Source organism: Lissotriton helveticus, chromosome 5_1 (assembly GCF_964261635.1).
Source record: "Lissotriton helveticus chromosome 5_1, aLisHel1.1, whole genome shotgun sequence".
NCBI classification, from domain to species: domain Eukaryota; kingdom Metazoa; phylum Chordata; class Amphibia; order Caudata; family Salamandridae; genus Lissotriton; species Lissotriton helveticus.
Genome location: NC_136065.1, coordinates 2834193 through 2956246, shown reverse-complemented (window position 1 = coordinate 2956246; position 122054 = coordinate 2834193). Strand labels below are relative to the sequence as shown.

Sequence of the window (122054 nt, the reverse complement as noted above, 5' to 3'; positions counted from 1 at the left end):
TCTCTCCTCTCCTCTCCTCTCCTCTCCTCTCCTCTCCTCTCCTCTCCTCTCCTCTCCTCTCCTCTCCTCTCCTCTCCTCTCCTCTCCTCTCCTCTCCTCTCCTCTCCTCTCCTCTCCTCTCCTCTCCTCTCCTCTCTTCTTCTCTTCTCTTCTCTTCTCTTCTCTTCTCTTCTCTTCTCTTCTCTTCTCTTCTCTCCCAGTTTAATTCCCTTCCACCTCTGTGACAGAATTCCGAGGAAGGGCATTTATCATGACTTACCGTGCTGTCAGGACTGTAGTGTCTTCTGAGTTAGTGATGAAGGAGCCCTTTTGGTTCCTGTTGCACTACGTTGAACTATGGCATAAGTGTTCGGGTGTGGCGAAGAGTTGATGTTTAGAACGTTGAGTTCGCAGTTACTCACTGAGGACTAAAGACGTGTGGTATCAAGCTCCATGTGTGGTCAGGTACCAGAGCTGGGGAAGACGCTGCAAAGACCATGTGCTTGTGTATCTGGGGGTCTGGTCTGACTCTTCGACATGTTGGAGAGAGGTGCCTCGTCCCCTAGAGACGCAACATGCTGGCCCTCAGTGGATGGGCCTTTAGGGCTGCTTGTCTCTTGAGCAGCTCTAAAGCAACAGTAATCTGTGAGCTCTGGAAGTCTGTCTAGCATAGGGTCAATCATGATGGGGCCAAGTTCAACCATCATAGGGCCAGGTTCAACCATCATAGGGCCAGGTTCAACCATCACAGGGCCAAGTCCAACCATCACAGGGCCAAGTCCAACCATCATAGGGCCAGGTTCAACCATCACAGGGCCAAGTCCAACCATCACAGGGCCAAGTTCAACCATCACAGGGCCGGGTTCAACCATCACAGGGCCAAGTTCAACCATCATAGGGCCGGGTTCAACCATCACAGGGCCAGGTTCAACCATCATAGGGCCAGGTTCAACCATCATAGGGCCAAATACAACCATCCTGTTGTGGTCATCGTCATCAAGATAAGTTTATTACGGGGTCAAGCCCCTTAAAAACTTCATAAAAATGTATTCTTCCTACACAATAGATAACAGCAGAGAAACAAAACCTGATTTAAACAATGGCAAGAACAGTCCTTCAGGTAAGACATTTAGAACTGACCTATGAAATTCTTGCAGTGATATGAAAGAAAATTGTACGCCAACTACACTAAATCAGTTTAGAATATGAAAGCCAATTAATCGAGAGTCACAGTGATGAACCCCGCCCCTTCCTTCAGGACCAAGCAGCATGTAAATACACTTTGCGTAAAAACAGTAGGACTCGTGTCCGGCAAAAGGAATAGAGTGGCCGCTTTGTAGCGTCTCTCACCCAAGTTTATATAGAGCGGCCTAGCCCATACCCTCCTGTCCATGTTGTGCCTCACAGACCCGTGCTCGGCCTTGTCGTACACATTGCCATGCCAGTTCTACTTTGCTCCCAGAATACTCACTCCTGAGACCACTCATACCTCTTGAGATACTCCTATCTTATGCCATATATCACTAACGTTCACCCAGGTCTCAACATGACAAGTGTTGCTATCATACGCCTAGATAAGCCGTCCTGCCAAACAGCCAGTTCAAGTCCTCACATGGCGTCTATTACTATCATATGTAGAGGTGTTTTAAGACATGGGCAAAGTGGGTTCTGGCCCAGGGCCCTGATAGTGCCAGCTCTGCTCTGCTGAGTCTTGCCCAGGTGACCTTCATTCATTCTTAAACTGACTGTTTTAAATGCTGTTCTCCTTTAATGTAATTTTAATGTGGGTTTTGTGTGAGAGTCTATTACAGACATTTTGCAGAGAAATGTTATGTTTATGTTTCATGCAGCGTCCATAAATAAGTTTTTTTAGATCAAGACACAGCCTCACATATGAGAAATGGGATATTATTTGCAGTAAGATTAGTGAGCTGCTGCTATTTTCCAATATTGAAAACACACATCACTATCCCCGAATATTAGATTTAAACACATTTAGAATGTGGACCAGTGTGTCTGTGCACTGTCAGTGACCCGGCCAAAAAGAGCTTGAAAGAGCTCAAACCGGATCATAAATTCAAAGCCGTTCCGAACAGGGGCCCCAAAATACATTTGGACCAGGGCCCCAACATCCTTAAGATGTCCCTTATCACATGCCAAGATAGGCGTGCCTACCCAATGCCAGGCAGATACACCACATGGCCAGGGCCACACATACCCATTATTGCTATCATGTGCCCACTTAGGTAGTCAGATGGGTATTCTGACCATATGCCAGGTATTGCCACCACATGCCAGCATCCTTCTCTAGCAGGTACTGCTATTATAGGCACTCCTGCCAGGTGCACGCAATCTACGGCGTAGATAAGCAGTTACTGCGACAGCATTCCCTCTTAGGTGTCATAGGGAGGCATTTCTATCTCCTGCCAGATAGTGCCATCTTATTCGGAAGAACTCTGGCCAGGTGAAACTAAAGGATCATAGGATGTGGAAGGGGTGATGGCCTGTCACCTATCATAAGTAAATGAAGGGCAAAATTTTAATTTCGGAGGATTCAAACAGAGTTTGTGGGTGGGTGGGTGCGGCATCCTCCGAGTCAGCAGGGTGTGAGTGTTGGCGACCGTGCATGGTGGAAACTGCAGGTGCATCTAATTCTGAAAAAATGCACACCCACTACTCGACTGCACCCCCTTTTGTAGTCCTACATGAGACTGGGCCTGATTTAGACATTGGCGGACGGGTTACTCCATCACAACTGTGACGGATATATCGTCCGTCGAAATATAGTTCCATTATATCCTATGGGATTTGTATTTCAGGGGACAGTTGTGACTGAGTAACCCGTCCACCAAGATATAAATCAGGCCCTTAGTGTTCATTCACTTTGAGGATGTTTTGTAATAAAGTATAAACCTTTTCTAACATTTCTTCTCTCATCCAGGTTCCTTGGACTTTGTTCTGCAAGTGCTTTGAAGACATTGGCTGCTCCTCACCATGGGTGGACTCATCTTCCTCCTGGCCTTCATCCTTGGTGACGTCCTCTTCAGTGCCTCAGTCACTCGCCTCCTACTGCCCCTTTACCCCTTTGAGCTCCTCAGCTACATCTGGCTCTTGGCTTTCCTCAAACTCCTGCTGCTCCTCGGTGTAGTTAGGAGACTCCATGGAAAGTTGGACCTCGCCGGAGGTAGCTTCAGCACCAGGACTATCTCACTGTGGCCTGTGGTGGCCTCCCTCACACCCCCTGTCTATGAAACCGCCAAGCTCCTCGCCTTCCGGGGGCCGGTGGAGATGCACTCCGGGGTGTATCTCTCTCTGTGGATGGTGCTCGCCTCAGGGGTGGCCGGCTGGATCTGGGGGCTCCTGTGGCCCTGTCGGTCTCACAAGGATGGAAAAGGAGACTCTTCTGAGGAGAAGGGACGTCTCAAGGCCTGGGCAGCCTTCAGCAAGCTCTGGCACTACTCCAAGGAGGACAAGACCTACCTGTCTGGGGCATTCCTCTTCCTGATGCTTGCTGTTGTTGGTGAGTACATGCATGTGTGTGTATTGTGTTTGTGTGTGCTAGTGTGTGTGTGTATGCAAGCATGTGTGTGTTGTATATGTGTATGCAAGCATGTGTGTGTGTGTGCATGTGCAAGTGCATTTGAGTGCCTCACTGTGTTTTTGCAAATGTGTGCGCCATTTGTTCATTGACTGCCTTTGTGCAAATGCATGTGCGTTTCTAGTTGCACGCCTGCATGTGTTTGCGTGTAACATATTTCCAGTAGGTGCTGTAAAACAATCCCTCTCTACAGACCCATCAGTAAGGCCTCTCCCTAGGGTTGGAATGGGGCAGAAACTAGGGCTAGAGCTTTTGGCGCCCGGGGCAGTCCCTGAGTTTGCCGCCAGTGCAGATAAGAGCGGGGAGGCCGGGGAGGGCCACAGACGACAGGGAAAATAAAAAAAAAAGAAAGAAAACCTCTTTCTTGAACCCCCCAAAAAGTGTTGCGGGGGCGAACCTCCCCCCGTTGCTACACCACTGGCTGGGAACCAAAATAAAAGTGGCCCCCATTACTGAATTAGATAGCTAAAAACGTGGTCCATGTTTGTAAATTGGGGCAGGTTTGAACTTGTGAATATACGCTGTATAAGTGTTTCACAATGTACGGCTGACTGCATGGATTAGAGCTTGCGGCAGGCATGTTTGTTATAATATAAACCAGCCCAGCAGACCATAAAACAGGCCCACAAACATCCAAAAACACAGCCAACACTGTGACGTCTCAGACTAACCCATCATCACTGCCTAATTGACCTGTAGGCTAGTCTGACACTGGCCCTCCCTTTAACAGTTTACAGACTGACGAATCTGGGCATCGGACCAGAGGAAGAACTGTCATGGCCGACCAAGACTCTTTGGGCAAAGTTGGGTTCTCTCTTGTGTGTATCCTCGAAGAAATGATTCTGAAACCCCTGCAATGAGTACAAGTTCCTCTGTGTCTTTCCTTACTCTGGCTTGCATGGATGATGTTACCAGCATGTGGAGTGCTCCAAATACTAACATACCGCTTGTATAGTCCAGGACCCCTCCTAGGGGAGCCCTATGCTCTCGTCATTGCTCCCAGTGACATAGAAACATAGGTTTAAGTCCTCTGTGTCATCATGTGAGCTCTACATCCCTTATTTTCACAAGACGGAAATTGTGTTTTAAAAACTGGAGCCATATCTGAGCTCTTTACACCTGCTTCAATCAAGCAATCAGTAGATTTGCAGAGCACTTCTTGTCACCCTTGAGGCTATCGAGGCACTGACAGGGTCCAGTTGATTAGCTGAATAGCCAGGTCTTCAGGGACGTTCAGAACTCTGAAAGAGACGGGGAGGTCCGTAGATGAAAGGGCAGCTCGTTCTATGTCTTCACTGTTAGGTAGGAGAAGGAGCGACCTCTGCATCTGCTACATCCGATAAGGGGCGTGTGGGTTAGAGAAAGGGACATGGAGCAGAGGTGTCAGTGACGCTGATGGAAGTTCAGGCGGGGGTTGAAGTAGGGGTCCGCACTTGTGTAGGGCCTTGTATGCGTGGGTCAGGAGTTTGTCGGTGTTAAGCATTCTCGGTGCAAGCTGCCCATCTGTGGAGTTCTTGGCCTCTGTTTATAGAACATCAAGCTGACCACCTAGCTTTGGGTAGTGCTAAAATAGGTTTTTATTAAGTTCACCTTCTCAAAGTGGGAGTGGGTGTCTTCTCCTCATGTACCCCCAAGAGGCAGGGCGACGGTGAATTCTGCGATTAAGGAATGCCCATAACGTACCACAGTAGAACATATGGGGTGTTCACAAGCATAAGGGGAACAGGAACATGTCTGATGCACAACTTTACCCCACCCCCTTTCTTTGTTTCCATAGCAGTCAACATTCCCTTTTTTCTGAGAAGTATCAGTGAGTCAGTAAAAATTATGTTTTTAAGATTATAAGACCACAATCTTGCTTCATGTCTGTGGTGTAACACCCAGGGAAAGTTTGTGTCTGTTGATTTATATGACATAAACTCCGAAGTGACATAAATTGTCAAAGGCTATGTGTGTGCTAGTACCGCTTGCTCAGGTCCTGCTTGTTTGCATCTGATATCAACCAGGAATATGACTCTGTGTCCATTGTCCTGTGTACATTGATTGTAGATTGTAAAAGAACTTTCTACCTGCTTTCCGAATCCACCAGATGCAATTAACGATGGAAAATAATAATGCATGGGTGATCTTTCACTCCCGTTTTTATAAGGAACTTCCAGCTTGGAAACCTTCTCTATGTTGGGTACAACATTATGAGCATTGCGGGCTCGAAAAACAACTTTGGAATTGGTTCAAACCCAACCTAGCCATCCAATCATGTCTGAAGTTGGCACCTCATTTCCAAACTGTTTCTGTTTCTCGAGGCATTCCACATTATCCCATCGCTGTTGAATATCTATCCAAAAGACTGAGTAATTTTATAAATAATACAAGTATTTTGTACTCTCTGTAGGCTGAAGACATCCAGGTATATCTGAAGGTTTATTCTCAGGATGATGTCTCTTTACTCTGGGCAAAACACAGCCTTGGATACACCTCAAATTTAACACAAATATGGCCAAGGCCCTGATTCACAAAGGGCCTCTGTACTTGTGGCGGAGGCCACACAGTCCAAGAATTTCGACTTTTGTGACATGAAAATCACAATTACTTAATTTACAGTAAAGTCCATGATTTTGAAGCATAGTTAGTATTATTGTAACATGTTTTTTGTGCATACTTTCTGATTCACAATAAATCAAAATATTATCAATGTAGACGATAACAAATTTGTCCAGGAATTCTCGCAAGATGTCATTGAGAAAAAATTGAAAAGCTGCTGGAGCGTTGCAAAGTCCAAATGGCATAATCATATATTAAAAAAGACCGTACCTGGTTTTAAAAGCAGATTTCCATTGATCACCAGCACACATTGTGACTAGGTGATATGCCCCCTTAAGATCCAATTTGGTTTAGATACAGGCAGCTTTAACTTCATCTAATAATACCGGGATTATAGGAAGTGGGTATTTGTTTTTGATTGTGATTTTATTTAGTGCTCTGTAATCAATGCACGAGGTCAACTCCCCATTGGCTTTAGACACAAAAAATAATGTGGAAGCTGCAGGGGATTTAGATGGCCTTAGTTATAAACCCATTCGATCGGTAGGGATCTAAGTAGTCTCGTAAATGATTGTTTTCTTTTTCAGACAGAGCATATTTTCGGCAATTAGGAATTACAGATCCTGGGAGCAAATAAATTTGGCAGTCATAAGGGCAATGTGGAGGAAGAGTATTTGGCTGTTTTTAGTTAAAGACATCGCCAAATGATTGATATTGTGCTGGTAGTTGGACGTCCATTTCTGCTGCGGTTGCCACTGAATGTTGACTAAATTCTATTTGTGTTTGAAAGCAGTGTAGTTCACAGTAGTGAGACATACTGACGATAGGTTTTGACACCAAGTCTATAATAGGGTTGTGCAATTTAAGCCAAGGCATCCCAAGTATAAAACCATATTGTGGGGCACTAATGAGATTGAACTGAAAGAGTTCTGTATGGCTTTTGTCCCTAATGTCAAATTGTAAAAACACTTGGTTTGCATGGTCATTGGACCGGAAGACAAACACTCCCACCCACTGTTTGCACAAGTTCTGGTCTTTTCTTTTTTTGATGAGGTAAATCCAAAGTTTGTGCTAAAGCATTGTCTACAAAGTTGCCAGTGGCTCCTGAGTCTCTGAGCACAGTAATGGTATGTGTACGTTCTAAGGACACTATTAATGTCATTTTTAAGGTTAAATGTGTTTCATGTTCATGGAAGGTTGAACTTATTGAAGGGATTTGCCAACCACTCGAAAAAGTCCCCTCTTCATCTTTTGAGTTAACTTGTTTTCCATTTTGAAGTCTATAGTATTGAATGTTTTTGTTTGTGGGCTTCGGGGTTTTAGTTTGATGAGACAATCTTTAACAAAATATCCTTTTTTGCCACAATACAAGCATTGTTCATTTTTAAGTCGTGCTTCTTTCTCTTCTTTAGATAGGTAAGATCGTACAGTACCTATTTCCATAGGTTCGCTTTGAGTTTTTTGTGTGTTAGTGTTATGGAAAATTCTAGGACGTTCAAACTGTGGAATTCCCCGGTCAGGACGACAACGATCTCCTTTCCTTTTCATCATACGATGGTCTATATGAAGGGTCAGATTAATTAAGTCTGTACAATCTTGGGGTTGTGGATCGATTTGAGCTAGAACGTCCTTCAGCTCATCTTTAAGGCCTTGATAATAAATGGCTGCCCTTTTTTCTTCCGGCCATTCCGTTTCAGCCACTATATGGTTCAAATGTGTTAAGTAGGTAACTAATTCACGATTACCCTGCTTTAATTCCAATAATTCTTTGTCCGCTGAAGTAGCCCTAGCAAATACCTTTTCAAATTCCTTTACAAAAGACTTCCAATTACACAAAATTGAGTTGTCACCACGAAATAGAGGTACAGCCCAATCAGCAGCGCCCCCAGCTAGATATGAAATCAAGAACACTACTCGTGATTGAGCACCGGGAAATGAAGAAGGTCTACATGTAAAATGTAATTCAATCTGGGTTAAGAAAATCTGTGTTTTACCGGGATCCCCAGAGTACCGCTCTGCAGATGCCAAAGGGATTTGTGGTGGTACTGTGACTATGATATTTAGTATAACTGTACTTCCTTGACCTGCTGTGTGCACCACACTAGGATATTTTCCTAAGGGGACATCAAATGGGGTTTTCTCTGGTGTTCCTCTGATATCTACTTTGTGTTGCAACTGAGTGACCTTGTCTGCAAGTGCTGCTATGGTGGCCTTAGAGTCCGCAAATTCTCGCTGAATCTGACCTAGGGCTTTCAAAATATCATCTAAAGAGGCCATTTTGACACCAAAGAGATCAGGAGGTATTAATACCATGGGTTTCCTATTCTGTCACACTCGATTCCTCAGGATCTCTTTGTTGACAGAATGTTCCACAAGTGCAGAGACGAACCCACAACTGCAGGGCCTCTGCCACGAGTGCAGAGACGCCCCCACGACTGCTGTGTCTTCACCACGAGTGCCGATGCCCTATGTGAATCAGGCCCTGCGTTTCTACTTGCCTCTTCACACAAGTCCTCTACCCAGTGCTAACCTCAACTCTTTGCCGACTGTCACTGATGGTGCCGGATCTCTTGGCCTCATCCTCGATAGCTGACTCAGTTCTCACAAATGTGCACCAATGACACGGCTAGAAATGTGCACCATCGGTTCAGACTTACCAAAGGGATTAAAAAAGTCTTTCCAGAACCACACTGGAGGAAGGAAGTTAGGCTTTGATTCTGTCCAGATTGGGTTATGATTACACTGTCACGCTCGATTCCTTGGGATCTCTTTGTTGACAGAATGTTCCACCTCCAGGTAGCTTCAAGTCAGTTTGCTTTTATTGCTCAAACTATTGAAGTGGCCAGGTGAGGGAAAGGGTGTTGGGAAGGGAACTGATGGGAGGGCGACTTACAGAGAAAAAAGCCACTGATTATTCTCAATGTTTCTAACCTTTGCCTTATTGTTTTTATATTGATAAAGTTTGTTTCTAAATTTACCTGAACTTCTGTGGCAGTAAACATGGTACAGAATTATTAAGGAAAGAGTAGATATTATTATATATTAAGTTCCCCTAGAAGATAAAATATACAATACCATAAGATGATCATATAAACAAATGTACTAAGGCTCTAAATATTCTATACTCAAAATTATTATTGTGTGCTTATTTCACCTACCAAGTCTAATAATGTTGATGTCTTAAACCTCAGGGGTAATACCTAGGAAGATGAAAAGTCATAAACAGTTAAATCACTATTCTAACTGTATAGTTCTTCTTTTTAAAACACAAAAATGATATTGACCATGTCTTGACAATACAGATTAACAGAATGCAGGAACTGCCTAGCACATCCGGTAATGTGGAGGAGTGTGGCTCAATTGTTAGAGCGGCAGACCCGGATGCAGAGTTCTGGCCCGGGACCAGGGTTCGATTCTCGCCTCGGCAGGGTCTCGGGCTCAATTTCCTCGGACCTGACAATTCTCGCCTCGGTGCCTATTCTAATCACGGGCCCCACGCTGCAACTCTGGGCAATAGCTTGCTTAGCCTCCAAACCAGCCCCAACAGCGCTAAGGATGCCTGGCTTCACCCTGGGGCTGCCCAGGAGTGGACACTTCACAGGGAAAGCCAGGAGGGGTGCCACAGCGGTATGAGTATCAGCGCCAGGAAGCCGAATAGGCGACACCGCAAGGTGACCGTCTGGTGACAGTGCGCTCTATAAGTACCATGACATTTACATTTGACATTTACATCTTTAAAGTGTTCCCTGTCATCTCCACGGTTCTGATGCTTTATCACTAGAAACACCAGCTTTCACCACAGAACACAACTCTGCAGACTGTGAGTGCCACCCCTACATCTGCACCTCACCCCCTGACGTTCGCACCACCTCCTGTCTGTGAGTCTTCAAAAAGGAACTACAACTTTTCCTCCTCAACCTCTAGTTCCTGTCTTCCATCCTTGTGTCACTTGATTGATCTTGTGTCATTTGAACCGTCTTGTGAACATCTTCCATTTTCAGTGGCCCTGTATGAGTGACATACGCTCTTCTTTCTAAATACCTGCAGGGTCTGTACCTCCCTACCTCACGGGTTTAGGATCTCTTCACCCCACGACCTTTGGGATGTTCATTGCTCTGGATCTCATTCCTCTTTCTTCTGAACTGAGCTTAGGTCTCCTCAGATGATGAACTTGTGGCCTTGATGTCTTTCAGATTCCACATTGTGACTCGCTGTGACCCGTATGTAGGCAGAGCACCAGCTGTTGCTTTTTTTGTTCTCTTGTCTGGCTCTTTGTTTGTCACCTGCCTGCCCAGGGTAAGGTGCTCTGGTGATCAATCGTCTTGCTAGTGCTCTATAAACATCCCAAATAAACATATAAACATTAGCACTTTAACAGCTAGGATGGAAGAGGCAAGAAGGACGAGCAATGATAGTTGAGGAGTGTGAGATGCAGCTCTTGGCTCGACCCCCCTCATCTGTCACAAGGGGTGACAATCATCTCTTCACCCCTGCAGCTGGCCTCAGTTCTAAGCAGTGCCAAGAAGCCCTCATGGTGTGAGACACAGCCCCACTGCTCAGCTTGCTGAGCTCAGATAGTGTGAGACTTAGCACCTCGCCACTCCAGATGGCTGCAGCTCTATGGTTGATGATTCCAACAGAGAGTGAGCAGTGACCCCTTTACCCCTCCATCTGGAAGCAGATACCCCCTGTCACGAGGTGCTCATAGGATGAGAGACACACATTCTCATGTAAGTATTCACCTATCTCGATGGGTCAGAAGGAGTGAGTAAGTTGTGTGTTATTTGCTTCTTGCACAGTGTAGTTCAGTGGCCGGAGCTGAGAGTGCTCAGTCTGTATCACTCACCCTCTCTCCTCTCTCTCTTGTCCAGGTGAGATGTTCCTCCCGTACTACACCGGCAGAGTCATCGACATTCTGGGCTCCAAGTACAGAGAGGCCGACTTCTTTGCCGCCATCTTCTTCATGTCCATATTCTCCATGGCCAGGTGAGTAGAGGGGTCTCAAACTGCAGCCGCCAGTGGTGTCCCCCAAAGGCCGTCAGACAAATATCAATGAGTCCCAGCCTTGGGGTCCTAGGACAGTCCGAGGTTACAGGGCAGTATTCTGAGGTCCCCCACAGAGTAAGTGGCACTCAACAACAGCAATGTCAATCACTCAATCAGCCATTTGTTAAGTGTGACTACTCACCCGTAACGGTCTCAAGGCGCTGGGGGTAGGGTGGGCGGTGCAGGTTCCAGTCCATCAAGGAGGGGGGGGGGTCTGTCGATTAGCCAGGTTTTGAAGTCTTTTTCGAAGATCGGAAGCGATGTTGTCGCTCGGAGGTGGAGCGGCAGGGCGTTCCAGGCTCTGGCCGTGAGGAAGAAGGAACGGCCTCCCGATCTGGTCTTTCTGGTGCGGGGGACCGTGGCATAGGAGAGCTGGGCTGATCGTAGGGTCCTTCGGGGTGCATGGAAATTTAGTCGGCTGTTCAAGTATGCTGGTCCGGTGTCGTGGAGGGCCTTGTGTGCGTGGGTGACCATCGTGAAGGTGACTCTGGCCTCGATGGGGAGCCAGTGTAGTGTGCGCAGGTGCTGGGAGATGGGGCAGTGTCTTGGCAGGTTGAGGACCAGTCTTGCGGCGGCGTTAGGGTGCAGTGAGAGACTGTTATGAACGCCGCTGAGAGGTCGAGGAGGATGAGGGCTACTATTTGTCCTTTGTCCAGTAGGGTGTGGATGTCGTCTGTAGCAGCGAGGAGGGCAGTTTCCGTACTGTGTTTTTTTCTGAAGCCGGATTAGGATGAATGTGGCGAGTTGGCTGTTGATGTCTTTCTCAAGGACATTCGCTGGGAACGGGAGCAGGGAGATGGGTCTGTAGTTTTTTTGGTCAGTGGGGTCCGCCAAGGATTTCTTCAGGAGGGGGTTGATCTCGGCGTGTTTCCAGTTGTCAGGGAATGAGGCGGTTGCCAGGGAGTGGTTGATGGTGTGGTGGAGTATGGGTGCGGTTGTGTCAGCGGCTCTGTTGACGATATGGTGGGGTCAGGGGTCTGTGGGGGCCCCAGAGTGGATTGACTTCATTGTGTCTTCAGTGGTGAGTGCTGTCCAGTTGTCAATCGCTGACTTCAGGGTGTTGGGGTGGTTGGCGGGGGTTCACTGTGTTGGTTGTCTTCGTCAAAGTTGTCGTAGATGCTCTTGATTTTGTGGTGAAAGAAGGTGCTGAGTTTGTCGCAGAGGTCTTGTGAGGGAGGAATATCCATTGATTCGCTGGTGGGTTTGGCAAACTCCTTGATGATGTTGAAGAGTTATTTGCTGTTGTGTGCGTGTGTGGAGATTCTGTCATTTTTTTCCTTGTTTTTCTGATGAGTAGGTGGTGGGCGTTGGTAGCGGCTCTGAAGTTGTTGTGTGCTTCTGTGGATTTGGTGTTCCTCCAGGCCTTTTCGAGGCGGCGGCAAGTGCATCTGGACTCTCGAAGTTTGGTGGTAAACCATCTGGTTTTCTTGGCTTGGGTGCTGTTGTTTTTCTTGAGGTGGGCTATGGTGTTCGCACTGTCAGAGATCTATCTGTGCAGGGTTCGGGCTGCGGTGATGGGGTAGTCATTTCCCACGGTGGTTGGGGTGGAGTTGCTGAGTGAGGAGGTGAGCTGGTCGTCAATGATTCTGGTCCAGTTTTGTCGTGGGAGCATTTGCTGGTGTCTGTGGATGGTGGGTGTTCTGAAGGTGAAGTGGACGCATAGGTGGTCAGTCCATGGGAGTTCGGTGGTGTGGCTGAAGGTGATGGAGTTTCCTGTTGTGAAGAGGGGGTCGAGAGCGTGTCCTGCAGAGTGCGTTGGTTCGGTCACGATTTGGCGGAGTCTAATGTTGTGGAGGTTGTCCAGGAGGGATGTGGTGTTGGGGTCCAGTTGGTTGTCGAGGTGGAAGTTGAGGTCTCCCAGCAGGGTGTAGTTGGTGGATGCGATGGCATGCGGAGATGATGTCCATGATAGAGTTGACGAGAAGTCAGCTGGGTCTAGGGGGTCAGTAGATGAGGGTTCCTCGGAGGGTGGAGTTAGGGCTGGCCAGTATCTTGAAGTGAAGGTGTGTGGTTTCGTCAGGGAGTGTGCTCAAGTGGACGGTGGATTTGTGGACGATGACGATTCCTCCTACCGGGCGGGTGGGGTGGTCCTTCCTGGAGATCTTGTATCCTTGGGGTATGGCGATGGCGATGTCCGGTCCTGAGTTGGTGTTGGTCCAGGTTTCAGTGAAGAACGCTACATCCGGGGTGGTGGTGTCGAGGAGGTCCCAGATTTTGGTGGCGTGTTTGTTGAGGGATCAGACATTTGAGTAGGATGCATTGCGAGGTCTTCGGTACGTGTGTGTTCTTGCGGTTGGGTTGTGCTGGGTCTGTGTTCCAAGCGGTGCTGTAGGTTTGTCAGCAGCGGTGACAGCTGAAGGGTCCGTTGGTGTCGGCTGGTGAGGCTAGCCTGCAGTTGTTGTTGCGGCCTGGGTTGAGTGCGTGGAGTGCTGCTGGGTCATAGCGTTGGCGGTGTGGAGGTCCAGGGTTCCTGGTATGGTTGTGGTCGGGTTGCAGACGGGCTAGCCTCTGGCGCGCCAATTGCGCGCGGCCGCCATTAGGTAGGGGTTGGGGAGGACTGGACAGCTGGAAGGCGGGAGCGGGGAGGGGAGCTGAATTGGGGAGGTCGCGCTGGGGGGGCCGCGGGTGCAGCAGCTGCAGGGAAAGCGGACAGGAAAGGATGGAAAAGGAGGAGTAAAGGAAAAAGGAAATAGAGCAGAAAGGAGCAGAAATGAAGAAAAGTGCAGAAAGGAGAAGAAAAAGAGGGTAGAAAAACAAGTGAAAAAACATGTGAAAAACACGTGAAAAACTGAGCTATAGAAAGGAGATAGAGGTCCACTGTGGGTGGAGGAGGGCCTCGAGCACCAAACACTCGAGAGTGCGGGGGCAGGCCTCACTTAATGGTGGAGCTGCGAGGGAGGGGGAGCAATTTCACTGACAATGAGTCAACTCAGTTCTCCCCCAGAAGTGGATGAAGTGTGGGTGGAATACATTATAGCATTCCCGAGGGGCTCCCACATCAGCACAGCTGGCTGTAGAGAAGGCAGGCTTCTACCATGGTGCAAGGGTGCCTGCCTCGGCACTAGGCAGCAGTTTGTGCACCAGCGCAAGGAGAGAGCGGACTGCGGCGCATATTGTCCAGTACGCCGCATCCCTGCCCCCTCCCTTTCATGCAGCAAGGTGGCTTGATGCGTTGTGCTGCGTGAAGTAGTGATACAAAAGGGCCCAAGATTCTCCATCTGGTGAGTATTCGCAGCCCTATATTGTGTTTCGCTGCTGATCTACAAGTGTGAAGAAGGAGTTTAAAGATAGATTGTACAGAGGTTTTAGTTTGGGTGAATCAAATTGGAGCCTCAAGAAAATTGTTAAAACGAGTTTTTTTGGGTGTTTTTTTTAAACTTCTTTTTATTATACAAGTGTCAGCATCCATATACATTACATAGGCACAATTTATAATACAAGTTTCTCATTGACGTTCACAACTTGCAGCTTATGGACATGCAGGAATAATCATTACACAATTGAATTCTTCCTAGATGATCCCAGCCACCCACCAACTCCTTCCCTTCTAAATACCAGATATCCCCCCATTCCCCCTAAAATCTTCCCATCGTTGCCAGACATTCTCCCATTTTTTGGGGCAGTCCCGGCTCTCATAGATTGTCTTTTCTGCTGCACAGCACCAGTCCAAATCTCTCTTCCATTGTGACACTTTCAGCGGTTGAAGTGCCCCCCATGCCCCTGCAACATTTCTTTTTGCCACCATTGCCGTCACCTGTAGCCACATTCTATGATATTTGAACCAATTCTGTTCCCCCGGAGGCGCATAGCATGTGCCACCTGGCGTCCAGGAGACTTCTTGCTCAATCACTTCTGACATAATCTGAGCCACCTTCCTCCAATATTTCTATATTATTGGGCATTCTCACAGGATATGAAAGAATGTACCCCTCTGAGTGCACCCCCTCTGACATTCCTGTTAGTATACGTCCCAGCTTGAACATGAGTGTGCTGGTATAATATGACTTATGCAGGATTCTCAGTTGGACCAGTCTGAATCGTGCCCAGATCGCCACCTCCCTAGGACTCTGCACCGCCTCCGCCCCATCATCATCTTCTAACAGGCCCACATCGGATTCCCAGGCCTCCCATAGCTTTATGAGTAGGTCTGGGGAATTATTTATTATCTTCTTGTATGTGCATCAGAGAGCCTTCTCCAGAATGGGGTCTTATAGTAACCTGTCCTCTAGTGGACAATATTCGGGGATCTGATCCTCATCTTTGAGGTGCCCGCCCAGCGCATGCCTCAGTTGCAGATATCTGTAGTGTTCTGTGGGCACCAATTGATATTCTTTCTGTAGCTCTGAAAACGTAATCACAGCCTTTTCCACACGTCCCCTAGGCGTAAAATATCTATTAATTTCCAATTCGATAAGCTCTGCAGCCTACCTGCATCCCGGAGCATTTCGCTGTTCCACAAGGGAGTCTGCTCTGTTGGCTGGTTGGTCCAACACAAAAACCTATTGGTCTTTGACCACACGGTCAATACTATCTGAGTATGTGGGGGTGTGTTTCCCGTTCTCACTCGGCCATACAGTGCCCCCAAGTAGCCGTTGGTCCCCATAGACCAATGATCCACCCTACACACCGGGTCATTCCTATCTGCAAATGCCCAATCATTAATGACCATTAGGTGCGGGGCCCAGTAGTACTTTTGAAGATCTGGGATGGCCAAAGCTCCCTCATATACCCCCTTCTGTGGTTTGGCCAGAGCCATCCGTGCACCCCGCCATCCCACAGCAACGTTCTCATCTCGCTATCCACATCTTTAAAGAATTTGTCTGGTATGGGGCAAGGGGTATTTTGTATAATGTATAGTAATCGTGGCAGTGACATCATTTTGAAGAGGACTGCTCTCCCCATACGGGATATCGGTAGCGTCCTCCAGTGGGTTACATCTCTCCTTAAACGTTCCAACTGCGGCTTTAGGTTCCCTGCCAAAAACTCTGAGTCTGTTTTCCCTATCTGTATGCCCAGATATTTAAAACTATCTTTAATCTGTAGCTTGGAGTCTGCTCCCAATAATGGGGGTTTGCCCACTCGACAACATATGTAGGAGAGACTTATCCCCGTTGATCTGGTATCCAGAGTATCCTTCAAAAAGCTTAAAAATCTGAAGCAGCGGGTTGATTGTGAACCGTGGTCTCATTGCATATAAGAGAACATCGCCCGCATATAATGATATCCTCTCTTCATACTGATCTCCGCCGCATATGCACGATATTACCGGGTACCCCCGGACCCAAACCGCGAGTGGTTCCAGCACCAGTGCAAATAAGATCCGTGATAAAGGGCACCCTTGTCTCGTATCCCTTCCGAAGAGCAAAAGAACGGGACACCGACCATTAACTCAAACTCTGGCCAGTGGCTGCGTATACATCAGCTTGATCCATGAATGGAATTGAGGGCCGAAACCAAACCCCCTCAGGACTTCTAATAGATAATGCCACTCTATACTATCAAACGCCATACGGGTGTCCAGCGAAAGCAACGCTGCTTCCACCCCTGGGTAAAACTAGGTTTTTGTTTTGGAATATTTAAATTCTGCTTTGCAAAGCCCACATTTTTAGGGAATTTGGAGAAGCAAGTCTGGAACTGGGTCTAAAGATCTTACAGCAGCATGTGTGTTAACACATGGGAGATTTCTGAAAGCTCTACTAGTCTTGGGGCGAGAGAGGTGATCTCAGACCTAAATCATTAGTAACGCCCACAGTCTGTGAGTTCACTTGCACCCCACCCTGACGACAGCTGCCAATCAACTAAAAACTGACCGAGGTGCTGCACCTCTTCACAGTGCACGACCTTGGCATTCCTGGGTTGTGTTTTACGACAATCTGTGTAATTTCCACACAGAATTGTAGCTCAGGATGGGATGGTAATTGGTTAAACCTTCCAACTCAAATTGTGTTTGCACATGACAGAAATAGCAGAATAATCTATAAATATCACAGATACAAAAACACAGTCATGTAAATCAGCTTTACATGTACCACATATTATGGCCTGATCTGCGCGTGTGCTTCGAAACCAGTATGAATGTCAAATTCAGTGGCTCAGTTAGGAAGAAATCCTGATATTTCCAGTAAACCTATGGCTCGGTGGTTCAGTGTGCCTGCGTACACATCATGAACAGCCTGTGGGGCAGGTTCTTCCACATTTGCGTCATCCGTAATGGACGCCGTATCATAAAGCTCGCGATTGAGTCCTGCCCTCTTCGGTCCCTTCGTGGCCGCTCTGGCAGATGTGAATTCTCACTTTACTCTCCTGATTCCATCTCAATTTCCTTCCTGTTCAGTGAGGCTGCCTGGACGGCTGCCAGTTGTCTAAAGCTTATTTCAGATAAACACAGGTCCTTGTCCTGGGTGAGCCTCCCACGGACTTACCCGGCACTTGGTGGCGGTGAGGAAAGTGGTGTATTATATGGTGTGGTTGTGTGACCTCACTGTGGAATACACTCACTCTCTGGGTCCAGTCAGCCTCGTTTCTGCAACCCTAGCTCAACCCTGAGCAGCTGTTGCTTCGAGCAGCCAGGCTTAGACAAAGGAACACGTGTAAAGCGTTTAGAAGAAACAAATCAACGAAATAAGAAAGTCACACAACACAAAAGAAATCCAAAAACAATTTCTACAAACAGATCGTATTTTTATGAATGTTTAGTCACCAGAAGACCCTACTGACCAACAGATATTATGTTAAATCTGTTTGCTTTTTCACATTTTAATATTGGCAGTTTTGAGGGAATCTATTAAAATATTTGCTCTATCCACTCAATAACTACCTAATTTTAACATTGCACCATTTTCCACATATTTAATTTGGCACTGTGATTCAGTTACCCACGACAGACAATCTACCAGTCCTACCAGTATAACTTTTGATTTTTTCTTAAGTTGTTGTGAGAAGTTGGCCTGATAGGTGATGTTTCCAATTCTGGAACCACCTATTATCAGACCAAACAATCCCTTATGGTGTCAGGTTGTAAGTCAACCTTGTTAGACAAGCTATCCTAGGGGTAGCATGGACTAAGCAGCCTAAAGGCTTAACTTAAGAGGTCGTGTTAAGCGAGCTGTTTTACCACATACAATCCTGTAATATCAAATGAAAGGACACCACACAAGTATATATTATAAAAATATATGTATTTATTACTAAAAACAATCCCCAGTATTCTTTATGAATAAAGGGGCACAAGCGTTAAATCAAAAGCACAGTTTAAACATACAAAGTTGCACAATTATGGATGAGGGCGGGGGCCACTCAAACCATATACTAAACAAGTGGTATAAGAGATACCAATCGAACAGTGGTTAGGCCTAGGGCCTAGGGAATCGCTGGGAGCAGTCGGGACAAGCAATGCTGAAGTCGGGAGAGGCCCACGGGATTCGGGAGCAGTGCGGAAAGCGCACGCATGCACCAATGTTAACCAATGGTGCGTAAAAGTTGTAAAGTTAACGTTTAAGGACACTTCCGCTGAACCTAGAGGAACAAAGCTTAAGACACAGACCCTAGAGATGTGTACCAGTGTGGGAACACCGGCGGAGCAAAGTTACCTCACCCACAGGAAGCGGGTGCACAGGGTCGAAGTTGAGTCGGGTTTCGTCACGCAGGCTCTTGGTGCTTGAAGCTGAAAGGGCTGCAGGCGGGGTGAAAGAGAAGTGTCCGGTGGAGTCCAAGGGTGGACTCGAGTCGAAAAGTACCTGAAAGCAGAGGGGACAGAGTCTGGGTCACTCAGCAGTGACCAGGGTGGAACCAGGACGGAACCAGGCAATGTCGGGCGCAATCAGGTGGTCGTCGAGGAGCTTCTCTCCGCTGTCACGTGGGCTCTGGGGCATCTGCGACGTCCAGGAGCGGGTCACGATCTGTCCCACGAGGGCTCTCACCGTCGGCGCAGTCGGCTTCAAGTTTGGAGCAAACAACACTTGGCAAGAGCAATCCACGCGGAACCGGGAGATTGCTTCTCACTCGAACCAGGAGGGTCAGAGTGGGGGCTCCTTTTCAGGGGAGCTGGTGCAGATCTGGAGCAACCAGATTCACAGGTCGAATTTCAAAGTTCGTCGGTACAGGGGCCACTAGCCGGCTGGCAAGTGACCGGGCCAACGTGTTGAGCCAAATGAAGCAGAAGGGCCCCACGCAGCACTCGTCGAGTGTGGGGGGCTGAACTTCGGTGCAAGAGTGGCTCAGGGTTGGGGCTTCTCAAACCCCGGTGTACAGCTCCGAGGGTCACTCGTGCGCTGCACGGTCAGCATCTCGTGGTCAATTCAAGATGGCGTGCCCCACGCTTCCGGTCACCTCCACGGGTCTCAGCTCTGCAGGGACTGTGGATCGGGCTGTTGGAAGGCAGGCAAGCTTGATCTCGTCGATCTCTGTCGCTCGAGTTCCGGCGGGAACTGCGACAAAGCAGACGTCGATGGCTGGATGGTGCCTGTTTGCACAGGGTGGTCACTCCTTGACCACAAGGGAGATTCTACGGGCTTCTACGTCGAGTAGGATGTCGAAGGGTCCAGAATTTCGTTTCTTATGTTTCTTCAGGATAATCTGAAGTGCATTGGCACTGCTCCCAGTCTTATACTAATTTTGGGGGCTGGATTACCTGCTAGGTCCCCTCCTATGGGTGGGACCCAGGAAGTGGGTGGATACACCCCCTTCCTTTGATCCAGGCCGCCCTGGCACGAGGGCTGGAGTGCCCCAGAACCGGTTTGGCCAGATTATGCAAGGGGCAGCCTTGTGCGCCCCAGGCAGTGTCTGGTTTCTTTCAAACCTCCCTGCTACAATCCACTATCTCCTGTCTGGAGGGTGGTAACACCCCCCTGCGACAGGAAACCCTTTGTCCAGGCCCCATTTGGCTGAGTTTCGGTCAGCTTCAGGGGGTCAGACTCTTGTCTGTGGCAGAGGCATCCATTTTGTGGATCTAAGGTCCTTTTAGAAATGAACCGCATTTAAGTAAAGTAACATGTCTTACCCCTCTAGAGGGGTGGAATGCTATCCCCGTCGCCAGAACTGGCGAGGGGATAGTATTCCAAATCGTATGACACCTTACACGACATGTTTTGATAAAGCCAAACCAAAGTTGCTATATAACCGCGAGGATTATAAGGCACTTAAGAGTATATGGTATGGCATTATCCTGAAACAGCTTAGGGAGTTGTTCCCGACAGCTGCAGACAGGCTCAGCTCATGCTAGAGCTCCATCTCACATGAAACCACGCACTCTGCCTCCAGGATTAATGAGGCCTTCCATAGGAGTGGCTCACAGGTTTATATGTGTCCAGATATAGGTTTAGATATTGGTATACTATATCTAAGTAAGGGGTGACTACACCACCTTACCCCAGCTGAGTGATCAGCCAGTTGTGTCAATTTAAGAACCAGCCAGGGGTGGCAAAAGATATGCTGCAGCCCCTGGTAGGCCTTGGTGGCCCCTATGCCCTGGGCACCTATAGTGCATTAGACAGGGGCTGACAAGGAGTCCATTTCCAATTGTGGTATGTGCCTATAGCACATGTATCAGTAATTTAGTGAGAGAACAGCAGGCTGGGGGTCTGATCAGCAGGCCCACAGCCTCAGTAGTCGAAAACCAGTGAAGCAAAAAGCAAAAATTTGGGGTGACCATAGGATAGCAGACCCTACTCTCCTACAGTTGTTCTATCAACATCACACTGATAGACAAACTGCACTTTCTCCTGGGGAAGGAGAGCCCAAATGATGTAGGGCGCAACCAGGTGGGAACTGATAGGCACTTTCTCCAAATATGGGAATTTGCTGCAGAATAGCACATAGTCACATTACCTTATTTTGTCACTAACTTTTTCATTTGCTGTTTCTATAGTATGATCCGTAGTTTTTGTCTGTAGACCCCGGATACCTTTTGTAGTTACATAGTAACCACAATGAACACAATTGGGCGGAGGGTTCTGGGGAAATAGATCTTTGAGTAAAACGTAAATCGCAGTTAACATCAAACAAGCACTGATAACCGTATAGGTTGCAAAACCTTTAGAAAGTTGTGTTTGACTATTCAGGCCCACTTTGGGTGACATTTCTCCATTGTTAAGGAGGTAAAGAGGGGCAGTGAGGAAGTGTAGGACAGTTACCCTCTCACCAAAGCAGTCTCCAGTCGGTTCTAAGCTCTATGGGCGATCGCCATAGACGTCAATGGAGTGGTCTTTATGCAAGGATGCAAGCTGCTGAACAAACTGTAGGATACTTCTTGATTCAGAGTCGAGGTGTACTGACTACGGCTACAGGAAAAGTTCTCATCAAAAGTCCCTGGAGTGGGAACATCAATTAGTCCTTCCATAGTCGGCAACGATCGTAGGCTTAACAATCCATTGGTGGCATCAAGTTTGTTCTCATCGTCCAAAACACTGGTCAAAGGCTCTGACACCTCATACAGTACGGGGTCTACTTCGTCCATCAGAGTGGCCATCTTGGGTGTCTCGGTCGTCACCGTTTCTTTTAGTGGAGTAGGGTCCGGTCCAATTTGTACCATCTCAGACAAACGCGCCACCATCGTCTGAATGCGGCCTTCAACGTACACATGAATTGACTCAATGGCTGCCAACACAGTTCGTAGCGACGGGTCACTTCCGGTCCGTTCCACTACTCTTTGATCGGTGACAGTCATGATTGCTTCCCCCATCGAGTCGATCTCTCAGAGGGGGATGGGCGAGTCGGGAACGGTCGTCTGCAGAGGGAGACTTATCAGTTGGTCCGATGATATCCTAGGTCCGCCACCGCAGGCGGAGACCCGGACCCAACGAACACCAGCGGGCCCTTTACCGAGTCACCGGGCAGGACCCCCGCCCACAGCTGCTACCGTTGGGCTGTCACCCCTCCTCCGACTTTCACCAAGGCAGCCAAACATCGTCCACCTCAATCCGAGAAATCGAAAGAAAAAAAATTCCCTACTCCGTAAGACTGGACCCAATCACACTACTACAGCCGATGTTGTTGAACTGAAACCCGGATGGGCCAGTACTCGAGACCCCGGCTTTTGGGCAGATCTAGGCCGCAAACTTGCACTCGGCATATCTTCGGCAGCCGAACAGGTAGAAATCTCGGGATAGCACCATTAATCTCACGGCAGGTTCATACACACGGTGGCTGGGCTCAAGAACAGGATAAATGACAGGATATTCCGGCGGGAGTCGGAGGTCGGCGAAGCCGGGAGCCTACGCGGCCATCTTGGTTGCTAGCGTGGCTCCTCCCCCCAATCTTTCTTTCTTGATAGCTATGTCTGACCTCTGTCTTTCTCTCTCTCTCTCTCTCTCTCCTTTTCTGTTTTTCAGTGACCTCTTATCTCACAAATGTATGCGGTTTGCTGCTATTATGCAACATTCATTGGTTTTTGCTGATAATACAAATTCACCATACCCTTCCTTTAATGCATGATAAGGTACACCGGTCAGTCTGCGCCATGTGTGCATTCATGCTACGAGGGGATTACCTCTGTTCACAAGCTGCGGTGCCTTTGGACTGGCTCTAAGAGGGCGCTGCGGGCAAATAGAGTTCACCTCCTCATCATCCCTCTATTGCCTCATTAAATGTGCTACAATGGTGCCCATGTGTGTGCCTATGTGTGCGAACCCACACATGTGCCTATGAGTGTAAGCCCATGTGTGTGCCCATGTGTGTGAGCCCCCACGTGTACCCATGTGTGTGAGCCCACACGAATGCCCATGTGTGTGAGATCACTTGTGTGCCCATGTGTGTGAGATCACTTGTGTGCCCATGTGTGTGAGATCACTTGTGTGCCCATGTGTGTGAGCCCACACAAGTGCAGGCGTGGCTGGCACCGGTAAGAGCGTGGGGGGTGGTTCGGGGCAGCAGGGGGTAGTCGACAGATGACAGGATAGGAAAAGTTAAATAAAAAAATAAAACCACTTAACTTGCGCTCGGCGATGCGGCGAGTGCCAGGTAAGTGGTTTTATACTTTTTTTCATTAAATTTTTGCTATCCCGTCATCTGTCGACTCCCCCGCCCCACTGCTCTTACCTGTGCCAGCTGCGCCTTCTAATGTGCCTCAGGTGTGTGATCCCACGCGTGTGCCATATTTGTGAGTCCACGTGTGTGCCCATGTGTGTTAGCCCAGGTGTGTGAGCCCACGTACATGTGCCCTTGTTTTTGAGCCCACACGTGTGCCCTCGTTTGTGTGCCCATGCGTGGCCCATGTGTGTGAGCCCACGTGTCTGCTCATGTGTGTGAGCCTACATGCATGTGCCCTCGTTTTTGAGCCCACACGTGTGCCCTCGTTTGTGAGCCCACACGTGTGCCATGTTTGTGAGTCCACGCAAGTGCCCATGTATGTGAGCCCACATGTATGCCCATGTGTGTGAGCCCACGTGCATGTGCCCTCGTTTTTGAGCCCACATGTGCCCTCGTTTTTGAGCCCACACGTGTGCCCTCGTTTGTGTGCCCACGCGTGGGTCCATGTGTGTTTGCCCCTGGTTTAAAGTTCCCTCGCTCTCACAGCTGTTGGTTCTGTCCTGGGAGCAGCCGGGCAGGCAGGAGACCACCACACAGAGAGCTTCAAAGCACTGTAAGTCATGTGACAACTTCAGAGCTGCAGATGCCTTGGTCATTCATTGTCAGGAATCAGGCGAACGAACAGGCAGACCTCTCTGCTGACTCCTCGGGCCAACTATCAGGGCACACAGACCTCCCTGCAGACCCATTGGGTGAACTGACAGGGCACACAGACCTCTCTGCTGACCCCTCGGGTGAACTGACAGGGCAGACAGACCTCTCTGCTGACCCATTGGGTGAACTGACAGGGCACACAGACCTCTCTGCTGACCCCTCGGGTGAACTGACAGGGCAGACAGACCTCTCTGCTGACCCATTGGGTGAACTGACAGGGCACACAGACCTCCCTGCAGACCCCTCAGGTGAACTATCAGGGCACACAGACCTCCCTGCAGACCCATTGGGTGAACTGACAGGGCACACAGACCTCCCTGCAGACCCATTGGGTGAACTGACAGGGCACACAGACCTCCATGCAGACCCATTGGGTGAACTGACAGGGCACACAGACCTCTCTGCTGACACAGACCTCTCTGCTGACACAGACCTCTCTGCTGGCCCCTCTGGAAGACTAATGGGGCAGACAACTCTCTGCTGACTCCTTGGGCGAACTAACACGGCAGGCAGACAGTCCTCTCTGCTGACCCCTCGGGCGACCTAACTAGGGGGCCGCAAGACCTCTCTACTGAACCCAGGGGTGAACTAACGAGGCAGACAGACCTCTCTACTGACCCCAGGGATGAACTAACGAGGCAGACAGACCTCTCTGCTATTTCCTCGGGCGAACAAACAGGGCAGGCAGATCTCTCTGCTGACCCTTTTTGCTGAATTTACAGGGTTCACAGACCTCTTTGCTAACCCCTCGAAGTGGACTAACAGGGCAGACAGACCTCTCTGCTGACCCCTCGGGCGAGCTAACAGGCAAGACATACCTCTCAGTGGACTAACAGGGCAGACAGACCTCTCTGCTGATCCCTCGCCTCCCAATTATTCCGTAGCCCGGGACTGATATAACAAGTATCTGCAATGCAATCGGTCTCTCATTGCTGAAACTTTGAGCTATGGGTGTTGCTAGTAATAATAAAACGGCAATATCTCAAACTTTCAGTAATGGGAGAGCTAATGCATTACAAATGCTTGTTGCCACCATCTGCCCTGGACCCATTAACACTACCATGTGAGACACCCACATTTCAGAGAAGCATCTGTGTTGGACCCGGCCTCGTGGCGTGGTCCCCTTCCTCCCGCATGGCGGGCCCGGGACAGCAGCGAACCCCTGACCTTCCCGACGAAGTTACCTCTCCAACCCTCAACGAGAGCCCCCACTCCTGGCGACCCCCGGCTCTCCCCCTCAGAAACACGGCGACCCCTACTCGCCCCACTCTGCCAGTCCGACCCCTATCCCGGGCCGCCATCTCAGGCCCAGACTCCATCTTGGACACTCCACGCCCGGGCCACGTGGCCTCGGCCCGACCTCAGCAGCGGCCCCAGCGAAGCCCCGACATCGAGGCACCGAGATCCGACCAGGTGGTAAAGCGGCCACTTGACGGATCAAGAAGGAGGGGAGTTTCGATGGGCCTCCAGCCGTCCCCGGACGCCTGGTTGCGATCGCCCTCCGGCCTCCCTGGGCGCCGGCTCCACCCCCCTGCTGGGTGTCTGGACACTCTCATCCCGGCCCCTCTGACCCCCAGGCGCGAGGGTCCGGACATCAAAGGACTCCGGACCTATATCTGGGGCAGCTCTGGAATGGGTCGGCAGTTGTATCCTGGAGTCGAGAGCCTGCTGACGCTGTCGCGGCTGACCCAGAGACGAACTCGCTGCTTTGAACCCTGAACCTCTGGAGTCCTGCTGGCGCTGCGGCGGCCCAACCTCGCTGACACCACCTCTGGAGTCCTGCTGGTGCTGCCGCGGCCCATCCTCGCTGAAACCATCTGTGGAGTCCTGCTGGCGCTGCCGCGGCCCAACCTCGCTGAAACCACCTTTGGAGTCCTGCTGGCACTGCCACAGCCCAAATCGTGCGGAACCCCCAAGCTCGAGGATTGAGAGCTAAGCGTAGGGTATCCCGGCGCCAGACTGGTAGAAGACTGTCCCGCTACCCTTTTCCCCCCAGTTACCGAGACTCGAAGGATCCCACGATCCGTCTGTACATATTACCGAAAGGACCCATTACTAGTGTTGATAAAGTTTCTAAAAAGTACTCTCTTGTGTGGTGTCCCTTTGTAGTGGTGTGATTACTCTGCTGTGACGATTCTAGGAGAGGACCCTCGCCCAGAAGGCCTCTCGACGGCGCTCGGCCAATTTCCTAAGGAGAGGTGGGCCTCGGGGTGGTCAGTCAGACATCTTCTGCCTCCCCAGGGACCGCCTTTCTGGAACAGGTGTTTGTTTGGGAGTATACTTTGTAAATGCAAATTTTGGATCAAACAGTTCTCCTGTAACATTCTGCGACTTTCTATAATATCAAACGCAGAGCAGAGCACAGATCCCGGCTCTTTCACTCTTCTTATGGTTATGCTCATTAGTTGCCCGGACAGGTCCTTTCCTGAAAGGGTCTCACCCAGTGGCGGCTGGTGACATTTGAAAGTGGTGCGGCGTAGCGCGCGTACCGGAACAAACCCCCCCCCCTAAAAAAAATTGTCTTTATGTATGAACTGGCTTGGCCGTCCATGCTGGACTGTTCCGTTTGGAGCAGGGTGAAGACTGGTTTGCGTATAGCTGGGTCCAAATTAAGGTGACACGGTGTCACAAAAACAACGAACTGGAATGCAGCCTGTGTAATCACCTGATGAATTCAAGAATTCCATCCATCACTTTTTTGTATTCTTTAGGATGTTTATTGAGGTCAGCTTACTTGAATCTCCTAGTTACTCGTAATAGAAAATCGCATGAAATAAATAAAAAAAATCTATACCGCCGAACCAACTTGAAGGTGTCACACATTAGATGGTTTTACTTAGCCACAAAGAAAAGGTTAAAGTGTGAAATAAAGCATATGGTAGGCATGCTTGTAAACGATATTCAAATTGTACATATTTCGTCATAAAGATGTCTCGGGTGACCTCCGTAAAACACTTACCCTTCAGCATCATTGCTTCTGAAGTCCCTAAACTCTGTGTCATTTGCAGAATAATTAGGCGGGCTCTTGGGATGAATTACTTGACTGCAAACCCAACATAGCATGAGTAGCCAACTAATACTAAAAAAAAACAGCAAGACAAGGCTCAGAGTGCCTAACGATTAAGTGGTCTCCGTTACTTATCAGCGCCAGGATTGGCTGTGGAGCAGCGTAACTCCCTGCCCCATTCGGAGACCGGAGGCTGCGGCATGAGGCATACCTCGGTCTCCCAAGGGGGAGGCTACTGCGCATGTTCGGGCTGGTCAGAAAAATGACCAGCCCAAAGCAAACATGCGCGCCAGCAGCACTGCTGAGCAGCGTGAGCACGCACGCTCACAACAACCCGATCAGATACAGCCCCACTCCCTTTCTCCCCTATAAGCTAAATCTGGTGCGGCCGGTGAAGTTTCAGATGGCGGTGCGCATTGGTTGGTGGGGCAACGCCCGAACGCCCCAATGGACACACTGCCGCTGGTCTCACCTGAGAAGTGTTGTATTATATGTACTCAAGTATACATGAGCCCTATAGAAACAGTTTAGCTTTGTAACATTAATTCCTCAGTGCTTTAGTTCTGCCACTATTGGGTGAGGTCAAGCTAGATTATGGTAAAGCAAAGGTTCAGTGGAGTCTTAACCCTTTCCTTGCTGCGCACGTCCGTTGGACGATGTGGCCCCGCCCACACAATGGAACGCCCGCACCGTGGTGGAATTGCCGCCGCAGTTAAGGCGTTAAGGGGCATTTGTAAACACTGTAGCAGCACTAGCTCTGGGTGAGCTCCACCCCTGATGTTCTGGTGCTGATGGGTTGGTTCTAAGGGAGAGGGCTGGGATACATGTTAAGGGCATCCCGTGCATCCTACTGATAAGAGCACAACACGCGGTTATAGAATGGGGTGCATTCTATTATGACACACCTCTTGGGCTCCCACAGCTGTTCATCTAAGTATGTGCCACATCACAGGCACACAATACAGAGGCACAAATACAACCACATACAGATACATAAATTATAATACTGTGGCAATTCGTGAAATACAGATAACACTGAAGAAGATTTCTGAGAGATTTTAAATAGCTGTGTATTCTCTTGAAAATATTTCAGCAAATTCTGTTTGACATTTAAGGAGGAAATGGAAATTTTGCCAACTTTTTTCAGACTACCAGCATCATTTTCAAACTGTTTTGCTTTGAAATGTTTGGATAATCTCTTTTTAAACTCTTTTAGTTTTGTATTTTGTGTTGTGAACTTTCTCTTCAGGAGATAAAACCTAGGTTGCACATACTGTCAATTGAGACTATATTTATCTCTGAGAACATCCATCATCTCTTCCAGACAGTGATACCTTTTTTAAATAATGTTAAAATATCTTTACACATGTTAAATTTCAAGATTTTTTTGTATAATAGGGTCCCCCTAAAATGCAGGTTTTATTGTTTATTTTCATTGCGCACATTAGAAACCCGCATGACTCAATCAAGTCCAGGCGGCAGAAAACATGCATTGTCTTTGGGCGAATGAAAGGATGTGATTGCATGATCTGCTGCTCTGACAGGCCCATGTTTTGGAGAATCGCTGATTTGCCTGGAAAATTAGGAAATATAACTGCAAGCATTCCAAACTCCCGCTCCATCCCCCCCTCTTTGACTTTCCAGTAGTTAAAAGCTGATGAAATCTCTGCAATACATTTCTTGAGACACCCCCAAGCTGTAACATAAAATACCGAGGCATTATGGTTCTGAATTTATGAATGCCCATGGGATCAGTAATCTTGGGAGCAGGAACTACAGCCCCGATGCTCCCACCCACCTTAGAATGTGGGTCAACGCAGTGTGCAGGTGAAGGAAGAGGACTCACCTGTGTGTTTGCTCACCCCTGAGCATCTCTTCAGCTCCTGTGGTGAGATTGACTTGTCTTTGTTCAGATCACAGAAGTCGGTAACGCGTCAGCCGCATTTCTTAGGCTTCGCTTTCCTTTTTACGTAACGCTTCAAGGGTTCATTTCTCGTTTGTTAATGTTGTACTGTGGTTGGTGTCCAGTTGTTAAAGCACCGACAGGCCAAAATACAACTGCTGCTGGGGCTGTGTGCGCTGCTTGAAAGTGGGGGAATGGCTTAGTTATAACGTGAAGCAGACGCGGAATAAAAACAGGGCGAAGCAGTCATGGGCCGAAAGCATGAAAACAAGAAAGTTAGAAAGTTCTTAGAAACAGGAGATAACAAAAGCAAGCGTAAGTACACAGTACTGCTCCTGAGCCTTGAAAGGAAGTGAGCTATCAGCTGCAGAACGAGACAGGAGGCAGCAAAGAAGAGCGACGCTGGAATGGACCAATCCTAAGCAGGAGGCGGGAATAAAGTGGTTCACCGATTACAGCAGGTCTTGTAGATAGCGTGTGCGTGCTGATGCTCGACCTAAAAATCACAACTTTTAAGGACAATAGAGAAACATGGGGGCTAAGAAAAACATACATTTTTGTTTTGTGCTTTTTATTGACATGTTCACCTGCTCAAACCTCTCTACCGGACGCACACACAAACACACACATATGTTTGCTACCAAACACTCACACAGTTCAAGAAAGTTAACTCAGAATGTCCGGGACACCAGGCAGGCTCATCTCCACAGATATGTCCTTCAGTCTAGCCCTGTGCTGGCCCATGGATTACCAAAGATTTGTTTTATATTAGTGACACAGGGAAAGTTCATGCCACCGGGAAAAAGTTCATTTTAGGGTCTGGCAGAGTAATTAATGGTTTATTTACAAGACGGACATGCAGACTGTCAGAGCTCCCATCAGCCTTTGATGTAAAACACACCAAGAGGCATTCGCCGTCCTTATCTGCTTGGAGCTCTGGAATAAGACATGAGGGTGGGTGCGAGCAGTTAACAGTCTGCTGCTGACATTGCCAAGCACAGGCACAATGAAAAGAAAACAAGGAATGCGCATGTGAAAATGCGCTGAAAGTTTTTTAAAAAGTCACTGAATTCGACGAAATCAAGACTCCTGGGGGTGAACTGGCGAAGCCCTTGTGAGTAGACTTGGACATTTCAAACTCTCTATTCCAATCATTAAAGCAGAGGTTGCATAATTTAAGATTCATACATACCGCCGGTGACAAATGCAGGAACCTCAAAGTCACAAGTTTGTATTTAGCCGCGGCAAGTCAACGTTTGGATATTTCCGATGGGAGCAAATGTGGTACTATAAATTGGGCAATGGCGACATTGGTTATGTAGAGTGTCTAGAGCAATGGTACGCAGCGCTACATAAAACAAGAACAGGGAAAGGAAAGAACACAATAACAGAGCGAGAGAGAGAGAGACCGAGAGAGAGAGAGAGCCCGGGAGTGCTGCGTGTGTGCACGCACAGTCTGCTCATTTTCAAGCACTGCACTCGTGCTTGTGGTGCACCCCTGCTCGCTCCCGCAAGGTGGACGCCGCCACAAACACGAGTGTGTGCTTGAAAATTACCAGAGCGACGGCTAAAGGTCCTCCTATGCAGCACATGCGTGCTGCGTAGGCGAGACCTAAAAAGCAAGTATACAAAAATGGCAGGAATGCGAAGACAGAGAAGGGCAGAAAAATAAAGGTTCACGGTGCAGGAAGGCTGAAGCGACCTTGAACAAGAGCGTTGTAAGCACACCAAAATGCAAATTCACCAGGCACAGGCTCAGTGGAGCCCTCACCACTTCTGCTGTGTCAGCCACGCACCCGGGTGGAAGAAGTGTATGTAAATGACGGCCATATTGGATAGAGAAGATGTCTGTAGAAGATCATGGTTTCCACAGAATTTAGTATGGCCGACTTAAGGCAACAAGACATGGGGTCTCACCTGGAGTCTTTACCGTGGCTACCAAAGTTTCCAAGCTCCATTGCTCCTCTGTCTCTCAGCGGGGCTTTCGCTCCAAATCCTCCAGGTACGTATCTGTGTGCATTCCCTCAATATCTGAACGGTAATATGGGAAACCTGCCCCTATTGTTCCTAAACCTATTAGTTTAATTCTGTGATGGGGGTTCGTCTGTAAAGGGGAGATCGCCCTCTTGCCTCTGGAACCCTGCCATTGCCCCCAACATTGGCCTCAACATTGCAAACGCCAGGCTCCATTCCAACAAGTACAGGATCTCTTTGCCACAAAACTGTCTCCACTAAGCTAAAAGGTGGCAAACAGAAACACTGAGTTTGTGTTGAGACAAGGAATAAAGAAATAAGGTGCTTGGGAATGGTGGCCTGTGGAGGGTGGGTTGCCATATGACCAGGATAGTACATCTTGTGCAGTTGCTGGGGTCACAGATCTGGGCCAGGGCAGTGTGTGAAGTGCTGTACCCTCAGGTCATGTGAACCTGGCCTCTTCCTAACAGGCCCTCTCAGCGTTGAGGCCCAAGGTTCCGGTTGCTTCTAGCATATGGTATTCTCATGTTTTATTCTTAACTTACAAGGTTTATTTTTCTGTTCTCCACACCCACAGGTGATTACCTCTTACCTTGGTTTATTCAACCCTCATCTCTCCTTCTCCACAGCTCTCTCTCCGCCGGGTGCAGGGGAGGACTCTTCATGTTCACCCACTACAGGCTCACCCGCCGCCTCCGTGTCCTGCTCTTCAAGGCTGTTGTGAGGCAGGAAATTGATTTCTTCGAGTCCACCAAAACAGGTAACACTCTACGTAGCTTTTTAAAAAGACTCATTTCCAGTCAGTCTGTCCCCACATTGCCGCTTGTTGAGGTCCCTAGGTCTGAGTTAGCCCAAATGCCCCCATTTCACCCACTCATTGAACGTTGCACAGTGGTCATCCTGTGCTCATCCAGAGCAGGAAGCATCGTCAGCTCCCTCGTGAAGGTTTGATCTGTAGGAGGTCTTCTGACTGAGGGGTACGGAGTTCCAGATCTTTCCTGCATGTCCTAGTTAGCTCTGGAGGTTCAAGCAGGAGTGCGGCTCAGCTCCTCACAGATGTTCATCTGCCTGAGACGTTTAGTTTTGGGCCGGTATTTAGGGGTTCTTACGGATTGCTTCGTACGAGACGCAGGATAGTTTGCTCTTATTCCTGGATCTATTGGTAACTAATTGAGTGGGATCAGCATGGAGATGACGTGAGATGACGTGGTCAGATCTTCTCTTCCTGGGAGCAGTCCTGCTGACGTGTTGAGTGATGATTAAAACATGCTCTGTGGATCTTGGCACTAGCACGTAGCAGTGAGTTGCCGTAGAACAGTCGTGACCGAACAGCAGCTTGCATGACTTCGTCCTGCGGGATGTGGTGTTTAATAGTCTTAGAGTTTCCAGTGGATCTTACCCTCATTTTGCTTCAGCATTTATGAGCGTTTGAAGGTAGAGTTATGTCCTCCAGACTTGTACATCCATCAGTGTTTAATTTACATATTAGATGCTACTTAGTGATGTGATCTTCTTGTGCAGCTGAATATCATCCAGTTTGAAATAGTAGAAGAGTTTTCTATCACACAGCAGTGTGGCGAATGGTCTCTGCACAGGTTGCATATTTTGGTGATAATATGGAAGTCTGTGGGACTCTTTGGTGTAACAATGATGTGTTTGGCAGGGAGTTGGCTATTTTTAATTTCTGCCCCCAGTTTTCCAGGTGGGATTTGAGCCAGTACACCACCGAGCCTTCCTGCTCTACCATCTCACCGAGGCTATGCATGAGGGCGTGAGGTGGTTTACTGTATCAGATGCAGCAGGAAAGTCTACTGGAATGAGAAGATATTCATCTCCTGCAAGGACATGGGGTGTAATATATGGTGTGCTTGTGCGACCTCACCTCCCAACCCCTTTAAGATTAGTAGATTGTGTTTGCTAAATCCTCAGCTCAACCCTGTGCAGCTGTGGCTCTGAGCAGCAACGCTTACACAAAGGAACAAGCGTAAAGCATTTAAACAGGAACAAAACAATTGAAGAAGAAATAACGGAGACACTCGAGAAATCCGACACCAATTTATGTAAAAAAAGAAGATTTTAATATATTTTTGTACACCACAATGGAAAAGATCCACCAGTTGGTAGATTATGCAAGGTACAGTAAATCAGAGCATTTCATTCAATCACAAGGAAGCATTGGCAAATTCAACAAATGTTACACTAAATAACTTTTTCACCAAAATGTTTGGCAAGTTATGATGCGGTCAGTTAGAGTTACTTTGGGAGACAGACTCTAGCAGGCAGCCTGTGAGGGTACCAGCAAGACTCTCAGAAATAGTTGCCTCAACAGAAGAAGAGTCACCAGACAGTTCCAGGCTCTTTATCCGCATTCCAATGACCTCCGATGGAAGTTATCCTGATGCTGAGGATACAGGAAACTTAATATACTTACGGATGCTGGGGGTGCAATGCGGTCACCTGGGGTCTTTTTGTGTGGGAGTCTGGGGTCTTCTTGTGGCTACTCTGCCCACAGTCTTAGTAAGGTGATCCAGGCCACAAGGGTCAACTGGCTGTTAGTAGTCTATTTGCCATTTGGCTATCAGTCGTCCGGTGTTGCGGGTACAGCCAAATCCTTCTCCGAGCTGTAGCTTGCCTTTAGGGTGACCAAGCTGCACTCCGATTACTTTCCCGGTACTAGCAGACTTGGGTGCAACTTCTGAGTGTTTGTCCCTCTTGCTGCACGATGGTGGAGAGTGGCGATCCTGGGATCAAGGCTGCTACTCGCCCTTAGCAGCCTACTTCAGCTGTTAAGACAATGGTCAGTGAAGAGGAGGTCAGCCGGCTGAGCCTTGCACTCTCTTGCTTTGGCTGGGCTTGGGAGATGACTTCTCCACAAGCAGGACGTAGCAGGCGCAGTTCCTTCCTTTGCTAGCCTGCAGGGCAGTCCATGTCGCTGCAGCCTCCCCTCGCTGGGAACTTGGTGCAGCATGGCTGTCCTTCTTCAGTCCTTCTTCTAGTCCTGCGAAAATCTGAGTTCAGGGTGCCAAGGATTCCCTTCTTATGCTCAGAAAATGCCCTCAGGGCAGGACACGGTTGGTAGCCAGTGGGTTAGCAGGTTCCCTCTCTCTGGATTGTTTTTTTCCTGGGAGTCGTTAGCGCATCTTCCCCAGAGGGCAGAAAGCTGTCTGGTGGACAGACCCAAAGTACAACCCTTAACGGGCCCTGGAAACCTTGGGCGACCAAAGTGGCAACTTCTAAAGTTGCACTTTGCACACCCTTGGCATGAAATTTGACTTCACCATGGACTCAGATTTAATGCACTGATTCTTTTGATGGCTGACAGTACCAACGTTAGCAGTCCCATTCATAAGTTAGCAGTGCTGCGGTGTCAGCTTGTAACGCTGCACTTGCCAATGGGGCTAGTAGCGTTTCCACAGTAAAAACAACAACTTAGGGTTTTTACTATTAGATCATGAAAATGTATATTTTCCATTTTTTAACATACAGCACCCTGCTTTTGGGCTCCATAGGCCTATCTTAGGGGTGACTTACATAACGTAAAAAGTGAGGTTCGGGCTTTGCAATTACTTCAAATGGCGACATCAAGGTAGCAGTTTTAAACTGCCCTTCCAGTCTGTTTTACTTTGTCGTACTCGTGGTGGCACAACCAGTGCTGCCGTCCACGAGAGCCACTTCAACCTACAGGCCCTAGATACCCCTCGTACCATATACTACATACTTATAAGTAAGTTGAGCTATGATAATTTGGGACGATCCAGTTAAACGTGTTGCATAATCTACTACTTTGGCGTAGCTCTATAAGGTGCGCTTTCCCACCCAGGGGTGACACAGCTGAATTTGCTTCAATGCACCAAAGATGAATGAACACTTTTAAGTAATAAGTATGTATTACTACAGGAACAATCTGTTTCTCAACACATCTAAATCAACTACACAGAGTATTATAAAAACAGGCACGTTATCAATAACAAGAATAAAATGAACATTTCTAACATGGTTAACATGTCATCTAAAACCTAACACCCTGATTCCTACTTCTATGCGCTGCACTAAGAGAGCGTGGAAGGCAGATCAACTTGCAGTCTAGAGTTTCTTAGGGAGAAGCAACGCATTGCATAGCTTGTTGACAGCAAAGGCTGTCTTTATCATCTGAGGCGTGAAGACAGTGTTTCCTGTGAATGGCAAACACACGCTGCGGTCTTTCTCCGGGACTCTGCTTTATCAGCTTCAGACGAAGTGTAGCATCTCCGAAGTGTGCTGGCAGTAGGCAAGACTGTCTGTGGCTGGATCTCTGGCGATAATCTGGGCAAAGCACCTCTCCTGACAAGTGGTCAAGTGGCAGTCCTAATATACTAAATCTCATCAGAAATTAGAACTTCTGATATAAGTTTAGGAATGTCTGGCATAGGTTATGTGCATCAAGGTGTGCGTCTCAGTCCTTTCCTTATGAACATATGAGGTAAAAGGACGTCAATTCAGACTACACGTTTTCCACTAAATGTCTGTATTTGTTCTTATTACCCTGGACCTGATTAAAAGTAGACATATGACCAGGGGCGGCTCCTCCGCTAAGGCGAAGGAGCTTCGCCCCACTGTCTTTTAGCACGGCAAAAAAGGAAAAATAAAATGATGATAACGCGATGTTATTATCATTTTCTTTTTCCATGCTGGGACGGCGCTGCTAGGCTGAGCAGCGCAGGGGGGAGTGGTGGCATCCTCCTAAGTGTGCATGAATGTTTGGCCGGCCCTCTCGGGCCAAACATTCATGCACACTGTGCATGTTCTCCACTCTACATTACATCAGAGACCCTTCATTACAGCCTGGGTTGAGAACATGCCCAGGCTCCCATTATCTGGCTGAGCGCTGAACCACGGCCATCAGACCAATCACAAGGCTGCATTGCAGTGTAGTGATTGGGTTAGTGGAGTCTGTGTGCTTTCTGCTCGAGCAGAAATCAGGAAGAGGATGGAAGAGAGGCGACGGCTGGCCAGCTGGCCGGCCATCATGTAAGTGATCTTTTTTTAATTTATTTTTTAACCCTCTTTTCTCCCCTCCCCACCCCACTACTGCTTCCCAGGAGCAGCCCTGGCTGCGCAACACCCAGACAAATGTTGCATCAACTTTTGAAACTATGTCATTAATCAAATGAATTGACACTTTCATAGTTTTAAGAAAGATAATGTCAGACGACATCTGCATCCAGTGGCAGACATGACAGCGATTCTTCATAAACGAGAGAACATGGTTACTTCCATTGTCTAAGATTGAAAACTGGCGACCTCCATTAAGCAAGACGGAATCGGGCATTAATAAAATGGAGTTGGACATTAGGGGCTTGACGTCACCTGCACCATTTTAAGGATCATAGCGCATGCACTGAGTCCTGGTTAGCAGGGCTCGGAGCATTTCAGAGGCTTTACACCTGTACCTAGTAGTCAAAATGGGAGCAAAAGGTGGGGGGTGAATACACATGAAAGCCTGTTTCCTTTCGTCTCCCTCGTCTAAAATCTCAAGAGCATCATCCACAATCTTTAGAGTGGCAGACTCCACCCTTCTCTGAAGCTACCTGATGTTCGTCCAATGAGTTGTATTCTGAGATGTATTAGTCAACATCTTTCTAAGGTTCAAGACTGGACACAAGTTGTTCGACACTTTTCCAGGCGTCCCTATTTCCTTGAGAAAAGGTCTGACTTGACCAATTGTGAGGCAATTTGCTTGCACCAATGATGAGTGATTTAGGCACAGCATCATAGCGTGGCTGACTTCTGTTAGGATATTTGAGTCAATAGGTTCTGTGAATTATGATGATGGTCCAGTTTAGATTTACATTTTGTGAGACTTCTTTGAAACGTTAGCGGGAGGCATTTGTTCTTCTCACTTTTGCAAAGTTTGATTCATTCTCTGGATTCAGGATGAGTGACTGGTCAGTATTATTGACTTTTTCCTAGAAAGGTTTACAGATTTCTCATGTATTTCTTGACCTGAAATAGTCATTTTTACAACATTAAGTTGCAGGCTACAGCTTGAAGTTCTACATACACTCCGGGGGGACTTTAGCGGGGTACCACACCTCACATGTACTTACGCACATGCGTGTACACTCCGCATACAGGAGGAAGAACAGATATAATAAACTACACCGTTTTTTCCCCAGGAAGAAGCAGTGGGCAGTTTTAACTCTGGGGTTCAGATAAGGTCTGTACTCCACCACTATTATTAGATGCCAAACACCAATAGTAGATTCATTGTCTGGTCAAGGAGACCTTATGGTAAAAGGAATTCTTTGGGCAGATCCAATCCACCACTAGAGTCTAGCATTCTGTATCTGAACACCATGCCGTGTTGACGTAAAGCACTGGTAAAGAAACTCGTGGCATTGGGCTAATGCGCAAGAAAACACACCGGGTGGAGACTGTTGTTTGCCACGATTGTTGCACAATATTATTTCACTCAAGAAGGATAACAGAGCTTTCCTGGGTAGCATTGAATTCAAAGACTCTGTAACTAAAAGGTGCTGCGAACTTCTGGAATCAAGGTACAACTCCAAATATTTTATGTTTTATTTCATTTTCTGAAGAACAACAAGAACAAGGAATGCAGCCGATACCTCCACTCTCTCTAACCCCATCCCGTCCCTCCTTATTTTCACAAGCGGGGTCACAAGATTAAACTCTCATTCGATCCAATGGACGTCCGTTCAGTTTTGGCACATGCAGCGTCCATACCGTACTCCAGGTACTACCATCCATCGGATACAAGTCCCTTGGTGGGTTCTGGATTGCCCTAAGCATTCCCGGACATCTGCGGTCTCTATGTCTTCGGCAAGAAAATCCCAGTGTGGAGACCACTGAGTGCTAAATTCCTTCTCTCTACCCGCCATATCACGCAGTGTGGTTTCATACCCATCCTTGACCGGAATCAGTGATAATACTCCTGCCTCCGGATAATCCATTTTGCTATAAGAAGTAACCAGCATGCAAACTTTTTCATGTCTTTTTTGGTCCTCCATTTAATGTCCAGCATCCTTCCACGTACTGCTACCCATGCCGTTCGTGGTACCGTGAGCCCTGGGATATCCTACATGTCTTGCAGTAAGGACTCTTCCACAGTATTCTTTCAGTTTTGGGCAGTCTCATAAAATATGGGATAGGGTACTTGTTTCATCACATTCCCCCCTTTACTTCTCTGATTTATGTTTGTTTGTTAAATATGAAGTACACTGACATCTGCAAAGTGCTTTAGGATTTGCCTCTTTACTGTCTAACGCCTCCTCCTGGTAGGAGACTGAGGTCAGACCATTGATTATAATTAAATGTAACACCCAGATCTTTCTACCAAGCTCCTTCAAACCAAGGTTGTTTTCTGGTTCTGATGCTCAGAGTATTGTGAGTACATATTATGTGCTTATCGGAGTTGTAGTCGTGCTAGTTTTTGGAACCAAAACTAAATAGAACCCCTAATTTTATGCATCTATATTTTTCCAACAAAAAATCTCTTTGTCCAAACCTAGCTGAAAGCCTGTGTTACTGGATAGAGGTGTAAATGCGGATGGGTAAGACTTTAAATGTTTAATATTACATGTCCATTCTCAGTGCTGTCTTTATTATAACATTAGTCCCATGGCACTGGTGTTCCTATTGGCTGCGCTCCTAAAGCGCGTTGTTCCCCTCAGAACAATGTGGATATCTCTCACTGGGCAACTCCTCATCCAACACTTAGAGGAGTTAAAGTTTTGGGATCTTCATCTCAAATGATCAGTCACAGTCAAAATATTCCAGTGACCGGGCGCCCACCGAGCCGGACAGCTTCACTTCCAACTGGGAAGTAAACTTTATGGTAAGGGACCAACTGAGACAATGATATCTCAGTAAAAGTATGAGCTAAAAAGATGGTTCAAGCTCTTTCAGAATCAGGATGGCCATGTCCAATCAAAACTATGGGCCCGATTCACAGAACTAACTGTTATGTATTTATTTATTATTTATTGTCTCGTGCTTTGCCTCGCTCCAACCTTCCACTGCGGTGGTGTTCTAGAGTGTAAAGCAGTTGGAGAGCTGAGGGAAGAGGGCAGAGGTGTTTCTCTGCTGTGTCGCAATAAATCTACTTTCTGCATCAATTTCGGTGTCAAGCTATCTATACACTAACTTAAGACAAAATCCTCAACTTACTACTTTTGGTATTCCCAGAAGTTAGGATTTTGTCTTAAGTTTGTCTTAAGGCAGACTTAAGACAGACTTAAGATAGGATTTTGTCTTGAGTCTGTCTTAAGACAAAATCCGAAATTCTGTGAATACCAAAAGTAGTAAGTTGAGGATTTTGTCTTAAGTTAGTTCTGTGAATCGGGCCCGTAGAGTGTAAAATTCCAAGACCACCAGGTCTACCTCAAATGGACATTACACTCTTCCATCCATGGGTATCTCCTCCTCCCCTCCAAAGGAACCTCACCCTCCCCTTCATCAAACATCTCACCATTCCCTCAGTGACTCATATTAGCCTCACTGTTCTTTCGACATTTAAGCTACACATTGTTCTCAAATATTAATCCCCAGGTGTCTTCTAATCCTTCTTTGACGGCTTTTGTGGGACCCTGGGCTCTGGGCTGAAGCCCCTCATCATAATCCTTGGGGACCTCACCCGGAGCATGAAGATTGCCCTGAAGGACCATCCTTCCCCCCCAATTACTCTCCCATCTCTCTTTTTCCAATTTCCAGTGAACCCTCATTCTCATGGTGGACTCTTGACCTTGACATCTCCACTCTGACCAATTTCCTCTCCAAAGCTTGTCTATCCTCCGTCTCATGGCAAATACGTAATCTCTGGCGCACTGCTGTTTTGTTTTATTTTATTCAGGAGGTTTAAAGCACAAAAATATCGTTGTAAAAAATATAGATAGTCAAAATATCAAATTTTTTTAATGTCTTAAAAGTAATTGAAAAATTATGAAATAATAAATATAAATTAACTTAAACATACTTAAAATACTTAAATAACCTTACAATTAATAAATAATGAATGTAAGTTAAAAATAAATAAACATACTATTTGATTTTTAAATACATATATATATATATATATAAACATAATATGAATAAAAAATATACAATATTTTTACCGTAGGTTAGCGGTAGGGGAAAATTTACTATTACCACTCCAATGAGTGCAACAGTAGAGAAAGCGTTGGATAGCGTAGGGGTAAAAATTACTATTCCCACTCCAGTGAGTGCAACAGTAGGGAAAGCGTTGGATAGCGTAGGGGTAAAAATTACTATTCCCACTCCAGAGAGTGCAACAGTAGGGAAAACGTTGGATAGAGTAGGGGTAAAAAGTACTATTCCCACTCCAGTGAGTGCAACAGTAGGGAACGCGTTGGACAGCGGGAGGGTAAATATTACTATTCCCACTCCAGAGAGTGCAACAGTAGGGAAAGCGTTGGATAGCGTAGGGGTAAAAATTACTATTCCCACTCCAGAGAGTGCAACAGTAGGGAAAACGTTGGATAGAGTAGGGGTAAAAAGTACTATTCCCACTCCAGTGAGTGCAACAGTAGGGAAAGCGTTGGACAGCGGGAGGGTAAAAATTACTATTCCCACTCCAGAGAGTGCAACAGTAAGGAAAGCGTTGGATAGCATAGGGGTAAAAATTACTATTCCCACTCCAGTGAGTGCAACAGTAGGAAAAGCGTTGCATAGCGTATGGGTAAAAATTACTATTCCCACTTCAGGAAGTGCAACAGTAGGGAAAGCGTTGGATAGCGAGGGGTAAAAATGACTATTCCCACTCCAGTGAGTGCAACAGTAGGGAAAGCGTTGGCTAGCGGGAGAGTAAAAATTACTATTCCCACTCCAGAGAGTGCAACAGTAGGGAAAGCGTTGGATAGTGTAGGGGTAAAAATTACTATTCCCACTCCAGGGAGTGCAACAGTAGGGAAAGCGTTGTATAGCGTAGGGGTAAAAATTGCTATTCCCACTCCAGTGAGTGCAACAGTAGGGAAAGCGTTGGATAGCCGGAGGGTAAAAATTACTATTCCCACTCCAGTGAATGCAACAGTAGGGAAAGCGTTGGATAGCGGGAGGGTAAACATTACTATTCCCACTCCAGAGAGTGCAACAGTAGGAAAAGCGTTGGATAGCGTAGGGGTAAAAATTACTATTCCCACTCCAGAGAGTGCAACAGTAGGGAAAGCGTTGGATAGCATAGGGGTAAAAATTACTATTCCCACTCCAGTGAGTGCAACAGTAGGAAAAGCGTTGGATAGCGTATGGGTAAAAATTACTATTTCCACTCCAGGGAGTGCAACAGTAGGGAAAGCGTTGGATAGCTCAGGGGTAAAAATTACTATTCCCACTCCAGTGAGTGCAACAGTAGGGATAGCGTTGGCTAGTGGGAGAGTAAAAATTACTATTCCCACTCCAGAGAGTGCAACAGTAGGGAAAGCGTTGGATAGCGTAGGGGTGAAAATTACGTTCCCACTCCAGAGAGTGCAACAGCAGGGAAAGCGTTGGATAGCGTAGGGGTAAAAATTACTATTCCCACTCCAGGGAGTGTAACAGTAGGGAAAGCGTTGGATAGCGTAGGGGTAAAAATTACTATTCCCACTCCTGGGAGTGCAATAGTAGGGAAAGCGTTGGAGATCGAAGGGGTAAAAATTACTATTCCCACTCCAGGGAGGGCAACAGTAGGGAAAGCGTTGGATAGCGTAGGGGTAAAAATTACTATTCCCACTCCAGTGAGTGCAACAGTAGGGAAAGCGTTGGATAGCGGGAGGTTAAAAATTACTACTCCCACTCCAGAGAGTGCAACAGTAGGGAAAGCATTGGATAGTGTAGGGGTAAAAATTACTATTCCCACTCCAGTGAGTGCAACAGTAGGGAAAGCGTTGGATAGCGTAGGGGTAAAAATTACTATTCCCACTCCAGGGAGTGCAACAGTAGGGAAAGTAAATACTTCATATATGAATAAAAATAAATTAAATATTAATACCAATTTCAAATGAATCAAAAGTAATTACCAATTTAATATAATATAATAATTAATCAATTAAAAATAAAAAATAAAAATTACAAAAAAATAATTACCTATTAATACAAATTAATTACCAATTAACAATTGAAAAATAATTAACAATTAATTGAAAATAAATACCAGTAAAACATTTTTTAAATGTAATTAATTACAATTAAATTACTTCCCACCCAATTCCCCTATAAACCCACAACCCGCTACAGAAAATAAATTAATAAAATGAACATAATTATCAATTAATCAATTAATAAAAAATAATTACCAATTATATTTTAATTAATTATCAATTAAAAATTAATTAACAATTAATTCAAGATAAATACCAATAAATAAATTAAATATTTAATTAATTATCATTTAATTACTTCCCACCCTATTCCCCTATAAACCCACAACCTTCTACAGAATTATATTATGCACAAATTAAATACCATAAAATTCATTACTTAAAATAAATTATAAAATAAATATACACTTTTCACACATATACTAACATAAAAAACACTTTAAAAAATGTGATATTATAAAAAAATTGATATTAACTTACTTACCTAAAATTCGATGTTTTTGTTGTCTATATTCTGTCCATTCGATATTTTGTCCATTCTATATTTTGAATTTGATATTACTGCTATTCAATTCGATATTTTTGTGGTCTATATTCTGTCCATTCGATATTTTGTCCATTCTATATTTTTAACTCGATATTTTGCCCATTCTATATTTTTTACTCGATATTTTGATTGTATACCCCCCAGAAGGCCCTCCACTATCTCATGAACATCTCCTCTGGACTCAAATAATCTGCTTTCCAGCATCCTCCATGCCAACCACCGTGGAAACTGGGCTTATGTTCCTGCACAACTTGTGTCAGAAGTGGGCTTTTTGAGGTTTAGGGGAGTTCTTGAGTGCATGGATTTTTCTTAAAATATTGAAGTCTCCAGATGTTGCAGACGTGGAGGGAAGTTCACTGATTGAGGGTTGTCCAAGTGCTAGCATGTGCTCTTTCTGTTTTTTTGGTCCTGTGCAGGTGAGATCACCTCGCGCCTCTCTGCAGACACAGCCCGCATGAGCCGCTCCATTGCTGCCAACGTCAACATCTTCCTGCGAAGCCTGGTGAAGGTGGTTGCCACATACGTCTTCATGCTCAACATCTCCTTACAGCTGACTCTTCTTACATTCGTGGACACACTAATCATAGCGGGATTGCAGACCGTCTACAACCGCTACTATGAGGTACGCGTGTGCTCATGTGAGCTCCAATGCAAACTTCAGTCTTCCGCCATGTTTGTGTGAGTCCTGCGCAGGGTGATATCTTCCAGTATAGGCTGCGAAGAGAGTGACCACCAGGAGCTGTTCATCTTACGAGTGAGAACCTCTCTGTGACAGTGAGCGTCTCTTTCAGTGAGTGAAAGGCTGTCTGTACCACTAACAGCCTGCTTGTTCCAGCAGGTAAGAGCATGTTTAGTCTGTTCGTGAGAGAGGCTTTATCTTTTCTAGTGCGTCATTCCATGACTGTGGCAGTGAGTCAGATCATGTGAGCTCTGGCTAGTGGCAGTCTGTGCTTATGACATGACCCCTTCACAGAGAGACCTCCTGTGCCAGCCTCCCTGCAGTAGCAGATGCCCAGGGCAGAACAGCTGCCTCTCCAGGGTCAGCAGAGTTTGGCTGAGCTCCCATGCACCCTAGTGTCCTGGAACAGTGCACAAAATGACTTCTGACCATTCGATATTTCACAACCGGCATGTCACGCCCACTCATTCTTGAGAAATGAGAAAGGCTTATACAGGTATGGCCAGTTTTTAACACGTTGAGTGCACATGAAGGCCGGGAACCGTCCGAACATTGCTGCTCCGCCCAATTAATCAGTGGGCGGGGTTCGGAGTGCTCCCGAACGTCATTAGCACACGCCTACTGTGACTCATGACGGCCAGGAGCCGTCCTCAGCATGGCAGCGCCTCGCCCAGCCCCGCCCCCTATCACACCGCAGGGAAATGTGCCCCACAGAGAAGGGGTTAAAGTCTCCGCTGCAGACATCTTCAGCCTTCTGTTGACCACACCTATTGTTTCCGATACATATAGACTGGTCTTAGGTCCACCCCTTGCTCTTGATTGGATGGCTTTGTTGTCTCTCTCACCTCCCTGCTCATAATTCATGGGCTTTCCTCCTGTTTGACTCATTTGTCCCGCCCAGGAGCATTTCAGTCTCACAGTTTTCAAACTAGTTGACTTAAAATCTTCCACAGCTGACTTGCTTACATTCAGAGAACTACTTGTTTTCTTCTTTTCATGTACACACCCTGTGGAAGTGCCTGTGTTTTTCTTGCTCTCTCCCCTGTGTGCAGCTTCCTCCTCACTTTGCCCTGCCCCCTCTTGATCTCCACCTTGGTTCCCCACATCCTTTCCTCTCCAAGCTCATCTGTTGCTCCCCCACCCGTCCCTCCTTTGGGCACCTTCCTTATTTATTTAAAGTTTTTGACACCCATCTTAAACATGTGTTTGTCCAATTAAGATGGCCATCGGCAATTGTGCATTAGCAAGCATGTCGTCTACAAAAGAATGGCCCTGTTTTATTTTAACAAACCCAGTGTAGGATACCTGCTGCAGATGCATGTGCTTCCGCGGCGGCCATCTTTGAATGGGTTTGTTAAAATAAGATTAATAAATGGGCACTATGAATGCGTGCATATCCAAGGCAGCCATTATTGAATGAATACATTTGTAATGTTTTATAGCCAGTTCTCAGATGGCTCATACAGATGTATTCATAATTGTAGCTATGATAGTACTTTTTTAGGCATTTTGTCATCATTATATGACGTTCAGTATTGAGTAATGAACTTCTATCACCAAACGTTCCATAAAGCAACAAGTCGCTCAAACTGCAGACAGTCGATCACTGTGGTCTTTCACAAAGCTGTAGTGGCGCTTATCACTAGATGTCCCCGCAAGAAGGAAGTATTTATTAATCATGGACATATAATGCAAACTTTTGGCCTTGTTGGAAACATCTATGTAGGTTTCCATTCTGGCGTTGATGCTGAATTCACAAAAATTACACCTCGATAGGAATCCCTTACAAATATGAACATAACAGGTGACCCTGTGAAGCCACATTTCTCTCCATTGCACAATGATCTGAAACCTAGATTACAACATAGGCTCTGTGTTGACTTAAGAAATCTCACTCACTTCTGTTCTGGCCATCAGAGCAACAACAGGTGTGCGTGTGCCCTCTATACTTCTGTCGGCTCTGAGCGCAGAGCTGATGTTTTCAGCTTTTCATCACATCTGGATAGTCAGGCATGTAAAATGACCTACATACTCCAACCTCTTTTCCTGCCATTTTACAAGAGCAGTTGTGTAGCTGCAGTGGACATATGGACTTTTCTTGGCGAAATATATACACTTCTATATTTATAATATTTTTCACTAGTCGCAGGGCCCCTCTGATGTTGCACACAGAGGTCTTCCTCGCCAGACCCAGCCTGTGTCCCACACCTCCCAGCCGTAGCCTTGGGTCCCACTCTGTGTCGCACTCATGGAGTCCTCGCCAGCCTCATGGCCCGCTCTGTGTCGCACTCAGTGAGTCCTCGCCAGCCTCAGGGCCCCACTGGTGTTGCGCACAGTGACTTCCCTCACTAGTTGTAGGGGGAGAACAGCCATAAGCCATGGAGAAGTGTGGCTCAATGGTTAGAGCGGCAGACCCTGATGCAGAGGTCTAGCCCGGGACCAGGGTTCAATTCCCCGCCTCGGCGGGTCTTGGGCTCAAAATTCCACGGACCTGATAATTCTCGCCTCGGTGCCTATTCCAATCATGGAGTCCCACTCTGCAACTCTGGGCAATAGCTTGCTTAATCTCCACAACGGCCCCCACAACGCTAAGGATGCCTGGCCTCCACCTTGGGGGTGCCCCAGGAGTGGACACCTCACAGGGAAAGCCAGGATGGGTTCCACAGCGGTATTCGTACAAGCGCCTTGAGACCCTTGCGGGTGAGTAGTGCGCTATACGAGTATCAATTTACATTTTTTACATTTTTATAACAACGCGGGGATTACCCCGCACTGCCATTACAACGCGGGGATTACAACGAAAGTCGTTACAATGACTTTCGCTAGAGGGCGCTGTTGGATAGGGAATAGTTGAATTTTCTATCCAACACCTTCCCTACTGTCAACGTGGGCTGGAGTCGGAATAGAAAATTAAACTATTCCACTATCCAGCGCCCTCCAGCGAAAGTCGTTGTAACGACTTTCGTTGTAATCCCCGCATTGTAATGGCATGCGGGGTTAAAGCCCACATTGTATTGACATACAACCGTTGTAGGGCTTTATGTTTGTCACACTCAGTGACTTTCCTCACCAGCCTCAGGGTCCCACCTCAGGTGTGCACAGTGACCCTGCTCAACCTCAGGTCATGACCCCCTCCCCAGTGATATGCTCTCAGCAGTAAGATTGCTTGAGCTCACACACACCGCGTCTACAGATAATAATGATTGTGTGGTGCTGCAGAATTTTGTGCTTCACTAATGGGCCTTTCTATCGGTAAGTAAGCAAGCAAGCGCCTATGTAAAACGTTTGTTGATAACAACTTACAACCCAGTTTCCTCAGCGCGCTGACATGACATGATGGATGCTAGTCTTCGTTAACGCTTGTTCTCTTTCTCACCACAGGACCTGGTGAAGAGGGTCCAGGACTCCATTGCTCGATCCAATGACCTGGCGGGTGAGGTGGTGTCTTCCATCAGGACCGTGCGCAGTTTCACTGCGGAGCGCGAGGAGCTCGATAGGTACCGCGGTGCCCTGCTGGAGACTCATCGCCTGAAGACCAAGCAGGAAATGGTGCAAACTGTGTATCTTCTGGCGCGGAGGGTATGTTTTGCACCGTCCCTCTCACCATTAAGGACATTTGTAAAAAGTTCAAGTTCTCCACTCTAGAAGTTGGGTGGGTAGAAGTAGGACCTGCAGAAGGGGTGTTCCTCTAGCTGTTGGCCGAGTGCATGTGGTGGGTGGTAGTGTGCAGTCACAGGGAAGAAAGGGTCTATGTTTTCCTTTGCAAGGGCTGCACCAGGCTTATGAATGTCTACAGTTGTTTCTTGACGAGAAGGAAATGTTAGTCCCCAAGCAGATGTAGGAGCATGCTTTGGGGGGGGGGTAATTTTCAGGAGAAGCGTCTACGTGAGTGGCTTTGCCCGGCTGATTGTCTGATCCTTTTGAGGTCAGATTGTGTCTGATTGTGGACTACAGAGTATATAAAAAAACATTAAGTTTCAAAAGTGACGAAAAGCTAAACACAAAACAAAAATGATGAAAAATGTTACTTCCTACTAAGAGTGGTGAAGCAGCCTGATGTCTGTTACATTTTAACCCATTTCACAAATGGATGGTTTCATTAGGGACAAATTTGAAAATCTATTAAAATACATTCAGGAGTGTGGGTTTTTATAAAATATCCTTGTCAATGAGATTGGATGTTTCATAAATCTTCTTTTCCTGTAAAAAAAATATCCACTTGTCCCTTTAGTGGCATCCAGCGAGTTGACACATCATGGCAACATTCTCATTGAATCAGAAGTGGTGAGGCCAGGACTCACATTATAGCAGGGTTTGTATTCGAGTAATTCCCTGATTTTTCCACCTTCCCGCAAATCTACTTACTGGAGCTGGAAGTAGCGAGAAGTGGTAATTCCAGGGGTGGAATATCCTTTTTGTGCACACCCACAAACGTTCACGTTTAAGGGTTTTTACCAACTCTTTCCAATCTCTTCCTACACTGGGACAAGTTGAACATTTACATCTGACAAGGGCAAAAATAAATCTTTTGCCAGGCTGGGGAAAAAAGGGTTGTTGGTAAAGTCAACTTGCAAACATTCAGGAGATTCTCGAACGAGCAGACATAGACATGCATATTTGCTTACACAAAAATGTAGTTCTCAAAGTAGTACTGATTCCAGGCCTACTTCTTTAAATACGTGTGAATTCATGAAAGTACTGATGCGAGAACATATGACATGGATGCACTTTTTTGACTTTCCTTAATAACTAGACCCCTAATTACATCTGATCTTATTCAAGGCCTTTATTATTATTGTCTTCTAGTTGCTATTTTTATGTACATTGTATTTTGAAAGAATTTTCTATTTTGCTTTCAGGCTTCGGCGAGTACTTGCATTTAATCGTAGAGCGCATACTGGTAACATTATAGGTAGCTTCAAATTGGTAACCTTTGCAAACGTGTGCACATGTTATACTGGCACCACTGTTAGTAGTGCAAGCCGAGCTTTCTTATACTCAGTCCACATGAAACAGTTTTATAAACATTTCAAGGCAATGGTGATAATTGTAGAAAAAAGAAAAAGTTACAATAGAAGGAAAAGTGAGCGAGCAAAAGAATAAACAGAAATTAGATCATTTTTTTCATCCTGCAACTAATATAGACGTATATTTTTTTCTAGTATCCAAATAAAGGAAGAATTGTTTAAACTGAATGTTTATCTCATGTTCCAAATCTCCTGAGAACACAAAAGATACCAATAGAATATGGAGAGGATAATAGGTGAGATTAGGGTCGACGTCTGCCTAACGGGAAAGGTTCTATGAAAAGCATTCGAGGGAATCACAGCAGAGGGATCCAGAATCACAGTAGAGGTCTTCATGGGGATGTGCAAAAAGTGGATTGACTTATGGAGTTATTATGTTCTCTGTAGATGAGGGTGGACAACCAAGAGGACCGTTTCCATCACAATAACCTTCGGCTTCTTGGATTCCCTGATAACTTGAAGGTTGGTGAATTCCCTGAATTCCTAGAAAGATAGTTACAAGAGTGGATCCCAGAGGATAACTATCGCCCAATTTCGTCAGCGAATGTATGCATTGGGCCTGTTGTGGATGCCATCACTGGGGAACACGCTGTCATCCAGTTACTGCCCGATTTCTTCATTAACGGGACAGGGATGGTATCAACAATGCTGCTAGACTAAAAGAATCTTTGCTCTATAAATCACAACCATATCCATCTTTCCTGATCTATCCAATCACTAAAAAGAATCTTCAGGAAATTAACATTAGGTATATGTTACTTTATCCGGCTAAGCTTAGGATCTTCTTTCAACACCGCTCCTTCTTTTTTGAGACTCCACAAGCAGTGTTGGAAAGGATAGAGGAGAGACCCCGCATCGAGAGACCCCGCATCATGCACATGGGCCAGCATGCTCAGCTTGAAGAGGAGAGATACCACAATGGGGAAAACCGAGCAAAGGTAAGACGATTGACTCACAAGATCAGAAACCACCCTTGATGCACAGCAAAAGACGATCTGTACCGATAAATACGCTCCGGGGACTGGCTCCTGAGATCGATCAACAAACTCCACACAAGGACCGGCTGACCTGGATCTCCTGCAACCCATAAGCATGACCGCTCCGGTCCTCTTTCAAAGCCAAGCAGATGTTTCCTTGCCGGTTGATGAAGGGTGGGTTTTGCTGCACATGCAGGTGGGACAGATAGGTTATTGCAGACAGCACGCAAGAAACACATACATCAAGGGAGGCCCCTAGAAGCCGATAATACAATACTTTCTTCTCAGAGTGGCAGATGGTGAAGACCTTCACTCAATCTGTGTTTTATATTCGCAAACTCATGCTTCGTAAATGTTAATTTCCCTCACTGAGCTTTAAAAGTCAGAATAGATCATAAACTGACTTTGGAGACACACGCCAATACCACGGCGGGGTCCTGCTATTACATTTTAGGCCTCCTGCGCAGGATATTCCCCCTCTTGCCCATTTCTACTAAGAAAACTCTGATGCAGGCCTTGGTACTTAGCAGGATTGACTATTGTAATGCCCTTTTGTTCTCAGCTAATACGGCAGCCATAAAGAAACTACAGGTTGTCCAGAATACCGCCGCCCGCCTTACGGTCGACGCTCCGGCTAGAACACCCTCTGCTCCTAACTTAAATCAACTACATTGGCTCCCTATTATCAAAAGAATTAAGTTCAAAATAGGGTGCATCATTCATAAAGCTCTTAGAGGGCAAGGGCCTATGTACCTGACCCGCAAATTGACCCCCTATTGTCCCACGCGCTTACTCCGATCTAGTTCTGATCTGCTGATCACAACTCCCAGGATCAAAAAAGCACGCAGTGGAGCTAAGGCCTTCTCTTTCCAGGCCCCGATGTTTTGGAGTAACTTGCCGATACATTTAAGAGCTTGCCCAAATCTGACCCATTTTAGAAAAATGCTAAAAACTTATCTCTTTTAATCATATTCAGGTCCTGTTACAATGTTCAGTCCAAGCGCCGAGATACCCTCATGGGTGATTCAGCGCTATACAAACCAATAAACATAAACATTAACATAAACATATCTTCACATACTCACTCTTGGTGGATCATAATGTCCCTCACTGAGCTTTATCTTCACATACTCATGCTGTCTGGATCTTAATGTCCCTCACTGAGCTTTATCTTCACAAACTCACTCTCCGTGGATCTAAATGTCCCTTACTGAGCTTTATATTCACAAACCCACTCTCTGTGGATCTTAATGTCCCTCAGTGAGCTTTATATTCACAAACTCACTCTCGGTGGAGCTTAATGTCCCTCATTGAGCTTTATATTCACAAACTCACTCTCCGTGGATCTAAATGTCCCTTACTGAGCTTTATATTCACAAACTCACTCTCTGTGGATCTTAATGTCCCTCAGTGAGCTTTATATTCACAAACTCACTCTCCGTGGAGCTTAATGTCCCTCATTGAGCTTTATCTTCACAAACCTACGCTCCGTGGATGTTAATATCCCTCACTGAGCTTTATATTCACATGCCCACTCTCCGTGGATCTTAATATCACTCACTGAGCTTTATATTCACATGCCCACTCTCCGTGGATCTTAATATCACTCACTGAGCTTTATCTTCACATACTCACTCTCGGTGGGTCTTAATGTCCCTCACTGGGCTTTATTTTCACATGCTCACGCTCCGTGGATCTTAATGTCCCTCATTGAGCGTTATCTTCACAAACTCACTCTCCGTGGATCATAATGTCCCTCACTGAGCTTTATATTCACAAGCTCACTCTCCGTGGATCTTAATGTCCCCCACTGAGCATTAGCTTTACAAACTCACTCTTGATGGATCTTAATGTCCCTCACTGAGCTTTATCTTCACAAACTCACTCTTGGTGGATCTTAATGTCCCTCACTGAGCTTTATCTTCACAAACTCACTCTTGGTGGATCTTAATGTCCCCCACTGAGCATTATCTTTACAAACTCACACTCTGTGGATCTTAATGTCCCACACTGAGCTGTATCTTTACAAACTCACACTCTGTGGATCTTAATGTCCCCCACTGAGCTTTATCGTCACAAACTCACTCTTGGTGGATCTTAATGTCCCCCACTGAGCATTATCTTTACAAACTCACACTCTGTGGATCTTAATGTCCCACACTGAGCTGTATCTTCACAAACTCACACTCTGTGGATCTTAATGTCCCACACTGAGCTGTATCTTCACAAACTCACACTCTGTGGATCTTAATGTCCCCCACTGAGCTTTATCTTCACAAACTCACACTCTGTGGATCTTAATGTCCCCCACTGAGCATTATCTTTACAAACTCACACTCTGTGGATCTTAATGTCCCACACTGAGCTGTATCTTTACAAACTCACTCTCTGTGGATCTTAATGTCCCTCACTGAGCTTTATCTTCACAAACTCACTCTCTGTGGATCTTAATGTCCCCCACTGAGCATTATCTTTACAAACTCACTCTTGGTGGATCTTAATGTCCCACACTGAGCTGTATCTTTACAAACTCACTCTCTGTGGATCTTAATGTCCCTCACTGAGCTTTATCTTCACAAACTCACTCTCGGTAGATCGTAATGTCCATCACTGTGCTTTATCTTTACAAACTCACTCTCTGTGGATCTTAATGTCCCCCACTGACTCACTCTCTGTGGATCTTAATGTCCCTCACTGAGCTGTATCTTTACAAACTCACACTCTGTGGATCTTAATGTCCCCCACTGAGCTTTATCGTCACAAACTCACTCTTGGTGGATCTTAATGTCCCCCACTGAGCATTATCTTTACAAACTCACACTCTGTGGATCTTAATGTCCCACACTGAGCTGTATCTTCACAAACTCACACTCTGTGGATCTTAATGTCCCACACTGAGCTGTATCTTCACAAACTCACACTCTGTGGATCTTAATGTCCCCCACTGAGCTTTATCTTCACAAACTCACTCTTGGTGGATCTTAATGTCCCCCACTGAGCATTATCTTTACAAACTCACACTCTGTGGATCTTAATGTCCCACACTGAGCTGTATCTTTACAAACTCACTCTCTGTGGATCTTAATGTCCCTCACTGAGCTTTATCTTCACAAACTCACTCTTGGTGGATCTTAATGTCCCCCACTGAGCATTATCTTTACAAACTCACACTCTGTGGATCTTAATGTCCCACACTGAGCTGTATCTTTACAAACTCACTCTCTGTGGATCTTAATGTCCCTCACTGAGCTTTATCTTCACAAACTCACTCTCGGTAGATCGTAATGTCCATCACTGTGCTTTATCTTTACAAACTCACTCTCTGTGGATCTTAATGTCCCCCACTGACTCACTCTCTGTGGATCTTAATGTCCCTCACTGAGCTTTTACTTCACAAACTCACTCTCCGTGGATCTTAATGTCCCTCACTAAGCTTTATCTTCACAAACTCACTCTTGGTGGATCTTAATGTCCCTCACTGAGCTTTATCTTCATATACCCGTGCTCCATGGATACTAATGTCCCTCATTGAGCTTTATCTTCACAAACTCACTCTTGGTGGATCTTAATGTCCCTCACTAAGCTTTATATTCACATACTCACTCTTGGTGGATCTTAATGTCCCTCACTGAGCTTTATCTTCACATACCCATGCTCCGTGGAACTTTCCACATGACACTGCAGACACCTTTGCCCAGTATCACATTACCTTTATCAGACACCACCATCGCAAATAACAGAAATCTGACACACTACTTGAACTGCTATTTCCTGGCCACAGTTTCGACGAAAGACAAACTCCAATATAAAAACCCTATTGACCACCAATGAATAACGGAGGCCTTACAGCAACTGGCCTCCGGCAAGACCCTGAGGCAGGATCGCTTCCCTATGGAATTTTATACATGCCTCAATACATCTCTAGCTCAGTCACTCCTTGGTAGCTTTGATGCGCTAAATGCACAGGGTGCCTTTCCTTCAGAGATGTTCAAATCTACCCAAACTACATAGACCAAGGAATGTTGAGAATCATACCAACCAATCTCATTCATTAACTCTGAACTGGAAATCTTGGCCAAGGTATTAGTGACCCGAGTCAGAGGCATAATTACTAACTTAATACATCCTGATCAGAGCGATTTTATCCCTCATCGGGCCACTAGGCATAAAAGAAGGCGGGCTGCTTATGCTATGGCTTAGGGGCACCCTTAAAAGCCTCCTAGCGGTACCGTTAATCGACTCTGATAAAGCTTTCGACGATGTATCATGGAAATGTCTATTTGATCTCCTTCATTATATTGGCTTTGGACCACCTTCCTGGCTTACACTTGTTCTGCACCTGATGGACATGTAGGCAGTATCCAACTTAAGAGAGTTGTGAAACGGGGGTTCTCTTTGTCGCCCCTATTCTTCTATCGTAATAGAACCCCTGGAGCAAGCAGCGATGCAGGTGCTGATGGAGTTTGGTACACTCTCGGGTCTTCAAACCAACTTGAGTAAGACTAGACCATCATGGCCATCAGGATACCTATCATTCATGGGCAGAGCATATAGGGTTGAGGATTACAACACACAGTATTAAATATCGGGGGGTACATCGTACATACATAAAGGATGCAGTGCAATTATGGGCCTCCCTACCACCCGTCTATACTTGGAAAAGTGGCTCTTTTGATATGATTACTCTCCTGAAAGTACTTTATGCACTACAGAACTACCCTTTTCCCTTCCATGATGATTTTTACCTACGCTCGCAGCATGTCTTTGGTCCTTTCATTGAGATGGGAACCTCCGGTAAGTGTCACTGTCCAAATGCTAGAACTCCATCTATGATGGGGAAAGGCCTATGATATATTCTATTACATGTAATATATTCTTTTACAAAGTCCCTTGTCTGACAATTTTCAATCATTATCAGCATAGGTGGGCACGAGGACTGGTCCTGCATACCCAGTGAGACTATGGTTTATGGGAGAGGAATCTCCAATATAATTCCTGCATGTGAAGCCACCCGGGCGGAAATCCCGTCTGCGACGAGGGTGGCCCTTGAGGTCTCGAAGACCTCTAATAAATGAATCGGTGGTATGGAGGCTGGCGGGCCAGAACCCTCTATGGACTGGTAATACTCTCCCAGATGTCACAGCACTTGAGGGTTTTGGAGGAGAGGATCGTCTGGAAATCTATCTACTAGAAAATGTGGCCCCCACAGGTGCCCTGAGACCTTTGCTTGAGTTGCAAGATGAATTTGGTTGACGGCACACACAATTCCATCAATATCTCCAAGCTGACCATGTTTGAACTCTCTGGTAGGGGAAAAGTATCCGCTCTATACCGTGCATTGATCATAAACTCTTCAGACACCGCTCCGAAACTCCGAGAGACATGGGAGGATGCTACAGGTCATCTAGATGAAGACAAATGGATATCAGTGTTAATGCCCCCCAGAAAGACAGCCATGTCTAATGCATAGCGACTTATCCGGCCTAAGTATCTTCATCGAGTTGACGCAACGCCGACTAGACCTTGGCCAAGGCCACAGGGACCGGGACCAGGATGTCTCAGATGTCAGTCCTCAGTGGGTGACATTTTACAAACTTTCTGATCCTGTCCGGTTCTCAGGCCCTTCTGCTAGAGCATAGCTTGCTCATTTTGTCAAGTACTCCGAGATCCCTCAATAAATACCTAGATAATAAAAATGTAATTGAACCAAGCTGCCAAACAATGTGTTACAGGTAAGTAGCTTATTCGCAGTTCTCTGTATCTCTGGGAGCCTCTGATCCATCAACACTGGTGGGTGTTTTCTGATGTCTGTGGCGGGGTGCATTGATACAAGATGAGAGAGCTTGTCACTGTTTTGTCTCCGTGCAGCTGGCCGTGCTCGCGGTGCATGTGGCGATGCTGTACTTTGGGCAGCACCTGGTCCAGAGTGGTAGAATAAGCAGTGGGCGTCTCGTCTCGTTCATCCTATTTCAGATGGAGGCTGGAGATCACATAAGGGTAAGGGTCACCCTTGCGAACCGTTACTACTAAATGTAGGTATTTGTGCTTCAAATACTAATGTGTCCTGAGTAAAATGATACCTCACTTGTGTGGGTGGGGCAAGGGGCTGTGACTGGGAAGAGCCCAAAACATAGGAAATAATGGAATAGCACAGAGAATTCTAAGCACTACATTATTTTAAAAATACGTTTTTCGCCGATTCTGTAATGGACACCCACACAAGTGAGGTATCATTTTACTCGGGACACTAAGGAGAACGCTGTGGGGTAGGAAATTTGTGCCACCACAGTTATTCCACACAAAAATATGTGACAAATGTGTTTTTTTACAGCTAAATTTGAAGTTTGCATGGCATTCTGGGTAGGAAAACGTTGGGGGATCCATGCAAGCCATACCTCCTTGGACTCCCCCAGGTGACTAGTTTTCAGAAATGTTTGGGTTTGGTAGTTTCCCAAGATGACTGCCGAACCCGTTGCCAAAACACCAGGTGCCCCCTCCGCCCCCCCACAAAACCAGGTAGTTTTGTTTTAGGTCATTTTGAAGTTTCCACAGTACGATTTTGGCCATTTCCTGTGGCAGCCACTATGCCTACCCACACAAGTGAGGTACCATTTTTATCGGGAGACCTGGGGGAACGCTGGGTGGGAGGAAATTTGTGGATCCACGCAGATTCCAGAAATTTTCCACAAAAATTTGACAAAAAAAGTGATTTTCTCGGGTAAATTTGAGGTTTGCAGGGGATTTTGGGTAGGAGAATGTTGGGGGACCCACGCAAGCCATACCTCGCTGGACTCCCCTGGGTGTCTAGTTTCCAGAAATGTGTAGGTTTGGTAGGTTTCCCTCGATGGCTGCCGAGCCCCGGGCCAAAAACAAATGGGACCCCCCTTGCAAAACCAGGTTGGTTTGCGATAGGTAATTTTGATGTCGCCTCAATAGGTTTTGGGCCCTTGACTGTCGCAGGTACTTGACCCACCCGCGCAAGTAAGGCACCATTTTTCTCAAAAGACATTGGGGAGCGACGGGTGGTTGAATTTTGTAGATCCACGCAGATTCCAGAACTTTCCTCCGCAGAAATGTAAGGAAAATGGGTTTTTTCTACAAATTTTTAGGTTTGCAAGGGATTCTGGGTAACAGAACCTGGTGAGAGGCAGTCAAGTCACCCCATCCTGGATTCCCCTGGGTGCCTAGCTTTCAAAAATGTATCGGTTTGCTAGGTTTCGATAGGAGCCGGCAGAGCGAGGGTTCAAAAACTACAGCTAGGTACTTTACAAAAAAAAGGGTAATTTTTCACTGTGAAAATGTGATGTGTCCAAGTTGCGTTTTGGGCCGTTTCCTGTCGCGGGCACGAGGCCTACCCACACAAGTGAGGTACCATTTTTCTCTGAAGACTTTGGGGAATGTGGGGTGGGTGGAATTTTGTTGATCCACGCAGAATCCAGAACTTTCCACCAGAGAAATGTGAGGAACAAGTGTGTTTTGGGACAAATTGTTAGATTTGCAAGGGATTCTGGGTAACAGAACCTGGTGAGAACCAGTCAAGTCACCCCATCCTGGATTTCCCTGGGTGTCTAGTTTTTAAAAATTTATAGGTTTGCTAGGTTTCCCTAGGTGCTGGCAGAGCTAGGGTTAAAAAACTACAGCTAGGTACTTTGCAAAAAAGGGTTATTTTTTACAGCGAAAATGTGGTGTGTCCAGGTTGCGGTTTGGGCCATTTAGTGTCGCGGGCACAAGGCCTACCCACACAATTGAGGTGCTATTTCTCTCGGAAGACTTTGGGGAACGCGGGGTGGGTGAAATGTCGTGGACCTGCGCTGATTCCAGAACTTTCCACCAGAGAAATGTGAGGAACAAGTGTGTTTTGGGACAAATTGTTAGGTTTGCAAGAGATTTTGGGTAACAGAACCTAGTGAGAGTCAATCAAGTCACCCCATCCTGGATTCCCCTAGGTGTCTAGTTTTCAAAAATGTGTAGGTTTGCTATGTTTCCCTAGGTGCCGGCAGAGCTAGGGTTACAAAAACTACAGCTAGGCACTTTGCAAAAAAAGGGTTGTTTTTCATTGTGAAAATGTGGTGTGTTCACGTTGCGTTTTGTGCCATTTTCTATCGTGGGCACTAGACCTATACATTCAAGTCAGGTACCATTTTTTTGGGAGACTTGGGGTAACACAGAATAGTAGAGCAGCTTTTATTAGCTATTGACTTTCGATGCATTTCTTCCTTCCAAATGAAAGACAATGTGTAAAAAATAAGTCATTTTCACATAATGACCTATAATTTTCATGCTAGTATGGGTACTCCCAATTTTGGAAATGTGCAAATATCTACTGTTCCTAAACTCTATATTTTGTTCCCGTTTCAGAAATACATAGGTGTCTTTCATACCGATTTTTCCATGTATACATTTTGCCAAAATAATTGCTGTATACCCGGTACAAAATAAAAAAAACATTGCAAGACACTGCTCAGTTATTGGCTCTGCGTTCATCGGATTCTTTGTGAACCCTCAAGTCTTATATATCTCCACAACCAGAAAGGTCAAGCGAATTTAACAGTATATTGATTTCAAACAGCTGTCATATTTAGATAAAGTTTTAAAGGTGAAAACGTTTACACAAATAGCTGTTTATTTCAACTAATTTTCCATTTTTCCTATATTTAACTTTTAGTTTCTGTAATGAAACCTTGAAGGATGTACACAAATGACCCCTTGCTGAATTCAGAATTTTGTCTACTTTTCTAAAATGTATAGCTTTCATACCCATTTCTACCATTAACTGGAAGGAGGTTGAAAGCACAAAAACATAGCAAAAATAGGCTATGTCCCAGAAAAACGCCAAAACTGTGTAAAGATGTTTGTTTTTCTGACGAGAGTCTGCTTGTCCCATAAAGCTGGGAAGATGGTGATTTCAGCACCACAACCCTTTTTTGATACCATTTGCAGGGGAAAACGAGATGCTTTCATCTGTAGCCCTTTTTCCCATTTATACCCCCAAAAACTAGATTTAGTTGTAGTTTGGTTAATTTCTGAGTTCCCTCCAGGGGGATCTGCAAACCCTGGGTACCTTTAGAATCCCCATGATGTTGGAAAAAAGGACGCAAATTTGGCGTGGAAACCTTATGTGGTAAAAAAATTACAGGGGCCTAAGCGCGAACTACCTCAAATAGCCAAAAAAGGCTTGACACTGTGGGAAAAGCCCTAGCAGCGAAGGGTTTAAGGGAGGTCAGACAATGTTTACCGGGTGAGTTCACTTCCATCTGGAAAGGGATAACCTTCTCTCCTTCACCTCCCTGCAGTCCATGGTGCACATGTACAGCCAGATGATCCTGTCCGTAGGGGCAGCGGAGAAGGTGTTCCAGTACATGGACCGAACTCCTGGGGTGTCCACTGGGGGTCACCTGAAGCCCGACACCCTACAGGGCCACATCCGGTTCAACAAGGTGACGTTTTCTTACCCCACCCGGAAGGACGTGCTCAAGGTGAGTGAGTGTGGTAAGGACACGTCTGTCCCTCTCATAGAATGGGGAGAGGATGTGGTCTGACGGCTGGACTGCCGACCTTGGAGCTGGGAAACCAAGGTTCGAACCTTGGGTCGACTCCACATCCAGTGAATCTGGACAAATCACTTAATCTCCCCGTGCCAACCACAAAAAAAAATCAATGTGTCCATGCGTAACGTAACCAGTGCTCATGTAAAGCGCTCCAATACCTCGAGTTTGCACTCGCAAAAAAAGAAACCGTTTAAGAGGGCCAGGCTATGCCACGCCCATACACGGAGTAAGAACTCAGGAAAATCTTGGGTGAGCCCCTGATGTCAGAGGGTCACAAAAAGGACCCTTTGACTTTCATCCCTGGCTTCGCCTCCACGCACACTGTGGCGGGGACCTGAGCGCATCAGTGGGATTATGTTGTAGCACCTGGTGGCTCGCCCCCAATGAAAGAGAAATAAAACGCACAAAAAAACTAGTTTGAGGTTACATAGACCAACCTTACCTGCTTCAGCAATCCAGAACTTAAGCCAGCCCAGTGCTCCTGTGTCCCCGCCTCTAAACCCATGTACCTCAGTGTTCCAGTGTCCCTGCCTCTAAACCCATGTACCCCGCTGTTCCTGTGTCCCCGCCTCTAAACCCATGTACCCCAGTGTTCCTGTGTCCCTGCCTCTAAACCCATGTACCCCGCTGTTCCTGTGTCCATGCCTCTAAACCCATGTACCCCACTGTTCCTGTGTCCTTGCCTCTAAACCCATGTACCCCGCTGTTCCTGTGTCCCTGCCTCTAAACCCATGTACCCCGCTGTTCCTGTGTCCATGCCTCTAAACCCATGTACCCCAGTGTTCCTGTGTCCCTGCCTCTAAACCCATGTACCTCAGTGTTCCAGTGTCCCTGCCTCTAAACCCATGTACCCCGCTGTTCCTGTGTCCCTGCCTCTAAACCCATGTACCCCTGTGTTCCTTTGTCCCTGCCTCTAACCCATGTACCCCAGTGTTCCTGTGTCCCTGCCTCTAACCCATGTACCCCGCTGCTCCTGTGTCCCCGCCTCTAAACCCATGTACCTCAGTGTTCCAGTGTCCCTGCCTCTAAACCAATGTACCTCGGTGTTCCTGTGTCCCATGCCTCTAAACCCATGTACCCCAGTGCTCCTGTGTCCCCGCCTCTAAACCCATGTACCCCAGTGTTCCTGTGTCCCTGCCTCTAAACCCATGTATCCCAGTGTTCCTGTGTCCCTGCCTCTAAACCCATGTACCCCACTGTTCCTGTGTCCCCGCCTCTAAACCCATGTACCCCAGTGTTCCTGTGTCCCTGCCTCTAAACCCATGCACCCCAGTGTTCCTGTGTCACCCACCTCTAAACCCATGTACCCCAGTGTTCCTGTGTCCCTGCCTCTAAACCCATGCACCCCAGTGTTCCTGTGTCACCCACCTCTAAACCCATGTACCCCGCTGTTCCTGTGTGCCTGCCTCTAAACCCATGTACCCCAGTGTTCCTGTGTCCCCGCCTTTAAACCCATGTACCCCAGTGTTCCTGTGTCCCCGCCTCTAAACCCATGTACCCCAGTGTCCCTGTGTCCCTGCCTCTAAACCCATGCACCCCAGTGTTCCTGTGTCACCCACCTCTAAACCCATGTACCCTAGTGTTCCTGTGTCCCTGCCTCTAAACCCATGCACCCCAGTGTTCCTGTGTCACCCACCTCTAAACCCATGTACCCCGCTGTTCCTGTTTGCCTGCCTCTAAACCCATGTAACTCAGTGCTCCTGTGTCCCCGCCTCTAAAACCATGTACCCCGCTGTTCCTGTGTCCCTGCCTCTAAACCCATGCACTCCAGGGTTCCTGTGTCACCCACCTCTAAACCCATGTACCCCAGTGTTCCTGTGTCCCCTGCCTCTAAACCCATGTACCCCAGTGTTCCTGTGTCCATGCCTCTAAAACCATGTACCCCGCTGTTCCTGTGTCCCTGCCTCTAAACCCATGTACCCCAGTGTTCCTGTGTCCCCGCCTTTAAACCCATGTACCCAAGTGTTCCTGTGTCCCCGCCTCTAAACCCATGTACCCCAGTGTCCCTGTGTCCCTGCCTCTAAACCCATGCACCCCAGGGTTCCTGTGTCACCCACCTCTAAACCCATGTACCCCAGTGTTCCTGTGTCCCTGCCTCTAAACCCATGTACCCCAGTGTTCCTGTGTCCCTGCCTCTAAACCCATGCACCCCAGTGTTCCTGTGTCACCCACCTCTAAACCCATGTACCCCAGTGTTCCTGTGTCCCTGCCTCTAAACCCATGCACCCCAGTGTTCCTGTGTCACCCACCTCTAAACCCATGTACCCCGCTGTTCCTGTGTGCCTGCCTCTAAACCCATGTAACTCAGTGTTCCTGTGTCCATGCCTCTAAAACCATGTACCCCGCTGTTCCTGTGTCCCTGCCTCTAAACCCATGTACCCCAGTGTTCCTGTGTCCCCGCCTTTAAACCCATGTACCCCAGTGTTCCTGTGTCCCCGCCTCTAAACCCATGTACCCCAGTGTCCCTGTGTCCCTGCCTCTAAACCCATGTACCCCAGTGTTCCTGTGTCACCCACCTCTAAACCCATGTGCCCCAGTGTTCCTGTGTCCCTGCCTCTAAACCCATGCACCCCAGTGTTCCTGTGTCACCCACCTCTAAACCCATGCACCCCAGTGTTCCTGTGTCACCCACCTCTAAACCCATGTACCCCGCTGTTCCTGTGTGCCTGCCTCTAAACCCATGTAACTCAGTGCTCCTGTGTCCCCGCCTCTAAAACCATGTACCCCGCTGTTCCTGTGTCCCTGCCTCTAAACCCATGTACCCCAGTGTTCCTGTGTCCCTGCCTCTAAACCCATGTACCCCAGTGTTCCTATGTCCCTGCCTCTAAACCCATGTACCCCAGTGTTCCTGTGTCCCCGCCTCTAAACCCATGTACCCCAGTGTTACTATGTCCCCGCCTCTAAAACCATGTACCCCTGTGTTCCTGTGTCCCTGCCTCTAAACCCATGTACCCCAGTGTTCCTGTGTCACCGCCCCTAAACCCATGCACCCCAGTGTTCCTGTGTCTCCGCCTCTAAACCCATGCACCGAGGCTACGCTGCAGCACCGAGAGGAGCCAGGGTATTCTTGCATTTTTAAACATTTGAAGCTGTCATATACTAGTACTCTAGCCAAACTGAGAGAATGAAAGTCCTATTCTCTTTCACAGAGATATAAATGCCTGGACAACGCAGAGACTAGGCCTCATTAGAAGTGCAGCGTCAACCCTGTCATTGCCTCATCGGGGTTACACAGCTCCAGTGTGTTTTCGCCCGGACACCTCAGCTGCTGAAGGCCTCTGACATGTCTCACTCTGGGAGAAATGAGGCATTGGAGGACGAATGAAGCCTGGCCACTTCTGGTTTCCATGATTACCAGTATTTAATGTATAGAATAATCTTACTTATAGCTAGGAACAGACTGGCCATTCAGAGTTTCATCTGATATGCTTTCTTGTTTCTGACCTCACACCCACTTCTGTGTGAATATTGACTGTTCAGACCTAAGAGTCAACAACAAAAATTGGGGGCCAAATTCATCAAGGTTTTGCGTTGACCTTCCACCACTCTAGGGGGCCGAGGGGTGACGCAAAACCCAAGTGGGATTTATCAAGCCAGGCCGACCACTAGGAGTCAATCTGGGAAGGACGCCGTGCGTGGCCCTGCATGGCTCGACACATCTAGAGTGACACAGCGCGAGTCACTGCGTTGCATTACTGTGCCCTTGGGGGGGGGGGGCATCCTATGGGTGGAACATGGGTGTTCCCACGCGTCCACCCTTGGATTTTTGTGCATTCCCAGATTTACCATTAGTAACAGAACTGGGAATGCATCTATATGCTATACTTCCCCAGGTGAGGCATAAAAGAGAGAAATGTCTTTATTTCTCCTCGTTGTTTCCTATTTCTACTTGTGCCGTGTTATGCAGCACATACAGAAAGGAAAATGCCTGTCAGGATTGTTTTGTGCAGGAAGATCTCCCTTCCTGAACCCAAAAACAAATCCTGCCTACAATGCAGGCCCCTTTGCACCCTAGTGCAAGGGTGTCTGTGTTGGTACGAGGCAGCCAAAAGTCCGCCAGCTCAGAAGATGAGGTTGCGGGAGGAGCCGTATATTGGTCCAACCCCCAAGTAATTCTGGAAGCGCCAATTTCTGTAAATGTTTGAGATTGTTGTAAACCTGATGCTGACCTGCAGGTCTCATGAAGTACTGAAACGGCTCATATGTAGACTCAGAAGTTTAGTGTCGCAGGGATCCAGATCTGTCCTCCGTGTTACTGGCTGATTCTGTCCATCTCTCTTTTTAGGACGTCTCTTTTGATCTGAAGCCTGGTAAAATGACAGCCCTGGTGGGACCTTCAGGCGGAGGAAAGACCACATGCGTGTCTCTACTGCAGCGATTCTACGAGCCACAGGCTGGGGAGATCCTGCTGGACGGACGACCCATTGAGCAGTACGACCACAAGTATCTCCATTCAAAGGTAACAACTTGGATGTATCTTGTGCAGGAGCACGTTTATCCTCAGGTGGTTTCAAGGGTTGAAGGAGGAGAAACCTTAACTAGACCATCCCAGCCGGTGCCTGTAAAGGAACCAGGCCGGGGCTGGCCAGCATATGTCCTATCAGGAACCAAGGCTTCATGGGGTCAGTCTGCGTCTGTAAAGAATCGATCTAGACCATCCCAGCCGGTGCCTGTAAAGGAACCAGGCATGGGCTGGCCAGCATATGTCCTATCAGGAGCCAAGGCTTCAAAGGGATCAGTCGGTGCCTGTACTGAACCTGACCCAGACAGATCAAGGCTTACTTCCGCATCACGGCCACACTTGAAGCTAATATACTTCGCTTCCCATTAGAACCACCTTCTTTCTAACCACTGGAAACATTAATACCAGCCAGACATCTAGAAAGTTGGTGACAACCCTCTACATGACTACTCAGACTGATGCCCCATAAGAGCCATGAACTCTAAGGTGAAATAGGACAGTGCTCTACTTATGCAATAAAATGACAAGGAATGGGGATTCTGCTAAATGCAAACGGCTCGCCCAACATCTAGCCGTAGACTCCGCACAATCCATTTCAAATATTTGCATATGGTGCGAGTCTATGCAAAATGAGATTACAGAGTTAGGGGGTGCCAGTGCCAGCCCTTTTATTTGCAGACGACACTATTTTATTATCCCAAACCCCCAAAGTGCTTGCAATGCTTAATACATTCTTTTGGTGCTTATTGTGACTCTAAAGGCCTAGAAATAAATTCTAGCAACACAAAATATATGTCAGTTAACCCACATAAATCTTTTAAGAAGAACATAACTGTCAAATTTCAGAAGCTAGAATATGTGCAGAATTTTAATTAACTAGGCATAACACTGGATACCAAAATGACCTGGCAACTGCAACTGCAGAAACGTAAGACCATTCTGCTTCAAAACTCTCTACCAATATTAAAAACATGGGAATAGTATTACTAAGGCAGTATCCCCTGCACTCGAGGTATATAAATATAGGGCACAATCGGCATCCCTTTATGGGGCTGAATTTTGGGGGCCTTCATGTAGGAATACATTTGTTGGAGAAGAAAATACGTTTTTAGGTAGTTGTTACGTCTCCCTGTGGACACACCTGTAATTCCTATCGTTATGGACTTAATTACTAAGGGGCAGATCTACAAGAAAGTGCCAGAGTGTGGCACCGCAAGCACATTGACTGCACCACGCTGCGGCACTTTCAGGCTCTCCCCGGTGTGGAAAAGTAAATTTTACCATGTTGTATGTGCCTACGTGTTTCCCACTCTATGTTATATGTGCATGATCGATATGCATATGTATTCCCTATGATCGATTAAAGACGCAATTATAGTTGTGTCCAACTCTAGTATGCCAGTTTCCAGTTCTCGTGAAAGCAACGAGTATTAGGCCTATGTTGCCATGTTTCACAGTGTGCACGTTAATTCACCGCATTGTCCCCGTTCCTAGGCCTCAAAAGGGCCCGGACACCAGATTCAAGCTCCAGTCTCCTGAACCCTCTCCGAGGAGCGATGCAGCCCCCACCTGCATCCCTGACCCTTCGCTTACTTCCTGCCGCACAGTGCCCGGCCCGGCCTGGCTCTGCCTGCCTGTCTGCCAAGAGTATGTTATGCTTCTAGTTATCAGTTCAGCCCTCCTTCTCTGCATTCCTAAGCTACTGAATCGCATCAATAGTTTCAGCCAGGGTCTAGCCTTTCTGTCTCCATGCAAGAGAAATACTGTATTAATATTCATAGAATATTCCTCGCACACGCAATACATGTAGAATAATGCATGCACCAGTCTTAGTGTCAAGTAGCCTTTGCCCTGATAACTTTTGGATTCTATCAACATGTACTCCAAACACAAGATACCAGATATGCCATAGGTACATGTCGTCCTGACACCGTAGACTTTAGTCTCCTCTTCTAGTGCAGAAGTCATAGCCCCCAGTTCTCCCTGGTAACACGTCATTGCCCGTTTGCGCGCACCACTAGGTTAAAGGTCCCAGCTGCTCTCAGGTAGCCCCCTCCATGTTTCCGCCCATTCATGACATCTCTATGACGTTTCACATCACATGTCTATGTATACGCCCTGTACACGCCTTCTTGTTACACCCATTTTGTCTTATCTTTCGCGACTGCTACGAGTTACGCCTACTGCTACGCCTACTGTATGTAATGTAATGTAATGTATTATACTATATAAATGCTGCACTGTCGATTAGGCATGGCAGCTGCCACCCATTCTATTTCCGTGCAGGCTATCCCGTTCCTGTCCCTTCCCTTATGCCTGATTAAAGCCTGTTAGACTCAGATACCTCGAATCCTGTCTCTTATTTATTGAGCTATCTGTTTTATTCAATGTATTCAAAAATAGTACCGGTAATTAATTATTTATTTACCACATAATGGCGCCCGAACAGGGACTTGCCCTTTCCCCACGCGCCGGCGAAGCCACGCAGGCCCCCTGACCCTCTGCAGCCGTGACGGAACCATACCGTGCACGTGCAGATATTTCTGCTTCAAGTATCCCTCAGGCCCATGGAGGAGACGGAGGTTGCGGTCCAGCATCCAGACGAACGCGGCGAGCGAGTCCCGACCAGAGCCCAAGCCGAGAGTACAAGGTCCGAGGTATCCGGAGGCCCACCTGTAACTGAAGTCCGAAGTTCGTAGTCCGACGTCGTAGCAGTCCAGTCCAGTCCGAGGCCTTCCGTTCTTGCTGCCCGGTGAGTACCGTTGCTGGGGTAGTATCTAGACAGGGTCAATTAATTTGTCTCTGGTCCAGTGGGTTTGGGTACACAGATTCAGTCCGAAGTGTTCACCTAGGTGAATACGGGTCCTGACGTGTCTCTTTATGGGACCGGTATGTTTCGTACTGTTTTAGCAGTGCATCTAGTAATTCTAGTAAGTTTCGTTCTCGAGAAATTCATGTGTTCTGTTCCCAGTATATCAGGTAATATTCTGTCCGAACTGTTATTAATGTTATCAATGTATTTTAATGTCGTGGTATGAGTGATTTGTTTTTCTATTCATTATTGTGTTTATTGTGTATTGTATTGTGTTCGGATTCAAGTCTAGAATGCCTCTGTTTTCCAAGTTACGTCAGTTAAAGACCAGAAAAGGGTTACTCGAGGAAGCAGTTCCTGTCCCGCCTAGGGACAGTCCAGGACATTTTATGTATCATAAGCATGGCTTAAGTGCCATATTGTATTTAGACTTATGGGTGGACTATACCAAGGAATTGGAAGAGAAATATAGATGGCCCATATCAGGTACATGGGATGCCGAGTGCATCATGCGAGTAGAAGAGGCATTAAGGAAAAAGAAAGCCAGACAGTCCCAGAAAGATGCCATCGAGTTATGGCGCAAAGAATCTCATAGAAGAACCGAAAAAGAAATCAGAAAAACAGAGTTAAGTAGGGAATCCGCAGGAAAAGCCCAGGAAAAGGAATTAATCGAAGAAGGTGAACGAGTTAAAGCAGAACAGTCAGACAGACAGAGGAATGCCCTTATTAAGGGTATGTATCCTCTTCTTGACGAGGGCTTGCCGAAGGCAACCCCGGAAACATCCAGTAATTTTCCGCCACCATTAGTCCCGATTAAGCTACGTCACAAACCAACCGCAGCTGATATTTTTCTCTCGTCCTATTTGGACGATACAGTCCCAGAATATACAAATCCTATTCTGCCTGCTCCCGTTAATAATGTAATTCCTGCTCCTCCAGCCACTGGTCCCGTGGGTCCCGTTAATGTTACAGCACCTGTTACAGCACCCCCGGCCCAGTCCGCAGTACATGTACCCGCTTTACCAGTCACTTTACCAGCACGTACAGTATATACCGACGACTCTAGTTTAGGAGCCGCGGGGGGAGATTCTCCTCGTACCCCGCCTCAACCCAGACGTCTGACGCTACATGAACTAGCGTTACAGCGTACGCCAAAGGTGAATACATACGTCGATATCAAGCGAGCACTTACCGAATGTCGTTATGATCCAGTTCCAGGCGATGATAACATGGTCATATATTCATTACGTTTAAGACGGGTGACCGACTATTTGGACACCCTGCCCGATATGAGAGAACATCTAGACAGAATATATCGTTTTATCCGTACCGGAGTGAATCCAGAAAGTGTTCACGAAGCCATGGTTCAGAGAAAAGTCGAGACTCAGCTCATGCTTTTAAAGTTTTTGATTAACTGTTTAATACGAGAGCAGGATTGTCCAGAAAAAGATCAAGAAGAAATGAAAGTCCTGACCAGGTGGAGTGACAATATAGCCGAGGGAAGACACAAGACACAAAATTGTATAGAGAGTATGTACAAGAAAATTCGTAGGGAAATTATAAAGATACACGAGAAACGAGAAGCAAAACAAGCAACCGAGAAAGAAGACGACTCTTCTACTGAAGAGGTAGACGACGAGAATCCCTCCAGAATAGCGTATGTAGGTAGAACTAGACTTTCCGACAGACATTCACGTCCAGATTACAAGAAAGCAGTTCCTCCTCCAGCACAAGAACAGTGTTCTCTTGAGCAAGTATTCCAAGCTACCGATCATATTCTGAAATCGCGAATAGGTTATAGTGAGCTTAGTACAATGCATGAACAAGAACTAGCCCGATCGGCAGTCCGGTGGACTACTGATTCTACCACTTTTCCAGATGAAATCGTGGCACAAATGTTTCTGAAACTGCCCCCAGCCGAGCAGCGACTGGTGGGTATGTATATGATCCAGCACCTCATCACATTGTATGAGGTTCAGCATTCTGATCCAGGTCCTCTACATGATGTATTGAACGAGTTACTCCAATACAGATGGAAAGGTCTAGGTACCGATTTAATTAGCGTCATTCTAGAACAGCGCCACAAATACCGAACGTTTCTGAATCCGCATTTTGTTCCCGTTCCACCCCCAGTAAGGAAATCCTTCTACATAGACAGACAGAATCCGTTACGAGAAGTACATCCAGTCAAGAAAGAGGGTGGTGGTCTAGAACGAGTATTTGTTTACACCCCTATCACAAAAATGGAACTCTTAGAAATGAAGAAATTAATTCCCTGTCATGATAAAGATCCAGCAGGGTTTCACCGTGAATTAAAGGACATGCTCCGTATGGGAGAATACACGTATCCTGATATCATTAAAATGTTAAAAGTTCTGTTGCCTGCGGGCATATATGAAAAACTCAAGGAAAAAGAATGGGAGGTGGGAGAGAAAAAGATAGATTGGACAGCTCTAGAAGCTGAAGATAATTCACGAGTACCAGGTACCGGTCTTGGGGATAAAGCTAAAGCTTTGCCCGAACTATTAATACAAGTTTTGCCAAGATTACTAGCCACGAAAAAGGAAGACTGGGATGCCATCTCAGCCTGTAAACAGAAACAAGATGAAGATACTAGTGACTTTTATTCTAGATTTGAAAAATGTTTTATTATTAATAGTGGTCTGAAAACAAGTAGTGAATCGTACCCTCATCTTTTTGTTACCAAACTAGTCGAGAATTCAAGCCCACAAGTTAAAAATCGAGTACTGAAAGTCGAAAGCACTTGGCAAGCTAATACTCCGTCACAGATGCTCCAGATGCTCCAGTATCACCAGAACAGAATCAGGGAAGAGCAGGAACACGAAAGGAGACGTATGAAAGACACGAAAATGAAAGTATTAGTTGCACAGTCTGTTCCACAAGACAGTCAGAAGAGGGGTCCGAATCAAGTCAGTCATCCTGCAGCTCCCGTTAAAGGGACTTGCAATTATTGTAAACAGCCAGGTCATTTTATAAACGAATGTGCAGTTCTGAAACATAACATAGCTACTGGTAAGACCAAAGAGAGACCGCGTCCGCCTAGACAAGAACAAGTTTCACAGACTTCCCAGCCACCGCAGAACGCACAACAGACAGTTACAGTACCGCAGCCTATAGCTGCAACACAGCATGTTACACAGCAGATGTACCAGTATGCACAGTCAGAGTATCCAGATTACCAGCAGTATTCATGAAACAGCCTAGAGAGGGAGGTAGGCTTGCCTCTCATCGAGATTCCTGTAGATCAAGAGGGTCCCTATGTACATAGTCAAGTATTAGGGAAAGACAGAAAGTTTCTGATTGATACAGGGGCAAGTAGGACTACCATCAGTCATGACGAGGTTCCAGGGGCTCCGCTCTCAGGCTCAAGAAATGTTTCCCTTGGATTTTCAGGAAAGCCTATTGTTAATGAGATATCGAAACCAGTTACTCTAGAAATTGGTCCATTGTCCCGAACTACAGATTTGTTACTAACAAAGTCATGTCCAGAAAATTTGTTAGGCATTAAGACGTTAAAAGAATTAGGAGCAGTTATATGCTGCTCCCCAGAAGGGGTCCGCCTGTTCCTCCGAGATTTTAAAGGTCATTATGTATTACGTGAATTTGATCCAAGATTATTGAATGTACCACAGCATTTATGGGCGCAAGGTCCAACTGATGTAGGTTGTATGCATATCACACCCCATCGTGTGACTCTGAAGCAAGGTGTTGTATTACCACGAATCAGACAGTACAAATTGCCACCTGAGGCTGTAGCAGCCTTATCCAAAATTATTGACGAGCTTATTGTTCAAGGAGTGGTTGTAGAAACTGACTCCAATGTATGTAATTCTCCTATCATTCCAGTCCTGAAACGTACTGACCCAAATGCACCTCCAGTTTATCGATTAGTGATTGACCTTCGAGAACTTAATAAATGTATCATACCCCAGTACCCAGTATTCCCAGATATTTCTTCCCTATTGACAGCCATTGATTCTGAAGCCACATTCTTTTCAGTTATCGATCTCAAGAACGCATTTTTCAGTGTCCCCATTCATCCAGACAGCCAGTTCCTTTTCGGATTCTGTTTAAATGGAAAAAGCTATAAATTTACACGAGCACCTCAAGGTTTCACAGAAAGTCCTAGCATTTACAGTCAAGCACTTAAAAGACAACTAGACAATATTCACATGCCAACTGACACTGCCCTGCTCCAGTATGTCGATGATCTACTGATCACAGCCCGTTCTGAACGTGACTGCGAGCGTGCGTCACTTACAGTTCTGTATTTCCTGGCCGAGATGGGGCACAAGGTGTCCCCTTCCAAATTGCAATTCTGTGTCCAGCAAGTGGTCTACTTGGGACACTTACTGTCCAAGAGGGGTAGGCAGTTGACACCTGACCGTATCCAGGTAATAGCACATCTTCCACAGCCCAAGACTCAGAAGGAGGTACGAGCTTTTATCGGCCTCACTTCTTACTGTAGACAATGGATTCCTCAGTATGCATTTCTAGCCAAGCCACTGATACAGTTAACGACACAGGAGGCAGCCACATCGACTGTCCTCCCTTGGATCCAAGAACATACACTTGTTTTTAATGAATTAAAGAAAGCTTTATGCCAAGCTCCTGTTCTAGCAACACCGAACTACAGTAAGCCTTTTACACTTTTTGTCACAGAACGCGAAGGTACTGCATTATCTGTTCTCACACAAGATCAAGCAGGACAATACAAGCCCTGTGCTTATTTTTCTAGCACATTAGATCCAGTGGCCCAGGCTCTGCCTGCGTGCCTCAAGTCAGTTGCAGCCACAGCACTAGCTATCAGACAGAGTGATTCCATAGTGTTAGGACACTCCCTGAAAGTACAAGTTCCACACTCCGTGGAAGTTCTTTTAAACCGAACACAGACTCAGCACTTGACGATTGCGCGTTTAACAGGTTATGAACTGACACTGTTTCAGCCACACATAGAAATCAGACGCTGCAACGTTTTAAATCCCGCTACACTGTTACCGTCAGTTACTTCAAATCCTGCCACACATGACTGTGTGGAAGTCGTTAACACCATGACAAAGCCAAGACAAGACTTGACAGATATTGCATTACCTGATCCTGACCTGACACTTTATGTGGATGGTTCATGTATGAGAACAAGTACAGGAGAACTAGTAGCCACGTATGCAGTGACTACAGACACTGAAGTTATAGAAACACACCGTATTGATACCCTGTCTGTTCAAGCAGCAGAGCTAGTCGCTCTGACCCAAGCCTGTATACGTGCCAAGAACCTGAAAGTTAACATATATACAGATTCACGTTATGCATTCGGAGTCGTACACGACTTTGGAGTGCTCTGGCAAGAAAGAGGTTTCATGACTTCTCATGGAACCAAAATTCAGCATGGTCTCCTCATTCAAGCTCTGTTAGATGTAATACATTTACCGACAGCTATTGCCATTATGAAGTGCAAGGCACATACGAAAGTCACTGATATCATTTCCCAGGGTAACGACCTGGCAGATCGAACAGCCAAGCTTACAGCTCAGACTTCAGACATTCCAGTTAACACGACACAGACACTCATTCCAGATCAGACTACTTGTATGACAGTTAAGGACCCTACACAGGATGTCATAGACATACAGTCACATGCTACTCCCGATGAAATCAAGAAATGGTCCGAACAAGGAGGGGTCCAGACAGATCAGGGATGGTTGACGAAGGGAAAAGCCACATGGTTTCTCCCCGACTCTATGGTTCAAGTCATTATTAATACCGCACATAGTCCAGCACATTTAGGAGAAAAGGCCATGTTAGACAGTATCCAGAACCTTTGGTTCAACAAGCATTTACGAGCAGCAGCCAAGCAGAAAGTCCGTACCTGCATGATCTGTTGTCAGTTCAATCCAGGTAAAAGTGTCCCGGTGGAACAAGGTGGATTCCATCCTCCTGACCACCCTTTTGAAGTCCTCCAGATGGATTATATTCAGATGGAGAGATGTCGAGGTTTCAAGTATGTCCTCGTAGTTGTATGTGCTTTGTCCAGATGGACAGAAGCATATCCTGTTCCAGATTACACTGCCGCGACCACTGCCAGGCAGTTGGTTCGTGAGTTTTTCCCCCGCTATGGTTTACCAAGGGTCGTGTATTCAGACAACGGCCAGCCATTCTCATCTGAACTCATGAAACAAGTTTCCCTTCTGTTAGGGTACCAGTGGAAGTTCCATTGTGTACGGCACCCGGAAGCAGCTGGTCTAGTTGAGAGACATAACCAGACTTTGAAAATCCGCATTGCAAAAGTATGCGCAGAGAAAGGTGTAGATTGGTTGGTAGCCCTGCCAGTTGCCCTTTTTTATATGAGAATGGTTGCACATTCCAGATCAGGTCTGTCCCCGTACGAGGTCGTATTCGGCCGTCCTCCTAATATGTGGGGTACACCTATGCCCCGAAAGATTACAGACGTTTCCAGTAATATGTTGACAGATTACCTAGCTTCCTTGATGTCTGCCCTACACTCTTGTCGTTCACAGGTTGCCGCTGCATTTCCAGACAACACTGAGGTGAAACTGCATGAAGTCGTTCCAGGGGATTTCGTCCTGGTGCGCAATTTTGATCGTTCAAGTCCGCTGGAGCCCCGTTGGAAGAACCCCAGCTGGTGTTATTAACAACAAGGACCGCCGTCAAGCTCGAGGGACGCAAGGGCTGGGTGCATACCAGCCATATCAAGAAATTCCATGGATTACGGCCAAAGACATTTATCAAAGACTGCCCCGTTCTTAAGGACTGTCCAGACACAGACTCTAAACTTCCCCTGTTAGAGAAAACTCCGCAGCAGGAGTATAAAGCAAAACTCCGGTCTAGTAAAATAAGTCAGCCAGTTTAATTGTCTAAGTCCCTCTCGGGTGAAACGGTTAGACAGGTTCCTGACATGTATGAGACAGACCCACATAGTGAGAGAGTTAGTCAAAACTCTAAAAGATGTATTATCGTTCTATTCTTTTTATTGTTCTTGAGTCTTATGGTTACCTGCACAAGTTATGCTTTTCATTTATGTTTTCCTATTTCACATGTACATAGGTTTCCTAATGTTACAGTAGAGCACACATTTAGTGACCTGCCTCCTCACGAGTTATCCTATCGTCTTGCTATGCGTAATAACACATTTATCAGAATGTTACACTATTCACACCAGACCAGCAATGCCACTAATTGTTGGGTGTGTGGTCGACTCCCCCCTTTCCAGACACCGAAGGGAGTTCTGCCACTCTTTCCTTATCCATTTTCACATAATGGTTCGTGTGGAGCATGGTCCATGTTAACGTCATCCTCAACTGATATGTCCCTTCTGAATCAAACATGTTTCCCAGACAAGCAAGGTCTTTCCCATAGAACAGGGTTAGATCTAGAAAATGAAGTATATGATTTAGGTAATTATTCCTCGAATTTCATGGTTTTGAATGTTCAGTCCGATACTACTCCAGATTTGCCTGCCATTTCAGTACTACCAGTCAAAGGCGAATTATGTGTCAGAAAGAATGGTTCAGTACATCTAGGACACAGTGATTGTACTACTGTGGTCGAGTATAGTGACAGTGGGAAATCTATTTTCAAAGCCTCACGTCATTCTTATTTTGTTTGTGGTCAAACCGCATATATCCGTCTGCCCCTCGATTGGGATGGAACATGTTACATTGCCTTCCTACTGCCACCAGTTTTTCTAGCCCCATCTGATTATCACAGAAACACACATCTAGTACACGTTAGACATAGAAGGGAGACTGAGTCCCCAATTGTCGATCAAACTGAAACTACTCTAGAACAATATCAAGATTTCAATAAAGGTTTCTTTTTCTTTATAGGCCCTGTCCAGAATAGTAAGTTAATACGTAGGTTAACCAGAACCCTTGAAGCAGTAGTGAATGAGACTACTTCCGCTCTAGGTAACTTAACCGAAGAGCAATCTGCCATTAGATTTGTCGTGCTCCAGAATCGTCTCGTTCTTGACATCATACTGGCCGATAGAGGAGGAGCTTGTAGAGTCATCGGATCTAGTTGCTGCATTTTCATTCCTAATAACGCGCCGTCTGTTTATTCAGCTATAACCAGACTTCATAAAATTGCCCATCAGTTACACCAGAATCCAGGCACCTGGACATGGTCCGGTTGGCTCTGGAGTATCATATCTGCCTGGGGATGGAAAGTATTGTCATTCCTAGGTATAGCAGTAATGATCATATTCAGTTGCTGCCTCTGTTTACAATGTGGCCCTGCGATTTGCGGCATGTGTGCTACATCCTGTATTCCTAGTCCTAAATCCCGTTCCAAGACAATTCGAGACGAGCAAATGATGCTATATGAACAGATAGATGGTATCATGAATATTGATGTTTCCTGATGGAAACGTAGGGCACAAGGAGGGAATGTTGAAAAGTAAATTTTGCCATGTTGTATGTGCCTACGTGTTCCCCACTCTATGTTATATGTGCATGATCGATATGCATATGTATTCCCTATGATCGATTAAAGACGCAATTATAGTTGTGTCCAACTCTAGTATGCCAGTTTCCAGTTCTCGTGAAAGCAACGAGTATTAGGCCTATGTTGCCATGTTTCACAGTGTGCACGTTAATTCACCGCATTGTCCCCGTTCCTAGGCCTCAAAAGGGCCCGGACACCAGATTCAAGCTCCAGTCTCCTGAACCCTCTCCGAGGAGCGATGCAGCCCCCACCTGCATCCCTGACCCTTCGCTTACTTCCTGCCGCACAGTGCCCGGCCCGGCTCTGCCTGCCTGTCTGCCAAGAGTATGTTATGCTTCTAGTTATCAGTTCAGCCCTCCTTCTCTGCATTCCTAAGCTACTGAATCGCATCAATAGTTTCAGCCAGGGTCTAGCCTTTCTGTCTCCATGCAAGAGAAATACTGTATTAATATTCATAGAATATTCCTCGCACACGCAATACATGTAGAATAATGCACGCACCAGTCTTAGTGTCAAGTAGCCTTTGCCCTGATAACTTTTGGATTCTATCAACATGTACTCCAAACACAAGATACCAGATATGCCATAGGTACATGTCGTCCTGACACCGTAGACTTTAGTCTCCTCTTCTAGTGCAGAAGTCATAGCCCCCAGTTCTCCCTGGTAACACGTCATTGCCCGTTTGCGCGCACCACTAGGTTAAAGGTCCCAGCTGCTCTCAGGTAGCCCCCTCCATGTTTCCGCCCATTCATGACATCTCTATGACGTTTCACATCACATGTCTATGTATACGCCCTGTACACGCCTTCTTGTTACACCCATTTTGTCTTATCTTTCGCGACTGCTACGAGTTACGCCTACTGCTACGCCTACTGTATGTAATGTAATGTAATGTATTATACTATATAAATGCTGCACTGTCGATTAGGCATGGCAGCTGCCACCCATTCTATTTCCGTGCAGGCTATCCCGTTCCTGTCCCTTCCCTTATGCCTGATTAAAGCCTGTTAGACTCAGATACCTCGAATCCTGTCTCTTATTTATTGAGCTATCTGTTTTATTCAATGTATTAAAAAATAGTACCGGTAATTAATTATTTATTTACCACACCTGCACTGGCGCACAAACAGCTGCCTAGCACTGGCGCGGGCACCCTTGCACCATGGTGCAAGGATGCCTGCGCCATGGGGAGATTGTTTTTGTGCAGGAAGGGGCACCTTCCTGCACAAAAGCAATCACTAAAGGCTTTTTCCTCTTTCAATGTGGGCTGCAGAATGCAGCACGCATTGAAAGAGGAAAAAACGAGGAGAAATTAAAGCATTTCTCCTCGTTGCGTCTCGCTACGCCACCTCTAGGGTGGCATAGCATTCAGACGCATCTCCAGATTTACGATTTCTCATAAATCTGGAGATGTGTCATGTTCCATGTGTGTAGCATGGGAACATCCACAGCAACATCCATGGAACGCCCCTCCCCCGCAAAGTGCTGCGTGTGAAGGGGTCGTATTTACAAGGAGAGAAAAAGTCACGTAGGGTGGCTTTTCCTCTCCTTGTAAATACAGAGGAGCCCCCTGCGCCACCAGTACGTCACGTAAAGTGACATACTGGTGGCACAGGAGGCTTGTGAATCTGCCCCGCAACGTATCGATCACCAAGCCATATTAAGACCATTATTGTTCTCGGTGCGACTGTGAGTCCCTAGCTCACTTTGCCACTGGATTCAAGCAAGCCGGGCTGAAGATGGCTGACATGCCAGAAACCGGTCCTCGGAAGCTTGTTTTCGGTCCAGGGAAGGCATGGCTTGGCAGTTCGAGCTGGACTGTTCCCATGAGGCGCAGGGTCAGACTGATTTGCATATGGCCATGTCTGAACTGGGGTGGCAGAGTGGGCTAAAGAACGGTGATGGATTAAACCCAGATCTGTTAACTGGGTGTGAGTGTTTGATTGGTTCAGATGCTCTGTCCATCACCACCCCCTTTTGTACTGCTTTGTTTGCCATAAGTTGTCAGGGTATGCTGAGACGTGAGTCCCTTGCTCACTTTGCCACTGGATTCAAGCAAGCCTGGCTGAAGACGGCTGAAATGCCAGAAACCGGTCCTAGGAAGCTTGTTTCCGGTCCAGGGAAGGCATGGCTTGGCAGTTCGGGCTGGACTGTTCCCATGAGGCACAGGGTCAAGACTGATTTGCATATGGCCATGTCTGAACTGGTGTGGCAGAGTGGGCTAAAGAACGGTGATGGATTCAACCCAGATCAGTTAACTGGGTGTGAGTGTTTGATTGGTTCAGATGCTCCGTCCATCACCACCCCCTTTTGGTTACATTATGTGGCATTTTACTTTATTGTCCTTTGGGAATGGGCGTACCCTTCGGCTCTGTGTGCTTTATTGAGGCCCTTCTCCCCGGACCATTGTGGTGTCACTGCATTATTCTGTGGGATTGCTCAGGGGTTTCCTGTTCGTGCAGTTTGTCTGCCTACTACGTGCCACCCCACCTGTGAATTGTCAATCAGGTACCTCGGTCATAGGGTTCTTGGCCTGCCTAACTATGTATTTCAGAGTCGGGGTTGATGTGGAGTTCATGATGGGAGAATTTGTTAATGAAGAGGCAATTTTGTTCTTATACATGAATGTATTGTTATTCATATTGACATCAACTTTATTAATATTAACAAGATAATGCACAGGGGTTGTATTGTGCTTGAGTTCTACAAGCGTCAAACGTTGACACGTCTCATAAAGACGCTATCACATTCATATTCTTCTCTTTTTTGCTCTTCCCAGATCTCGCTGGTGGGGCAGGAGCCCGTCCTCTTCACTGGGTCAATCAAAGACAACATCACTTACGGCCTTCAGAATGCCTCAATGTCAGAGGTCACGCAAGCTGCAGATATAGCCGACGCCAAACAGTTCATCCAGAAGATGGACAAGACATATGAGATGGGTGAGATGTGGCATGAGGGTCTGAAGGCAACAGGGAACATCGTTTAAAACGAAACTTGTACCACGCACTACCATTACAACGCAGGAATTACAACGAAAGTCGTTACAACGACTTTCGCTGGAGGACGCTGTTGGATAGGGAATAGTTTAATTTTCTATCCAACACCTTCCCTACTATCCACGGGGACTGGAGTTGGAATAGAAAATTAAACTATTCCACTATCCAGCGCCCCACAACGCAAGTCGTTGTAACGACTTGCGTTGTAATACCTGCGTTGTAAAGGCATGCGTGGTTAAAGCATGCGTTGAAACGTCATACAACCGAAGGCAACAGGCAGGAGAAGGGGTGAAGCAAAGAATGGGTGTTGGTTGGAATTGAGGGGTATTGATGGAAATGGGTGGGAGACTGACTATGACTGAAGCAAATGTGGGATAATGGGTGGAGTAAAAGATGGGTGGATGGAGTGGTATTGATGGGAATGGGTGGGAGACTGTACAGCTGAAGCAAATATGGGGGAAGGGGTGAAGCAAAGAATGGGTGTTGGTTGAGATGGAGTGGTGTTGATGGGAAAGGGTGGGAGACTGCATACAGTTAAAGCCAATGTGGGAGAATGGGTGAAGCAAAGAATAAGAAAAGGGGGAACATGAGGGTGGCACTGAAGGGAACAGTTGAGAAAATGAGCACAGCAAAGAGGATAGAACAAGCAAGAGGTGGGTGGAGGTGGCATGAGGGGGGCACTGAGGGGAACACATGGTTTAAAGCTGAGAGCTAAGGCACAGCGCCAGATGGGTGGGGGTGGAATGGAGGGGCACTGAAGGGCCTGGGGACGGCCTTGAATTAAGGTTACATAGGAAACATGGGGTGGTGGAATAAGGTTTTAGGTAAGAAGTTTATAGCAAGCATCTAATATATGAGCCAACTAATTTTAGGTGAACACTAATCAGACAATAGTAACCATATGCTAAATTATAAAATAAGCAAAAAAAGACCAAAACTATTATGTAATTTTGTAAATAAATTCATATTTTTTAATTTTGTCTAAGAGTTATTATTCTTACAGATACATATTTATACATTAGTTTAAATCATTTTCTTTTTAGCATATGGTTACTATTGTCTGATTAGTGTTCACCTAAAATTATTTGGCTCATATATTAGATGCTTGCTATAAACTTCTTACCTAAAACTATTTCAGCCCTACGTATAGCAAGTACACTAGCTGTGTTGGGGTCCCCCTTTTTTCAACTCTGTGGTGGAATAAGGTGACACCAAGAGGAGCTGATGGAAGAATGCAAAGAGCTGCTTCTCCCAATAAATAGGAGTGTGTAAGATTAAGGGGGCTAATCCTGTTGACCAGTCCCTTTCATGGGTAAACATTTATACCTGAACCCTCCAAAGATTATAGTTTTGTAGGTGCAGTAGGATTTATGTAGCGCTTCTTGCTCAGGATGAGGCACTAGAGGACTTCAGGTGGACGGGTAGCAGGATTCTCTGTCGGTTGTGCTCGGTTGCAAGAGTGTGAATCTATAGGGTGGTTCATAGGGTGGTCCATGTGGATTCAAGTTGTGACTCATCATCATAGTTTCACTCAGGTGTTGCTGCATTTATCTAACTGTGCTTAGGTGTTCAGAGGCGCTTCAGGCCATAAGGGGGAATTCTGTTTTTCCAAACGCGGTCTGTGCCCATCAAACAGACTGGAGCACAAGTCTGTTATGTTTAATGGCAGGATCCAGCATTTATTGACAGGAATTGATCAAAACATTCTGAAATGGGCTGGATCTCCTGCATTATGCTGCAGCCTTTACCTGGGATGAGGAACCATAACCTGACCTCCTAGGCTGGATCTAGGGAACCATCCCCCTCTCTTTCTGCCACAACCAAGACCAGTTTCAACAGAAGTGTAATTGTCGTCCTATTTCTCCTGGACCTATCTCCTACCTTCCTCACTGCACATCAGCCCTCCCTACTTGAGAGGCGCGAGAATCGTGGAATCCATCTCTCCTTCCTCAGCAACACAGCAGAATCCTCTCCTATCCCTGTTTCCAATTAACTCCTTACCACACGGACTCGGGATTACCTCAAAGCTCCATCGGTGGTTATTGAATAAAAGCAAGCAAAACCGAGGCCCTGTTGTTTAATACTATAGCTACAGTTCCTCTTGAAAGTCTTCCGCCTGGGTAGACCAGATGCTCTAAAAGGGTCCTCAGAGCCTGGGCAAAGGAAGACATTTCAGAACTATATGACCATAACTTTCTCCAGGACTTAGACAAATGTCTATCAGGCCGATGAAAGCATCTCCCACTGGCTGTCTGGGACAGATGAGCCCTTGTTGAAATATCCTGCCAGGTGGAATGTCCAAGCGTCATGAAAGAACACCCACCTCTGAAACAGGTAACTCAAAGCTAGGCCTTTTTGTGGACCTGTTGCATCTGTAACACCAGTAAACTGGCAGTCTCCTGCCCACCAATCCTTAACCCCTTCGTCGCGGGGCTAATTCCCCTGTGGCGTGGGGGGAGGGGGGCCGCACGCGGCGCCGCGGTGCTCATGACGAGCTCGGCTCATCATGCAACACGGTGACGCTGTGCTGATGACGAGCTGAGCTCATCATGACCAAACCCGTTCCAATGGAACACCCAGCACAGCAGGAAAAATATCCCCGCGTGGGCGTTCCGTAACGGTCATGACGAGCTCAGCTCGTCATCAGCACAGCGCCACCGTGCAGCATGACGAGCTGATCGTGGAAGAGGTTAACTTAGGTCCTCCTCATGGAAACAACAGTAGGGAGAGGAAATGTGACTACTTCTGTTAACCACAACTATTTGCAGCTGTCAGCAGTAGGGACAATGGTGTTCACTCTAGAAGACACCAATTCATTTAGAAAGAGACTCAAGTTAAACCCATAGCTTTCTTAAAGTGTCTTCAGTCTGGTGCTTTTATAACCAGGTTCATCATTCCACCCTTTTATGAAGGGACCCTCAGCACTTAAAGCCAAGACAGCGTAGACTGTGAGATCCCACATCGCACACCTTGAGCGCGTGTAGGTGTCTTATGAGCTTGGACATTCAAGGAATGAAGGCCGGCGAGGGGCTCTGTGCCTTGGTCAGCTAGTGATGCACACTGCAGGCACACCTTTGATACAAAAGAGGAGAAGGCAGTCCTGGTGGGGAACCCGACAGCACGACAGAAGCGGGGGCATAGGTTTCAGGTATGTGCGTGAGGTCAGCGCTGGCTGACAGCTCAGTGGACTGCTGCACCCACGGCATGAGTCTGTGTTTGACCCCATGGGCACAGTTTCATATCCCAAAATGGGTACAATTGAGCTTGGTAAATATAAATACTACGCAGAGCTAAGAAACCCCTTGATGTAAATGTGCACTTTACAAACACTCAGACTAGGTACAACTGAATCCCTGTGGTCTGTAGCTTCGATAGAGCGACACACGGCTTCAGAAGACCTTGACCACTGTTTGTTAGTGAAATCCATCTTTGTACCAACCCACTCTATGCCTATTGCAGAAGTGGCCAAGACACAGCGGGACAGATTTACAAGCCCCTTGCGCCTCTTTGACGCCGCCGTTGCGTCACTTTTGGGGGGGGGGAGGTGTTCCGACACAGGAACGCCTCCTAAAAGTGGCTGAGTGAAATCTACAAGATTTCACTCAGTCACTTTTGGGCCCATTCTGTATCAAAACCCTGCGCCTGCTTGAAGCAGGCGTAAGGATTGATGTAGCATTGTACAGATAGGCCCCTCCCCAGAGCATTGCTGGCTTGCGACGCAACTCCAGCAATGCGCTGCCTTTACGGCACAGATGCGGCGCATCTGTGCCGTTTTTGCCCCATGGTGCGCCGCATTGTAAATGCGCCGCATCCATGTTGGCGGAGCTGCGGCGCACAGGGATGCACCAGTTATTGTAAATCTGCCCCAGCCAGTATATACATTTTAGGTCCTAATGCATTCAATGTCCAATGTTAACAACAAACCCAACAGTACGTGCAGTGCCCGCCTGTATCTTTTCCCTAGATCAGTGCTGTGTGCATTACTTAATTGTATATAAGAAAACAAAACAGAAGCACACATCCTTCCACAGGATTCTGCTGTTACACACTCTCATGTTCAGGTCCCTCCACATGGTGATTGTGAGCACACGCCCATACGTTGCTTCATTTGGTTTCTCACCTTATTGTTATCCGTGCTGCACAGATGTTGGGGAGCAGGGAAGTCTCCTGGCCAGGGGGCAGAAGCAGCGCATCGCAGTCGCCCGAGCCCTGGTCCGGCGCCCACAGGTGCTGATCCTGGACGAGGCCTCCAGCTGCCTGGATGTGGACACCGAGCACAAGGTAAACACGGCACTCCTTTAAGACTTTAAGATATCCCGGTATCCCCTTGGAATGGCTGATGTCATCGTATAAGTCATCCCCTTAACACAGTTCAATTTACCACACATACTTATAGTTTTCACCAGCCGATGCTTAATACTCTTTCCACCTCTTCTGTTTCCGAGTAAACAACTCCAGAGCTTTTGTATTAGGGAACCACCCAGGGTTTTAAGTTTGATGACCTCACAACCTCTCAACCTGAACAATTCCTGCTGTCACATGTGGGGTATTGTCCTAATTCACATCAGTGCCTCCAAACCACTCACTACAGAGACATTACCTGCCACTACTCTGTAGCCATTATTATCCCTCACCATGAGGATGGTACAAATGAAATCACAACACCCGAGTCATAAAAGGGTTTGCAACTGCAGAATGGCAATTCACAGGGTACAATGTATGAGTCTTCGCAGATTGCAATGATAAGGGGGGGGTGTAAAAAGCATCATCTCTTCCATGTGAGTCATAATTGAACGTATAAAGACTTTACGACTCCATTACAAGGGACCGACCTGTTAAGGCAGGTGTAATTGGTTTGCATTCTTGAAGCGGTCTGTGATGGACAGCCTCTGCTCTGCACATTAGGGCTGTGGGCATCCTGGGAAGAGGGCAGTGATCAGGCGACCACTGCATGCTACCAACAGTGCCTTCTGAAGAACAGCCATAATGAGATGGAGGTCAGTGGTCTCAGGCAGGACTCCAATGCAGCACTCCTGGTGCAAGGACCCACAAACTGATTCCCACCCACTTTTAATGAGGTGAGAAGTTGGCAAATTTGAGCAACCTGCCCCTTCATGGAGCAAGGTCTGTGTACATCCCTCGGACCACAGAGGGAGAAGCATGTAGCAGCACTCCCCTTTACTATGTCAGGACCTAAGGGCAAGGATTACTCACAAACATAAAACAAAATTGTAGTTAAAACATAAGATGACCCTAGGAAATCCATGCCTGTCCCTTGACTAGGGAAGGAGGGGGATTCATTGTCTTCATAGGTGCTTACAGACACTTACAGCCTCTGACCTACTCACTCCACAAATACTAACCTTTATCTCAAAATCTTTGCTCATACCTGGCCTCCAATCTATTTCCCTAAGTGACTACATGTTCAGGGCCATATCTAAAAGGTCCATATACACTGAATCACCCATCTTGCTTCTAAAGGTTGTTGGCGGAATAAGGAATATGCTACTTACCAGTATGCATCTGTTCTTGGCATGTAGGGCTGCTGACATTCATATCTGTGCATATATCGCCGCACAGTACAGTTTAAGTTTTAATTGTTTTTAAATTTTGATATCAATCGTTGCTTTCGATTTTTAATGCAAATTGTATTGCAGACATTCGCTAATTGTACTTTTTCTAATTGTAAGGATTTTTATTAATTCAACAATAAAATATTCTGATTCGGATACCTTAAAAAGATCGCCGCCTAGTGTTTGGTCCGGATGATTGCACCTTGTTGTCTTGGAAGAGTCTTCGAAGTATCACGAGATATGCGACTCCCCCCCCCGTGCGCATGGGCATCCACTCCATCCTTAGATTGTTTTTCGCCATTGTGGCAAAGATGGAGTATAGAAAAGTAAAAGATGGCCATGCCAAAGATAATGCTGCAGCTGCAACAGGCACCGGAGAGGAGGGTGGGCGATATGAATGTCAGCAGCCCTACATGCCAAGAACAGATGCATACTGGTAAGTAGCATTTTCCGTTCGAGGCATGTGGGCTGCTGAATTCATATCTTAGCATAGACTGTATAGCAGTATCTCCTCTAGCGGTGGTTACCCGGGCCAGCTGCAGCAGTTTGAAAAAGAGTTTTGAGGACAGCTTGGCCTACAGCAGCTTGTTGCTTAGCTTGCACATCTACACAATAGTGTTTAGTGAAAGTGTGTATGGTAGACCATGTAGCTGCTCTACACATGTCTTCTAGTGGAATGTTTCTTAGGAAAGCCATGGATGCCCCCATTTTACGCGTAGAGTGTGCTTTTGGGTGAACTGTTAGAGTGCGTTTAGCTTTGTGATAGCATATTTGAATGCATTTAACTATCCATCTGGCTATTCCTTATTTTGAGATGGGATTCCCTTTATGTTGTGGTGAAAAAGCGACAAACAGTTGCTTTGTTTTCCTTAATGGTTTAGTTCTGCCAACATAATATAATAGAGCTCTTCTTACATCTAGTGTTGAGGTTCCGTGGAAATCGTTACGGTGTTTTGGGCATTGCCGAACATGGACGAGTTTGGTATCTATGAACCGTAAATGGCGAGTTCGGTAAGTGTACGCGTTTTCGCTACACTACTTGACATGGTTCGCCTAAATTACGTGTTTCTTACCTGAACCCTCGGGTTCCATTTTAGATACGGCATCCATTTTGTTTCTTGCCCTCACGTAGTCAGCGAGCAGGCAACTGTTCGCCTCATGACCCCTTTTAGTTCCCAAGCCATACGGAAGACGCATATTCCTCTCACACGTCTTTTATGACCGGAGGAATGACACTGCAGAGGCAAATGGCTCAGCTTGAGGGTAATCTTGCCGTGCCGGCCTATTGTTTCAGCCGTGCACGTGCGGGGATCAAGCTCCTTGATCCTTCGATCATGTTTCCAACATTACCCCCACACTCTAGATGTGTCTGACTTCCTAGCAGCTGTTCTTGTCTCTTTTCTTGCTCAATTTTACAACTCTAGTGGAATGTGCCTAATGGTGGTAAGATGTGCTTTTACAGTTGGGAACCGGTAATATTACTGTGATTATGTTCCGGGGTTCTGAGAACATGAAAGCGACCCTTTGTAAGTTTATTGTGGGAACTGAGATGTAACCTTTTGTTCACATGTTGTGCAATGGAAAAACCTTGTATAAAAGAGAGCGACTCACACATGCAATTCGAAGCAGACTCGTAGAACCTACACGCATTGTACTTCTAGTGACTTCTGTCTCCCTGCAGTAATAAACTCTGATCTTTTGACGCCGAAGGAAGTCTCCCGTGTCTCTGTCTTTAGTGCGCCGAAACAGGTATCCCACGAAGGTTATAGGTGTTGTTCCCTGGCACCGCTGGGCCTTAATTAGCCTAGTCCTTCAGTTGGCGCCCAACTCGGGGCGACATCGGTGGTACCGGTCCAAAGCCTGACGATTGTGAGGAACTTCGTGTGAAATCTCCGAGGAAAAGGTGCACCCCGCTTCATCGATCCTGTTGTCGAAATAAGTGGTCCGAAGATTTTTCCCGCGAAGATTCCCGCCTCCTGACGGCTGCGACGGACCGATGCCCTGACTGTCGACCTGTTTCCGACGCCCAGCGTAGACCTTTCGTACAAGCGAGACGATAGACGGGCCTTCCTGGTGACGCCATTTGAAGCTCTCAGTTAAGTATTTGTGGGTCGCTCCCAGTCCTTAGTGGTTGTTGCAGCTTATTGAAGCTTTGTTGTATGCATGGTTCCATTGCATTTGTGGTTCTTAGTTGTTGGTCCTTAGTTGTTATTTGACAATTGCAATTGCCAAAAACCGAGTGTTTTGTCTTTCACGAAGATTTAGTACTTCGGTAACCCTTGAAGTTTGATACTAGGTTAGTGTGCACGATGCCTAGCCATAGTGGATTCCTTGGTTTTCTTAAATGTTGCAACAAGGATTCCCGATTGGAGGACTCGTGTCCGATACCTCCGGTTGGAACTCCGATATATGAGCTCTATAGTCGACATGGTGTGGGACCTATTATTTATAATAAATATTGGGTCCGTTACACGAAGAGAGATGGTGTCCTTAGTTGGCCACCGCATGGAAGTTTTGAACTTACGATTTTAGATAATCTTGAAGCTAAATTATTTAAAAGGAAAGCTAGGCCAGCTATGTTTGATTCTTTTCGGTTGTGGCGTAAAGAGGCCAAGCAGAAAGAAATCAAACAGCTTAAAAAGGATCGAAGAGAAGGGTTTGTTCCAATAATGCAAGTTGTACAACAATGTCAGCGAGATAAAGAAGAAAAAGAAATAGAAGTTTCTACTAGATTACATCACATGAGGATAGACAAATGTTATCCGGTTTTACAAACTAGTTCTGATAAGAAAGAGGAGGATCCGAAGGAGGATCCCCTGTTAACGTATTTCATGAACTCGCCACCTCCTTATGCACAGGGTGCTACAGCCCCTGTAGCTCCTCCAGTTGTCCCGCCTGTCGTTCCTCCTGTTGTCCCTCCTGTTCCGGCGGCTGCTGGTCAGCCCGTTGTTAATCCTACGTTTGTCCCACCACCTGTTCTTATTTCTACTACACCTTTGTCTGTACCTCCTCAACCGCTAGTGTCTGCTACTTCGACTGTCTCGTCTGTCTCTGCTGTTCCTACGTTCCCTTCTAATGTTGTCGCTCCTGTTCTTTTTCCTTCTTCTCCTTCTGCTCGTACCCGTATCCCTAATACTGTTGCTACGCTCTATTCACCACTAGCTGGATCGATACTACCACCCAGCGTTTCTGAAACTTCTCAGAGACGAAGTCAAATCCCTGGTGGAAGGGAAAGAGAGAAGTTAGTGACGATGGCACATAGGTGGATAAGGCATCCTGTTAATCACCCTCCACGTGTGGTCTTCGACACATTTTCTCAGTTTAATGAGCCTACACAGAGATTCGTGTTCGAAGAAATGTGTAACTTTTTGAGGGAGCAATGGTATAATGATGATTTAGATACCGTACCGCCCGATGTGACTGAGCTTCAGAGTCAATTTTCGAACGGTATGATCGTAGGTGGAGATGTACGACGTGCCTTAGAGCGATTGTTAGCATTTAGATCCACCGTGCCTTCTCAAGTATCGTTTGATAACGACCTAGAAACTTGGAAATTGGCTCCTGGTCAGTATCCTATGCGAGAGGTTCCGCCACTTTGGGTGCCAGGTGATCCACAAGCTCACCCCCCGGTTTTACCGCACTTCCGAAGAGTTTGGATACACCTCCCATGGAAACGATCCGAAGTTTTGCAAGTGAAGCAATCTTTGCCAGATCCGCGTAAGAATCCGGCTGGTTACTATAAGGAGTTATCCCAATTGGTGGACGCTTCTGTTATGAACCTTGCCGACATCGACATGCTGTTTGGTAATGTCGTACCGCAACCGGTTTGGGCGAAAATTCGCCAAGCAAATCATGCAAACGAGTTAGGTGGTGATTGGGCAGCACTATTAGCGGCTGATGGATTACAAGTTGGGGGGGCTAAACCTGATCAGTTAATTTTAGATTTACCTCAGAAAATCATTACACTCATGAAAACTCTCATGCCGGCGATGAAGGTGAACTGGGATAAATTAGCAGCTTGTAAACAGAAGAAGGATGAGAGTGTCTCCGATTTCTTTACGAGGTTCGAAGAGGCATTTGTTGATCATAGTGGTCAGGACATGGGTACGGAGGGAGGTCAACGGTTATTTGTTGACAAATTTGTAGCGAATTTGTTGCCTGAACTATGCAACAAATTGAAAAATTCAGAAAGTGCATGGGCTGTTTCAACCACTGCACAGATATTAGCAACGGCTCAATATTATGAAAATAGGGAGAAAGAAGAAAGTGATTGTTCAGACAAGAAAACGAAAGAGCTTAAAACGAAGGTTTTGTTGCAACAAGCGTATCCTCCACGTTCGAATCACAATGATTCGCAACAGCAGTATAGGCCGCAGTCACAGTCCTCCAGAACGCAGTCACGATCTGATTCCTCTGACTATAGATCTACACTTGGGTATAATCAGTGCGCATATTGTAGAAGAGAGGGACATATAAAATATGATTGCCCGGCTTTGCGTGATCGACTTAATGGTATATCGGCACGTGGAGGTCGTGGTGGTCCTCAACAAGCATCTCGAGGTAGAGGCCGCGGTACCTCCCAAAATCAAACTGAGCGCTCTAATACGTCAGCAGAGGCGAATAATTGTTTTGACCAGCGAAATGCGGGGTCAGTTAGATCTACACAATATCATGTGGACGATTACTACGCAGAACATGAGACTGTTGCAAACGATCAATACTAGGACAGCCACCGACAAAGAGAGGGAGTAGTATCAGTTCCGGTTGATCAGAGTGGGCCTTACGTCGCAGTAGCTACTTCTGGCGTAGTTGAGCCTTTTCTGTTAGACACTGGTGCGACGAAAAGTTCCATCATGCATTCGAAACTCCCTGGCGCACCTTTGTCTGGCTTAACAAATGTTTCCGTTGGATTCTCTGGCGCCCCTGTTAGCAATCCTGTTTCCAGCCCTTTGCCACTTACGATTGGCACTCGTGAGCTGGAGGCTCCATTGATTCTATCTACTGGTTGTGGTGAGAATCTTTTGGGCTTGGATTTGTTAAAACGGTTATATGCGACTTTGTATTGCTCCCCTGAAGGAGTGGAGCTTACATTAGGTCGGAGAGTAATCTCTCCTATGTACTTGTCGATCGATAAATTCCCACCGGAATTGAGCTCCCTTCCTGCGTCCCTATGGGCCACAGGTCCCAATGACGTGGGTCTTTTGGACATCCCACCTTATATGATCAAGCTGAAACCAAATGTGCGACTGCCACGTGTACCACAGTATCGTATCTCCATTGAGGGAGAACGAGCGCTATTAGCGATTGTACACGACCTGATCAAAAAGGATGTCGTTGAAGAAACTCAAGGAAATGTGTGTAACAGTCCTGTACTACCAATTTTAAAACGCACTGATCCATCTAAACCCCCTGTGTATCGGTTCATAATTGATTTGAGAGAAGTGAATAAAATAGTGATCCCACAGTTTCCCGTGGTCCCTGATATAACGGCTTTGTTGACCCTGATTCCAGCTTCTGTCTCCTGGTTCACGGTGATCGACCTAAAGAATGCTTTCTTTAGTATCCCGATCGCTGAGGAAAGCAGAGACCTATTCGGATTTTCATTAGGTGGTCGCAGTTTCAGACTAAAACGCGCACCACAAGGCTATTGTGAAAGTCCGTCGATCTATAGCCAAGCACTTAAAAGTCAACTGGATGCATTTGTGTTACCGACGGGTGCGGCTTTGATTCAATACGTTGACGACCTATTAGTGGCAGCCGATACGGAGGCTATTTGCAAAACGGCTACAGTATCACTATTGCGTTATCTACATGACTTACATCACAAGGTGTCACCTTCCAAGTTGCAATATTGTTGCCAAGAAGTAACCTACTTAGGTCACTTATTGTCGAAAGAAGGGAGAAGGTTGACCCCAGAGAGAATTGCAGCGATTTCTCGAATGACTGTGCCAAAAACTCAGAGAGATGTACGTGCCTTTCTAAGTATTACGTCATACTGCAGACAGTGGATTCCAAATTTTTCACTATTGGCGAAACCATTGTTAGCTCTCACGTGCAAGGATGTTCCGACTCCTTTGCCATGGACGGAAGAGTGTCAGAAAAGTTTCTCTGAATTACGTGATGCGTTGTGTTCGGCTCCTGTGTTAGGTACTCCTGATTACAGTAAGCCGTTTACACTGTACGTTCACGAGAGGGATGGTTGTGCGTTGAGTGTTCTGGCGCAACAATTTGGTGACAAACAGCGCCCATGCGCATATTTTTCTTCGACCTTAGACCCAGTAGCTAGAGCTTTACCGAGTTGTTTAAGAGCAACAGCGGCAGCGGCGGCGTCCATTCGACAATCCGCAGGTCTGGTCATGGATAATATGCTCACGGTGATGGTTCCTCATGCAGTTGACACTCTCTTGAACCGAACAAAAACTCAACATTTGACAAGCGCAAGGTTGTCTGGGTATGATTTGACGTTACTGGCTAGTCACATACGCATAAAAAGATGTACTGTGTTGAATTGTTACCGATCAACATGAAGTCAGGTGGTGAAGCACCACATGACTGTTATCTGAGGACTGAGGAGGAAACAAAGGGTCGTATTGACCTGAAAGATACTCCATTGGTAGATCCCGATGGTACTTTATATGTGGATGGTTCCTGTTTTAAGTTACCGAATGGTGATGTGACGACCGCGTATGCTGTAGTGACATTGAGTACGGTTGTAGAAACTGCAAGATTGAGTCCGAATTCGGCTCAGGCTGCTGAGCTGATCGCCTTGACGAGAGCGTGTGTGTTGTCCAGAGGAAAACGGGTGAATGTGTTTACCGACAGCCAGTATGCCTTTGGTGTGGCGCACAGTTTTGGGCGATTGTGGAGAGAAAGAGGATTCTTAACGTCGCATGGCACGAAGATTCAGCATGGACAGCTTGTGAACGACCTTCTAGATGCACTTACATTGCCCAAGCAGGTGGCCATAATCAAATGTAGTGCGCATCGGAAAGTGACGGATGATGTTGGTCGTGGTAATGCGTTTGCAGATGAGATTGCTAAAGAGACAGCTAAAGATCTGACAAATCGAATGTATGTTACGAGTTCAGTGAGATGGCCAACGGAGACTAGTATGTGCGAAGACACATTTGAGAGTGTGAGGGGAATACAGAATGAGGCCACTAAGACGGAAAAGACTAAATGGAAAGAGAGTATGGGGAGGTTGGATGAGAATGGATGTTGGGTTGATTTGTCAGAAAAACAGAGATGGATGTTACCGGATGCACATGTGCTTGCTGTTGTTACAATGGCTCATGGTACAGCACACATAAGCGCAAAAGGCATATGCAAGTTGTTGTCCCCTGTATGGAAGAATGAGGGTATTACTAAATGTGCAGAGAGAGTGGTTAAGAATTGTATGGTGTGTTTGATGTATAATCCCGGCAAGGGCACTTCCACTCCACCTGGTCATTTTGCCCCTCCTACATGCCCTTTCGAAGTTATCCAGTTGGACTTCATCCACATGGAGAGATGCAACAATTTGAAATATGTCTTGGTCGTAGTATGTGCGTTCTCCAGATGGATTGAAGCTTACCCCCTTAAAGATAATACTGCCTTGTCCACAGCAAAAATTTTGCTCAAAGAGTATTTTTCTCGATATGGAATGCCTCGGGTGGTATGGTCAGACAACGGGAGTGAGTTCGTGGGGAGTGTGATGAAGAGTGTGTGTCGTGGCCTCGGTATAAATCAGAAATTCCATAGTGCAAATCATCCACAATCAGCGGGTTTGGTGGAAGGATATAATGGCACCCTGAAACAAAAATTGGCTAAAATTCAGGCAACAACTGGTCTATCATGGCCAGATGCTTTGCCTCTAGCTCTCTTATCGACCAGGGCAACTGTGCACTCTCGAGTAGGGCTTAGCCCATATGAGATTGTGTTCGGCCGTCCTGCTAATATTTGGGGAGTCCCGAGGCCTAAAGAATTTTATAGAATTGAATATCCAATGTTGATTGATTATCTTCATGATCTGACTGCTAAATTGAGTTTGATTCATCAACAGGTCTTTGAGGCTCTGCCATCACAAACAGTCCTTCAGTGTGTGTAAGGCTCTCTCAGCTACTGACTGCGGGTTTTGGAAGAAAACGGGCAATTCTATGGACTGATTGATATGGAAAGTGGATATGACCTTTGGCATGAACTTAGGGTTAGTAGTACGTAGTACTACTTTACTGGCATGTATTTGCATGAAAGGTTCCTGAATTGTTAGAGCCTGTAACTCACTTACTCGTCTGAGTGAAGTGATGGCAATTAAAAAGGCCACCTTCCATGTTAGAAATTGCAATTCACAAGAGTGGAGTGGTTCAAAAGGAGGGCCCATAAGTCTGGTAAGTACTATATTTAAGTTCCAGACTGGTGAAGGTGGATGTTTTGGAGGGATTATCCTTTTAAGCCCTTCCATGAAAGCTTTGATTGGTGGAACTCTGAACAGAGAAATGTGTTGTCTGTTCTGGAGGTAAGCTGCTATAGCTGCAAGATGTAGTCTTATAGAAGAGTAGATGCAACAGGTAACAAATAATGTTTTGTATGGAAGCGTCTAATGGATTGATTTGGTTATTATTGCAATAAATTACAAATCTTTTCCATTTGGCTGCATAGCATGCTCTAGTAGTTGGTCGTCTCGCCTCCTTGATAATGTTCATACAATCAGGAGGCAAGTTAAGATATCCAAATTCTAAGAATTCAGGAGCTAGATCGCTAGGTTCAGTTGATTGGGATTTGGGTGCCTGATTTCTCCATGGTTCTGAGTTAGAAGATGTGGTGAGAGACGCAGAGTTCTAGGAATGTTGTGAACCATGGTTGTCTCGCCCATGTTGGAGCAACCAGGATCATTGTCAGTGACTGCTGACGTAGTTTGCGTGCCACTAGCGGAATCAGTGGGGCTGGTGGAAAAGCGTACGCAAATCTGCCTGACCAGTTCATCCACATCGCACTGCCCTGTGACAACGGATGTGGGAACCTGGGGGCAAAGTACTGGCATTTTGAGTTTTCGTTTGTGGCAAACAGATCTATCTCTGGATGCCCCCATTTTTGAAAGAATGGTTGAAGAGCTTGAGGGTGAATCTCCTATTCGTGTATCTGTTGGCTGTGTCTGCTTAACAGATCCGCTATTGGATTGTCTTTCCCTGGCAGGTGTTCTGCTAGGAGAAAAATGTTCTTTGGAATTGCCCACCTCCATACGCTCTGCGCTAAGTGAGAAAGCTGTAGAGAGTGAGTCCCTCCCTGTTTCTGGATGTAATACATGGCTGTCATGTTGTACGTCTGGATCAACAAAGCTTTGTTGTATACGTATTTTTGGAATGCTTTCAGTGCCAGCAATACTGCTAGCAACTCTAAGTGGTTGATACGCAGTGTCCTTTGCTTGACTGTCCAGAGTCCTTAGACTGTGTATTGATGTAGGTGGGCTCCCCAACCTGTCAGTGATGCGTCCGCTGTTAATACTATTTGTGGAGCTGGCTCTTGGAACAGTCGCCCCTTGGAAAGGTTTTGTGAGCTCCACCACTGCAGAGAGTTGTAAGCGCGACTGTCTACCAACACTAGGTCTTTTAGTTGTCCTTGAGCTTGGTTCCACTGCCGTGCTAGGCATTCTTGTAATGGACACATTTGAAGTCTGGCATGAGGGACAATGAATATGCAGGAGGCCATCATGCCTATGAGCTGCATGAACACTCGAGCTGGTAAGGAGTGTTGTGGCTGAAACCTTTGGGAGCAGGAGCGGTAAGGTGGACCAGAGCCTGAGCCGGAGCCGGAGCCGGGGGAAGGTTGTGTGAGCCGGTGTTCATCGGAAGCGTGTTTACCGGGAGGAACCGGAGTAAGTCAGCCACCGGGGGGCTACCGGGGGCCACGTCTGGGGGGCCCGCAAACACTGTGTGCATTGCTGGCTGCACTCCCTGCCTAACCGCTCGCCCGCCCGCCCATTGTCTGCTGCAGCCGCTATCTATCCTCGGCTCCAGTCTCTGCCAGTCTCTCTGCCAGTCTCTGCCCCAAGCCAAATTCAAACAGGGCGGGAGAAGCCGGGAGAAGCCGGGAGCAGGCAGAAGCCGGCAGAAGCCGCAAGAGGCGCGGTAGCGGTGGCAGAGGCAGCAGAGGTGTTGTAGTGCGAACCAGAGGCACCGGGATCCGCACCCCTTCTGCTTCTTAGCCGCCAAGCCAGCCTTGCTGTAAGGAGATACACGAGCAACATAAATTTTTACCTGCTTTGTGGAACAGCGTTGCAGATTCTTCTCACAGCCCTTCGAAGCCCTTCGAAGTTACTGCTCAGCGACCTCTCCCAGAGGCAGGGACTGTGGGTGCTCGTGCAGGGCTGCGAGCGAGTACGGGCGCAGGACTCCAATTCCCAGGAGCGCCCGCCAGACCCAATTATAATCCACATTTGTAAAGCGCACAATCACCCGTAAGGGTCTCTAGGCGCTGGGGGCCGTCTGGAAGATTATGCGAGCTATTGCCCAGAGTCACATGGTGCTGGGCTAATCTGCCGCCGGAGCCAGGGATCGAACCCTGATCCCCAGATTCCAGCGTCAGTCGCCCTGGCCGCGGCGCCACACCTCTCTCAATTGGAAGCACCTGGGCTGCTCTCCCTGCATGCTCCGCCCCACCAACTGACTTTAAGATCCCCTGCCCCTGGATACTTGTTGGGTCACTTTTTACCTGCTTTGTGGCACAGCGTTGCAGATTCTTCTCACAGCCCTTCGAAGTTACTGCGCGCGGAACCTGCGTCGCGGGTCCTGCTTCGTGTGTGGGCTCACCCCATCTCGTTGCTCTTGGCGAAGACAGCATTTGAAGCACAGCGACCTCTCCCAGAGGCAGGGACTGTGGGTGCTCGTGCAGGGCTGCGAGCGAGTGCGGGCGCAGGACTCCAAGTCCCAGGAGCGCCCGCCAGACCCAATTGGAAGCACCTGGGCCGCTCTCCCTGCATGCTCCGCCCCTCTCACAACCTCCATTCAAATTCAACCATCTAGCCCCGCTGCGCGGGAGCGACCGGGAGAAGCCCGGGACAAGGGTGGACCCGTTCTAGCCCGTTACAGACCGAGCAAGACCGGACCGGGCCACCCCTCTTGGCGGTGTGGTTGTACTTCACAGTTTCGGTAATAGCACTCATTGCATATTCCTGCACTGGGCCTTTGTTAAACGATGTCTTCGCGCGAAACTCGTAATAGGGCTAAAAATGCGAAAAAGGCTACAGGAACTTTGGATGATTTCATTACAAGGACTAATACAAACATTGACATTGAGATTAACAAACTTCAGCATAGAGTGTCCTTGGAGCTGGAGGCAGCTAGAATACTGTCTTCAGATCTTGCACTAGGTAAAAAATCTTCTTTAGGTGGTATTGCTTCAGCTAAAACCCCCGAGCGTCCTACTGGCCCTACACCCATTATTTTATTGGCTGAAGTGCATTCAGTTCCTGAAGAAACTGTTATTTCTGTTGATGCTACACTCGACCCTACCCAACAAACAGTCAATAGTAATCTATCTGAAAACTCTCCTAAGGTGGACATATTGTCGGAGGATAACAAAGGGAATGAAGAGTCCAAGAGTACTTTAAGCCAATACAAAAGAGAAAACGCCAAGTAATGTCAGTGTATGCTAGGAAAAAGGCTAAAGTGGCAAAAAGCCAGTGTTTCACAGGGGGGACTAAGCCACAAGGGGGCTCAAGTAGCACTTCTCATCAGACGCTCTCTACTATGCAGTTGTTTAATAACGGTGATAAAATGGAAGCGTTGAATGTATATAAAATAGATGTGCACTCTGCCATTGGGGATGAGAAGATCACCACTCCTGTGGTAGATTTAGAGGGGGGCAAAGAAGAATTTCTGAAAACTGTGTGGGAGACACTAAAGAAACTTCTCAGGCCACTGAAAGTCAGGTTAACTTGCATTGAAAACCAGCTCCTTGAGGTGGAGAAAAGTATCATCACTCTGTCCAGTCTAAGTTTAAATTCAAGTGGCAGTGAGCTACAGAGCTCCGACGTAGTTACCAGCACCACACTTGCCCCTATGCCCCTGGTACCTCTGGAAGTAAATCCCTCTAATAAACAACTTTCTAAGAAGGACGTGCCAAATGTAAATAACCAGATTGTGAGTGCTGTTCACACTTCTGTTGCAACCCCCATGGTTCCATCTAATGGAAAACCCGCCAATAAATCGATTTGGAAGGGTTCTGTATCCAACATGAATAACCAAATAGCTAGTGTTGTCAATACTCACCCTCCTGTACATACCGTACCTACTTCAAATGTGTCCTCGGCCCAGAGAAGCTCGGCAAATAAAGCTCACAATCACAACTACCATACATCTTATGTTAGTAACAACCCAAGGGGAGGATTTATAGATCTTCCGCCTGATGCAAGTCCTTTTGTAGTTGTACTTACTGGGGTCCCTGAGCTAGACAACCAACACGAGGAAACGTTTCTGTCCCTGAAAAATAAGGTAATCTATTGATTAAATGAAAATAAGCCTGTTCCAAATCATATGAAAAGTAGAATTCTTATGGTAAGGAGGGTACCTTGGATTGGTCCCATAAATAAATCAATTCCGGGTGACTGTATTGTTGTCTCATTCGAGGATCCCCACACTACCCAACATATATGTGCATGGAATACTTATGCAGGCACATCCTCCATTGAAGCCAGACCCCTAACATTCTTTTATCCCCCATTGAGGCGTACCAACCATGGAGGGAACTGGACCACGATTAATCAACATTCTAGGCGTGGTACTGAATTGGGTAGGCAGGGCTATCACAACGTGTGTAATGGAGTCCCTACCTATAATAGGTTCAGCTGCTTAGATGGAGTTGATTGACTTACAACCTCGTCAAACTGTACCACTAATTTCTATGGCACCGATCAATTACCTTGTGATGAGAGTACTTCCATCAAATATGATAATAGTAAGGTAACATGGGCAAAGGGAGAGGGGGGTAATGACAACCGAAACAATGTGGATGCCCTAGCTAAGAAGTACATTCTAGCAGCAAGCTCGATGAATCCTGGGAACGAAGAGGGTTGCTTGGTTGATGGAGCCGTTAATGGTGCAGTGGGTCTGGCACCCCGAATAGAACTGCACTCTGTAGATGCCACGCCACAAGATAATGTGCCAGGACCAGTGGCTCTGATATTGGGCACTGCAAAGCCAATTCATCCTGGTAACGGGGCAAAACCATCATTGCTTTTAACCTCCTGGAACATTGCGGGGGTAAACAAAAACTTGAGGGACCCAGAGTGGGCCGAATATATTGATTCTAGCGACTTTTATCTTTTGCAAGAAACATGGGCAATAGACATACCTCATAGAATAGGGTATAAAACTTTTGGCATTGGGGCTGTTGAGTCAAATAGGGGTAGACCCTCGGGGGGTCTCATCACATGGGTCAAAATTACATTGAAGATTAAGATCGAAGTAACAGAAGCAGGTTCATCTGACATCCTGGCCCTAAAACTCACAAATATGAATGGGGTAGAATGATACATAATTAATGTCTATAACAGATCCTTAGCACACTCCAAATATTCTCCCACTCTTGAAATTCTGGATAGTTTTTTGAAAAGGGTGGTTGGTGATGTTGCAGTGATCTTGGGTGGTGACATAAACTGTAACTTTGAACCCGTCTTAGGGCTTGTAGACGTCTTTGAGGACGAAGACCAAGCGAATAACATTCCTCAGCTTGAAACCACAAACTTCGTCAATTGTTCGACTCTGGTCGTGCAATTGGTGAGGCTAACGGTTGATCATAGTCTCAGGGCATGTAACGGTCGCCTTCCCTCCGACCTTTCAAAACATCCCACCTATGTAAGGTCCGATATCACAAGCAACTTGGATTTTATATTTGTTTCATTGAGCATTTGGCATCACATGGTCGATTTCGTGGTGGTAAATAGGGGTGAGAGTGACCATTATCCATTGGAATTGTCCATTGATGTTAACCTGTTTAGTGAACCCTCTTTATTATCTGCCACCGAGGTTCCTAGCCCCATTCCGTGTGACGTGGTACACGTTAGTAACAATAGACGTGCATTGAAATGGTCACAGGTACTCGCACATGGAAATGCACTTGCAACTGTATACTCACTTTTTGATACAACCTTTAGGTCCATAAATGATTACTTTTTTTCACCCAATTACTATGATCAATTCATTGCATTACATAAGATATTCTTCCAAGAGTTAAAAATATGTCTGACAAAAATGCCAAAAAAAAAGCACCAAAATGTAAGGATGGGGTGTCATGGTAATTTATGGTATGACCACTCATGTAGATCGGCCAAGAGGGAGCTACTGTTTGCAATAAAAAACAAAACGAAGGATGATGTTAAAGTTGCCAGGGAGACATATAAGCACATCCAAAGGACCTCAAAAAAGACATGGGAAGAGTCAAACTGGGCGGATATGCTGGCTGCCGCCAAATCTAAGGACAATGTTGGGTTTTGGAGGCTGGTAGCCAATGGGTCCCATGCAGGTAGAGCTGTGAAGGACGTCTTTTTAGACGAATTGACCTGGGTGACGCACTTCACATCTCTTTATAAACAATACGACAGTGGATCTGATGACACTCCATGGTCCCCACCACCGATTGAGTGTCTTAATTTTTCAATTGGCGAAACGGAAAGGGCAATCGCCGAATTGAAAAGTAGTAAAGCTCCTGGTCCCGATAAAATACCAGGTGACCTGTACAAATATGAGATCGAAGTCTGGGCCCCATATATAAATCACTTGTTTAATGCTTTATCCAGCAATTGTCAATTTCCAGATAGTTGGCGTGCTGCAGAAGTTGTTCTAATATTTAAAAAGGGCAGCAGGTTTGTTCCATCAAAGTATCGACCGATTAGTGTGATGGACATCTTGCAAAAACTCTATTCCAAGCATCTACTATTTCGGATAAATGATTGGCTTGAGGAAAAAGCAATACTTACCAAACATCAAGCCGGGTTTAGGGGCAAGGTCAGTACCATAGATCAGGTCTTCAGATTCTGTTGTATATATTGGAAGTATGTACTTATTAGGAAGGGTCATTTGTATGTCGCCTTCGTAGATCTGAGAGCGGCATTTGACCTTGTTCCTCGCAAATTGCTCTGGAGGTCTCTAAGTGAAGTTGGATTGCCAGGCTGTCTCCTGGCTCAAATAGTCGAGTTGCATGCTAGGAATCACGCTAACATCAGGTGGGGTCCAAAAGGGGAATTGACGCGTGACATCCCCATAGAGCGTGGCGTACGCCAAGGATGCGTTTTGGCCCCTACCTTATTTTCATTATTTGTTAACGATATCCCTAATCATTTGAACAGTTGTACTAGCGATTCACCAAAACTTAATGGGGAAAGGGTGCCTGCATTACTTTTCGCGGATGATACCATCCTGATAACCCAAACTAAGAAAGGTCTCCAGGCGCTCTTGAACTCCTTTAGTGTGTACTGTGTGAAGAAAGGATTAGAGATAAACGTTAAAAAAACTAAGTGTATGGCATTAAATCCCTGCAGGCCGGATAGGGGGACCTTAAGTCTGGACGGCCAAGCCCTAGAAATAGTTGATAATTTTTCTTATCTGGGGGTGGTGCTAGATTCAAACTTAACATGGAAGGCCCAAATTGAGAAAAGTAAGGTGTCTTATGCCCACAATGCTAAGCCAATTATTAGCAAACTTAACCCCAGTTCAAGTAAATGTGTGACTTCTGCGCTTGAGCTTTTTAAATTTAAAATTCAGTCTGCTGCCCTTTATGGGGCTGAGATATGGGGGCCTTGGGCAAGGGATAGTTTTTATGGCCTGGATAATAAATTTATGAGATCAATTGTAAGGGTCCTCACCAGTACACCTCTGACTCCTCTTCAATTTGACTTGAACCTCAAAAGAACTGATAACTACACAATTATAAGACCACTAATGTTTTGGGTAAGAATATGGTCTATTCCTGAACTGATCGATTATAGGAAAGGCCTTCAGGAGATATTGGGTCTAGATTCTTTACATTCTGTTGTATGGCTCAAACATATTAAAAAATGGTTTTCTATCCTGGGTCTGTCTCAGCTTTGGGAGTGTCCGGAAAGGCAACCGTTTTATGCAAAATCTATGGTGAAACAAGCCTTCTGGTCCTTCATTACTAATCAGTTAGTTAATGGCAATAGAATCGGCTCCCTAACTCAAAACTTTTTAGGCTTCAAAGATGAACCTTTTTTTGAGTCCTATCTAGATGAGATAGAGCCTCCTCTCGCGAAGTCTCTATTCTTGAAGTTCAGGTATGGGAATCTCATGATAAACTCTAACGTTGAACGTTGGTCTAAGAGAAAACTGGAAGGGGTCAACCTTACACAGGGAAAGTGTACAATGTGCCCAGGTTCTCACACGGAGGACGAGGTCCATATACTGTTTTTTTGCCAAGCATACACCAAAGCAAGAAAAAGGTGGATCAAACCCCTGTGTAACATTTTAGGAATAAGATCTTGTACTATGGCATATAGAATTGTTAAAACTAACACTTCCCAATTCATTGTATTTAGCAATAGTAGATTTCTTTATTCAGTTTACTTTGCTCGCAGGAAGATTGGTCAATTATTTTGAGCAGTCAAACTTTTGCTAAATTCCTTTGGCTCTTGTATGTCATATTTGCTATACGATGATGGTGTATGATCTCTCCTCTGGTGAAGAAGTGTGGCTCACTGGTTAGAGGAGGCAGACTTGGACGATGAGATCAGACCCGGGACCAGGGTTCAATTCCCAACGCGGCAGGGTCTTGAGCCCAAAATGTCCACGGACTCGGTAATTCTTGCTTCGGTGCCTACTCGAATCACAGGTTCACACTCTGCAACTCTGGGCAATAGCTTGCTTAATCTCCACTACGGCCCCCCGCGGCGGGATGCCTGGCTTTCACCTTGGGGATACCCAGTAGGGCCTATCTCACAGGGAAAAACCAGGATGGGTTCCCAATGCAAAGCGCTTTGAAATCTGGCGGTGATATTGCGCTATATAAAAACCTATCCATCCATCCATCCTCTTATTACTAGATGTTAACTGTGATGAAGCCCTGGTGTTTCATGCATCTATGTATGTATTACCCTTGAGGATGTTCTTAATGAACTTTGTAACCTATGGACACGTTTTTAATTGTTTTTAGCGTCACATGTGTAAACTGATATGATTTGTGTTTTTATGTATGTATCTTTTATGGCTAAAGCAGTCGAAATAAAGATAAAGAATTGAATTGAAACCTTTGGATTAGTGTCTGCATGTTGGCTATCCTGACTGGATTTGGATATGCCTTTGCTACTGATGTATCTATTGTAGCTCCCAGATATTGTTGTATGTGGCAGGGTTGTAGATGGGATTTTGGGTAATTTATGGAAAAACCCAGACTGTGCAGCAGCTGGAGTGTTTGAGACATATGGCTTGCACATTGGGCGTACAATTTGGCTTTTATGAGCCAATCGTCAAGGTATGGAAACACGTGGATGTGTTGCCTCCTGAGGTGTGCTGCCACTACGGCTAGATATTTTGTGAACACTCTTGGGGCTGTAGTTACTCCAAAAGGGAGAACTTTGAACTGATAGTGTTGACCTTCTATTGTGAACCTGAGATATTTCCTGTGAGCTGGATGTATAGGCATGTGGAAGTATGCATCTTTGAGGTCTAATGTGGCAAGGAAGTCGCCGTGCTGAAGTAACGGGAGTACCTCTGGTAGAGTTATCATATGGAAGTGCTCCGACAGTATGTATTGGTTCAGAGGTCTGAGGTCTAGTATGGGTCTGAGCGACCCGTCCTTTTTGGGAATTAGGAAGTATAGAGAGTATACTCCTGTTCCTTGGTGTTGAAAAGGGACTGGCTCTATGGCGCCCTTTTGTAGCATGGATTGGAGCTCTTGTTATAACAGTGTTATGTGTTCTTTGGACATAGGACGGTGTTTGGGTGGTATGTTGGGTGGAGTAGAAGTGAGTTCGAGGCAATAACCATACTGGATAATTTGTTTCACCCACCTGTCTGTGGTAATTGCGTTCCAGACAGGTAGGAATTGGTTGATTCTGCCTCCGACTGGTGTTAGATGGTCTGGAGGGAGTGTGATGAAGTCACTGTTTGGTGGCAGTGGAGGCTCGGGTGTTATTGCCTTCATGTCCTCTGCCTTTGTTATTGTTGCCCCTATAACCTCCTCTATTTGAGCCTTTGTTAAAAGTGCTCTGGGTATTAGATTTGAAGGTAGAGCAGCTTTGTGATGTGTTGCCTCTTTCTGCGCCTCTATATGAGGAGCGACGAAAGGAACCTCGATGTTGTTGGAACTGAAGTGCCCCCATTGACTTTGCAGTTTCAGTGTCTTTCTTCATTTTATCTAAAATGGTGTCTACTGCGGGGCTAAACAGGAAATCTTGGTTTACTGGTTGGTTGAGGATGGTGGATTGCACCTCATTCTTAAAACCAGATATGCGTAGCCACGCGTGTCTGCGCAGTAGGACGCTGGTATTGATAGACCTGGCCTATGTATCGGCTGCGTCTAGCGCACATTTGATGGAGGCATTGCTAATGAACTTGCCTTCCTGAATCAGGTCGTTAGCCTGCGCCTTAAAAGGTTCTGGTAGGTGGTGCATTAGACTTTCGAGCTGGTCGTAGTGTGCTCTGTCATATGTTGCTAGAAGAGCTTGTGTATTCGCAATTCTCCATGAATTTGCGGCCTGTGAAGCTACCCTTTTCCCTGAGGCTTCTAGTATTTTAGATTCTTTATCAGGAGGGGGAGCATCTCCTGTTGTCTGTGAGTTGGCCCTTTTACGAGCATTTGCAATTACTAATGAATCTAAAGGCAACTGTTGTTTTATATAAGTAGGGTCTGCTGGGGCTGCCTTATATTTTTTCCAAATCCTCGGATTGAGCACCTGCGCCCTAGCAGGATCTTTAAATATATCTGGCGCGTGCTTTAGGACCCCTTTAAGCATAGGAAGTGTTTTAACATTTTTTTCTGAAGTGGGGAACGTGTCAAATAAAAAGTCCTCCTCTATAGGGTCAGTGTGCATGCCAACATTGTGATATTTTGCTGTCCTGTCTATAAATTGATTAAACATGATAGTGTCGTCTGTAGGCGACGGTTTTATAGGGTATGGGTAAGTGTCTGGGATGGGTTGCGCTTCGTCAGGATCATTTTGGTCATCCTATGTATCATCTGTGGATCAGGATCCCCTGGTTCATCATAAGTGTAATGAGGATCTTCCCCCATGTCCTCTCCCTCATTGTAATCAGAATGTGTGGGAGAGTAAGGTACAAAAGGCATATCAGGAAGAAAAGGAGGAGGAGTAAAGGTCTTGAGGGAGATGACCCAAAGTCTTTTTTCTTTGGAGGAACAGGAGAAGGAGTGTCTTGTGGTAAGGGCCTCTTCTTTCGGTGGTAAACTACCACGTGTCCTGTTTTAGGGGCTATATATAATTTTGGTTGCTCTTCAGTCACCGGATCTGGATGGAAGAGTTCTTCCTCGACAGTCTGTGGCTTTGGCGTCGAAGGCTTTGGTTTATTGACGTGTTTTGGAGTCTTTGGCTCGAGGGCCTTTGGTGTTGGAGCTCCTTTGGGCTCAACTGCCGATTTCGGGGCGGTAACCTTTTTTGGTTCGACGCCTTTTTTCTTTTCAGCGTCCTTTTTTGGATCAGCGCCCTTTTTAGGGTCGACAACGGCCTTCGGATCGACGGGATTTCTTAGTTTGGTGCGTTTTTTGTCCGAAGCAAGGGTTTTTTTCGGGTCGATTGCCTTTTTTGTGTGATCGGCACCTTTTTTAGGATCAGCGGCCTTTTTTGGTTTGTCTATTTTGTTAGGATCGACGACCTTCTTGGCCTCGACGACCTTCTTCGGTTTCGAGGATTTCAGTTCCGAGGGCTTCTTGGGCTCGAATATGCTCTTCGTGCTGAGTTTTTCGATGCCGAGGGCTTCTTGGGCTCGACGACCCTCTTTGGGTGTTTTGCCCTTCGGATCGACGACCTTCTTCTTCGGGTCGATGACCTTTGGGTGGACCACCCTCTTTTATTCTGCGCCTTTCCGGTCGACCAGCTTTTTCGGTTCGACGACCTTTGGCTGGAAAGCTCTTTTTGGCTCGATGTATTTCTTCGGGCCTGGGCTACCGGAAGGCGTGTGTTTAGGCTTCCGAGCCGAGAGGTGGGGTCTCCGAAGGAATATCTCGATCTTGGCTAAGGCCTTTCGGCGATGCTTCGACCGGAGCCTTCTTTTTTGGGCTAAGTGGAGTGGAGTGGGGGGCTGAGTACTCACAGTTTGCCCCGGCGTTATCTGGTCATCGGAGTCCGATTGGTCCTCAACGGTGACGATCTCTAGATCAGAGTCGGCGGCTTCGGGGAGATCTTGTTCATCCTCGAAGATATTCTCCGGTGCCGACTTCTGCATCTCTTGCCTGGCAGCCCGTCGATTCCTGATGGTTTTCTTGGATCGGAATTGGGCATATGCTGGGCAATTTTCTTCTTTGTGTTCAGGTGACAAACACTTGTTGCATACTGTATGCTTGTCAGTATGCGGGTATTTGGAGTGGCATTGTGGGCGCCTTTTAAATGGACTCCTTTCCATCGGTGAAAGTCGCACGTGGCGTCGATAAGGCCCAACGGCCCGCGTCGACGACCGGATCAAGATGAAAAGTTTAATGGAGTCGAGGGGTACCGAGCGAAAACAATACCATCGAGTTCGAAGGCCTTTTGGCCTTAGAAAGTAGTTAGTTTTGGTTCCGAAGTTGGAGTATAGGAAATAACATCCGAACCCAATGGCGGAAAAAAACAATCTAAGGATGGAGTGGATGCCCATGTGCACTGTAGTCCAAGGGAGGAGTCACCTATCTCGTGATACTTCGAAGACTCTTCCAATACAACAAGGTGCAATCATCCGGACCCAACACTAGGCGGCGATCTATGCTAAGATATGAATTCAGCAGCCCACATGCCTCGAACACGTTTCTTCTCTAAGTAAATAACTAGCTTTAAATGACTTCTCTGCTGCCAGGGATTTAGTACCATACAAGACATCTCACCACAGGTCTTGTCTTTCTAACAAAATCAGTTGTCTCATGGCATCCTATTGCAAAGCATTCATCCATTCCTGTTCCGTAACAGATTTACTCTGTTCAAGATTCACTTGCTACAGCAAACAGTCTAAATCCTTATCCCCATTAAATACTTTTCTCTCCAAACCATCTTCCACATAGATATGCATTCGGATTTCTTGTTGTGAACCAGCAGTATTTCCACAGTTGTGTGCCAAAGCTCACAGTGGGTTTGCTTGTATGCACAAGTGTTCCAGTAAAATGTAAATGGACTGTTTGCAATGTCATCTTTGTTCCTTCAGATATGGCTTACATATGTCCACAGTCCACATGCGCGTTAACATCTTTTATCATTAGATCTTGATCCTTTCTGGAGCCTTCAAACGTGAGAACTTAAGGTGCCACAGCTTCTTCTTGGCTCCTTTTTTTGAGATAACAGCATCCACACGCCACCTTCACTAGCATTCATAGTTAGATATGGAGATTTTCCTTGGACAAAGGCGTGTAAAATGGGAGCCAATATTAGGGTCTAATTGACAAATATGAGAAAGAATGAGTTTGGTCGCTCCCTTAGACAAATCTCTCCCCTTCCACATTAATCTAGTAAAGGCTCCCTTTAGCAAGTGAATAAACCCCTCTATTTTGGGGCTGGAAAATAATCATCAGTTGCCTTTAGCAAGGAGACTTTGGATCCTTCTGTAGCAATGATAAGCAGGTATCCTACTTCCTTGTTTCCAAAAGCACATTTGTGTTTTAGTCACTTACACCCAACAGTTGCTACATCCTAATATTTAGTATGGTCTGTGATTCTCGTTGAACCTCAAGATATTATCCTGAAAGGCCAGTACTACATTCATTACCTTAAACAGGTGTACCCAATCCTCATGAAGACTTCCAACCCCAAGCCAAAATGTATTTTTCTAAACTGAAGCATGCCATTATGTGTTACAAAAACAGACACTAAGGGACAGATTTAAGAGCCTCTTGCACCACTTTTGTGCTGCCGTTGGGTCACTTTTGTGCGCAGCGGCATAAACCATGCGCCATATAGGGAGATGCGTCACGTTGTAAAGCCCTGTGCCACATGAAACCTGCGTCAGATTTCATGTGAGCATTCCAGCACGGGGGAGGGCGTTATGGCGCAGTAAAGCCTCTGTAAAGTGCCTGAGTGAAATCTACAAGATTCCACTCCGTCACTTTCCCGACACCGCTGCGTCAAAACCTTGCGCATGCTTGAAGCAGCCGTAAGGCGTGAGGCACCACGTTATGTATGGGCAGGCCACGAGTATTGCTGGACACGACTCCAGCAATGCGCCACCCTTACGACAGAAGATGCGTCACGCATCGGTTTATCCTTGCGCCACGATGTGCCGCATAGTAAATGCAGTACAAAAGGGGGTGGTGATGGACGGAGCATCTGAATCAATCAAACACTCACACCCAGTCAAAAGATCTGGGTTTAATCCATCACCGTTCTTTAGCCCACTCTGCCACCCCAGTTCAGACATGGCTATATGCAAATCAGTCTGACCCTGTGCCTCATGGGAACAGTCCAGCCCGAACTGCCAAGCCATGCCTTCCCTGGACCGAAAACAAGCTTCCGAGGACCGGTTTCTGGCATTCCAGCCGTCTTCAGTCCTGCTTGCTTGAATCCAGTGGCAAAGTGAGCAAGGTACTCACGTCTGAGCATACCCTGCCAACTTATGGTGAACAAAGTGGTACAAAAGGGGGTGGTGATGGACGGAGCATCTGAATCATAGTAAATGCAGCACATCTGTGGTGGCGCAAGGGTAAACTTGCATGATTCATCTTACCTGGCGCATCCCTGCTGATTTGCAGGGATGAGCCGGTTGTCATAAATCTGCCCCTACATCTCCACCAAAACCGCAAGATAATACACTTATGTAGATACATCTTAGAATATAGCCTGGCAGAGCACGTGTGGCAATAGTCTCATCCATCTTTGGAAGATGAGGGATGTCTACGAAGACCATCTGGCTGTAATCACACAGGTCAATGCACATACGGAGTTCACTGTTAGTTTTGCATTCAACCACAAATGGCGACAACCATTCTGACGCCTCAATAAATGTAGTCAGTCTCATACATATGGTCCATCACTGTAGATAGATTCTTCACAGTTAAGCAGATGCATCCCATCATGTGTTCAACAATGTGAACCTCATTAAACATAAAACATAATTAAAATGCTTGGGTTCCAATCATGTCTTGAAACAGCCCAGCTGCCTCCTACACATCTTCTAAAGCCACTTCCTAAATGTTTAAAAAGTGCTGAAGACTTTTATTGCACCCTATCTCTTAGCTTGCAGGCATCATCATTTGCACCTCCATTTCTAGTGTTAGAATCACATACCTACAGCAATCCTTGATGACATTATCTGAAAATATCCATCCTGTTACATGTTACATGCGATGTCCAAATAGTACTCTTAAATTCAGTCAACATATACTGCCCGATCAATTTGATTTCCATTGTGCAAATGTAGGTTCCTGGACAGTACATGGGAGAAACACTTAGAGTTGGCATACAGTTTACAGAGAATGTTCATTGAAGAGCTAAAATCTGTTGTTTATAGCAGCTACAATTATCAAACCGTCATTCAGAAGCTTCACAGCTGTGATTCAAGGATTGCACATTAAATAGGTATTCCTAGGTGAGCATAATGAGGATATCAAAGTAGAAGAAACTAGCTACAATGGCATTCTCTAGGAGGGTTACAGGAAAGCCTAAAATGAGCTATTCCAGCGATCATGTGAGTCTCAAATTCAGAAGCTAAAATACAGATTATTCTGACCAAAAGTACAGAAACAAGGAAGAAGCAGAACTAAATGGGAGAGGGAGATGGGCAACTTCGAGATCTGATAGGGAATTCATATCCATGAGTGAGGCCTTTCCCTCTCTTCCAGATGCAGGTGTAAGCCTCTCATTCCCTTCTAGATGCATGTGTACGATTCTCACTCTCTTCCAGATGCAGGTGTAAGTCTCTCACTCTCTTCCAGAGGCAGGTGTAAGTCTCTCACTCTCTTCAAGCTGGAGGTGTAAGTCTCTTCCAGATTTAGGTGTAAGCCTCTCCCTCTCTTCCAGGTGCAGGACGCTCTGTCACGGATCCCGGGGCTGACCATGCTGATCATCGCTCACCGACTTAAGACAGTGGAGAATGCGGATCACATCATCGTGATGGAGGAGGGGCGGGTAGTGCAGGAAGGAACTCACCAGCAGCTGATGGAGAAGGATGGACTCTACCAGCGACTAGTCCAGCGGCGCTTCCTGGAAAACGGGAGCGGCCACTGAGCAAAGAAAAAATCGGTGGAGATTGAGCAACGGTGAGCCCAGAGACTCAACAAGAGTGGAGCCTGGTTGCACGGGGGAGTGAATACTTAGGAAGGAGGTTTAAGGTATCAAAGTGGAGCCCAGCACACAGAACAAGCTGAGGACAGAGCGACAACGCGACAAATCACCATACCGGAGAGTATGGTAACAAAGATACCCAATGATGAGTGAAACCAACCTTTATTTATCACTCCAACACCATCGCTGTCTTGCATTCAGCATGGAGTGAGCCAATGACAATGTATGGCAGAAACTACTCAAAGATGGCCATCCAATTGCCAATGATTTTTAAAGAATGCGTGGCCATCTTTCCATAGTGGTGTCATACTTTATCATTGGTTCATTGTCCCAAGGTGGCAGACGCGGTATCAGCAACGTGTCATGGACATGTGCTACCAATTTAAAGGCAGGTGCATTGGCTTTGCCGATGCCTCTATGCTTCAAGAAACCCCACATGCTAATCAGGATTTGCTTAGAACCAAGACATATGACCACAAAGAAAGTTTAAATTGATTTATTCACATGATGTTATACTGCAAAAGCATACATTGGTGTTCACTGTAAACAATGCAGTTCTCTGTGCAAACACGCATTCAGACTGGAGCAAAGAGCACAATTAAAGACAAATCATCCCCTAATCGAGTAACAAGTGGTGGGATTGGTTTGGAAGGGCGAGAGTCCAAACAAATTCTCCATGGGATGGTAAGTTCTCATGTATGACCCATATTTCTCGTTGAAGTACTTGTGTTACATGGACGATGTTTCGCTCTGGTGTATTACTCCTTGGGTCTTCCTCAGGCCTGTCGGGGTGGGGGGGCATTAAACAGAATGGAGTGCAGTCCATGCAGGTGACTTGTTAGCTTCTCTCCTCCCCTCAACTAACGTTCATGTGACAAGAGTCTTTAAAAGCCACCAGGGCACATGGCGGTGTCATAAGACTGGAGCTTTGCTGATGACATCACAGTCTATTTAAGCGATGATGGCTTTGATGCTGCCTTCTCTTCAAGAGGTGTATTTCATCTCTGATAATTCTGAAATATTTAATTTATGGTACATATTAATATAACAATTTTTTTCTTTCTGAAGTGAGGAATAATACTCCCTTGTTTAAATAAAAATAGAAATTGTATTTTATTTCCCGTAGCATCACGAGCCACATTCGTTGGTCACTGTAGAGTCCTGGAGGACTGTACAGTGAATCTTTTTTTCTATGTGAAGATTTGTAATGCAGAATTATTTTGATATATACCCATTTTGTTTTTGAGCTAAAACTACAAGTCTCCTTTTTGTGAAATATGCTTTATTTGTGATGTTCTATAAATAGAAGGTGTGGTGGCGTTTAGACACTTGGGTTGAATGTGACTGAAATCCTGTATTCTGCCATCTCTGTACTCCTGTGATGAGCAGATGCTTCCTGTCTGTGACCTCAGAGGCTCCTTCACTTGTTCTGGGTTGTTGGAAATAGGTGGTGAACCCCCTTTTATTTCTTAAGAATCCTCGACCCAGCTCCTAGGTCCCCCATTCCTGCAGGCTCTTTTTCTTGTCTGTTCTACATTAGAAGTTTATTCCAGTCTCCACCCCTCCTGCTCTTATTCCACCTGTGAAGCCCTTCCCCCCTCTCTGTGTCCTTCTATTCCATTCCTGCAGTTTGTTGTTCCTCCTGTCCCGCCTCTCCCTGGACATTGGACATTTCCTGCTTCCTGCCGGCTGTCACCTTAGATAAGGTTGCATTTACTGGACCATGGGAGCTGTGGCTTTAAAACTAAAACATTCACATTAATGTCTGTAAATATTTGACCAACAAAAATAAAGTGTTTTCTGTTTCTGTTTCAGAGAATGTGACTTTAAATGGCGGGTGTCTGCGTGTGGTGCTGTGTATGTTGGTGGAGAGCTCTGGTGCCCGACAGTGGTTTGACAGTGATAAAAAAAAACTCATTAGTGTAAGGTGGACCAATGGTTTGAGGTCGTCGATAGCAAATCTGAATACACTTAACGATCCACCTGGCTATACCTGCTTTGGAAATGGGGTTGCCTTTGTGCTGGGCTGAAAAGGCAACAAAGAGTTGTTTCGTCTTCCTAAAATCTTTGGTCCTATCAATGTAGTACATTAAAGCTCGTTTGACGTCAAGAGTGTGGAGCATTCTTTCGACTACTGTCTCTGGGTTTTGAAAGAACATGGGCAGTTCAATAGTCTGATTGACATGGAACTGTGAAACCACCTTAGGAAGAAATTTAGGGTTAGTGCGCAGCACCACCCTGTTTGAGTGAATCTGTATGAATGGCTCTTGTACGGTGAGCGCCTGTAGCTCACTAACACGTCGCAGAGACGTAATGGCTATTAGGAAAGCCACTTTCCATGTTAAGAACTGAACCTCGCATGAATGCAGAGGCTCAAAAGGTGGGCCCATCAGCCTGGTGAGGACCACATTAAGGTTCCATACAGGAGCTGGCGGGGTCCTGGGAGGAATGACCAGTTTCAGTCCTTCTAGAAAAGCTTTAATGGCAGGCACTCTGAAAACCGAGAGATGCTGCCTGTTTTGTAGATAAGCTGCTATGGCGGATAAGTGTATCCGAATGGAAGCATATGCTAGATTGCATTTGTAGAGATGTAACAAATAACAAATGATGTTGTGAGTAGATGCATCCAGCGGGTTGATGTTGTGTTCTGCACAGTAAATGACAAACCGCTTCCATTTTGCTGCATAGCAAGCTCTGGTGGTGGGCTTCCTTGCCTCCCTTATGATATCCATGCAGTCGGGAGGCAAGTTATGGTAGCCAAATTCTAAGACTTCAGGAGCCAGATCGGCAGGTTGAGCTGTTGCGGATCTGGGTGCTGAATGTCGCCATGGCTTTGCGTCAAAAGGCTGGGTGTGAGGTGCAGCCTTTGATGCGGTACCACAAAGAGTTCTAGAAACGTGGTGTACCATGGTTGGCGTGCCCACGTTGGAGCAACCAGGATGAGTGTCATCGAGTGTTGCTTTAGCTTTCGTGCCAACAGCGGTATGAGAGGTGCTGCGGGAAAAGCGTGCGCAAATCTGCCTGACCAGTTCATCCATATCTCATTGCCTTGCGACTGTGGGTGAGGGAACCTGGCGGCAAAGCTTTGGCATTTTGCGTTTTCCCTTGTGGCAAACAGGTCTATCTCTGGATGACCCCACTGCTGGAAGTACGGGCGGAGTACTGATGGATGTATCTCCCACTCGTGCATTTGGTGGCCGTACCTGCTGAGCAGATCCGCCATCTGATTGTCTTTGCCCGGGAGGTGTTCCGCCATGAGGAAGATGTTCCTCTGAATGGCCCACTTCCACATGCTCTGAGCCAGATGAGACAACTGTGGAGAGTGTGTACCTCCCTGCTTTTGAATATAGTACATGGCTGTCATGTTGTCCGTCCGTATCAACACGACTTTGTTGCACAGATGTACCTTGAACGCCTTCATCGCCATGAAGATTGCCATCAGCTCCAGGTAGTTGATATGCATCTTCTGTTGCTGTGTTGTCCATAGTCCCTGCACTGTGTAGTGGAGTACATGAGCTCCCCATCCCTGGAGAGATGCGTCCGTCGTCAGGATAATCTGTGGCACAGGCTCCTGGAACGGTCGGCCCTTGCAAAGGTTGTGTGGATTCCACCAATGCAGAGAGCTGTATGCCCGACCGATCACCAACACTAGGTCGTTCAACTGCCCTTGAGCCTGAGTCCACTGGTGCGCCAAGCACTCCTGAAGCGGACGCATATGTAGTCTCGCGTGCGGGACTATGAAGATGCAGGAGGCCATCATGCCTATCAACTGCATAAACACTCTTGCTGGAAGAGAGTGTTGCAGTCTGAACTTCTGGATTAGCGACTGAATGCTGTCGATCCTCACAGAGTTCGGCTGAGCCGTGGCTGCCAGAGTATCTATAGTCGCGCCCAGATACTGCCGCACATGGGCTGGCTGAAGGTGCGACTTCGGATAATTTAGTGAGAATCCCAGATCGTGAAGAAGGTGAATGGTGTGGGACATGTTGGCAGCGCACTGCTGGGCCGACTTTGCTTGGACAAGCCAGTCGTCCAGATAAGGGTAGACGTGAACGTTCTGCCTCCTGAGGTGCGCAGCCACTGTCGCCAGGCATTTCGTGAAGACACTGGGCGCTGTGGTCACCCCGAAAGGGAGGACCTTGAATTGATAATGCTGATTCTGAATGGTGAATCTGAGGTATTTTCTGTGTGACGGATGTAGTGGAATGTGAAAATAGGCATCCCTGAGATCCAAGGTTGCGAGGAAGTCTCCCTGATTGAGCAACGGAAGAACCTGCTGCAGTGTTAGCATGTGAAAGTGTTCTGATAGAATGTACTGGTTCAAGGGTCTGAGGTCCAGTATGGGTCTGAGGGACCCGTCCTTTTTTGGGATTAAGAAGTACAGGGAGTACACTCCCGTGCCTTCTTCCTCCACCGGCACGAGCTCGATTGCCCCTTTTTGCAGCATGACAAGTACCTCCTGCTGCAATAAGTGCAAATGCTCTGTGGACATAGGACGGTGTTTTGGTGGTATGGTGGGTGGAGTGGATGTTAATTCCAGACAATAACCATACTGGATAAGTTTTCTGACCCACCTGTCTGTGGTGATGGATTTCCAGACTGGCAGGAACTGCTGGAGTCTCCCCCCGACAGGAGTGGAATTGTCGGGGGGGCAGTGACAGGGCGTCACTGTTTGTTGGTGGCGGAGGATCGGGAGTTGTTGTTTCCACGACCTCTGCCCTTGGTGCTGTTGCCACGATAGCCGCCTCTACTCTGCTTGTTGTAAGAGGTCTGCACCCCAGCTTTAGTGTACTGTGTTTGCTGGGACATCTGGCCTCTGGAAACACCTCTATTACTTGAGCGACGAAAAGTACTGCCCCTGAACTGCTGGGACTGGAGAGCCCCCATGGACTTTGCAGTCTCAGTATCTTTCTTTATTTTTTCCACGGTGGTATCCACCTCAGGGCCAAATAATCGATCAGGGTTCACAGGCTGATTGAGGATGGTGGTTTGTATCTCCGGTTTGAACCCGGAGATCCTGAGCCAGGCTTGACGCCGCAACATTACACTTGTGTTAATGGCTCTGGCCGCGGTGTCCGCTACGTCCAGTGCACATTTAATAGAAGCGTTTGAAATGAGCTTCCCTTCCTGAAGGAGCATCTCCGCTGCCTCTTTATACTGTTCGTTTATTTGTTTCGAAGGTTAAAAACCATCATGAAAATACACAATAACAACAATACGATACATAATCTCGAATACAAAACTTTCTGAACGACATGACATTGTTTAAAAAAGACATCAAATTTAAAAAAGGGATTTTTGTGAGTAGTAGGACCCAAGTGCAAATGTGATTCAAAACCCCATATAACCAATTAAATACCTCCCCGGCCCACCAATTTCATCAGCCCCTTGTATTTCTCAATTTAAAAGCAATTTTAAGAAAACTTATAATGGCACATAGAGTTCGCATTTCAGTGGCTCTTTGCAGAAACAGTAAAGCAGATTTGGCATGGATTATATTTGAGTCTTTCAAAACACCTACTAAGAATCTTTGACGCGGTGTTTTATAAAAAGGGCACAATAATACAAAATGAAGGGTGTCCTGCGGAGACCTATTGTCGCAGCCGCAGGCATCCTTCTGCTCAATTGTTGGAGTAAACCCTGATGGATAGGCTAAAATATGGTGCAACAAATTGAGCCTAAAACGAGTCATTAAAAACCTCTCATGCTGACTATACATTAAAAAGAGGTACGGTTCCATGCCTGCTTGATTAGATACTAGCAAATGAGCAACTGTCGAGGATTTATTAGAGTCAAGCTCCCTCCTCCTGCCATTATATTTATCCAGCAGTTGCCCTTGTACTGAGTGTCTAGAATATATATCCACCGTGGAGGGGTCCAAGAATAGCCTTTGTTCATCTATTTCCCCCAAAGTATCTTTAACATATTTCAGCCAGGGGATTTGAAGGCATTTCTATTTCGTCAGGCAATCCTGGATGATCTGTCTGGAAAGTTCCGCATTGGGGTTTGTCCAAATTTGGATCCAGGCCAGTATAGGTCTCAGTCTAATCAGATCAGCTATATAAGTAATTCCCAGCTCTTTGTGTGTTATTGCTGCTGGGATGCTCGGCGGAAGTTTTAACAGTTTTTTCAAAAATTTGTCTTCCTCACTTTGAATTAGTTGAGCATCTCTGAAGCCCCAAACTTCAGCTCCGTAGATGGTCTTTGAAATGCTGACTGATCTATACAAAGTCAACACCTGCTCTGGGGACCAACGTCCCATTCGACGGGCAAAATTTAGTATAGATCCATTGGCTGAGACAAGTCTCCTCGCCCTCTCCTCTATCAGAGGGGAGAACTTTAGCTTCTCGTCGAGTAAAAGACCTAGATATGGAAATGTTTTAACACTGTCCAAGACATGATCCCCCAGTTTGAATACAAATTTCTTCTGCGGTTTCTTCCCTACTATCATGACGAAGGATTTTGTCATGTTGACGGAGAGATCCAGTTTCCTCATGAAATCCGCGAAACCCTTGATTAAGAGCTGCAGGCCAACAGCCGTTCGCGCTAGGAGGACCGCGTCATCGGCGTACAAAAGTACTGGCAGGTGACGCTTGCCCACCTTTGGGCAGTCAGTTCCCAGTGCTGTCAGATCATTCTCCAGGCCATTTATATAGAGGGAGAACAGGAATGGCGCCAGGATACACCCCTGCCTCACCCTGCCCGAGCACAGGAAGGGATCAGTGCTCACCCCCCCCGCACTGTAGCGGACCTTGGCAGTGGTGTTCCAGTGAAGCTCCCTCAAGATGTTAATAAGGTCCGGATCAATTCCCAAGTTGAACATGAGCGACCATAGTTTGGCTCTGTTGACATTGTCAAACGCCGCTGCTAAGTCCATGAACCCCATGTAAATGGTGCCATCAGACGCCATGATGTACTTGGCAGTAAGGAGGTATAGGTTGAGGCACTGGTCGCTAGTTGACCTGCCAGTTCTGAACCCAAACTGGGTGTCCACCAAGATGTTGTGGGTATCAGTCCATTCTAATAGGCGGTTGAGAAGTGCCCTCCCAAGCACCTTGGCAGAAACGTCAATAAGCGAGATAGGTCTGTAGCACTGCGGGCTGTCCCTACAGCCTTTCTTGTAAATCGGGACAATCACCGCGGTGGACCATGATCTCGGCAGACCCGTTTTAATAGCAGCATTCAGTACTCTCGTTACCATTGGGGCCCATAGCTCCGTATTGCTAAGAAATAGGTCGGGAGGGGTCCCGTCCGGGCCCGAGGCTTTGTTTCGTGTTAGCCCTAGGATTGCTTTGAGAACTTCATCCTCTTTATACTGATTTGGCAAGTGTTGTAACAGGGTCTCTAGTGTATCATAGTGTGCCCTGTCATATCTGGCCAAGAGTGCCTGAGTGTTAGGAATACGCCAGATATTTGCCGCTTGGCCCGCCACCCTCTTCCCTGATGCTTCCAGCACCTTAGATTCTTTGTCTAGGGGAGGAGCATCACCAGTGGTTTGTGAATTCGCCCTCTTCCGGGCATTAGAAACAACCAGAGAGTCTAACGGCAACTGGCCCTTGATGTAGGTAGGGTCGCCAGGTGCCGGCTTATACTTCTTTTCAATCCTTGGGTTTATAACCCTGGCACATGTGGGTTCTTTAAAAATGTCTGCAGCATGTTTCAGAACCCCTTTTAGCATTGGGAGAGTCTTGACAGTCTTTTCAGAGGTGGAAAAGGTATCAAACAGGAAGTCCACTTCAATAGGGTCAGCATGCAGCTGGACATCGTGGTTCTTAGCCGCCCTCTCAATTAGGGCATTAAATGCTGCCGAATCCTCAGTAGGAGAGGTTTTGACATTGTACACCTGAGTGTCCGGGGCAGTTTGCTGATCCCCTGGGTCACCTGCATCTGCCCATGAGTCCTGGTTATCCTCAGGATCAGTGTCGGCAGGGAAGTTATACTCCTCATCCTGGCCTTCCCCAGCGTCCACGTCTGAATAAGTGGGAGATGGTGGAGCAATTGTTTGAGTCCGAGGAGTAATTGGCTCAACCAGTACTGGGGAATCCGTAGATGGCTTTTTGCGCTTCAAAGGAATAGTGTAGGACTCCATAGGCTGTGCCGGCGTGATCTTTCTCTTAAAGAGGGTAAGTTTACCGGTGTCGGCGTCGATAAAGTGTTCCGACTGCTCCTCCATCAGGGGTTGTCGATGCTTCGAGCCCACAAGTGGCTGGGAAGGCTTCGACCCTGTCGACACCTTCATGGGCGCGTCGTCGACCGATCTGGGTGCGAACGCTTTCGGCGCCACCTTCGGCGGCAGCGTGAACAGGAGCGGCGCCAAGGACTTTGGCGGCTTGGCAGCTTGTTTCCGGGTGGAAGTATCCTTTGGATCGAGTGCGGAAGCCTTGTTCTTGATGCGTTGCAACGAGTCCGACACCTGCTTTGTGAAGGACGCGGACGGTTTCATCGACCCGACAGACGTTCTCGATCCACCAGCATGTGCAGACTCGAGCGCCGATGCCTTGGCTTTCTCCGGCCGATGTGCAGGATCAGCCCCTTTCGGTGCGCCGTGTCCTCCTTCCGTGACGACGGCCTTCGGCGCCGACGGTTTCGGGTCGGCGGCCTTGACAATCGTTTTTGGTGCCCCAGTCTTCAGCTCGACGCCCTTGATTGATTTGGGCTCGACACCCTTGATCGACTTCGGCTCGACGCCCTTGAGCGGCTTCACCTGGTCGACAACCTTCTTTGGCTTCGGCTGCCCCGACATGTCGGAAGACGAGGAGGCGACCAGAGCGACAGACGTCTTCTGTTTCGATGGCGTCTCTATCACTTTAGTTTTTGTCGACACCGAAGCTTTCACTTTCGGTTTCTGTTTGACCAACGGCGGCTCCGTACAAGTGTCTGTAGCCGGGCCCGTAGGCGAGGCCGAGGATTCAGGTGGAAGATCTTGGGTAAGGCCATGTGGCATCCCTCGACCTGAGCCTTAGTGATCGTACGAAGGGGGCATAGCTCTTCTCCTGAGCTATCTTCCATGGCCCCATAGGCCTCATTGTCGTCTCCTACCTCGTCGACGACTTCTTCTGTATCGAGCACTTCGACGTCCGTGTCATAGTCATAGTCGATCTCCACCGCCGGAGTAGAAATCGGTTCTTGATCTTCTTGCTCATCTGCTTCTTCCCCCTCGAAAATGTCCACCGGTGCCGGGGCCGACTGCTGGGCCTCCTGGCGGGCCACGCGCCGAAGTTGAATCGTCTTCTTGGAGCGAAAACGGGAACAAGCCATACAGTTGGCTTCATCGTGATCCGGCGACAGGCACTTGTTGCACACCGGGTGGACGTCGATATGGGAATACTTTGAGTTGCACACGGGACATCTCTTGAACGGGCTCCGTTCCATGATGTGTCGTCGAAAGTCTGGTTTCGCTGACTGGGCCTCGAGCACCGAAGAGCCACGCGACTCCTCAGGATATCCGACTTGGGAACTGAGCCGGAACAGAGCTGGGCACCGAATGCAAGACAATACCGACGCTATAGGAAAAAGGCCTTCGGGCCTTAAGGAAAGTTTATATCGATTCCGAACTGGAGATATCGAATATGCATCCGAACCCAATGGCGGAAAAAAACAATCTGGGGATGGAGTCGATGCCCATGCGCACTGTAGTCCAGGGGAGGAGCCACCTATCTCGTGATACTTCGAAGACTCTTCCAGGACAACAATGTGCAATCATCCGGACCCAACACTAGGCGGCGATCTATGCTAGAGATATGAATTCAGCAGCCCACATGCCTCAAACATATGGTGTATATATACACCCAGAAGGTACCCCCAGGGGATTCTACCTTGCTGTGTCATGTCGGCCGAGGATGACGGAAGGGATGACCCTTGTACATAGTTATTATGCAGAAGATGGTAATCCTGCTGTGATTCCGAGAATCTTCCTGCATAATTAATGAGGCTAGTTTTGGGGGGGAAACCACACAGCATTTACTGCAGTGCTTAACTAGGCAAAAGGTCCATACCAAAACCGGTTATGTTGTGTAATGGTACAGTAAATGTAGGTAAAGGGTCAGCAGACTACCCAGGCCTACATTGGGGTACCCTATGAAACATAACAGTGTGTTAATGGTGACTCCAGGATACGTTTGGTAGTTTTTGAGGACAAGATACTCCTTAGCTTTTGTTTTAAGGATTCTTTGGTTTTGATCTAATCATGGGGAAAATATACACTGGGTTTACTGCTTATGATTACGTTACTATGAGCTCAGCGCTATCTACACCCATCAACAACTCAACATGAACATTTCATAAACACAGATAACAATGCATATAAAGAGTTGTTACATAGAAAAAAGTGCAATGTTTAATAATCATAATATCTAATTAATAATAATGACTCTTGACATCAAATACAGTTTGTGAAAAATAGCAGCACCCTAATATGAAACATTGGTCATCAACAAAAAACACAATACTCAAAACAAAACACACTTTGCAGTAATGAGCAGCACCACAAAATCACATTTGCCTTACATCAATCTCGGCAATAAAAAGAACTGACCGAGAAAAAATAATGATTTTGTTAAAAATCCCTAAGCCCGCTCCTTGCACATGCTATCCTGTAACCCGGAGAAGCTCTGTGTGGTACAAGAGACCATGGGGCAGATATACAAGCTCCTTGCGCTGCCATCGCATCACATTTTGTGATGCAACAGGGGCGCTAACAATGCGGCCAAGTTATAATGTGACGCATCTAGGGAGATGCGTCACGTTGTAAAGCCCTGCGTCACATTATACCTGCGGCAGGTATAATGTATACAGGCTGGGCATTCCCAAGCACAAAGCCATGTAGAACTGACACAGTGAAATTTAAAGACTAATAAGGAGTGTCATTGTATGTCTCTCCCCCCATGTGATTTCTTTTTACAGCCAACTAATGTTGATGAAAATGAATTGTGAGCTAATGTGTTTTTAATCATTATGTGTATAAAAATGGTGTTAATGAAATTGTAATGTATTTTTATGCAGGCGCGCAATGTGTTGTTTTTAAGAAGTGTAATACATAGAATTTTTTTTCTTTTTTACTAAAAAAATAAACATTAAGCTATACTATTATTGTGTGGGTGTATCATAGTGTGTAGGACCCATTGTTTATGTTTGGGTGACCTAGACAACTATACAGTTTGTGTAACTTCAGTCGTCCGCCAAGGGAAAAACCTTTTTTCTACAGTGAAATTTACAACATTTCACTGCGTCACTCTATGCCTTAATTGCGTCAAAATCCCTACGCCTGCTCAGACCAGGCGTAAGGAATGACGCAGGGCTTTTTGAATGGGACTCACCCATCTCTTGTGGCGCATTGCTGGAGTTGCGTCACTTCCGTGAGCAACACCAGCAATGCGCCAGTTTTGTGCCAACAGATGTCCCATGTTGTCAGTGCCTGTGTCAGTCTTACGCCTGCTATGAAGCAGGCGTAAGATTTTGACGCATTAACGGCCAAGAAATGGTGCAGTGAAATCTTATAGATTTTACTGCGTCACTTCCATGACCCTTTCTTGCGTCAAAACGCCCCCCTTGCATACATTATACCTAGCGCAGGTATAATGCGGCGCAGGGGTTTACAAAGTGACGCATCTACCTAGATGTGTCACTTTGTAAATATGGTGCAACAAGGCGCATTTTTTACGCCACTGGTGCGTCACAAAAAGTGACGCACCGGCGGCGTAAAAGTGACGCACAGCCTCATAAATGAGGCCCGCTGTGCTTATGATTGGCAGGCTAATAACTGTGTGGATTGAGAAGTAAAGGGGCTTAAAAAGAGGAATTTCAGTAAAGAGGCTTAAACAGCAGTAGATAGGCACAAGGCTGATAGTGAAATGTGCATATTTTCATATAAGTGCCTGGATTTATCTTCTGAGGGTGTTCATATCACTGAAACCTGGCAGGCATTCAAGCACGGCTGCATATTCATTGGTTAAATAAATGTGGAAATTTACCAGTTTCATCTTAATTTTTTTCACAAAACTCAAAATAAATATGGCTAAATACAGATAAAGTTGGCAAAAAATAAATATGGATAAAAATAGACAGAAATGTCTCCAAAATAAGTACCATAAAACCGGGAGCCCTAATTATACACAACATTTCTACATTTAGAAAGCTCGAAGCATTTGGATACTACCTATATAGAACAATGGATTTGGAAGCTAAGATTAATTGCACAACGCAACCGATGAATTCATCTTATACCTTTAATACTTCTGTGCAATGGGCAAGTATTACTTACAATACACCAGAACATCGATGCGTTATGTGGCAGTTTCAGCCTATGCTAATATGTCTTTGCCTCTAATATTTTTACGTCTCATTTTGAGGAATAACACATCCCAAAATAGTGAGAATTGGTGAAACAAAATTAAACTTTACCCACAATTCGATGATGATTTGTCCATAATCTGGTGTGGTTGAAGAGTATTGTTGGAGAATAACACTGAAGCTTTAAACAGTGTGCATGATAGAATAAAACGTTGTTCTAATATTCAAAAGAACCATATACTATTTGGATGTAAGCATAACTTTATAGGGAAACAGATGATCCGCCACATTAAATATTAACAACATGAAGAGAAAGATTTTGCTGCATTCCCAAATCCACCTTCCAAAATGAATAAACATGCAACGCTCAAAAGAGCACAGGAATGAATCAGAGGCATTAACATGGAGGGCTATTGATATAATAAATGGTAACATCATCTAATGTATCAGAATGATAGCAAACATCCTAAAGTAAAGAACAAAAAATTAAAACATTGCATGTATTATCAATTCGATTTTAAGCCCTTTCAATTGTTATAGTTATTTAAAAATACTGAAGAAAGTCTTATTCCGGCTAGGCTCCATTCTAGTTATGCGTTAGTAATATTATTTAAATAAAGGCAAGAATACGAAGGGCTCCTGTACACATATGGATGTGTGTACCTCAGTACTGATGCTGGTCTGCTCCGTAAATGACATGCGGCCTTTATTGGCACCACTCTTGCGCGTTGATGTCACTTTCTTTCTTTCTGTGCCACCAGATGGGCATCTGGTCCTTCTTGACTCTCACACTTACCTCCATATTTTAAAAGAAATTTCTACTGTGTTCAGGGGAAGTCACACCCTAAAATGAGCCCTGTAGGGACTGTCACAAACAAAGGTCTGTGACAGAGCCACATCAGGTGTACCTGGGGTACCTGAGATCAAATGAAAAAATAACAAATGGGGGAGGGAGCAAAGAGGTATAAAGATAGAATCCACCTCCTGTTCAACTTTTCATGAACAAAGTGATTCTACCCTATATATTGGCCAGTAAAATTATTTTTTGCTTTTTCTAGTGATTCTGAAAAAAGTGTAATAGTGATCCATGAAATGTCATTGAAAAGCATTAAGTGTTTTTAAAATACCCCTCTCACACTACGAATCCCATAGTGTCATGCTTCATCATAGGGGTCTTCCCGTCTCTCTACGGGCGGGGCGGACTGCAACCTGCGGATACGTGAGAGCACTGTTATTGTGAAAATAGGCTATGTGTAGTGTAGGAGTGAGAGTGGTAGGGTCTGTGAAAGATACAAAGAAATTAAAAATTCCCTGGCTTTAATTTGTTTACAGAATTAAAAGACTGTTGAGTTTCTCGAGTCCAAAAGTACTTTGCATTTTTTTTTATAAATCTCTGAGTGGTTGCACAATAATGGCATAGCTCTGTACAAAGCAAGCATAATAGTTGCCAACACCTAAGAATGCCCTAAACGAGTCTTTGTCTTGCGGTTTAGCATAGTAGCGACAACTTAGGTTTTATACCGTTGACAGAAATGTTGTGGCCTAAATAGTCAACATCTTGTGTAATGAACTTGCATTTATTCTTATTCACGGTCATGCTCACAGCTTACAGTTTCTGTAAAACTTTTTCAAGGAGTGTATAATGTGATTCTAATGTAGCTGTATGGATTAAAATGTTGTCATAGAATGCTTGGATCCCATTAACATGTGTAAACAATGGGTCCATTAACCTTTGAAAAACACTTGCAGCGGATGCTAAGCCAAAAGGCATCCGCTTACACATGTAGACTTCAAAGGGAGTAACAAATGTGGTAAGAGACTGAGAATCTTTTGAGAGGCGAATCTGATGATACGCTGATCGTAGATCAATAGTGGTAAAATGCATGCTGCCTCCAAGATTGGCAAGCATTTCTTGAATTCTGGGGAGGGGATGGCAGTCTACCACTATATTACGATTAAGCACTCTCAAATCCACACATAGACTAACATCAACTGAGCTTTTACGTGCAACAACAGCAGCAGAAACCCATTCAGCAGATTGTACGGGTGTTATAATCTCTTGTAAGCACATATCACCTAACATTTTTTTTTACATCATCCCTGGCTGACAAAGGAACAGGTCTGCATTTCTGAACCACTGGAATAGCATTCTTTTTCTGTTTAATGGTGTGTTGGAAGCCTTTGACCAAGCCTACCTTGTCACACTACACCAGAATATTTGGTGAATAAATTACCCAAATTGGAATCAGTACAAGGTTGGAGAATAGTTGTTGGTTCCTGTTTAACAGATAACATGGGTAGGTCTCCTAACACCACAGGCTCAGGATGTCCAGGTCTCAAAATGATGACTAAATTCGCTTGGTCTTGCCATCCTAGAATATCACGATCATTAAAGGCTACATAAGTTTGGTATAAATCTCTCTAACTTTAAATTTGATGAAATCCGAA

At 46.4% G+C, this 122054-nt stretch overlaps 1 protein-coding gene across 1 annotated transcript; it reads left to right on the top strand.

The window, feature by feature from the left end:
• The first annotated feature begins 2926 nt into the window (after positions 1 to 2926).
• Positions 2927 to 107700, top strand: LOC144752882 (antigen peptide transporter 2-like). The gene is made up of 11 exons (XM_078640710.1): positions 2927 to 3499; positions 10990 to 11104; positions 31356 to 31486; positions 42780 to 42985; positions 46424 to 46621; positions 54915 to 55043; positions 58340 to 58522; positions 62880 to 63053; positions 77132 to 77291; positions 81493 to 81629; positions 107055 to 107700. Exons 1-11 carry the CDS (start codon positions 2974 to 2976, stop codon positions 107259 to 107261), a joined length of 2166 nt encoding a protein of 721 aa, XP_078496836.1. The 5' UTR covers positions 2927 to 2973; the 3' UTR covers positions 107262 to 107700.
• Positions 107701 to 122054: the final 14354 nt, after the last annotated feature.

Bases quoted from the DNA above. Each gene is read 5' to 3' on its own strand.
- LOC144752882 (XM_078640710.1), top strand. From the start codon at position 2,974: ATGGGTGGACTCATCTTCCTCCTGGCCTTCATCCTTGGTGACGTCCTC. The intron at 46,622-54,914 runs GTATGTTTTGCA...GTCTCCGTGCAG, and splicing joins TGTATCTTCTGGCGCGGAGG to CTGGCCGTGCTCGCGGTGCA. The intron at 63,054-77,131 runs GTAACAACTTGG...TGCTCTTCCCAG, and splicing joins ACAAGTATCTCCATTCAAAG to ATCTCGCTGGTGGGGCAGGA.